General features: G+C 39.5%; 5 protein-coding genes and 2 long non-coding RNA genes across 14 annotated transcripts; 3 read left to right on the top strand and 4 right to left on the bottom strand.

Annotated features, from left to right (window-relative positions):
* Positions 1-6,502: 6,502 nt before the first annotated feature.
* On the bottom strand, positions 6,503-10,550 carry LOC124301179 (homeodomain-only protein-like). Of its 5 annotated transcripts, none has more exons than XM_046755938.1 (4): positions 10,352-10,550; positions 9,526-9,581; positions 8,455-8,650; positions 6,503-8,119 (listed from the first exon to the last, which is right to left on the bottom strand). In XM_046755938.1, exons 1-4 carry the CDS (start codon positions 10,514-10,516, stop codon positions 8,045-8,047), a joined length of 492 nt encoding a protein of 163 aa, XP_046611894.1. In that variant the 5' UTR covers positions 10,517-10,550; the 3' UTR covers positions 6,503-8,044. The 5 variants fall into 5 exon arrangements, with proteins under 5 accessions (XP_046611894.1, XP_046611896.1, XP_046611898.1 ...); XM_046755940.1 differs by having other exon boundaries at positions 9,534-9,581; positions 10,352-10,547; XM_046755942.1 differs by lacking the exon at positions 9,526-9,581 and having other exon boundaries at positions 10,352-10,546.
* A 318-nt stretch (positions 10,551-10,868) lies between these two features.
* Positions 10,869-29,448, bottom strand: LOC124301181 (cilia- and flagella-associated protein 61-like). The gene is given in 25 exon segments (XM_046755943.1): positions 10,869-11,212; positions 11,294-11,548; positions 11,630-11,707; positions 11,775-11,879; positions 11,960-12,396; positions 12,460-12,667; positions 12,752-12,903; positions 12,972-13,081; positions 13,147-13,269; positions 13,331-13,525; positions 13,617-13,873; positions 13,937-14,153; positions 14,237-14,487; positions 14,659-14,924; positions 14,996-15,173; positions 15,356-15,552; positions 15,554-15,823; positions 16,087-16,163; positions 16,314-16,643; positions 16,865-16,991; positions 17,094-17,254; positions 17,416-17,550; positions 17,659-17,964; positions 18,034-18,230; positions 29,252-29,448. Coding segments are annotated over 23 exon segments (4,530 nt in total). The 5' UTR covers positions 17,847-17,964; positions 18,034-18,230; positions 29,252-29,448; the 3' UTR covers positions 10,869-10,999.
* A 2,970-nt stretch (positions 29,449-32,418) lies between these two features.
* LOC124301177 (protein TRC8 homolog) lies at positions 32,419-35,212 on the bottom strand. The gene is made up of 3 exons (XM_046755935.1): positions 34,921-35,212; positions 34,101-34,471; positions 32,419-33,890 (listed from the first exon to the last, which is right to left on the bottom strand). The coding sequence occupies exons 1-3, from the start codon at positions 35,210-35,212 to the stop codon at positions 32,487-32,489; spliced, it is 2,067 nt and encodes a 688-aa protein (XP_046611891.1). The 3' UTR covers positions 32,419-32,486.
* On the top strand, positions 34,467-35,752 carry LOC124301182 (uncharacterized). Its single transcript, XR_006907420.1, has 3 exons — positions 34,467-34,571; positions 34,793-35,273; positions 35,620-35,752. It is a non-coding gene; the product is annotated as an uncharacterized LOC124301182 (long non-coding RNA).
* Positions 35,753-35,844: 92 nt separating this feature from the next.
* LOC124301178 (ATP-dependent RNA helicase abstrakt) lies at positions 35,845-39,846 on the top strand. 2 transcript variants are annotated; one of them, XM_046755937.1, is made up of 10 exons: positions 35,845-35,864; positions 37,097-37,367; positions 37,446-37,791; positions 37,889-38,022; positions 38,100-38,256; positions 38,337-38,499; positions 38,573-38,873; positions 38,983-39,132; positions 39,232-39,414; positions 39,548-39,846. In XM_046755937.1, exons 2-10 carry the CDS (start codon positions 37,193-37,195, stop codon positions 39,682-39,684), a joined length of 1,746 nt encoding a protein of 581 aa, XP_046611893.1. In that variant the 5' UTR covers positions 35,845-35,864; positions 37,097-37,192; the 3' UTR covers positions 39,685-39,846. The 2 variants fall into 2 exon arrangements, with proteins under 2 accessions (XP_046611893.1, XP_046611892.1); XM_046755936.1 differs by lacking the exon at positions 35,845-35,864 and adding an exon at positions 36,078-36,917.
* A 1,781-nt stretch (positions 39,847-41,627) lies between these two features.
* Positions 41,628-93,692, bottom strand: LOC124301183 (uncharacterized). Its single transcript, XR_006907421.1, has 3 exons — positions 93,573-93,692; positions 92,999-93,230; positions 41,628-41,786 (listed from the first exon to the last, which is right to left on the bottom strand). It is a non-coding gene; the product is annotated as an uncharacterized LOC124301183 (long non-coding RNA).
* LOC124301176 (disintegrin and metalloproteinase domain-containing protein 10-like) lies at positions 42,630-130,792 on the top strand. Of its 3 annotated transcripts, XM_046755933.1 has the most exons (18): positions 42,630-44,634; positions 61,224-61,371; positions 81,084-81,202; positions 103,119-103,362; positions 103,626-103,781; positions 103,970-104,154; positions 106,692-106,832; positions 111,353-111,477; positions 115,308-115,436; positions 116,306-116,474; positions 120,309-120,478; positions 121,922-122,089; positions 123,343-123,470; positions 123,753-123,867; positions 123,960-124,094; positions 124,379-124,421; positions 125,290-125,526; positions 126,223-126,356. In XM_046755933.1, exons 1-17 carry the CDS (start codon positions 44,499-44,501, stop codon positions 125,484-125,486), a joined length of 2,508 nt encoding a protein of 835 aa, XP_046611889.1. In that variant the 5' UTR covers positions 42,630-44,498; the 3' UTR covers positions 125,487-125,526; positions 126,223-126,356. The 3 variants fall into 3 exon arrangements, with proteins under 3 accessions (XP_046611889.1, XP_046611887.1, XP_046611888.1); XM_046755931.1 differs by lacking the exon at positions 124,379-124,421 and having other exon boundaries at positions 126,223-130,792; XM_046755932.1 differs by lacking the exons at positions 115,308-115,436; positions 124,379-124,421 and having other exon boundaries at positions 126,223-130,792.
* The last annotated feature ends 13,387 nt before the right edge of the window (positions 130,793-144,179 follow it).

Genomic DNA, 144,179 nt, shown 5'->3' with positions numbered 1-144,179 from the left:
AAAAAAGGAAGGTTAACCCCTTTGTATTTTTGGCGAAAATTTACGCGATTTTGAAAAGTGCTTTAGATGATTCTTTAAGGCACTATTCCGACGTAATTCTGCAAGAGAAATCGATTGTGCGCAGTCCCAATACGCTGTGATCAACGCATCGAAAGTTACAGCCAAAAAACGGAAACCTGAATTTTCGACATTTTTCAGCAGGTGCTTACTTCGATGTAACTTCCCTCCTGTTGATCCCACGTTCTTTTTGCTGCGTTTTCTGAGTTCCTTGGGGTCCAATTGGTCGGAAAAGTGTCATACGAATCAATTCAGAGAGGAAAAATTTTTTGGTCAAAAAAAAAGGAAGGTTAACCCCTTTGTATTTTTGACGAAAATTTACGCGATTTGGAAAAGTGCTTGAATCGATTCTTTGAGGCACTATTCCGACGTAATTTTGCAAGAGAAATCGATTGGGTGCAGTCTCAATACGCTGCGATCAACGCATCGAAAGTTACAGCCAAAAAACGGAAACCTGAATTTTCGACATTTTTCAGCAGGTGCTTACTTCGATGTAACTTCCTTCCTGTTGATCCCACGTTCTTTTCGCTGCGTTATCTGAGTTCCTTGGGGTCCGATTGGTCGGAAAAGAATCATACGAATCAATTCAGAGACGAAAAATTTTTTGGTCAAAAAAAAAGGAAGGTTAACCCCTTTGTATTTTTGGCGAAAATTTACGCGATTTTGAAAAGTGCTTGAATCGATTCTTTTAGGCACTATTCCGACGTAATTTCGCAAGAGAAATCGATTGGGCGCAGTCTCAATACGCTGCGATCACCGCATCGAAAGTTACAGCCAAAAAACGAAAACCTGAATTTTCGACATTTTTCAGCAGGTGCTTTCTTCGATGTAACTTTTTTCCTGTTGATCCCACGTTCTTTTCGCTGCGTTTTCTGAGTTCCATGGGGTTCAATTGTTTGGAAAAGAGTCATACGAATCAATTCAGAGACGAATAATTTTTTGGTCAAAAAAAAAGGAAGGTTAACCCCTTTGTATTTTTGGCGAAAATTTACGCGATTTTGAAAAGTGCTTTAGATGATTCTTTAAGGCACTATTCCGACGTAATTTTGCAAGAGAAATCGATTGGGTGCAGTCTCAATACGCTGCGATCAACGCATCGAAAGTTACAGCCAAAAAACGGAAACCTGAATTTTCGACATTTTTCAGCAGGTGCTTACTTCGATGTAACTTCCTTCCTGTTGATCCCACGTTCTTTTCGCTGCGTTATCTGAGTTCCTTGGGGTCCGATTGGTCGGAAAAGAATCATACGAATCAATTTAGAGACGAAAAATTTTTTGGTCAAAAAAAAAGGAAGGTTAACCCCTTTGTATTTTTGGCGAAAATTTACGCGATTTTGAAAAGTGCTTTAGATGATTTTTTAAGGCACTATTCCGACGTGATTTTGCAAGAGAAATCGACTGGGCGCAGTCCCAATACGCTGCGATCACCGCATCAAAAGTTACAGCCAAAAAACTGAAACCTGAATTTTCGACATTTTTCAGCAGGTGCTTATTCCGATGTAACTTCCTACCTGTTGATCCCACGTTCTTTTCGCTGCGTTTTCTGAGTTCCTTGGGGTCCAATTGGTCGGAAAAGAGTCATACGAATCAATTCAGAGACGAAAAATTTTTTGTTCAAAAAAAAAGGAAGGTTAACCCCTTTGTATTTTTGGCGAAAATTTACGCGAATTTGAAAAGTGCTTTAGATGATTCTTTAAGGCACTATTCCGACGTGATTTTGCAAGAGAAATCGATTGGGCGCAGTCCCAATACGCTGCGATCACCGCATCAAAAGTTACAGCCAAAAAACTGAAACCTGAATTTTCGACATTTTTCAGCAGGTGCTTATTCCGATGTAACTTCCTACCTGTTGATCCCACGTTCTTTTCGCTGCGTTTTCTGAGTTCCTTGGGGTCCAATTGGTCGGAAAAGAGTCATACGAATCAATTCAGAGACGAAAAATTTTTTGTTCAAAAAAAAAGGAAGGTTAACCCGTTTGTATTTTTGGCGAAAATTTACGCGATTTTGAAAAGTGCTTTAGATGATTCTTTGAGGCACTATTCCGACGTAATTTTGCAAGAGAAATCGATTGTGCGCAGTCCCAATACGCTGCGATCAACGCATCGAAAGTTACAGCCAAAAAACGGAAACCTGAATTTTCGACATTTTTCAGCAGGTGCTTACTTCGATGTAACTTCCTTCCTGTCGATCCCACGTTCTTTTTGCTGCGTTTTCTGAGTTCCTTGGGGTCCAATTGGTGGGAAAAGAGTCATACGAATCAATTCAGAGACGAAAAATTTTTTGGTCAAAAAAAAAGGAAGGTTAACCCCTTTGTATTTTTGGCGAAAATTTACGCGATTTTGAAAAGTGCTTTAGATGATTCTTTAAGGCACTATTCCGACGTAATTCTGCAAGAGGAATCGATTGGGCGCAGTCCCAATATGCTGTGATCACCGCATCGAAAGTTACAGCCAAAAAACAAAAACCTGAATTTTCGACATTTTTCAGCAGGTGCTTTTTTCGATGTAACTTCTTTCCTGTTGATTCCACGCTCTTTTCGCTGCGTTTTCTGTGTTCCTTGGGGTCCAATTGGTCGGAGAAGAGTAATACGAATCAATTCAGAGACGAAAAATTTTTTGGTCAAAAAAAAAGGAAGGTTAACCCCTTTGTATTTTTGGCGAAAATTTACGCGATTTTGAAAAGTGCTTGAATCGATTCTTTGAGGCACTATTCCGCCGTAATTTTGCAAGAGAAATCGATTGGGCGCAGTCTCAATACGCTGCGATCACCGTATCGAAAGTTACAGCCAAAAAAACGAAAACCTGAATTTTCGACATTTTTCAGCAGGTGCTTTTTTTGATGTAACTTCTTTCCTGTTGATCCCACGCTCTTTTCGCTGCGTTTTCTGAGTTCCTTGGGGTTCAATTGTTTGGAAAAGAGTCATACGAATCAATTCAGAGACGAATAATTTTTTGGTCAAAAAAAAAGGAAGGTTAACCCCTTTGTATTTTTGGCGAAAATTTACGCGATTTTGAAAAGTGCTTTAGATGATTCTTTAAGGCACTATTCCGACGTAATTCTGCAAGAGAAATCGATTAAGCGCAGTCCCAATACGCTGTGATCAACGCATCGAAAGTTACAGCCAAAAAACGGAAACCTGAATTTTCGACATTTTTCAGCAGGTGCTTACTTCGATGTAACTTCCCTCCTGTTGATCCCACGTTCTTTTTGCTGCGTTTTCTGAGTTCCTTGGGGTCCAATTGGTCGGAAAAGAGTCATACGAATCAATTCAGAGAGGAAAAATTTTTTGGTCAAAAAAAAAGGAAGGTTAACCCCTTTGTATTTTTGACGAAAATTTACGCGATTTGGAAAAGTGCTTGAATCGATTCTTTGAGGCACTATTCCGACGTAATTTTGCAAGAGAAATCGATTGGGTGCAGTCTCAATACGCTGCGATCAACGCATCGAAAGTTACAGCCAAAAAACGGAAACCTGAATTTTCGACATTCTTCAGCAGGTGCTTACTTCGATGTAACTTCCTTCCTGTTGATCCCACGTTCTTTTCGCTGCGTTATCTGAGTTCCTTGGGGTCCGATTGGTCGGAAAAGAATCATACGAATCAATTCAGAGACGAAAAATTTTTTGGTCAAAAAAAAAGGAAGGTTAACCCCTTTGTATTTTTGGCGAAAATTTACGGGATTTTGAAAAGTCCTGGAATTAATTCTGTCAGGCACTATTCCGACGTAATTTTGCAAGAGAAATCGATTGGGCGCAGTCCCAATACGCTGCGATCACCGCATCGAAAGTTACAGCCAAAAAACGAAAACCTCAATTTTCGACATTTTTCAGCAGGTGTATTCTTCTTCTCAATTTCTCTCCTGTTGATCCCACGCTCTTTTTGCTGCGTTTTCTGAGTCCCTGGGGCTCCAATTAGTCAGGAAAGGGTCATTTGAATCGAATCTGAGACGAAAAGTTTTCAGCTCCAAAAATGAAGAAAAAGTAAGGCTAAACCCTTTGCATTCTTGACGAAAATTTTCGCTATTTTGAGAAGTGCTGGAATAAATTCTTTCATGCACTATTCTAGTTGGACCAGCAGCAGCGAAGTTAGGAAGGAAATGAGGGTAAAATTAATTCAACATCCATTTAATACTTGTTACAGATAATAAAGATAAGAACATATCATACATGATTCATCGTATCCCGACAGACGTGTGTTGTACCTCTTGTCCGGCCGAAACTCTAGTTATAATTCCAAACTGCCAGAATTCCTATCTCACATAGTATATTTCATGTTCTGCTTAAGATAATGTATACTGCACACCAAACTTTTACGTAATATTGAAATTCTCCGGGAAATGCCTAATCATGTCTCCGGATTCGTCTTTGTCTCTCACTCTATTTTTATCCGTGGACTTTTCGAAATTACTGCCTGCTGACACTCAAACACTTGTAGTAGATTTCCGGCGTATTGAATAAACTTCAACTACGAGTTATGAGTTCCTCACTTTTCACCTCGACCTCTCCAACACTTGTCCCATGTTCAATGTATTTTGGCCGTAATTTTTGTTCGGATGTTCAAATCGTTAGCCTCCTTATCCTCCATAATATTTGAAGCCACAAATCGTTGCTCTCGGAATTCATTTAAACGCACTCACTAGACAAAGTGTACCTTGAGCAAGTTGATGAAGACATTTATAACATTGTAGAATCTACAGTCGGAAAGACACGACGACAATACGAAGAAATTTCCCGTTTTTCATTGGCCTGAAATTTACTCCATCAATGGAACTTAAAAATTATGTATTTGATCTTCAGACTCCATCATCAATGAGCCATCGAACCTTTATGATCACAAATACCACTTTTGTCTTTTCTACGAACGGAAGTTTAATGCGTCCACGTTCAAATGAATTCCTTAGGTTACATCTAAATTAAAATTAAAATTAAATCTTTCTGTTAATCTCGCACAATCAATCGTAGACTATGGATTATTTAATTTGCACCGCAACGTTCAATTGCAGCTATTCGAATATCTTTCGCTGCCAGGCCTGTAGTTCAAACGGTGCCGTCTATGTGGAACATTATTCGTGACTATCGTTGGTCGATTCTGATGCGGCGATTCCTTTCCTACCAACCGTGTCAACGCTCCTCTGTTGTTATTTTTATTCTTACGAGATGACGCTCAACTTCAACTTGGACCTGAAACAAACGAACGAATGATTTCGAAAATTATCGAGGAATTTTTTTGCGGTGTTCGAATGGTAAGACCCAATCAAGTATGACAGAATTATCTGTGCAGAGAGAAAAAAATAAAAATTAAATTAAAATAAGAAAATTCATTCGAATTATAATATAAATAATTTTAATTAAAGGGAAATACAAAAGCTTGAATTGGAATTCAAAAGAATGATTTGGAAACTTACTCGAATTAGAGTGAATTAGCGAGAATTGTTAAGAGAAGAAATTGAAATTCATAAGCTGAAACGAATTAAGTTAAAGTACAGAAATTTTTTGGCTAAATTAAAAGAATCTATTTAAATAAAAAAATTCAGTAAAATGATGCGAATTAATTTAAATCAATTCAGCTCGAAAAATTAATTTTTCACTTAAATCTCGAGTTATTTTCTACTCGAAAGAGTCGTATTAATCAGTCGAGCTCGGAGAGAAATATACAAGCTATAATGAAATAACAACCGACCTGGCTTCTGATCACATATTGCATGTTTACGTTTCATCAGTTAGCTGATAAGTTGTTTAGAAATTTTTACACATATACCCGTAGGCTTTGAGCCATCGCTGCCAGACTTTGTTGTCGAATATGAGAAGAAGCGAAAAACGGAGGCCACGAATTTCTACACGGACGATGGGCCCCAAGCAAAAATACCGGTGACCGAAATCTATCAAGTGGATTTAAATCCGTCGCAGGGTTTTCAAGAGAATCTGCAAGTTTCGCAAAACGATCGTGAAGAATCTGCAATGCTGTTAGTACCGTGCAATTGTGACGACGAAGATGAATTTATTCTGCAAGAATAGCTCAACCAAAAACTTTTTAGCATTAAGGATTTATCGATTTATCTGATGAATAACAATCCAGATAACATTATTACGTATGTTCGCTTTTCTTCTTACTTTCCATCGTTACAAATAGCAAAAAAAAAAGAAAGAAAGAAAAAATAAACGACGTTAGGAAAATGGCTGATCGGAATATTATTCGTCCCGTTTGGAAAACTCCCGCGAAGAATTTATTGCGTTTTATTGTATTTCGTTTTTTTTTTTTTTTTTTTTTTATTGCTGTCATTTGACCAAAGTTCAACCGTGTAAAATTTGAAAGGGAAAAATTACTCGAGGAAAGCCCAGGAACCCGCGAGAATAGCGGTCGTAAAAAATATTCCGTGAGAGAATCAGGGAGAGATAAAAACTACGTCGAGTATTCTTCGCCGGATGAAGACGATTACGAATGTACGATGTACATAGTTAGCTGGTTTATTATATAATATGCAGCAGTAAATAATAACATCGCTCTACAATTATCCAATAAAAGATGAAAGTTATTCGTATATTATATACTTATAAGTATACTTTTACATGACACACAAATTTACGGTTCGTTACACTGTTCGTATTATATGGTATCGTTGTACAATATCGGATTCAATTCCCATTCTCTCTTAGTTTAAATTACCGTTTTAGTTTGCGACAAATGCGAAACGGAATATCTTCATGTTTGTCTTACTCACGGCTCGCTGAAACACATTCCGGACACTCCTGCAGGAAAAGTAGATACAGCAATTAATGAAAATTCCCACTACATATTTCAATACATAAAATTTTGACTGTTCACATTATATTTTGGATTGATCAACGCTTTGACAATTATTCCATTGTACTCTGGAATCCTTAAGATAGCAACAATAATTTACGCAGATACGTGTTACACAATACTTTAATTTAGCAAATATAAAGCTGTAAAGATTTGCGCGAAAAAATTGTGTATATGCGAGAGAAATAATAAAGTCTCAAGGTGGCACAATTTGATAATATATTATTTTATATAAAAATAAGAAATAAAATATGAACCGTAGAATCTGACGAGAAGATAAAACAGAAAATTATTACTAAATATTCAATATTTGGTATCTAAATTTTATCAGTAATAGAACAATACTCTAAAAATATATAACACAGGTAACATTTATGTTTAACAATTTATTGTATACGTATAATTACATAATTGTCTTGATAAAAATAAGGGAAGAATCGAATCTTCATTTGTTACGTAATTATCGTACTTATTATAAGAATCTATAGAACAAAAATTTTATTTTTGAAAAAGAATTTTTACCGATATGAAATTTAAAACCATAGAAAATATTTTTTAGCGATAGAAGTCGGGTTTATTATAACATTTATCTCATTCAACGCGTTATTACATTTTTTCAATGTTTTTGTAAGTGTTTTCTTCTCTCTCCTTCTCTTTCTTTATTACTTTTATATTAATAACTATATTTATCTGTACACACAACATGTTTAATAATATGTATAAATATTGTTTTCAATGATCGTTACAATAATATGAAAACCGGTGAACCGATTAAATTTAAGTCCGTTTTCAATTTTCCTCTATGTACTTGTTCCTTTTTTCAATCTGGTATATGCGAATCATGTTCTCACTGTCAGTAACTTATTTGTTATATATAAATTACAACTTAAGCGGTATACTTAACAAACGTAACAAAATAAGAACAATTTTATGGTTACTTTGAAGTTATGTAGCATGTTGAAATTTCCCAAATATATTTCAAACGTTATGAAATTGTAACTTATTTTTTTCTCCAATTAAAATAAATATTTTTCGCAAGCTTTGCTACAGAAAACGAGCTGCGTGTTTTCCTTATCTCAGTATTTCAAATTACCGCAAGGTTTATAAATTATATTCGTAACCTTATCGTTACAATAATATGATACAAATATAATATAATATTGTAGAAGATAGGTACATGAGATTTTAATCAGTTGCTAAAATGCAAGTTTCCACCGAGTCCCTGCTCTTTCCGCCATTGAGCGAGTCTTATGGCGTACCATCCCTGAAATTAACAAGTGTAGGTATAAGAAAAATTGACAACATCGAATTAACGTTTTATTAACTATTTTTCAACGTTCATTATTCAATTTTGACGCGGAATAATCAACTCTGATAACGAGCAATTTTTTTTCTCTTCTAGTTTTCTTTGTTTTCCAAAATGGTTTAGAACGGTACATATATATATTTGCTTCGTTCAAACGTAAATTTTGAGAGAACTTTGAGAAGTTGTCGAACACGTTCGCCCACAAAATCCCCAACTAACCAACAGTCTCTCTCTCTCTCTCTCTCTTTGACACGGACGTAAACCGGTGTTCATAATTCCGACCGATTACCGACCTGAACATCCGCCTCTGACAGGCCTGTCTCTGCGGCAAGGAGGACGATGTCAGCTGTGTGCGGGGCTCTTGGACACCTGTTGAATTGCTCCTGAAGAACGGCTTCCTGGTCGGTCGTCAAACGGATGATTCTTGGCTCGGCGCCTCCTCTGGGCGACAGCCGCGGTGACACGGACTTAAGCATTTTGTGCTGTATGCTGTAAAGTGTAAGACAAACAATTTCAGAATAAACTATGTATGATATTTAATCCGTCAAAGAGATGTTAAGGATGTGTTGGCTATAAATTCTCAACCGAAAGTGAGCATCGTCGATAACACTGAATACTTTGTGATGAGATAAAAATCGGAAAGAAATAAACCGCAATGAAGACGATTTTGGTTTAGAATATACATATAGCCAGTACATCCTCAAATCGAAACGAAATCTCGCGCAATGCATCAGGTTTGAAAAACCAATTGCAGACTGATTTTCGTGTAAAGTGATTACGAAATATCAGACGTATAGTTGGTAACAACTCCGTTGCGAAACTTTTCCGATGAGGTGGACTCAGAAATTCATGCCAGTTTCCATTTACGTAACGTGATTTCCGGTAAACGGATATGCATCCAATATATGCAAGAGCGATTCTACGGCAGGATCACGTTATCGATCAGCCACGAATTATGGGAATGTGAGAAAGATAAAAAAAAAAAAAAATATGTTATTTACCAATATACCTAAGTGATCAATTAAACGCCGCACCTACTTTCCAAAATTCACCTATCTACGCACGAGCAACATATGCAATTCCATTGGGTTTTCGTATCGTTGTGATGAAAATTGCGATCAGAGACACGCGACCTTGAGTGACCTTGGCCGGTAACGCGTTTCTGCATGTGGGATGTACAGCAATGCAGGCGATGTAATTTATTATGTACCAAGGTGTACGTATAGCTCGGCAGTGGAACAGTTGAGTGCAATAATAGGTAAAATTCGACATTGACCGGCGAAGAGCGATGACGAAATAATCTGGGGTTCCTGGCCCTCGTCCAGAACTTAGTTAGACACACACATATATATGTATATATATACCGGTTTACCCTTCGCGCCCACGCTTCGTCGATGATGTAACTGACTCCGGAAAACAGCTGCAATTAAAGATAATAATACAGGGAGTTAACAAAGAGAGTCACGAGGCGTGGGACACAGACGTTGGATTTGACGAACGTCACGTTTTTTTTCCAAGAGAAGAGAGAGAGAAAAAAAAAAAATTAATATTAAAAGAAGAATCACGATTTTTAAGACTTGTTATAATCGTTAACCTTCAAAGTACGCACCTAATTTTTCAATCACCGTGTATAAACTGGGGGTCTGTGAAACCTCCCGGTGCTTTTTTTCACGGTCCTAACATTTCAGAACTACTCATCTCATCAAGTTGAAAAAATTTCGCATATGTGTCGTCAGAAAACGTTCGCGAATTTTTCTTTTTTTTTTCTTTCAACAAGAGAAGGAAATTTTGCGACAAAATTGTCATTTTCAATTAGTTTTTTATATTTTGGGTGAATATTTGAAAAAAAGAAACGGGTGAAATCGAAACTTGAGGACAGGGTTTTGTAGACCTTGTGTGTTCTCCAAGGACTAAACGGGGTCTCCCATCGAGGAGGGAACTATAAGCGCGATCACCTTGCGATGATGCATATATTGCATGTGGAATCGACCGGGGCTGTCTTGAATTTGCAATATTCTTATTTACCCCGATGATGCGAGGTTGAAAACGATGAGGTGTGGAAAAAACCGCATCGAATTGCGCGGCATACTGACGACGCCTAGGATCGAGTGAATAAATCCAACCACACGCATGATTCAGGGTAGAGTGTTAATGGTTTTTTTTTTTTTCTTATAAATTGTGAATACGTACCGCACGCTTGTTTCGACAAAACGAAGGTATCTGATGATCGGTATTCCGTCGTTCATTTCGTCGTATCGTCGATCGAAGTTCTTGTAGCAATAAAAATATTGTTCTTTGAACAGATGGGTTTCGATGATGAATTCGATCGATCGGAACGCGTGTCAAGATCGGCATGTATGTACATTAAACCGTGATGACAAACTATTTCTAAACCATAAGATTCACCCGTATATATACATACAGGTGTATCACGTATCTGTACGTACCGTGACGTAGATAATTAACATATTCATTCGTAGCTAATTAAGGCGAGACGACGAATAGATTCAGGAATTCCGTAGGCGTTGGATGTTGTTGATTCTCCGTCCTTTGCGTTTTTCAGAGAGCTACTACGATGTTGTTTAATTGTTATTGCAATCAAACATACACAGGTGACTTGACCGTGTAACGCGATCTCGGGAATGAGATCGATCGCCATTAAAACTGGGAATTGCATGCAACCACATTGAATAATGTAGAAACAGAATTTTCCTAGACGCTTTATTGAGTTATGATCGTTAATTTATTGCCACCGATACAGAAGGGACTCTGGCACGAGGAATATGACACCCGTATCGACTCTCTCACTTCCGACAGCGATCGGTAATCGGAATTAAGTCATTGGATCCAGATGTCTAGTTTGGGGAACAAGGGATCGCCTTGGAGCTTTTCGACATCGTCCATAAAGCGCCTGAGGAAACGTGGATTGCAGTACATGGGAAGATGGGCTTCGGAGTGCTGGAGGAAATCGATCAAATTGTTTTCAAGTTCCTCCTGATAAGCGGAGCCAGCGTAACGAGCCTCGATCATCTCTTGATCTTCCGGCTTCATCTGTAGACGAAAATCGATAATCGTCAAATTCGTTGCACGTTTTCGTTACTCATTGGCTCAAGGTTGCCGCTAAACACTCACCGCTTCCCATTTCGACTTCATCAATGCCTTCGTGCAATCGTTTATCAGCGCGTCGTCGCAAACCACCTGTGGTAAAGTGAATATACAGAAGAATCGATGATATTTTTGATGACATGGGTTCGGGGGATTTTTGCTAACCGTAGGAGACTGAAGGATGGCTTTATTCTCAGCACGAAGAAGGTCAAATCTGTCAAGGAACAGAGCGACAGCCCATGGCTCACGAAAGTACGAGTATAAATCGGGAATCATCGAGTTCTGACAGTACAGGGAAATAAATTATTCAAGTTATTTCAATGATGAACGAGGATTAATAAATCACAGGATCATGCTACATACTTGAAACCGCATCTTGAGATCGTTAAGAAGATTCTGATGCTTGCCGTACAAACTGATGTAATTTTCGACCTCGAACTCCTTGGAATGTAAAACAGATATCTCGTTACCGATACTTTCATAACACTGCTTTATTTATTCTGTATACCTTTCTGCTGAGGCAGGTTATGCTTTCAACGGTGTCGAACTGGTTGAGGTGAAGTTGAAAATACCCGATACTAGAGTTTGGGCTTCCGGTAATCATGACGACGTCCTACAAGGGATCATTAGAAGGAAATTAATCGCACCAACAGTCGCTTGAAACATAACCGGAAAGTCCTTCGCTCGACGTACGTTAACATCGTCCCAGATCAAATTCCCGGGTCGTTTTATATTGAGGTAATAGTAGTCGCCAGGTAGTCGGCAGGACGTTACTATCGGTTTTTTAAATATGGGCAGCATCATGTCCAACTTCGACAACGGTGCTTCGTTAGCCTTGGCACCATTTTCAGAACATATGATATCCCTAAGTTTCTGGCCCAGCTTAAGACGGGAACAAAGGGCACTGATCATAACTCTGTGTACTCCGAGAAAAGTATTGGCAAGGAAAGGAGGTCGAACCTTTTCGCCGACTTCGAAGAGGTCGTAATACTTGTGGGCGACTTCATCGGCGTAGAATTTTCTCGAATACTTGGTCATTGTACCGGCAGCAAAAATGCAAGGATCGTTCGTTTGGAATTCCGGGTCTATGACAAGAGCTCCGTCGAAGACGAGACCACTTTCGCAAATGGCTATATGAATGCGTCATTGGGGTAAATGTTGTCAGCCCTGATCGATCAGGCGGGAATATTTACCGAGAAATGTGTTGGTGTTGATGGTTTTCTTCTTAAAATTGAAAAGGACATCGCAAACTAGCTCCCGGAGCTCGCCACCTTGCTCTATTATCACCGAGACGATAAAAACGTCCTCTTCATCCTCTTCGAGAATCCAGTCCACCAAATCTCCGCCTGGCACTATGTTGACACCTGATTCTTTAGTGGCTTTGATCACCGCTTCTTCGACCTGTTGCACATTTCAATTGAAAAAATTAATCTCACTTACGGTGGTGATGAATGTTTTATAACGGCATCATCGAGGTTCAGGTACCTCGTCGTTGGATAGAAAGCTGGAATTTTCAGTATCGCATGCTTGCACAGCCGGTTCAACCAACGTTATATTATCTGGTCTCAAGTCCGACTTTAGCAGCATGGCCAGTGCTGAGTAGCAGTCGATATTTTTTCCATAAAGGATGACTGAGCCTGTGAAGGATGGGCAAGAGTTTGTTGATTTTAGTCTTGATCATTGATCACTGCCTGGTAAAACTCACACGCCGGATTATCCGTAACGACACGTTGACAGTAGTTGAGGGAATTAGCAGCGTCTCGTTCAGTGTTAATGGTCAAACAGTTTTCCGGGGTTGGGTAATTGTTGAAGTTTCTGTTGAATGTAGAACCAGATGAATCTGATTAAACATCGAAAACGAACGATGGAAAAAGCTGTACCCTTTTTTCTCCGCTCTCAACTCTTTCAGGAATTTTGGTCGTTGGTATTGAAGTCCGCATGCGAGGACCAAGTAATCGTAAGAGAGGGCTCCCATACTCGATATCTTGACGAATTTATCCTTTCTATCGAATGCATGAAAACATGATCGTGAAAAGCTTAGCTCATGCTGCATAATAATTATACCTGTTAATGGCAGTGAGCGTCCCGTGGACCACGTTGATCCAGGCCCTGGTGCCAATAAGGTGTCTGTAGTCACGAGAGTAGCGACCCTTAAAGGGTAGCTCGTTTTTCTCCATATCGTCAGGCCGATTTTCGAACGGAATTCCATCCCGAGATATCAGGGTCAGATTGGTGAAGCTGATGGTCGAGGCATTTGGTCTGGGAAAGACGAAACGCAGAGTGGAATGATTTGTTTTCGTTTCTCACTAAGGAGAAGATTGGAAGGTTGAAAATAGGTTGCTCTGTGTACCCAAAGGCCAGGGTCTCCAACACGGATAAACCGCAATCCGAAGCACCTACGACGATTACTCTGACATTGACGTCGAGTTTTTGAATTCTGGCGATTCGTGGTACCATCATGTAAAGAGCGAAATTTTCCGCACTTTCTTGAAGAACGTAATCGGCTGGTTGGGCATCAGGGTAATTATCCAGGCAATACTTCAGCCTTCTTCTAGGCGTCACGGGAATCATTTCACCCAGAAACGTAACCAACGGTTCTGCCCGCGTCTGTATTAACCAAATTTCGAATAAATTATTCTTTAGATACTATTTTTGGTCTAGCCAGCTTACCAAGGCACTGGCGTCACTGTGATACAGGCGATAGTACAAAGCGCGTTTGTCACTGAGCCGCATGAGCTCCAGAAAGAAGTAGCGATGAAGATTTGCGAAAATTGGCATCATCGTCAGGTGAATTATCCGTCCGTGGGAATCAATGGGTACATTGTCAAACGAGATATGGTCTTCTATCTGATAATGACTACGTATGAATTCGATCTCTTCTTCCACGCTGAAAATAATTTCTTGTCTCTCAGTTCGGAACATCAAGTAGTTATTTATACTGTTCGTCAAAAATGATATCAGGAGTGGTACCGCAGTATCGCGAATCCGACGAGTGTTTCTTCGCACAGAAACACGTAGGCTAGATAAAGCGAGTCCTTCTCTAGAGCAGATTCCAGATCTTTGATGACCTGACTTCGTTTAGGAACACCAGCCAGCAGCTCCTCAGCCCGGGTTACGTCGCTCGGATCAGCTTCCCTGGTTCTAAAATTTCCAATGACGCTTGCACGATGCGCGAGGTACATTACCAAAGGATAATCTTTGTTGAATCGCAGAGGAACACGCTGATGATAGGGAAAGATGTTGAAAATCATTTTAAGGATGAATATAAAAGTCGCTTTTTATCTATCAAATCCAATATTCCGTGTATTTTCCAAAGCTCCATATCATTCAATGGGAGCTTGAGATGAATCCTGATGGCTGTATTTCGATGTTATCAATATTAGTTCACAAACCACAAAACTCTGCAGCAGCGGAAACGTGGGAAAGAATGGTGGTATCAGAACGACACAGTATTCCTCATCAGGAAAGCATTCGAAAACTGCCTCAAGATAATCGTGGGCCAATCTCTCATCGACGTCATCCTTCATGCTGAATAATTCGAGGGTAAAGGCGTTTATTTGACCGCGATAAATGGGCAGCCAATTTATCTCCTTGTGGATGATTTTTTGCGGGCTAATTTCGATGATAACGTCAGTAGGATTTGTTTCCTCTTCCTCGGCTGGAAATTCCCGTCAAAAATTAATGACCAAGTCAGTATAGAGCAGATGTTTTCAAGCTGAACGAATTTACCTAAAGAATCATCTTTGGTTCCCATATCGAGTCGCACCTTGCTGGGCAAAACGGAACCTTTTTTTGGGCCTGAAGGAAAGGGATCGGCTGGCGGTCGAACGATCGATCGAGAACTACTTTTTTCGGAAGCTGATAGAGCTTGGCTCGTCCTCACATCGAGCGTAAATGCGGTGACTCTCTGCGACATTATTGAATAGCAAGGTCAAAGCATCGAGACATCATGGGAATTCCAATGATCACTAAAAGTTGACTCTTGGAACAAAAGCCTACGTAATGATTATTGTGATTTCATATGCTCGCGAAGCTAGAACAATCCATCGCTTTCAGAGTATGAGCACATACGTATTACGAACTTCATACTTTATAAAGAGCTTCCTGAGCCACGCTAACGGATTCTATAGATCGCCAGACCGACAATCTTTCCATTTCTATAGCTCTGGAGATGGTTCTACTCTCAACAGATTTAGTGTCGTCACTGGTGGTTTCATTCCTGAATTTGTAATTGGATATCGAGGTCGACTTTTCCTTCTGTGTAAGTTTGAACAAGGTGCATTAATCAAATGTGTTGGTAGTTCATCGTCGCATCTCTCACCATTGCATCTTTCGATCTCTTGAGTTGGACGTAAGTTCGACTCGTTTTTCCGCGCGCTAATGATCCACGGCCTGATCCAATTCCCTTACCAAAGCTTTCCGAATCCTCAGAGCTCGCCGATGTCCAGAGAACAGAGGTTGACTCAGTTTTTTGACACGATGGACAGGGTGCGTCGGAAAATATTTTACTGCAGGCATCACCGTCGTCGGAACACGAGCATTCAGTCTCGTTCCTATCTTCCTCCACGGAAATGAAACGGAGTTTAAGTTACGAAAAGGATTACCTCGGCGATAAAGGAAAAGAAAGAAAAGTGTGTTACAAGAGATGAGTGAATAAACATACTGCTCACGAATGCGATTCATTTGCGGCAGTTTGAACAAGCTGCATTCATCGAGAATTGGTATTATATATGCATGCATGCTATGCTAATGCAACGACTGTACATGTACACAGTATACAAATTCAATTATTCGTTACTACCGAGAATGATAAAACTAACCTCTGTAGAACCAGTCTTCATCCGTTTCCTCCGTTAAACCATTAAATGTCGAGGAATTCGACATCGCGTTGACCTTGCTGCAAGAGAAAGTTTTATTCATCCCATTGGAGATCCTCGATCTTTTGCTTTATTGATCATCGCTGCAGTGTCGCGGTCTAACTCAACGACCGAATGGGAACGCTTTTTTTTTTAAATAATATCTAAAGTAAGAGTTATTCCCAACTAACAAGCGATCTTTCTTCTGGAGCTCGTCGGTGGGAAATAAGATGTCGCTTGTAACATGGTGGTCGTTTTCACTGTAAATTTTGTCGGATGGATGAGGCTTGTGAAGTCCGTGATAAGGCGCGAGTTCAAAGTGTTGATTCAAAGCCTCGATGTCTACGATTTTATTGAGGCACAAAACTCCGGTTGCGAGACCGTCGACTTCGGCCACTACGAGTTGACGCAGACCATCTGGATATCGCATCATCTCACTGATGTAAAACTCTCCGTAGAGTTCCTTGAACCGCTGGGACTCTCGGTCAAGAATTGGAATAATGTCGTCGTTGTCCTCTTCGCTGCATCATCAAACTCGGAAAATCACGAGGAGCGTAGAAAGAATAATAAAACAACAGATACTGGACTGGTTAAAAATACTTCGCAGAGAGCTTGCGAATAAGCGTAGCTTGTGTAACAATACGAGAATCAAACAAGTTTAAAACAAGGGGATCTCGTGTCTGCGCAATGGTGTAAAAAAAATTTTTAAAAAGCACAGTCTTCTCTTACAAACATCACCTACACGACACGCCGGATCTTCAGTCTTGGAGAGTGCATGTGACGAAGGCTGATGTAAAGCGCCTGTATTCGGTAGCTGTCGGTTTGACCAATGGGAACAATTCGCGTCATCTGTTCCTCCATGAATCCAACTGCGAATCCAAGAACATCAGACGCGATAATTGACCACTGGCAATTAGACAAATCAACACTAGAGCCATCTCATGAAGGGATTACATTACACAAGCTCTTACCCGGCGCCACCCATGGCGGCATAACCAAAATCACGTGGGTAGTGTGAATACTGGAAATGAATACCGAGTCTAAAAGTCGTTTGAAGAATTCGTCGTTGTAACGAATATCCCAAAGCAGCATGTGAATGAACAACGTGTTACGTTCCGTCACTGCTTGCATTCTGGGGGAAAAAAACTACAATAAGATACTGGAGAATGCTTAAATCCAAAGTTTCTCGGTTCTCACGGTTCTCTTCATAATCGCACAGCGTTTTAGCACATGAGAGAACATTTTTACTAGGGAATAGATGTAACCTTGCATTGAAGGTTGCAAAGTACCAACCCGTAATGACGGGATATCCATTCAACCCAACTATCAGGCGATACAGAAGGAATGTTTGGGTAATTGCACAGGGATATGTTGGTGACCACCTCGTTAACCGCGTTGATCTGCACGAGGGACAAGCACGAGTTCTCGCTAGAAGACAGTTTTGCTATTCTTGAGACTCAGAAATCGGCGGTTTTTTTCAATGATACACATATAATGGACTGTTTTTGGTGTAGATATTTGTGTTCCTTCTCTCACAAGATTGACGCTGGATCGACGTTTCCGAAGACGTCGTAAGTCTTCATGCGCGTCAAATCATAAAGTCTTTGGACGTCCCCAAATTGGGTTCGCCGCCATTTCAGGATGCCGGGGATTTCTTCACGCCTTTGATCCTTGCAATAGTGGCACCCATACATCGGTGGCTCATCCAGCCACATGGTGTTCATTGTGACCTGTTCCACGCTTCGGACGTGAACGCAAGACGTAAGCCCGACGAATTTTCACTCCAGGAGAGAGAAAGTATTTTTCCAGTTGTTCTTTTTACCGTCAGGTTATGAAATCGGGCTGGAAGATCATAGCACGATATGAGAAAGACGATGAACCGACAAATTCAAAAGACATGCGGATGTTTACCTCGGCTCAAAACTTAAGTAGGCACTACACGCATCCACTGAAGGGGTTATCAATAAATAAACCTCATGCTTGATCTACTTGAGAAGCGAATGGAAATAACAACTGTCCATGGTTATAATCGCATTCCGCTTGAAGATAGTCACACGATCTTCATTGGCAGTTGTTATAATGTTTCACGGTTCACGGAAGTGTTTGTTCTAAAATGGAACGCACGTTATTTAATACTCCGGCGTAGAATTATAAATCAGTATTTTAAACCGCAGCTTCAGAAAATTAAAGAGCAATAAAAATCATTGTACTGAAATACTTCGAACGTCCGTTAAATCATATAAATAACACTTTATGTAACCAAGAAACGTCAATTGAAGCGTACAATTAGCCGCAGTGTATAAAAAGTTGTTACAAACACAAACTGCAATGCGAGCAAGAAGCGACGGGTACATAAATCTCCTTAGAAGGAATTCGAGTAGACAGAGCTGGAACTAAAAGGTGCCTGTCCATATTAGCAAGAACAAAGCAGCCACCACGGAGCAGACTCCGGTTACACGAAGTAGAACATCGCTGCTTCTGTGGCAAAGGGCTTTTTTATACTTTCGAGATTAAGGTAGCCGATCAGTTGACTCGATAAAACGGTGCCAAAACGGTGACCACCTGTTCGAAACGACTCCGTTGAATGTGTGAATTGTTACCAACAACAAGATGTCTCTACACGATACCCAAAGTACGGGACTGGGTCCACCGGTGCTCCATTTAAGGCAACGCACGAAACTCTTGTAGCGTGTTGTATATTTTAAAAAAATATGCGTAGGTTCATCGACAGGGACAGACGGACTTGGCTAGATAAAATTTCAGGTCTCTGTTGCAGAGGAGTTGACGACTTGCCGTTTGTAGGTCAGCACCGGTGCAGAAAACATTCTCTGACGACAAAGCCGCCAGAGGTGAGACTTCTTTTCACACCGACGTAAATCGCTTCTTCGATGATGTACGCATGCGTTTTGAAGAACAAAGTTTTTAAACTATAATTCACTTTTATCTTCACTCCGCGAGTCGTACCCTCAACTTTGGCAATAGGGTTTTCGTATTAAAAAGGTACCGCCGAGCTCCAGAGACCCACGACGAACGCCCACTAGGGTAATAAATTGCTTTTATGTTGACGACCAGGTAACGCGTGTACGTACATATCTGTACACATAACGTATGTTACGTAGGTACGTGCGAACTACACGAGATCACAGAAAGTTTTAAGATCGTTCGCTTGGTTCTCACGTCGTAAAAAACGAAATTTAAATTACTCCGTAACAATTAGCGTTAATGATGAGTAAAAATTTGCTCCGAAAATTCTTCCACCAAATTCTCTCCCAGCTGTTTCGTGATTTTTTTTTTTTTTTTAATTTTTTTTTCATCCAAGTTACGCTATCTTTCAATTTCCACAGAAGTAATTATCAAATTGTCAGGATTCCGATGATGTAAGGATCGCATGGTTTTTCCAAATTTAACACTGGGCATGTTGTTCTAATTTATTATACCGTACCATCGTTGATGGATATGGTAAATCAATCTTGTTCGTTAACGATTTTCTATTTTCAGATGCGGTTTACCGGTCGTCACGCCATCGATCATCAATCACGAAGTTGAATTTCATCGTTTCTTATTTTATTTTATTTTTATTTTTGTTTTTCTATTATTTCTATCTCTCGAGTTTTTATTCTCATTTTTTTTCAAGCTACCGTAACTCGATCTCGTCTCCAAGAACCTGGAGTCGAGCTGTTGCGGTTTATTTCTTACCGCTGCCTGAAGAAAATATCGTATATAAATATAATGTGCAGAGCTGAAAAAAAACTTTGCAACATCTCCACATGCAACTACATGTAACGCTCGAAATAACGAGTATACATATCTTGTCTAGGTCGTGGCTGTTTTTTCCCCGCATAGAAAAACATATCGTTTATACTCCGATACCTCATGCAGTTACATATGACCTATAAATTATTCTCCAACTTTCGAAAATCATTATAATACCTAGATTATAGATATTTAGACAAGAATTCTAGGCTGAACGCTTGTAACCTGTTTCCGGTTCTCAGAGCTGCTGTTGCTTTACTCTGTGAATAAATAATATATATATATATGTGTATGTATGTACATGTTGTTATACAATGGCGCAATGAGAACAGGAACACTTGCGTTACAAAGACGTTGGTATATATTTGTAATAGGTTGCGTAAATAGGGCGTCAATCTGTCAATTTGTCTCCGTTATATCGGCGCTTAGTTTAATTTTCTTATCATGTTCGATGTCAGTTGAGCTGCATTAAATCATACTTTGAAAAATGTTTTTCAGTGCAATTAGAAAACAAAAAATGCACTCAATACGAGCAGTTCCATATGGGAAATTTCCTGCGAACCCGACCAACGCATGACCCTCACTGTTTCTGATTTTGTTTAAAAAAATTTCTGCAGTTGTTCCAACATTCAACTTTTTTCATCCTAGCTTCATAACGAAACCGGCCTAGAAATGTTTCAAGTGAAAAATAGAAGTTTTCAGAAGTTTTCGGGGATTTCCAGACCGTTTAAACAATGTTTTAGTTAGTACAATAAATTAAAAGTGTTAAAAAAAAAAGTAGAAAAAAATTGGTCCATCATCAGCCAGGTCTGAAATGTTTTATGGGAAATACAGTTGGCGCGAATTTTTTGACAGGGTTAAAAAAAAGTCCTTTTCAAAATCACTGTCAATATTTATAAATAATTACCAAGTTGAATGAAAAATGTGAAAGCTTTTACAGTACCGTTGCAGAGTTGAGACAATTGTAGAAAAAATTTTGAACAATATGTTGGTGAGGTTGGGCACGCATGGAATTCCCCATATACATATAAACGGATTAAATACCAGCCGGAATGTTGATTAAAAGATTCGATTTTCGTTTCTTTTTTTAATTAGCCATTGCAGCTAACGTTAAGCGATCAATTGTAAGATTCCCATTAATTACTAGCGCGTAGGAAGCTAGCGTTTCCATATTAAGTTTCGGCCTCATTACGGATCGAGAGGTTATTTTGAGTGCGTTTCCGGTTTCCTCGAAGTCGGGAGCAACAACGCCGGGTGATTAGCGTTGACGGAAGTGAAAAACGAAACCGAAGGTGAAAGAAATGTGAAAAATTTCCGTCAAGCGAACGATGCACAGAGAAAAAATTCATTTGTTACAGTAACTAGAAAAATTCAGTAATACAGGTATCGTTAATAAAAACTGTTTAAATATTGTTGTTCATTACGAAAAACGAGGTACGCCTAACCATTTGCGGTATCATCGATCCTTTTTTGGTTATTGCAACGCAAAATCAGTTTCCGAGGTTTACTCTACTTTTTTAGTTAAACAAGGCTTTAACGTCAATTTATCGTTGCACAAGTATTAAATTTTCGCAACAGTTGCAAGAAAATATAGCAACAGCGATCGTAATGAGAAAGAACAGCAACGGATACTAGACTTTCCGGTAACAGCTAGAAAACTAATTTTCATTTTCTACCTAGAACTATATTTTTCGATTGTGGTAAAACATAAAAATAGTTAAGGACTCGGCGGTAACCGGAACTAAAAATTTCTTTCAGTGTAATTATACCGACGACGAGGACGAGGATGAGGATGGACAGGGCGAGAAGGACCAGGCGCCGACTGACCCGAGCCATTCCAGCTTCTCTTTACACGGGCAACGGTGTGCGACTCGAGGGACTGATCAACGAGAGTTGGTACAGAGAACTTGTACAAGAAGTGGATTCTGTTCCCATCGGATAGCGCGGACTTTCCGTGCACCGTCCACTCGAGTAAACAGCTCAACACGCGTCCCAAAGAATTCAGTACCGTAGCTAAGGATCGGAGATCGGCTGATCGATGGAGAATTTATCTACTGTGACGTAAGGTGGACAAAAAAAAATTAAAGAACAAGAAGGAAAAAAATTATGCCTGGGAACACGGGATTTTATTTATTACTGCAGTGACTAAAAAGGTTTCTGTTGTTTGTTAATGAATCTTAATTCTTCAATTTGTTGCATTCACAGATGACGAGTCGTAAATTTTTATACAGATCAAGAACGTATGTATGCGCAATAGATTTATTTATTTTTTTTTTTTGCTATTCGTTTTGTTTTATTATATGTTGCCGACAAGAATATTAATACGAATTAATTAACGTCATACAAGTATTTAAAATTTTCACAAAGAATCCCAGAGAGGTACAAAAATAAATCATCTGCAATATTAGTTGAAACAACTTTACCTTTGTTTGAACAATTCCCTAAAGATCGTGTTTCACATTCAATCATCTTTAAAAGTATAAGGTGTTCCATACTTTTCATAGGAATTGAGGAATCGCAATTAACGACTGACGTGTAAATGCGGATAATTTAAAAAATCGCAAAGCCGCGTGAAAAGATCTCTCGAAGCAAAATTGTACGGCACTGCAGCTTTAAGTCAGAGTGCACAGACACGAGGGTCACTTTATGTACCGAGGTTCGATGTGCGTTGTAGAACATGCATAAGCGTAGTAATACGTGCATGTAGGAAAACCTTGTGTACATATAACGGATATATCCAAGTGTGCGCGCACGTGTATATCGGGCATTCCACGCCAATTAGACCTGGATTTTACCCTTGAGCTCTCAGATTTGGCGCGCGATTTTTTCTACAATTGTTTAATTTAAATATTCTACAATTTTTAGAAACGATTTTATCGACCGACCGAAATTAAAATTTTTTAAAAACTTTGAAAAATCCTGCGTCAGATATGACAATTTTTGAGCTTGGACCCGGAGTGGGCCGATTTTCCCTTCTTACTGTCTTCAAGCTTTTTTCGAAAAAAAAGGTTAAAAAAATTAAAAGCGAAAGTCATTTTACTATAGATGGTTGCTAAAACATTTTCATATGTTAAATGGGATATTTGAAATTTTTTTCAGATTTTTCGGCACCATTTTACCATTTGCAATTTTTTTTATTAACAAAATAAAGTAGAGAAAATATCTCTTGCGAAAGATCTAAATTTTCTGTAAAAATTCGGTGTGATATACGAAAATGTTTCCGCAACCATTCATAGTAAAATAACTTTCGCTTCTTACGTTTTGGACCTGTTTTTGTCGGTATAAGTTTGTAAACAGTAAGAATGGAAAATCTGCTTACTCTGGGTCCAAGCTTGAAAATTTTGATACCTGACGCAGGATTTTTCAGAAACTTGTTCAAATTTTTAATTTTGGTCGCTCGATAAAAAAGTTTCTAAAAATTGTAGAAAATTCAAATTCAGTCAAAAAAAAAAAAAAGAAAAAAACAAAACCGAGCACCTTTCAAAGCGAGAACAATCGTAGAAAAAATCGCGCGCCAAATGTAAGAGGTCAAGGGTAATTCGCAGGTCGCATTGGCGCGGAATGCCCCATATATACATAGGGAGTGGAGGCGGTGAACTTTGTGGGAACTGCCCGAAGCTATCCGATGCAGACGGCGACCAGACCGCGTCCAGTTTAGCTTAAAGCAATGCGCGTTGCATCCAGTAAATGCAGTTACAGCGGTAACGGAAAGGAGCCCTGATTCAGTCCTTAATTTCGTTAATTCGAATTAACCGTTTCCGTCAATTTAGAGACACTCCAGATATCGCTAAGCCAAAAACGAAAATCATATGTAACCGACTTTGTCACGATTTCCAAAAGCAAATCTTCATTTTTTCAATCAATTATTTTAACGAAACAATTCGGAGAAAAGATTTAACATATGATTGAAGACTTTGCAATTTTTCTAGATCTCAGGATTTTTATATGCACGTTAATTCGATTATTTGTCACGTTCTTTACAACGACTTGTGAAAATTAAAAAGATCATTCATTTTCACCGCGATATCACTTCCAGCTATTGCAAAATTAAATATCCTGCGAACAATAGAAAAATCATCTGTTAGCTCAAGTGTAACCTTTGTCTTTATGGTTCTGAATTCTACCTATCGATATTAAAATACTCTTCCCCATAGATATAGTCAACAGAGATTCTCTCGGAACATTATCAGAGAATTGCATAAGATTTTATTCCGATAAATATTGGTATAAATAAAAAACCAAATAATGATCAATATATTTCATAATAACATCCTCAGACTTTCATCAAAAATCTACAGCAGGAGCTTGCAGATAATTTTTCGCTTTCTTTTATACGCCGTAGCAACAAAAATTCAAAAAATTATCGAATTTAATAAATATTCCTAAAACAATCACAGAAAATTTCTTTTCTTCTAAATGATTTTAAACGCCTTGCATCGTTGCTCGTTATCGGAATGAATTAATGAAAAAAGTTATTCGGCTAAATGTGTCATCATCGGTTTGTTATTGACGATCGTACGACGGCAAAATAACAATAATAATAATAATAATACTAAGAGATGGACAGACTTCCGTAGGTTGGTGTTGTAGGCGACTGGCTTATGGCTGGTCGTGTTATTCAAGCAGCTCTAATTGGCTCGGTATGCAGCAGCGGCAGTAGCAGCAAACAGTAACAGCCTCAATTGTATCGACAATTAAATTATGTACTTTTCTAGAGCTCAACAATTACCAGGCTGACGATTTTTTTTTTGTTTTTTTTTGTTGTTTTTTTTTCTCCGATGAAATATACATGTATAGATGATTTTTTTTCTCTTCCTTTATTCAATTGAATTAACCGATTTACGTCAACGAAGCGAAGTTGGATTAGAAACGTGTACATTTGTGTATTTAACGCGCGCGTGTGTGTGTGTGTGTGTACATATAGAAATAACGAAGAGTAAGAAAATTTATAGTATCGTCTAGTTGCAGAATCAAGTTAATTTATAATCATTTTTTTTCCAGAGTCGTATGTGGAAAAAGAAAATTTTAGAAGAAAAAATTATGTTCATTTCATAGAAAAACATAGTAGTTACGTAAAATTTCGTTAATTGACATTGATGGATAATTAAAATGAGGTTTTAAAAGCGTGAAGTTTTCTACCGTGTATCGTGCGTGTATGACTGACGTTTTATCGGCGGTATTAAAGATGATGTTGTTTTCTTCTTCAAAAAATAATAACGGCAACGTGACTGGAATAGTTATAAACGTTTCCCCGTCTCTCAGTGATAACTCGTTCGGACCCTTCGATATTATTCTTTTATTTTTATTGTATGTATAATTATATGCAGTTTATGTCCGTGTTACAAAATCACTTAAAACCGCTTGATTTTATTACCCCGTTACAAAACACTATATATATATATATATATATATATATATATATATATATATATATATATATATATAATAGAGAGAAACGCCACTTAGGGTCCAGAATTTATGGTATTTCTTATTTTTCTCAAGAGGCCTACATGCTGTTTAAGTATAACGTGTAATCATGTTTAGTGTTAAAAGTTGCGACCACGTTACACATGTTTGAATGAATAACTGCGCACGGTATAAGATTTGAGACCTCCTTGAAACAGAGAATAGTAATTGAAAAATTATATATTACGTTTATAATTTTTTTTCTTTACACCTTTCGTCAAGTTTTTGATAAAATATTTGTTTTCACCACGAAACGAACAAAGATTTACAATAAACCAAGTAAAAATATTTGTTTCACTCCGAGAAATAGAACGCGAATTAATATAACTTGTATTACAATTTCAGAATGAACAAAGGAAAACGTAATTCGATACCGCACAAAGTAATATTCAAAATGCATAATCGATTGGAATCAGTTTTTAAAAAGCAAAAGCAAAATTTCGTCACGCTGTGTTAACAGCTGATAGTTTTGATAACGTAGTTAGAATACACCGTCAGTTTTGAAAAATTATGATTTTGTTTTATTGATACAATATAGAGAAATGTGTGCGATAAAGATGACAGTTGTTGCCAAATCTGAGGTAATATTTGATGTCAAATATTTTCTGTCAGATTTCAAAAATATGACGTATTTCCGTACTTTTGGACAAAAGTATAAATGAGAAACGTCCGGGTGTTAAATTACGAATAACACGATACAAATTCCTACGTCAAATTTCGAGGAAATATATACGAACTACACCGAATAACATCTCGTATCATTCTCTTTATTTTCACCAAGGTGACTTCCGCCGCTCTCAATTAGCTGCAGCATCAGCATCGGCATGATCAGCGTCAGCAGTAGCAGCGCAAAAAAAAAAAAAAAAAGAAACCGTGCATTTACGTGCATTCAGCGCGGATGCAGCAAAGTCAGCGGCCGGGAAAGAGAGATTTGTTCTTAAATAAATCAGGGTTTTGGGTCTTATTGTTACGGGCACTCAGCGCTGACGGAAAGAAACAGCGCGCCGTTACCTTTGTAACCTTTATAATTAGCTCGTAGGGCGGCAAAATAGAGTCTCGGGACTTAAGTGACACTGTTTTGTCAGCTGTGTGAGAAATACGTCGCTGTCGGCTCCTAGGTACAAGGTAAAAGAATCACGTGTCTGCGTCAAAGTTTTTTCCTAGTGTCTACAAAAAGTATAAATGAGGAGCTAAAAAAATCGGAGAAAATAGAAGATGTGAGAAGAGAATGGAAGACAAAACGTAAAAAAATACCTCGATTCTCGCCACTCGTGAAAATATTCATTTTTCATTCAACTGGGTGATTATTTATAAATATTGAGTGATTTTGAAAAAGACGTCTTTCTTTTTCTTTGGCACTTTTGATTTTTTTTTTTTTTTTTTTGGGCACATTTAACTTTGTTCATCAACTTCGTGGGGATTCCTCATATGTGTATCGACAAAAATTTCAGTGAATTCCGAAGTGTCATAATTGTCAAAACTTAAAACAAGAAGAAGCAAAAATACGAATGTTTTCGTCGACGTGTGGAAACTAATATCTAAAACTGACGTCAAGTTATTATCATTGCTGATTTCCAGAAGTGTTACAAATCTGACGTATTAAAATATGATTCAATTGTAACTTGAATAGAGAGAAAATTGAGTCTAAAGGAAAAAAAAAAAAAACAAACCGTGTAACACGTTTAAAAATGCCGAAAACTTACATCGCAACCTGAACGAAAGAATGAGGAAGCTTGGAATTTAGAATCGGATAGTTGTTTGCTGCAGGTTTGACACTTACGCGCCTAAACTACACACACTTACACTATACACCTCATAATGTGGTAATAAAAATCGCGTAGGTATGTAAAAACCACTTGAAATCCTTGGGCGGCGCTTAACGACAACTGATAGTTGAAGTTGAATAAATTATTAATCTTTTCATTCATTCATTCATTTATTTACAACTGGTATGCGTAGTAATATTTTATATGTATATTACGTGTTATTACGAACAAGGTGAATTTTTCGCCTGTATTACAGAGTGGATTATGCATTCATAATTATCATTGATACGTACATTATACTCTGAACCATATAATACCGACTATTGCGCAAAATTCACTGCATATATTCCATACGTATCGAGCTTTGTTCGCCGAGTTACGCGACTTCTGTAACAACTTATAGCCAACGATATTTTCAATGATATTCTAGTCAATGATAATATAATAAGCGTACGCGAACACGCGTGAAGATTTGAGCGGAAATTTGAAACTTATGCAGCCATAGAAGAAATCCAAAAGAATTCTAAACAGGCGTCTCGGAAATTAACCGATTATTTTCAAAAACAAAAAAAAAAAAACCGAGTCCTAGAAAAATTTTATCTACATCCAGCGTTAGAAAAACTTTTTTCATACGAATAAATAAAAATTGAAATGCGATGTGTTGCATTCGTATGTGTGTACGCTTTACCGGATGTAGGAAAAAACTGGAGACGCAGTTTTGATTTAAATCGTTTTTGGAACATGGCCAGAATTCTGTAACCTACCCATCGCGTTTTTATCAACTATTTTAGAACTCCGCCTTGTTTCCTCATCATGAATGCAACACATATGTACGATGTTGCATGTTTCGAAATAAAAATAACAAAAACAGTAATTATTTGCGACAGATTATACATGATGTGAGTCATTTCGTGCCAACTCGATTGACATCCAACCCCGACCGTGTGGAATTTGATCGACATTTTTTTTTTTTTAATCCGCGATATTTCCAGTTTCGAAACTCAGTTGCGTTGTCTCCACGTTTAATTATTTATTAATTGGTCTATTCAGATATTTTTCTACATTTATTTAATCGATTTTGCAATTTTTTTTTTCCATTGCATTTATAATACTTTATCAAATTCATGATCTAATCGTGGATCCGGAATTCAATTTTGTATAAAATTCCTGTAAGGTGACCATGATATGCGCAGTTCAAATATTAAACACGGTGAGGTGGGGAAAAAAAAAAAAAGTTGAACAAGTATAAAGATTACGTTATTAAGTACGCGTTTATCGGTAGTAACGTCACCACAACGCGACGCTTTAAAAACCGATTGAGAATCAAATTAAGGTGCGCGATAGGTAAAACAAGTAAAATACATCGTGACATGATATTTAAAAGTGAATGTAAATTGCGAATATGAAGAAGAAAAAAATAATTGTCATACGTAATGGGAATATTAAAGGTCGACTATGAAATAGCAGAACCGATATCTAGTTTATCTCCTCAACAACATTTTATGAAAATGAATCATTTCCATTCAGTTGCGCGATATATTATGCGCGCACATTTATTATGGTTATTTGTACACCTTTCGCCTGATAACAGCGATCCTGAAACGCAGCTGGCGACTAATGGCAGCTGGAAAAATTATCTCCGTATCTATTATTCTACACCTAATACCGTGACGAAGTTTGTTACCAGACTAGAATAACATGTTTTCCGTAAATCTTTAAACCGAAAGATGAGTAAAAGTTTTAGAAATTTTTAAATTTTAAATTAAAGGTATAAGGTAATTAAAACAGTAATTATTTATTATATAGGAATATTTGCACGAATTCTCAATCCTATGACTATTCCCTCTTTTCAAAATATAACGCATTGTTTCAGTTTATGAAATTTCTCAACAGCTGCTGACGAGTAAATTATTTTGTAAAATTGTTCATGAAAGATTAATATTCGATCAACGAGAAACGAAGCTTTGACGCGTGTATTTGAACAGTAAAACGCACGTGCGTGCGTCACACTGTTATGTTATGTTAGCGCAAATAATACGAAAAGATGACGATCGTACATGTAAATAGGAAATCGAAACCTATTTTGGGAGAAAAGAATTAGAAATTCGTTCTCTTTTATTACTATTGTAAATTTTTACACTAACCTTTGATCGCTTATTTCTCGAATCTGCAAATCGGTGAATCCGTCGAACTTGAAAAGCGCTTGGATCGTCAATTTATCCTGCACGATTTTCGCGAATTAGAAGAGACGAACGAACGTACAACCACACTCGACAGAGGCGCGCGCCGGACTGATCAGTAGATCGTTACGCCGATGCGCGGTGAGTTGAACGCGGGGAAACTGAAAACTGACGCGGGAAAACAAGCAGCGCGTACTTTGTTTCGAACGTTTCCACTATTACCGGCAAGAATTCCGTCATTTCGTGGTTTTTTTTTTTTAGAATCGTGTCAATCATTCTCGCTACGTTATTTCACAAGTTGATGAAATTTGTATAATAATTGCTCCAAGTTTTCCTGTACGTTGATAAAAACATTCTTTAACAGTCATAGATCGATTTTGTAATTGAATTTACTCGAAAGCGTACATTATAGGATTCAAAAAATTTCAAACATACGTACAAACATCTTATTGCGATGAAAACAATCAACGAACGAACCAATTTCTGTAATAACAATAATCAAAGATAAAATTTATTCATTAATGTTTCTGTGATAGTCGAAGAGAAGTAAAATTAGAAAGTGGGGTGCAAATATGGGAAAACGTACGTAAACAGAGCGCGTGCACTGTTTGAAAGTTTTTTTTTTTTCCTTCTCTTTGTCCCAGCAAGACAAAAATTGCGGAACGTTATAGTTAATGTGGAAAGATTGAGCGGGGAAAATCAGCATGACGAAAATTACTATTGCTGCATTCATTAGTTATAACGGCGTTGCAAACTGCGCAGGTTACATCACATCCTGCTTAAAGCTTGGATGATGAACAGAAATTGCAATAATTTTGCACGTCACCTTCCGCGGTCACGTTAATAATAAGTGTATTGCACAAATGTTAATACGCAGATAAGTACAACAAAATGGTCGCATTCGAGATATTTTTTTAAATACATATTTCCTGTACACGTCAGATAACCGTGCATAAAAATTTCACATCGATTGACTATTTTATACTTTTATATTCACGGAGTCACGAATTTTGTGAAACCTTTGATGAATTATTTTGCGATACAGAGAGTACTTTCACAGTTTGAAGATAATGCGAATTACACCGTTGTTTAAATATCGTCAATTACGCGGTAGCTGGTTTCTTTTTTTTTTTTTGATTTTGCGTAATTCTGGACAAATGAAATATTTTTATAAATATAAAAGAGGGTTTACGATTCATTGACGTTCATTTATAAAATATATTGTTTATTATACATATAAGATATTATATTTCTCGCTTAATTATATCTATCAAAATATGATATTATTATTATTATTTTTATTACTGAAAGGTGCGATATAGAGCATATTTATGTGTATGCGTGATGGGTATACAGGAATATAAACGTACTACTACCTATAGTTTGTATTTATGTTTAGTATACAATGGTATTTGCGCGAAATGAAACGCATATACGTTAATAATTGTTTCGGGTATGAACGAATCAGGGACTTGGATAATATGAAAATGAAAGATATAAATTCACAAAACAGAAAAGAAACAAATCAAAGGTCTATACATACCTATTGGTTATTTACAACCACCGGTTAATATTACTCGTATTTTTGTTTTTTTGGTGTTGTATTTTTTTTTTTTTGTGCTTAGCATATATATACACATACGAATACCCATCAAAAATTAAACTTTACACATTATACATTATACCTATATTTGCTGCACTTGTTGTATAAATGAATACACAAATACAGGTGAAACGTGTGTTTATACGGAGATTAAAACACACGTAATAATACGTATCGTATTGCGGTACGAATTTCTTTTCGATTGGTTTTAATTTTTTTTTTTTTTTTTTGTCTTTAACATTTCACACTGTGTTGTTTGACTCGTTTCACATTTCTCGTTCTCTCTTCTTTTTGGTCGTTTTATCGTTACTCATTGCATTTTCTTTCCTTACCTCATCGGTCATTCTGTATGAGATACGTAAATTAATTCATCGATGACAAGTAGGTAGAACGTAACATGTAAAGTAAATTATTATTTTTTTCCAACAACATCGTGGTTCATTCCCGTTAATCGATCAAGGAATAATCATTTATACGTACATTATATGGGCTACCGACAAAGATTTGGTATGAGTAAAAAGGAAGAAAACTAATTATCGTCTTAATTTAGTGTAAAAAAGGATGAAATAAAGACGCAAATCGCGTTTTAAAGTAAAGCGAGGTAAGTATTGTTCCTACAAGAATATTTACTACAATATAAGAAAAGTATAGAAAAAAAAAAAAACGTTGAAACTTTTCTTTATTTACAGAAAAATTCCATTTTCGGAATTTAGGAAGTACCGCGAGAGAAATTACGGATTGAGAGAGAGAGAGAGAGAGACACATGTAAGTAGCAATTGTATAGAAATGTAAGCTCATGTTATACATAATATAATTAAGGCGATACTATACGATCACAGAATAATTAATCCAAATTAATAATTGACGTACATGTATAGCGGCTTACATTTGTAATAAAGTATTGGATAGATTTCTAAATTGTTATCATTATAATTATTATTTTTATATAAGTATATAATAATAATAATAATAATGATGACGATGATAATATACATAATATACATGATATAAAATATGTGGAAGTTAGTTCCTATAATTTCTATCGTCGTTATTATCTCTATTTACCTACCTTATAGTTACATAAATAATAAATTGTTTCATTTTCTTCGTTTCTTGTTTTCCTTTCTTTCGTCGCTAGTTTTCTATTTTTAACGGTATTTTTCGTATTTTTTTTCTTCTTCGATTTGGTAGGATTGTATGACATACAAGAGTTTAAAATGTATGGATATGGCGAATTATCCATCTATCTAAACCCGGAAGTATGATAAAGTGTGATACGAAACGTGTCTAATAATAGTAATAATATTAATAACAATACAACAACAATAATAATAATAATAATAATAAACTTGCACATCGATTGTTGATTCTGAGGAATCGAACAGAGGGGAAGAAAAAAGACAAAAAATTAAATATAGTAATAGAAACAATAAGAAAGAAGGAAGAAAAGAACAGTAACCTTGGTCAAATTACACTTGAACTTGAAACGATACCCTCGCACAGTGTGACAATATCAAACTCCATTGTATAACATGAAATAACAATATAATTTATTTTTTATAATAATTATATCACAATATAGCTAGACGTTAAGCTTCACCTGTCTTCGTTAAGCTGTTCAACGTATCGTCTATAGTTCGGACTTCGCAATCCGTTCCTCTGCAGTCCCTGGTTCTGGTACAACTCGTCGATTTCATCTTCGTTTCGCCTCTCCTGATCAGTGAGAGCAGAGACATTGTCTTTGCTGTCGTGCGGACTGTCAACTTTGTACAAAATATCATGGCACAGCGGACAGCGATCCTGAACGTACAACCACTTCCTTAGACAAACGCCGTGGAAGTAGTGATTGCACCTGGTTATTTTAGCGCTTGACATTTCCTGGTAGCAAATAGCGCAAACGTCGTCGAGCTGCATAAGCTGCTCGGTCCTCGCCTCTGGCAGCGAGTTTATCTTGTTCACGGCCGTTCTCCTCTTCATGAATACGCTCCATCCGGCCTTCGCTTCGCACCATATGTTGAAGTAGGCGTGCACACACATCATGACTGCTCTTATTAGTCCGCCCGACTCGTACACGAGGATCCATAGGCCGTTGAAGAACAGAAAGATCCCGAATGCAAATTCCACGGTGTTACCGAAGGCGCGTATGTAGTAAACGTAGTCGTCCAATTGTTCCCAGAACGTGTGACGGCACGCGTCGTAAAGGAACAGCGAGTATATCGCCAGCGATACGAGGACTTTTACTATAACCTCTATGCTAAAAGCCGAGACAGCGAGCAGCCAAGTGCTGACCGAGTATTGCGACCACAGCAATACGAGGAGATAAACCGGAAACATAATCAGAAAGGCACAGACCAACAGTGCTCGAAAGTGCCTGTGAAGAGCGGGATTGTGCGACGCGCTCAGCGACATCAGCAGAGGATTGACTATATTGTGAACAAAGTGGAGAAGCGCTGTGAACAGGAGGCAAAAGTTTCGGCACAATCTTACCAACCGCATTTCTCTGTCCAGACTGGTCAATCCTGTTTGGAGAGCCAGGATGTAGAAAAGAATCGCCGACACCGTTCCGATGCTCTTGCTGTCCTCCTCGTCATCGTTAAGTAATATCCATTGGAAGAAGCAACCGATGTAGTGGCAGATGAACGATATCACGCTCGTCATTCCTAGAACAGCTGTAAGCGTCTCGCAGCCGTTTATCAACAGAGTCCTGACCATCACATAATACGTGAACGTATCTTCCCCGTAGTGGTTTCCCATTATTTGTATAACTTGCTCGCCCACTCTAAGGATCCAGAAAATCCGCAGAACGCAGGGCACGTTCAGCCGACTCCATTCCGCCTCCACCAACGCCGAGAGACCGTAGCTGCTGATAAACGTTCGAGCGTGCTGGTAACCTGAGTATATGATGCGACCCATCGCCACCGAGTTGTACCAAATTACGAACTTTGACACTGCGAGCGGAAGCAGGGTTGCGAAGACTGGAGCATGGTTCAGAACTGTAATCTGTGAAACGAAATTTCTAACTGTTAGATGATAAAAGAAATGCCAAACCAATCATCTTCGTTTTGTTGATAAATTTTCAGGAATGGTTTCAAGGCTGATGCTAAACTTATTGGGCGAAGAAAGTGAATATAAATCGAGGTGACCATTCTAGTCCAAATGTCAACCGTTATTCGAAACACACCATATTTCAATTTCTCAATCGTAACTCACGGGTATCGGAAGAACTGCGAATATGGAAGGAGCCATGAAACTGAAGACGAGAGACTTCTGTATAATGGAAAATCTCGGAGCAAGGTGAACGTAGCAGAAGATAAGGGCGAGAGTGCACTGGAGGATGTAGTTCCGGATGACAACGACTCCCGGTCCGTCAGGATTCAGCACCTTGGGTATATCCAGACACAGCACATCGTCCAGGATACTCGTCGCTGTCTCATTCGCGGTGGCGTACCAGACGACCGCCTTCATGGTGCTGACGTTCGACCAATATGACACGAATATCACACCGACCGATATCAGGTAGAGGTAAACGACGACGAGGTGTTTCTTTTGCAGCATAATGCCGCAAAGTGCTGCCTCGCATGCTGGAATAGAGAAAAATGGAACGTTGACGGAAAGGAGAGCCAAAAATGGACGAGGTAGCGAAGCGATCTTTCCACGATTCTCTCTATAACTATACATAAGGTAGTTAAAATCATCCAGTGATTAACGTGATGTACAACAAAACTGAAACGGTTATTGATACTTGCATAGCTACTGTTTGCATTTCTTTTATGCCTCATTTTGATAAAAATACTTCCTTTAATTTGACCTTCTCCTTCATAAATTTTCTAAGCGAGTAAATACCTTCTAAGTGACTTGCAAAGTCAAGTGCCCCACATAATTTATTCATTGACCTGTTTCAGTTACCGCTTTTAAAAACTACAGCAGTGAGCCAAGTTTTAATCGTTGGTTGTGCATAGAACGGAAATAATTGATAGCAGGTTTGTAAAAGGGTGACCGATAATGAGGTTTTTTTACTTTGGCTCCTTACCTAAACAGCACAAGATGAATTTAAAGAGCGTGAGTAAGTACGACTGGTAGATGTGCTGACTCAAGTTTAGCTGGTGGAGCAAACCGACCTCGGGTGTAATGCCAACCAGCGAACCAACAATGGAATCAGGAACGCTGACGACTTTGAATTCATTGTTGACGTCTTCAAGGACTATGTTTTCGCCGGGCAAGCCAAGGCCGATCCTGAGCAGTTCGTCGATAATGAAAAGCGGCGGAACCCTCATAACGACATCGGCGAAATTAAGCGCCTTATTTCTAATGGTGGTCAACATATTTTCCAAATCTTTAAGGACGTCAGAAAGGTCGACTATTTTGCACTTTCTCTTTCCTTGGGTAAGGCTACTTTTTTTTTTTATTATCAACTCTCCATACTTCCAGTCTCTCCCAGATTAGCGAATTTTCTTGTCTTTTTTTTTTTTATTCTATCTAGTTTCACTTTCTTCCGTATGATAATAAAATTTCTACAGTTTTCCCCACGACGATACTTCGGTTTAATCGAGAATTATATTTTCCTCAAATTTTGTTAAATTAATGAACCCTGTTGTCATAATTGGCACGGTTACGCTGAGCACTTTCCCTTCGATTTATTTCACAACGATTTTGATTATTTATTAATTTGATCAGTCAAAGGTCGCCTGCTAATTTATTTATTCATGTATTTATGTACACAAAATTCCAGATTATTAATCGAGGTTACAAAACACGCTGCAGTTCTCAGCCTGCCTGCCAGCCAGCAACACCAGCTGCGCATCACCAACCAACCAGCAGGTCTTGACTTTTTAAACTACATGCTATGCAGCAACAGATGGAGCTTGCTGCCTGCGGTGAAAAACTTTCAACCGTGCAATAGATGTTTTTTTATTTTCGTTAATTGACGAACGAGAGAACGAAAACAAAAGGGAAACGGAGAAAGAGTTTTAGTTGATAAATACTTTACATAATATACATCGATTTCCTTATTTATTTCTCATATGACGCATTTTTTATTTTTTTTTTACACCCAGCTCGCATCGCCCGTTAAAATTCTATTTACACGCCGAGTTTGCGCCAGATTTTTCGAATAGTTATTCGTATGCAGTCTCGAACTGCGATATGTGCGTGTATGTTATCTTCGCGGAAGATTTCAACATTTTACGGACGGGCAAAATTTCAGTTAAAATCGACTTTGTGTTAGAACGTGATATTAATGTATAATTTCAATGATTTTCTTATTTGAAGTTCCCAACCTGACTGCTGGATGATATATCGACTAGCCCCGCCGTTAAGAGGTTAAATAATTTCCACTAAATGCACGAAATATTCGTGACGACCTGTCGGTCCGCGATCGATCACGGGATGGCGGTTTAGTGTGGCGAATCAATTTTGTTCACTCCAACTAGCCAGCCTGTCAAACCCGTCGATTTTATCTTGCAGCAGCTGTCTGTGCAGCTGATGTATACCGCGGTGTTTGTAGCATATAGAGAGTAAGCACAGCTGCCATAAATAGCTGTCACTTTGCCGTACGTACTTCTTTTTGACCGACTGAAACGTCACTCGTTGCAATTTGCCGGAAGAAAGTAAAACTCACATTTAGGAAAATATTTGCACCCGGAAAATTATGATTCATCTTAATGAATATTTTTACTTCAAATCACTCTGCTACTGATAATTATTCAATGTGAGAACGGAAAATCATCCGGCAATTCGGTTATTTAGTTTTTCCGAGGTACTTATTTTTGGTTAGTGACAGTTCGGAGTCACGTTCATTCCGTCGGTAATTCAGTCACCTACTTTCGCCCTGCGTTTCATAACTGTATGTTCTTTATTGGTTATGTTTTTCAGTCACAACTCACATCTGACGTTCAGTTTCGTTTGCACTTTATCTCCGTAGTGATAATCTAAATTCAAACGTGGAATCAAATAAACAAACTACAGTGTGAATACTTTCATTCCCTGGGGGCGATGGGAGAACGAAATGATCGAAGTTCACCTCCAAAGGTGATTGTTTCATTATTAATAAGCCATATTTACAGGTTGTATCAAATGAGACTAAACGTACACCTGTTAGTTTACATGCAACTGTACCACAGTGTGCTGTGATCTAAAACTGTGTTACTCGTATCATTTTTGTGTACTTACGTTTATTCGATACTCATTTACTCATTGTAACATGACAGAGATCCCGAAGGAGCGCCAAAGAACACAGCGATTCCGAATCGGACGATGATTACCAGCCTTATATTCCTGTAAAAGAGCGCAAGAAGCAGCAGCTTATGAAACTTGGTAGGCTCGGCCAACTTAAGGAGGAAGGATCAAACGGTTTAGCTGGAAAAAGTAGCAGTGAGAATGAAAAAGATGACGGGGAAGACGACGACGGGCAAGTCTGGGGCAGAAAGTTCAACATATCTTTACTTGATCAACATACGGAGCTCAAGAAATTGGCAGAGGGTAAATTGCATTGATCTGATCGAGAAAAATTACGATATTACAAATTTGTGCGTACCCACATTTTGGATTTGATTTTAGCAAAAAAGGAAAGCGCCATGGAGAGGCAGCTGAAGGAGGAGGAAAAAATCTTGGAGAGTGTGGCTGAGAACAAGGCTTTGATGGGTGTTGCTGAGTTAGCCAAGGGAATTCAATACGACGATCCGATCAAGACGAGTTGGCGTCTTCCAAGGACAGTTCTCGGTTTCGATGAAGCTCGCCACGAGAGAGTCAGAAGAAAACTGAGGATCCTCGTCGAGGGTGAAGACGTACCACCGCCGCTAAAGAGCTTCAAGGAAATGAAATTTCACAGGGGAATTCTGAACGGTCTTGAAGCCAAAGGCATCAGCAAACCTACGCCCATTCAAGTACAGGGGATACCTACTGTGTTAGTGAGAGTTTATCAAACTCTGTTAAAGACAAAACACGCAAAATTGTATCATCAAGATTGAATGAATTTGGTTATGACGATTCATTTCTTACAGATTATCTGGTCGTGATATGATCGGCATTGCGTTCACTGGAAGTGGGAAAACTCTCGTTTTTGTTCTGCCATTGATTATGTTTTGCCTGGAACAGGAGACTGCGATGCCTTTCATGCGCAACGAGGGACCATATGGTAAATTTTAACGTGAAATAACGTGTATATCTTAATTTGTAATTGATTTTCTAAAGCCTACATTCTTGTGTTTTTAGGATTAATTATTTGTCCGTCAAGAGAATTGGCCAAACAGACTTACGACATTATTCAACATTACACAAAGACTTTACGACATGCTAATTGCCCAGAAATTCGTAGCTGTCTCGCGATTGGCGGAGTTCCCGTATCCGAATCGCTGGAAGTGATAAATAGGTAAGGACAAATATACCGATGAACATTGTTACCGTATTAAATCTCGAAAAACACGGTCATCAGAATTTAAAATTCAACAGGGGTGTGCACATAATGGTAGCGACACCGGGCAGACTGATGGACATGTTGGACAAAAAGATGGTCAAACTGAACGTTTGTCGATACCTTTGCATGGACGAGGCTGACCGAATGATAGATATGGGCTTTGAGGAAGACGTGCGAACAATATTCTCTTTCTTCAGGGTACGCGGAACCAAAATGACCACAAGTTTTATAACTCCCTGCAGTAATTCACTCATTTTTTCTTCTGCTCTAGGGCCAGAGACAGACGCTACTATTTTCGGCTACTATGCCTAAGAAGATTCAAAACTTCGCTCGTTCCGCGCTGGTAAAACCGGTGACGATAAACGTAGGAAGAGCCGGCGCAGCTTCGATGAACGTTATTCAAGAAGTTGAGTATGTGAAGCAGGAGGCAAAGATTGTTTACCTACTCGAATGCCTACAGAAAACAACACCGCCGGTATTAATATTCGCCGAAAAGAAACAAGACGTCGATGCGATTCACGAATATCTGCTTTTGAAAGGTGTCGAGGCCGTCGCCATTCATGGTGGAAAGGGTGAGAGGATGTCGATATTTGATTTTGAAACTAGTTGTTCACGATTTTTATTTTTATTTTTTATTTTGAAGAGTCACTGTACCATAAATGCTTCACCATTCCTCCACAGATCAGGAAGAGAGATCGCGGTCGGTAGAAGCATTCCGCGCCGGGCAAAAGGACGTTTTGGTTGCTACGGATGTAGCGTCGAAGGGTCTCGATTTCGCGGATGTGCAGCACGTAATTAATTACGACATGCCCGACGACGTCGAAAATTATGGTAAGTTTCTCGCAGTCGGAGTAAAAAAATGCTTAATCCAAGATTACAAATCTAGATATTTAAGTGGAGTTTTCTGATCTCGCATTTTTTTAACTTCAGTCCATCGTATCGGAAGAACTGGTCGATCCGGACGCACGGGAATCGCGACGACGTTCATAAACAAGGCAAACGACGAATCCGTCCTGCTGGATCTGAAACATTTGCTGATGGAGGCGAAACAGAAAGTACCGCCGTTCTTGCTCGAGCTTTGTTCCGAAAATGAGAAGTACTTGGAGCTCGGAGGTGAGTTTTTCGTACGCATAGTCATTCGTTGTTCGGTGCGTTAAAAAGAATATCAAATATAATACTATGTGAGAATAGTGTTTATATATACCTACAAATTTAAACAGCGCTACTTTCATTACTTTCGATTCAGACGAACGTGGCTGCAGTTACTGTGGTGGATTGGGTCACAGAATTACCGAGTGTCCGAAACTTGAAGCGATACAGAACAAGCAGGCGTCGAACATCGGTCGTCGTGATTATCTGGCCAGCAACGCCGCTGACTATTGATTCCATACAGTTGAAAACAACAAATTTTTATGCATCGAACCCCTCATTTTTAGCGTTAGCTATCAAATGTATGTGAATCTGTACAGATGTGTAATGTAATAGGACTGCCAATTTAAGCGGAGTTAATTAGATTTTTAATTATTAAAATGCGTTAATACGAAACCATGTGTCATCTCTTCAATTTATGTGTCATGCTTGCCGACTCCTTGCTGTTCCATCCAACAAGTCACGAAAAGAGGGCGCAACCCTCGCTGACAACGAGCGTAAGTACAAGTTATAATAAAGCGTTTCGGGCAGAACGGAGCAGTCGCTACAATTCATCAAGCTGTTGGAGGTTTGAAAAACTCGGGTTGAATTACAAACGCACGAGTAACTTTATCAATCTAACAATAAAATCTTGATTTTGGTTAAACCGTGAATTCTCATCTCAAGTTTTTCGACGACGTTTTTTTAACAATTTCAAATTAATTTCTGGATTTATTTGAATTTGTAGAATCATTTTACAAAATACTTTTTTACCACAAAGATTTTACGTTTGATTTTACACGCCTTGCTACAACCTATTCGCTTTACATTGTTGTATGTAATGTTGCGGATAAACAGGGCGAAAAATTTTCGTTTTATCTATAAATGCGATATTTAGAAATGAAAAAGTTTTCTTCGAGTAAACTGGTATTTAACGAGCGGTACCAAATTACAGATAATTCTCGTTGTATATAGGAGAAAAAAAAATAGAGTAGGGTAATTATCATCCGCCTTGAGCTCGAGAAAGGCAAAGTTTGTAACTCGAGGAATGTTTTTTGGCAGCCGAAGCGAGCTTTTTGGCACTCCCGGCAGCGAGTTGAACGGAGATAATAATTAAAGTGGATAATCAGAGTAAGTCTTGTCGGAGATTATTGTTACGTTAGGGTGGGACGAGGAGGCGGCGTTGGGCGGATAAGGAGTATGAGAATGATTATAAGTCAAGACGCCAACCGTAAACTGCTACCCATTGTTGTAAAAGCTCGGAGGGCGTCGCGCTGAACGGTGCACATTAAACTCGGAGTAATTCTATGTTGCGAAATAGCGACCATTGTAAATGCAATTAGGCTAAATACCGGCGTTCGTATTACTCGAGGAAGCTTGAATATTCATTTCTCTACTAGTTGACGCGCGTATAATCTGTACACAGGTATATACACACATAGAAACTCGAGATATGATTTACCCTACGGAACAGGGCATGTGAAAAACCGCCTGTTGGACGGTTCCGCAACAATTATTGTTTTGTGACACATGGTAGAAGAGTCGATGGAGAAGTAAAGTCACGCAATTTTCAAAAATTTGAGTGTTTTCGATTGTTTATTTATTTATTTTATTTGAAAAAGAAGTGTCGTTTTGAAGAATTACTGCAGTAACTTTCGAACGGTGTTTTGAGGCACAATCCAGCCGGATATTGGTGTGACTTGAAGTTACACAACCGAGGCGCTGCCGCTGCACGCATTAATACATAATAATGCAAACCACGTATGACGGGCAACAAGGAACCACATGGGATTTCATTCATTGCCGTCTAACTCGGGTTAGGGGCTCTTCTCTCATGAATACAAGATTATCGCTGATTCTCACAGTTCCTGCGAAGCCCCCGGTGGTGCACTCTGCGTGAAGCATATCAAAGCGATTTCCACCACCGTTTGCTAGAGTGGCGGGTGCGAACGGGAAAATACGGAGAATAGAATCGATCGAAGCCTTCGTAGGGTGTGATTTTTTTCATTTTTCACGTCAAATCACCTCGATTTCATTGTGTATAATTCAAGACTTGGCTAGATATGCGCTGAAATGATCGTCACCCAACGAAAATTCAAGAGCTCGTGAAGTTTCGAAGGACATGCCTTCTCGGTACAAATTCCAGCAAAACTCCGCGGTAAAGTCGTTAGTAGTACGGAATTCAGAATGAGCACAAAATTAAAACTCTGCATACCTTCGCATACTCCGCCGAAATTGAGAACGTGATCTGAAGTTGGATCGGAATTTTCTTTTTTCGCGGGACGAAAACATCAGGAATGCATCTTTTTCGTGATTCGGTGATACACATTGCCTGGACCGAAGCAGTTTCAGATTTTCTGCAATCAATAACAATTTTATACTATTGTGAAGCAAATTGATTTGGTTTTCAGAAGGTATTGCATGAAAGTTTATCAGTGTTGTCCAAAAAAAAAAAAAAAAAATCCGCTGCAGAAGAATTTCGATTGGAAAATTTTTTACTCAGTACATTCTAATTTTATTAGTAAGGTATGTGAAAGTATTTACAAAAAGAGGAGGATTTTCATAAGAATTTCACATGTTCGAGTGGAGTTGTAAGATCTTAATATAGTTGGAACGAATCGTTTAAAACCGATTAAGTGATTAATATCGTAAAGTTCTACGACATTTGTATCTTCCGAATTTCTCATTGTAATGAAAAAAGTTTCTATTCGAGCTAGTTTTTTTTTTTTTTTTTTTTAAATTCTAGCACAAGGTGTCTTTGGTCTCGTTCGAAAAGTTTATCACCGTGAAAATGAGAGTGGAAAACTTTGATCCACCGAGTGCAGATCAGGATTCTCCTCATCGTCCACCACACGTGTAATTCGAGGCGTAAACGCGGCGGTCGCGTGTCGTCGAGGCGTCGCGACGGCCCGGCGTCGTCGTCGAGGGGTAGAAACGTCCTGAATAGAAGGCGTCGAGCTGCGTCGGTTCGCGTAGCGCCGAGTAGCACGGAAAAGGAAGGAGCGTAGGTAGGGAGGATCCGAGGGGTGAAGGGAAGTGGAATGAAACGGATGCGTGGAGGGGACCGGGCAAACGGCCTTTCAGTCTGCCGCGGAGCGCGACCCTCGCACGTTCCACCAGGTGAGATAAAAGCGGTGAAGGTGTAAGCGAGGCGTTCGATATCGTTTCGGATTCGAAAAAAGTGTGTCGCCAGTATGTAGCCGTATGCCGTTGCGGTGACATACGTCCTTCTAAACAGCAGAAGGAGCCCGTTACCGGTTTTCAAATCGCGACAGTCGAAAAGCGCGGGAAAACTCGTTCCATTTTCAAAATTTCAAATCTCACGCAGCGATAAACGACCGCGTACACGATCGCTGAAGTGAAGAAAAGACGCGTTAACGATTCCCGGGCCGAAAACTGAGGCTGAAAACACACGTACAGCGCGCGCTCTTTGAGCCGCAGGTAAATTGGTCCCAACGACGCTTACGCAGCGGTCTGAAGGAGAATGTAAGGCCCCGAGACAGCGGTGCCAGATCTAAGGAGAACCGAGCGATGTGTATCCACCTCGCGTGAATGAATCATAGAATGGTTCACCGTTCGGATCATTTCGCTCGCGAACAAAGGCCGCGGAGCTGAATCCGAGGACTTTTTGAGACCGTTAGTGCAGCCTGGAGACTCCGGCGCCATGTGCTCGTTTCTGCATGCGGACCCAGAATTCGCGATTTCACCGCTTCGACGTTTCCACGTTTTCAGCGTCCTTCATAGGTGATAATATCGTTTATTTTCCCTCGCGTGATCGTCACGGACCGAGGAACTCGTCCCGCTGGTTATCTTCCAAACCAGTCCTGAATCGCACGTCGCGCCTTGGAGCGGACCTGTTTTTTTTTTTTTTATTTTCGAGGATTTTTGGTGCTCGGTTAGCTTGTGCAGAGTGTTTAATTTCATCCTCTTGTTGCAGCCATTGCCTGGGTGATGCAAAATTGTGAAATACCAAACGACACGAGCGCGTGTGTGTATGTATATAATATATGATGTATGTATATATATATACATCTAAATCATAACTGTAAATGCAAATTCATCGTGTAAATGTGTGTACATGTGTGTTCAGTGCTGTCGAGTGTGTTTTAGTACCCGGGATTTTAAAACTCACGGGTGGTATTTAATCGTTGAAACTGCAATAACGCAGGTAATTATAAATAAAAGAAAGAAGCTTCACAGGCAAGGAAGAACGATACAGAGGAGCAAAAAGAAACACGACGAAAATCGACGACGAAGTTCAACGCTCAAGAAAAAGGGGAAAAAATTACAAGAACGAGAAACAAGCTTTGCTGCAGAGATAGTCGTCCTAGCGGAAAACTAATCCGAGAAACTTGAATCGAAACAAACTATTTTCACTGTGTACATACCTATAGATACATATACATGTGTGTTAAGCCGTGCAAAAGCCGAAACAACTGAAGTCAAATCCCCAGAAAAGTGGAAAAATTCCCCAGTAAATTGTAACAGTGATAAATAGTGAATCCAAAGTTTGGATCGATCAATCATATAATAACCACACGGTGACGCGGAGTGGTGAAAATCCACGCGGATTGATCTAAATAACCGAAACCTTTCATGTCCCTAGAAATAAACCTAATTTAACGAGAATCGAAACAACCGAAGTTGTTAAATCCCCAGAAAAGTGGAATAATTCCCTTAGAAAATTGTAACATTGCAAAATAGCGGATCTAAAGTTTGTATAATCGATCAAAGGTACACAAGTACGTTGACTAAGGTGATAAAAATCGATTGAGATCGGTGCTGATTGATCCAGAGAGCGGAAACTCCCGATATCCCTAGAATAAAATTTCATTTCTCTGAATCGCAAGGGTGAGAAAAATAAAACAAAAAAAAAAAAAAAAAAATTGGACAAACCCTGCGGCAGCTGGCAAGATACTGACGGTTTGGGAGAAGTTAAGAACCAGCAGTGATGCGCCTGGAGGATAATAGGAGCAGGAGCTGCAAAGGAGCTGCGGACGAAGAAGGAGGCAGCAGATAGCGTCGGTGCTACGCACCTGCAGGCAGGCTCCTGCAGGCCTGGAAAGAGGATGTCCTGCGGGAGAACGCGTTCACCGATCACTCGGGGACGGTTGATGCACCTGATTCAGACCGTGGCTATATTCGCTGCCGCCTGCATGCCCGTCCTGCTGGGCTCACCTCTTCACCCTCTGCCTCCGCACAGAGGTGAGTGCACTCCGTTATGTTCATTCGGTTCAATCTTCTCTCGGTGTTCCTTCACTCCTTTCGCGGAGAACCAGGAGCGTCATCGCTTCATCGTCGTCAGTCATATCCATATGCATTCGCGTTATAGGAATTTTTGTGTTTTTTTTCTTGTTCATTGCGAAAATTCAGAGAACGAGGATAAACTTTTCACAACAGAGGATTTTCCTCTCAAGGTAATTTCGAAATTACGAAACCACTATTTTAATTAAAAATAAATTTAGGCTTAGAACTTTCAGTCACGGAAGCCAATGTGGTGGCAACCTTCTTCTTTTTACTTTTTTATCATATTCCATCCGAGATCCTGATTTTTTTTTGTTCTTTTTTTTTTGCATCATCAGGTGAAAAAATGCTTAAACTTTGGAATGATTGGGAATTTGTGTGAATCCAAGTTTGTTTATAACGGTTGTAAGTGAGCATGTGAAAGAAAAAATGTATTTTTTTATAAATTGAGAAATTTTGTAACAAGCGTGTAATAAAAAGGCTTGGAATTCATTGGTTGACATACGGATATCTCAAAATGGCCATTAGATTTACAAAATTCAATGCATAGGGGTAGTTTCGAAAGCTCAATACCTTAAAAAATTATCAAGGCTTTAAAATTGGCAGCAGTGGTTTGAAAATGTATTAAACCCAACTGTTCTCGGTGCTGGTCGAAAATTTTCCACTCTTTATACAATACCGATGAAAACGACAAACCGTTGAATTGGCATAAAATTGAATCAGCGTTGAATCATAACAACTGATGTTCCTTATCACGGAAAAACAATGATGTGATTTTTCAAGAGTTTTAATCTTTCGCCAATCTATTACAAATTGATCGGTTCCAGTAATTAGATTTTTAAGACTTGAAGCAATACAGTTCGAGAAAACATCGAATAACGCAATAAAAACGGTATCAAAATTTCCCATAAAGTTTACGAAGACTGTTAATTTTCCCAAGCCCCATACAACATATTGCTTTTTTCCCCAACGTTGGTAACAAATTGCACGAAATTCCTACGTCTATATCAACGACATACATAAACGCACACGCATACGTATACATATAAGCGGAGTCGTTTTGCAAGGGATGCAGGAATTCGTCGGTTCTAAGTCAACGCCGAGACGAAATCTCGCCGACGTAATATCATGGCTCGTTAGGGTCTCCGTCTCGGTTGGGGTGTTTTTTTTTTTAGATCCTGGCGATCCCGTCGCAGGGCTGGATTTCGGTCTCATGACCCACGGAATGTTCGGGCGAAAAACTGATTTTCCCCATTGAAACAGGCCGCAGAATCGTACGTCAGTTTATTCGCGAGGTCGAATGCGCGATTTGAATTTGGAAGAAGCGAATATTGCACTATTCCTAACATGCGTGGGTAACAAGGACTGGAATATTGCAGGAGCCGTGGGAAAAAAGTCGAAAATTTATGGCGACGCGTAGAGCTTAGGATTTGAAAATTTTTCTGCAAAACTGACTGAACGTAAAAATTTGACAAGGTGGCTCAGCCGGAGGTTGATAACTGCGCACAGTGGCGGGATGGTGGAGAAATTGTCGGACGGCAGGACAGCTGGAAGCCAATAAAATATCGACTAGAGACGAAGTACGTACAGAAATGGGGTGAAGTAAAAAGAGTTGGAGAACGATGTTAAGGCAGCCAGTCGAAGCTGGAGAGAAGCGCTGCTGCTTGCAGTCACGTGTAAAAGAGGGTTGCTGGAGGAACGGCATTCGATCTTCCTTTCCACTTTATAAAGCTGGAACACCGATATAATGTAACGCCCCTTGATTTTCCTCCGAAACTTCTCGCTGCACATTTCCCAATTCTTTTTTCCAAGTATTTTTATTTTTCAAGAGAAAGGGCGAAACGTAAGTTACAAATTATGCTTCATCTTCTTTCAACGTTTCGTCCCGCAACCAGAAGTTAACCGTTAATCAATTTTAACTGCCGGTAGACCTCAAGATTTTCGGATTACAGAGATTTCGAGAGATTTTTATGACTTTTGTAATGATTTTTTCTGGCATTCGAAGCAAATAAAAGCTGTTTCAAATGTTTCACGATATTTCGAATGTGATTTCAAAGCGAGACCGAAGTTTGTAAAGCATTCTTTTTGAACGTAAATATTTATTTTACAATTCGATGGTGGTATAAAATTCAGTAAAATGTATCAATCTAGTGAAGTTAATGTATTCACGTATCTTGCAAATTCGACTCCTTCGGTCATTCGAAAGTTGAAAAACAGGGATTGATTTTCAATGTATTATTACGCTGTCATTACTCTTCAATCTCGTATTTGAAAAGATTTCGCCTAATATCGCTGATTTCAATGGTTGCCGTAAAAAATATTTCACGGGCCGATTAGCGGATATGCGAAATTGTTTCCGATATTGTTTTGGCGTCAGGAATTGAGTGATAAAAGATTCAAGAATCAAGATGCTCGGTAAGGTGTCGCGTAATTTAATTCTTTCTAATCCAATTGGAATTCCGTTGCAATATCACGGAAGAAATTTTTACGAAGAAAGATGAAAACAGGAAGAATTAAAATAAGAAAAACGATAGCAAGAGGAAAAATCGTTGAGATGAAATTGCAGTTCAGCAACACAGCAACGGAAAAGCAAGACTGCAACATTTCTGTTGATTGAGAGCTCGAGATTCATATCCGGTAGAGAGATAACGCGAGTGAAGAGGAAGCGAGACCCGATGAAAGAGGGTCGGAAAAAGCAGAAAGAGGGAAAGAGAGAGAGCGAGAGAGAGGGGGGGGGGGAGAGGGAAAAAGAGAATCCTGCAGCCAAAGCAGAAACTCGGGTTTTCCTCCGAGTCACGTAGTTTTTTAATTAAAATGTATTTCCGTTCTCTTCACCGGTACGGCTGCCACCACGGTGAGAGAGCTCCAAGTTCTTCGGCCTTCGTTTTTCTGACGTTTGGCTACGGCGGACTGATTGCGAGACGGTTTTCTGGACCGGGGATCAACCTCCAGGCACGTGTCCGTCGTTTCGTTCTCACGATATTCTCTAAAATACTAAAAAAGTCTCCGGAGTGCCTGCGGAAAGAATTAAGGGAGAAGTAGTGTTTTTAGAAAATTTAATCATCCGTTTTACTTTTTAACCAACTTTTCCGGAATAAAAATCACGCGTGAAATTGTCACCGGATTGAAATTAGTAACGTTGGGGATAAAAAATCGGTATCTTTAATTTTACAACAACCTTAACGGAGTTTTTTTTTTTTTTTCTCTCTTTCTTTAGGGTTTATCGAATTTTAGACAATCCTAGTGTTGTTTCAGCCTCATTTAAAAGTATTCAACGATATATTTTCAGATCACTTAAAATTTCTTTCAAATTCTACGAAACCTTTCTAAATCCTGTCTGGGGAAAAAAAAAAATTTGATACGTATTTTTGGAACCTCGATACGTAGTCTTTGAAAAAAAGTCAATAACTTCGGGGAAAATAGTTTTAAATTATTGAAATATCGTCAATTATTTTGAAACAAACCAAACACGTCACCCTAAAAATCTAAATCTATAATCTAATACACGGGTCTAAAGAAATTATTGTTGGCAAAATTTCACCCGGTTTGATTTATACTTTCAGGAAAAAATTTATAAGTGAATAACTGTGAATATATTACCATTGGATGTGTAATCAACTTTATAAAGATGCGAGAATTTTGTACAACGTGAAAAACCTTTCACACTCGCACAAATTATTTCCATAAAGCGTTATAGAAACTCTCGACATTCGCAATTACGTGCACGCCACACGTTTAATTATATCGTTACAGTTTCACATTTTGTATGCAGCGACACGCGTGTCAATTATTTCGTCAAATTATACCGTGAAATATAATAATATAAACCGTTGATAAGAGTTATAACTCTTCCAACATTTTAAACCAGGCTGAGAAGAAAAAAAATGTTCCACTTTGCCACGCCTTAAAAAAAAAACATACCGTTTAAATTCATTTTATCGATCGGTATTAATTTCAATTACCATTCTTCGTACCACTCGATGGTGGTTTAATTTAACACCAAAAAAAACCGTGATTCGTCAAAGAAATTAGGCGTTGTTGAAATTAACACTTTTCCACGATTTTTTTCAATTACTAGATACGTCGAGTAACTCTGAGCGGAAAAAAAAAAAAAAAAAAACAAGAAAAGAAAAGAAATTACAAAAAATACCAAATTTCAGCCTGACCCGAAATAAAACAGCTGGAAATTGTCTGGCGGAATTTGCGAGGAATTTGCGCAGGTGAAGCCGGGGATTTTGGACCAGCTTGCCTGGGGCCGGAGCCGGGAGAGAGAGCGCAAAAGGGTAATTCAATTCGGAGGAAGGAGTAGAAGCTGCAGGTAATTTCGGATTAAACGATGACAGAGTAGGAGCGAGAAAGGGTTGAGAATGGGGCTAATTCGGGGCGCCAGTCCCGCGTTTAAAAAGGATCTTTACCCCGACGAGAAAAAAAAGGGAGAGAAGAATTGAAAAAAACAAAAAAAAAAAAGAAAAAGAAAAAAGAATACGATGTATGTAATTGATAACGAGATCGTATGTTTAATTGAAATTATTTAATTTTTTAACAGGTAAAGCAACGCTGAATCCCGCCGGTTTTCATACTATTATTATTATTATTATTATTATTATACCGTACCGTGTATTCGTTTAAATTCGACGAAATTCCCAGCGTTGTGTTTATTCAAAGAAATTTTCACCCCGCAAAGTAATTGAAATCATATCCGGGGTATGAAAAAATTTTGCGTTATTTACCGCATTAAAAATGTAACCCAGAAAATTTAATGCAGGTGGAACATATTTTTGTTTTTTCCTCTCTCTCTCTTTCTCTCTCGTTTCTTGACCAAATTCATGTTATTACAACAACGGTGATATTATTTTCACTCGGAATTCACGCCTCGATCGATTTTAATCGGATTCTTCGAATCTCCGTTTCATCCGATTTCGCACAATAAGCAGTGATCTTCTTTATAGATTGCGATCTTTAAAAAATAATTTTCAAACTTTTCGTACTCAACTTCGGGAATGATCCGCAATGGAGGCGAATTTTCATCCGATTTTCATGCCGATCTTTCAGACCGTGCCAATTGAAGAATGCCGTATGCTTCTCTCGAATCTAATATTACAGACGATGGCTCTGTAGACCGGATGCGTTTTGCGGTGGCGAAGGAAACGTGCTCGCACGACTTGATGCCACCCAGCTCCATGGATGCAATTTCTCTGCACTTGTGCAACTTGTTCGCGTCTGTTTAGAATCCAGATACCCTAGACGTCCATGTATGTGTGTATATATATATATATACATAAATAAATATACGTACATATACATGTATACACATGTGCCTATGTAGGGGAGGCGCACGTATCTTCGTAGCAGAATTCGGCACAGACGGGTTCGTGCAGCTTTCTTCTTCTCTTAGTCGCCGCCCGCTTAATTAAACCAGGAAACTACGTGACCTGCGGCCAAACCAGCCAACACCGCCGATTCTCGTCTACCGCACTCCATTCCCTAGATGTCCGCCTGTTTTCCGCCGCACTGGGATCAGCCGGACACTCGGACCAAAGAGTCCGGAGAATAAATCGACGGGAATTAAAAACTGGACGTGACGAGCTTTTTTTCCCCCCCCTTAAGCCTCTGAGTCGTGCGTTATTGCGCCGAGTCAACTTTTACAAAAAGATGATATGACATGGTTTTTTGGGTGGTTGATTACGAAACAAAAATCAAATGTCCGATAATTCAAGATGCCGGACGAAATTTTCAAATTTCATCGAATTTGATCAAGAAACTCTATGCAGGAGTTTTTGGGGTCACTGATTACGAATCTGAAATGAAATTTCAAAAATTCGAGATGGCGGATACAGTATGGTGGAAGATAATTTCAAATTTGAACAAATACTTACGGTCAAAAAACTCTGTGCAGGGGTTTTCGGGGTCGCTGATTGCGTTTGCCATATTGAATGTTCAAAATCTGATTTCAGATTCGTAACTAGCGGTGCCAAAAAACCCTAGACAGAGGTTTTTTTCTCCGGAATCGATCGAATTTGAAATTTTTGTCCACCATATTGGATCCGCCATCTTGAATTTTTTAAATCCTATTTGAGATTCATAATCGACAACCCCAAAAACTTGTAATTTGTGTAAAGCGTGTACACGTGTAAGGGAGTAATTTTCAATTCCCACAATTTGTTTCTAATAATAATAATTTACATTATATCGCAACAATTACTCTCGAGCATTGAAAACCTATTAACACACTATCAGACATAGCTAAAAACCGTAAGGAAATATCTTTTCAAAGTTCTCTAAATATACAAAAAAAATGGATACAAAATAAGTGGTAAAAATACTTAACACTATTACTCAAAGGGTTAATGATATTATTACTGTAATTCAGAAGTTTTTGACTTTTCGTGACATGGAATGTGTACTTGCCGGAAAATATGTTTACAGACAATAAAGTCGGAACAAAAACCAACAAAGGTAAAAAAAAAAAAAAAAAAAAATCGAGTTTTGTTCATTTGCTTATCCTTTGCTTGCGACGAAGGTTCGAATGGCGGAATTTTCAGGTTGTTGCCAAACTTTGAAGTTTCGAGTTGACCGTGTACCACCGACGTGGGTAGCCAAATGTTCTGCACATGCAGATACAGTCAAAGTATCGAGTTTTATTCGGTGAGAGACTTTGGATTGTTCGCGTTAACTTACCGGAAAAGTTCGACATCCATCCTATCTGCCTAAGAACCCGGCAAGACAGAGAGAGAGAGAGAGAGAGAGACTTTGGTACGTAATGCAAGACGAAGAAGAACTTTTGGTCAGAGTTGTCACTTCCCGCACGATTTGTAAGAACTTTCGCGGTAGCGAGAATATCCTCCAGTTTCAGTAATACTGCAGCTGGAGTTCGATTGCCTGGATCTGGACGAGGAGCGAAAAAGAAGAAGAAGAAGAAGAAGAAGAAGAAGAAGAAGAAGAAGAAGAAGAAGAAGAAGAAGAAGAAGAAGAAGAAGAAGAAGAACCGTTGTAAGAAGCGAGTGTAACCCGAAACTTGGCCGCCTTGTATATGTAGGCACAAGATTGCGACAAAATTGGAAACGAGCGAAATGTTTTTCATCCTTTCTCTATCTCTCGATATTTCTCCTTCTCTTTCTTATTATTCCCGATTCCCCCTGCGGCAAAGCGGCCGCGTTTCACCGCTTGCAAAATTCTCCTCGCAAGGAAGAGAGATTATTTCACCGTTCTCTGTGCGAACCGGGAAAGTTGCTGACGTTGCCAGCTTGTAAGACTCTTCCGACTATACATATAGAAAATATAGCCACGGCTTCGTAAATGTCACATTTTACTTCCTATCGAAGTTCCTTGCAGCTGCCTCTGTCCAATTCCAAGATTGCTACTCGATTCCTCAATTTTATTCTCCTTGCAATTTTTCCGATATAACCAAAAATTTTCGACGCTTTAAAAATCCAGATAACAAATTCAACGATCTTCACCGTAGTCGCGAAAAAATTATCAACGGTTGACATAAGAAAAAAATAAAAACATTATTTCTGTGCCTTGTTTGCGGTATTATTATTATTTTTTTTATACATCCATCCACCCCCCCCCCCCCCCCCTCCCCCCTCCCCTCAAAGTTTGGTTTTGTAGTCTTGGAAGAAACGATAAAGATTTAATAATTTCGCCTGCACAAATCTACTGAGATTATATGCCTGGAATTTGTGCGGGTGATGATTGCATGTTAATGGATATAAAACAAATAAAAATTACTATTTTTCGAATGAGTTTGTTTTTTGGGACCAGGAGAGTGCTGTTTCAAAATCGAAGTAAAATCTATAATGATTTCAAATTTATTCAGCTAACAAAAAACCGAAACAATATTACTTTTCATTCAAAATAAGTTAAATACAAAACTGAAATTTTTATTTCATTGTTACTTGCAATAAATGTTTGAGAAAATAGGTAATTTTTTCATTCAATTCCGAAATATCGTTCTTGTTCCTACAAAAGCAAACTTTATCCATACATTTGTATACACACATACCAATATAAATTATGTATCGAGTGACTCGTCAAGTCGTCGGGTAAAGCTTTCCTCTTCCCATTTTCCGGAAGCAAATATGACGTATAAAAAAACATGGTGGGAGGGGGTAGAAAGAGACAAACAATCGACGAGATAAATTCGTACCGTTTCTCATATTTCGGGAGGGGGGAGTCAGCCGGCAGGCACTTCCGAATTGGAATCGATGATATCCTGGAGTCGAACACCTACCGGAATTCGAGCCGGAGTTGTTGAGATGCGGGGGTGGGGAAACGGGAAACGGGAAACGAAAGTTGGCACAACCCGGTCACGACCCCTGATTTCCCCGGCCCGCAGTCATCGGCGTGAGAATCTTATCACCAAAGTTGTTGGAGCGCGCAGGGAGGTTCGATAAACGGCTCGCGGTTCGCGGACCGTCTGAAAATCGTTCCCTCCGAGAAGTTCCGGGGACCAGATGTGCGAACCCTTCTCTCTCTCTCTCTCTTGCTCTCTGCTGTAACACCCGAACTCGATACACGTCCCATAAATTGCACCCCTGAGTGTTGTATTCAAATTATCGTATCCTCTCGCAGGGCGGCTCAAGTTCCTAGCTGCCGGAAGGTTTGCCCCATGAGTATAAGGTAGCGCTTTGCCGTCGAGGTCTAGCCTTAGCCGTTTTATAACACATAGAAATCTCTCAACATTCCAAGACGTTGATGGTTTTTAAAGCGTTGAAGTTGGCCAGCCTGTGTATTGTCAATGATCTGGGAGAGTTGAGAAGTTTTTCGAGTTTAGTCAGGCGGATCAAATAAGTCGTTAAATATTCACAGTGTTGATAATTCATCAACATCATGGTTGAGGGAAATGCAAAAGTGAAACAGAAATTTTTACAATTCTTTTATCGCCTGATAGACGCAGCATAGTTTCAACATTTCGAGAGCTTGACTGTTGCTTGGCGAGATGTGTTCAAGAAATTCAACATTGTCAAATTAATGCCGGGAATTGAGAATATTTTGAAATTTATTAATGGCTCAATTAGTACCGGACATTTTGTTACTTGATATTTTTTCGATATGTTGAAGGGGAAAACTCAACAATGAAATAGGAATACTCGGAATTTTTCACCGACGGACAAACGCCACAAATTTTTTCAATACTTGAGAAATTTCAGCAGAGTCAAAATATGAGAATTAAGAATTTAATGGAGCCTCAAGAACCCAACATTTCGACATTCGATATTTTCTCAACATGCCAAAAAGGATTCGTAATAGAATCACTGTCCGGAATATTTTGATGCTTGAGAAAGGTCGTCGATTCTCAACACTTCTGTGTTACAAAGATTTTTCAACATACCTAGCCAATGCAGCACCGTAATATGAAAAAATTGAAGAACAAATAATTTTGTAACGATTCAAATTCCCCATATTTGAAAACTCAACGTTTTACATCAACGTATCGTTTAAAACTATGGGACAATAAGTTTTTATACCGTGACGATAAAAGCTGCCTGTAATTATCAACATTTCGAAACATAAATTTATTCAACATGTTGACAAAGAAAAAAAAAAAAAAAACGAAGAGAGCTCGTCTGTTCTCTCGAAATAACAATTGTTGCGAGTTAATTGTCAACGTTTCGAAGCTCGCCAAGTTCGGAACGAAAATTTACTCAACATGTTGAAGAAAAACAAAAAAAAAAAAAGAAGCAAACTTGCCTGTATTTAACGTCTGAAAAGAACAACTGTTGCGAGTTAATCGTCTTTTTTAGAGAAACCCCGCAAGAATCACCGTTGAAAGAAAAAAAAGGGAGGGAGAAAAAGTGGGCCAAAGCATCGAGCCGAGCGGGATGAATATCTCGGGTGAAATTCTCATTTCCTTTACTCTGTTCACCCGGAAGCAAGCGGAAAACGGGCACTCGACTCTCATCTTGGTTGAAGTTCTTCTAGTGTCGAGTGAGAATGCTCCGTCAGATGGAGCGCGGATAACGTGGAATTTGACGAGGGCCGCGAGATTGCGAAAACAATCGTTCCGGTTCCAAGGGGATTCTTGACAGTCGCTTTCTAGGCTCTTCTCGCTCTTCCTTTCCTCTTATTTGCCGCTATCATACTTCTCTTTCTTTATCTTTTCGCCAGCCATTTCACCGCATTGAATTACTGTTTTGCCATGTTGCGTGGCGCGGTGAATAATGTTCGAAATTTTCACACAATACCGCAATGTTCCGTAATGTTTTTTCTGTGTTAAATTCAAGATTCTTCGATGGAATTTATCGATAATTTTTCGGTGTTCTTGCGAGGCATTTTTAATTTAAAATCAAGCGTAAAGTAAATTAGCGGAAAATATTATTCGACAATTTGTTTCAAAAGGCAAAATAAACGAAAGGCAAGTTGAAAACGGGCAAAAGAATTGTAACACCGAAATGTAGTGAGCTCGTTGAAAATCGTACTTTATCGAGTAAAATATACATCCACCCAGCTATGATACGGGAAGGCAAAATTGCGTCCGCAGTGGTGGTTATGGCTTCGGCAGAATTGCTGATACCGCCTATTCCATTGCGAAATACAATTCGGTGTGGTCGTAGCATAGCTCTTGCCGGCCGTGCGGTGAAAGTCCACCGATGCTTGATCTACGTGGCCGTTTTGTCTCATCGTCTACAGAATGATATGGGTCTTTGGTATTTGACGACTATAATTTACGTGGGCACTCCGCATCGACTGTGTCACGGACGCGTCATTTGGGAATATTCCATCATCGGTTTCGGAACACGGAACCAATTAGTCGGTGCAAGAATATCGTTATTTTCAGGTGTCAATATGGTGTTAAACGTCTCGTTCGAGGTCGAGTTTAAAATAAATCGACGTTGACGATTCGAGATTGACAGTCGGCGGGGTGACGTCGACACCGAATATGATCGAATTAACCACTTTACGAGGTGTTAACACCATTTAACACCAATTTCTTGTTCATTTTCACATGTGAAGCTATTCATCTTGGATATCAATACTGGTCACGATGGCTTGTTAGGAACTTGAAGATTTTAACACCTGTCAAGGCGTTAACACCATTTAACACAAAGTTTTTTTTTGTAATATTACATGTAAAACTGGTTATCTGTAATGTTAACACTAGCTATATTGGCTTGATATGTAATTTGAGATTTGAACACCTTTCAAGGTGTTGACACCATTTAACACCCGTTTCTTTTCGATTCCACATGTAAAACTGGTTCCCTGGAATGTCTTCACTGGCCACGGTGGTTTCATACGCAATCCGAGATTTTAACACCTTTGTAGATTTTAACACTATTTGACACTTTTTTCTCAATTTGACAGGTTAAACTGGTTATCTGAAATGTCAACACCAGCTATGGTAGTTTGATATGGAATTCGAGATTTGAACATCTTTGAAGGTGTTAACACCATTTAACACCAAATTATTTTCGATTGCACATCTAAAACTGGTTATCTGTAATATTATATTTCAGATCACGGCAGCCTGTTACGGAAATCAATCGAGGTGTTAAATGTAACACCTCACTTGACGAAACAAAAAAATATCCAGAATTCTAGAATCTAGTTAAAAACACGTTGCTCAGCGAAACATACATTTAATAGAGTAACAAAATTCGCATACACACGGGTAGGAGAGCCGGTAAGTAAAAGTAGGAAAATTTAAGGAACGAGGGAGGTGGAATGAGGAGGGTCGGAGACGAGTTGAATTTATTCACGATAACGCATGCAAATACGGAACAGCACGCTGGTAGAGAATACCAGCGTACGTGTGCGGTAGAGAAGTGTTACGTATTTGTGTGCGCGGACGTCGTATACTGGGATATTACACACGTGTACATGTACGGATGGGAATAAAATATAATCTATTCATGAAAAGCACGGCGTACTCTAAGTGGAAAAGTTGTGCACCCTGTAAAGCTGAGCATAATACACAGAGCTAAAGGGGTAGTGGGATGTGTACACATCAGAAATTCACCGTCGGAAGAAGCCCCGGCGAAGATCCCAAGGGTTGGGAAGGGAACCCAGGGTTCCTGATCCGCACGTACCGCTGTATAACAGCGTGGTTGACGCATCAGTCAACTAGGCAGATTCAAACGAGGGATTCAACTTTAGAGGAAACTCAAAAATACCTCCTCTAATATACATACACTGCTGGCTAGAAGTATGGGTACACCTGTCGAAATTTCTTGTCGCACTAACGGTTGGACAGCGGACTCGTAAATAAAGATAATCAAATTTCCCAACTGGGAAATTTTTTTTTTTCTTTGTTTTTTTTTGTATGAAATTCTCTACGATTTTTTTTCACCCTCGGTACGTGCCTTCCAGCATGGAAATTTTTCAGCTATTTCTTAGCCACCGTAAATTAATTCCACATCTTGGGCAAAATTTTTTACCAAGGTTTTTTTCTATGGTAAATTTAAAAAGGATATCAGAACGTATATTATCATTTTTTACAAGTTTTTTCGCCCCGGTATTCCAGATTTTAGAAAAATCGTAGAGATTTTTGTAAAAAAAAAGCAAAATGAAGGTGTATTTTTCCGCTTTAAGACGACAGTTGGGATGTTTGATTATCTTTATTTTTGAGCCCGCTGTCTAACTTTTAGTGCGGCAAGAAATTTCGACCGGTGTAATCAAACTTACGGCCGACAATGTGTGTACAAATATATTACACACAGTTACGAGTACGGCGGAACGTGGGAATGATTTTTAATCCGGCAAAGCGTTTTCTAACACGGAAAAAATTGCCACTCTTCTCAAATTTTTCCACTCTCCCGTAACGGCTACGAAACCCTTGTACCAAGTATATGCTGTTGTATACAAGTCCAATATACGAAATTGCCTGACTCTTAGACCGCGTCGCGTTGCAAGTTGTGTTAAATTTAACAACGCATTTGATTTTCATCCAGGTATGTAAGTCGAGTTGAAAACAATATTGAAAAACCGTGATCTTGAGCTCGGACAACTTTGCATTTAACGCTGTTTCGCTGCTACATTACGGTGGTTCAGTAATTCGTTTCATATTCATTGAAACTTTTTGGATATTAATCAAAATTAATTAGTGTTAATTGTACGCGTATTAATTGATTTTGGTCAGATGCGATCGTTGCATTGAATGGTTCGGAAATTATACGGCAGTTCATTCTGCCTGGCGCAGTTAAATTCAACTTTCGGTTTAGAAGGAATTTTGAGTATTTCAAAAATTTGCCAATAATCTAACGGTACGAAGGATAATGAAATTTCATCATATCGGTGGGCGCGTGTTTCGGTGGAACCGCGAGTAAGCTTATTGACCCCGGATACCATGTCCGTTCTACATGTAAATATATATATACATAGACATTAGGGCGGATCATAAAATGCCTTTTTTGAGGTTTCGCTCTTCTTCGAGATTCTCGCATTTCTTTTCAATAAAAAAATTGCACACGCCAAAGGACTGAGTCTAAAAAAATTTTTTACCACGGCCCGAACGACGTTGAAATTTCGAAAAAGAAACTATTTTCGAGAATATCAAAATTGAGACATCCCTAAATCCATCCGCGCCTACGTTTTTACGATGAGAGAAAAGTTTTTTTGTAAAATCTGAGACTCGTGCAATTTCTGTTTTTTTTTCCTTCTTGTGAAAACAAACTTCTTCATCTTTCAATTATTAAAAATTGCAACATAGATTTTTCGGTACCAAAAACGAAAAAAACTTTTCTCTCGTCGTACAAAACACAGCCACCGAAGTATTTACGGATATCGCAATTATGAAATTACCGAACATAGCCTTTCTTCGAAATTTCAACGTCGTTTGAGCCAGCAGTGAAAATTTTTTATTCCAAAAGTACAAGAATCTCGTAGAAGATCGACATTTAAAAAAAAAAAAAAAGAAAAAAAAAGCCCTTTTCTGAACCGACCCTGATATATTTATACATGTATGCGTCCATAAATTATACATAAAACATACATCGCGTACATGTACAAGACCCGTACGAAATTGAGCATCAAACAGCGTCGTGTCCGCGTAAGCCGCGAAGCTTTGGATAATTACCAAACCTGTCTACTAAAATGAAACAAATCACCCGGCTGCGGATTTATGTCTATATCTGTATAATGTACCATGTACATGCATATGGGTGTAATATATGTATCTACGTGTATACATATATATATATATATATATATAGTATATGTACGTATGTATTCACGGCCCGCACCCAACTTTCTATATTCGATTCATGTACACGAAAAGTTCGGCTTTAAATTCCACATTAAAGAGTAACCGAGCGAAACTACCGGACTAATTAGGATGGGTCCAGATGTCTGTGGGTGTCGGGCGGTCCCGCTGATCTAAATATTGAATCGGGCATAAAGGAGAGAAAAAGAAAAGAAAAACGCTCGAAACTTCTTTCGTTGAACCCTGCTTGAACGGACTGGTGTTTTCTCTGATTTTTCTTCTGTTTTTTTTTTTTTTTTTGCATCGCGTTCCTACCAAAATTCGAGTTGATAAAAAAATCTCAAATCGCGCTACAACGAGGGAGAGAAAAAAACTTGGTGTTAATTTTTGCCCACCCTTTGAATTCTACCACGTTTGCACCCGGTTGAATTAAATTTACACTTTATGTCGTGGGAGTGTTCATGATTTTCAGCGTTAATTGGAACCAGATTTACTTTTTTTTTTTTTTTTTTTTTTATTCCGGCAATTGCGCAAGTGTTAATAATCAGTTCTCAAACTAATCAACGACTATAAACAATCTTACATTTAATAATAACAGGTTGGCAACTTTACGGTGTTAAATATAACCAAGTTCTTCAAAAGAATCTTGTCAAAAGTTTTAGAATTTTAAAAATGAGTCAAACGTCGGTACGAGCGACGAGGGTGTTAAAATTTTCATTCCATTTTGCCAGAATTAAAACGCTCGACTACGTCGCGCGTAAGGATCACCGAATGACAAGTTTCGGTAATTTCATTGGGCCGTACGAGCAAGTTTCGGGAATTCTAGAAGGCCTGGGGAATCATCCGGCAGATGAACACGTCACTTCCGGTCAGCCAGATAGAGCGCATCAGGAGGACGCGTTTGACGCTTGGATTACCCGGAGGTACCCGGAGGCGATGGGATTCAGCCTCCCGTTCCTAATGGAAAGGGAATGTCCTGCAGCCAGTACATACATACACATACACATATATATACGTATATATGCGTACGTATATATTATATATACGCGATGCACTGCGATACATAGGTATACATATACCGAGAGTGCATACGTCACCGGCTAGGCATGCAGCACTGCACATCGCTGCATGAGGTATATATGTATGAGGCATTCCACGTCAAATTTGCAACCGACCCACAGGGGTCTGGGAATTGTTTTTTTTTTGGATTGTTTTAACCGTCAATAAAATATGAAAAACAAAAAAAAAAAAAAATTGAAATTCAGTTCCGAAAGCGTCGTTTTTATAAAGCCGAAGAAACTCGTACCGACTATATGATTTAAAATGTGATTTTCAAGTATGACAAGATTAAAGGGGTCTCAATATTTTATATTTTTTCTGCAAGCTTTCAGTTTTTTTTTCATGTCGGAATTGAATTTTTCTTTTTCTTTTTTTTTTCTTTCTTCCTTCTAACGCCCGACCGAAATTGATCACGGAATCGTGAAAATCACGCGATTCTGCAATCTGTACAGATCGGGGAAAAGAAACGCAAAAAAAAAAAAAAAATTGTTTATATCGAGATCCCATTATCGTGACATGCTTATTTAAATCGTATTTCAAATCACGAAATCGGTGTGAAAATGAATGGCGTTTTGGAGTTGGTTTTTAAAAAATCAGAAACAAGTTCCGAGGTCTTTTTAAGAAATTATCAAAAATCGAAGAAGGTGAGGTACGTGGGTGGCGAATTTGACGTGGAATGTCCCATGTATCATATACTTTATACCGTACATGCATTTAGGTATATACTACCGCAGGGCCTCCGGGTAATTTTGCGGAGCATGGTTGATATGCCCCGCGTAGCTTATGCGTGTTTGGCGATCCGGTAAACGGGCAAAAAATATAGTAATTAGCAAAACGTGCATCATATTGCTGCAATGCTCGGGATTCCAGGAGCAACCGCCAAATTCGTCCACACCGCGTGCTTGTAATTTTATACACGTGTAATTTAGGCGTGAATTCAACACCGTTCGACATTCCAGTGAACTGTTTAATTCCTATCCTAGTTTACTCCTGAATTTATCGTTTTCGGTGCAAGTGATTGTGCGCACATTTTGTCCACGTTATTTTCAATAAATCGTCGCCAACATATGTCGTTGAATTAAACACTCGACGTCAATCAACGCTCAAAAATATTCAATGTAGAACCAAACAGGGTGCAGCGCTGTTTAAAATTCGGATAGTGTTAAATTTCCTACCGTGGATACATAGCTTTGAAAGGGTGGTTAAATTTGACATTTACAAGTCAACACCGATCGTTTAGAAAAAGGGGAATACTGGAAAAGATATAAAAAAAAAAGTAAAAAAAGACCATGAATTGTCGAACGGAATAGTTTTTTTTTTTCTAACCTCATTTTCGTTCGTGTTTCAGGAATATCGAGGGGCTCGTACATCCGACATTACGGTGCCGCATGGTACGACACTGCAGCATTGCGACAACATCGTGATCGCGTACGACGCGACACCTCTAATGCTGCGAAGGACCAACCGCTCACTCTCCGTTTACACGCCCTCGACAAGTGAGCCACTTTTTAACCAATTTTCACCCTAAATTCAAACCATACCGAAACGTAACCGGTCTTCATTTTGTGGTAATTTTTTTTCCCCCACCCCGTTGCGTTCAATCGTTAATGATAAAAACTCAATTACCGTGTTTAATTCGATACTGAATTTTTACATCGACGATTCAGCACCGAAAATTAATTTTAGAATCGCAACACGAGTGGGTTGGGAAAAAGTGGGACACTAAAGAAAAAGAACGCGATCAAGTTTCAAGTCATTACAATGCACATTTTTTTCAATCACTTCTCGATTCAAATTTATTATTAACGGAAACATTTACACAGACGACGCGTTTCTTTATTTTTTATTCGACCAAATTGTAACGCTACTAATAAATACCAAAAAAAAAAACAAAAAAAAAAACCACCATCGTTCTCCGTTAAATTTTCAATCCATCTCCACTTTTCCCCGTTTGTACCACGTGTTTCCAACAAGTAAATTCCAGCATCGAAACCGTCATAAATCCTGAAATAAAATCAAATTACTACACACCAAGGTAGTTTCCACGCCTACGATGAACGGTGATGATAAAACCAAAGAAAGAAAAAGGAAAGGGTCTTTCTCAATTTACGGCCAAAGTGTCGAAACTTAATCCGCGCGACTGCGTTTCGTTGCGTAATAAATACGTATACACCGTGTAAACCACCTATCCATCCGTATACGTAAGCCGTATCGGTGACGGCGCGTCTCGTGAGATATGTTAGAGAGTGGTAAAAATTTTCCCCCAAACCTCCGAAAGAGGAAACCCCGTGGGGAAGTGCCGGGGGTGTTAGTTGGAGGGGGATCTATGTCGCGAGACTCCCCCGAGACAAATAAACTTCTAATTTACGTCCTCGGGCGACGCGACATGCTGTTGGAGGATGGAGAAGGTACGAGAAAGGTGGTGGGGTAGATCGCCAGAGTCACGTCGCCTCGTCCAAGTCGAGCTGTGCCGCACAGGGTTGCGAATAACCCCCGTCCATGGGAGGTCCGGGTGGTGAAATGCCCGATATTATGTGTCCAGGGTTTCACCCAGGCGTCTTCGCCACCTTTCATACACCCGGATCTGTACTGATACGACTGGAAACGCGCCGGACGAGTTGGAGTCACGCCCGTTTTATTCCCGTCTACCATTTTCACCCTTCCACCCTCCCCACCCCCCCTCCCTTAGAGCCCCTCGGACGTCCCCATACCGAGTAATAAATTCTTAGAGACTTTGATTAACTCCGGAGCGGACCGAAGGTTCTTCTTTTTTAACTTTTTTTTCTTTTTTTTTCGTGGTACGTGTTGCTATTTTTAAACCTTCGCAAGAGTTATATACAAGGTACAATGTGCGTTTTGCACCCTGTATAACGGACTCGGGTCTCACTACCCTGTAAATTTTTCTACCCCACGACATCTTGCATCCCCCCCCCCCCCCCTCCGTTGCTCGATGCATTTTATTTTCTTTTTTGTCGTTCCTATACGCATGTATAGCTGTGTTCGCAATTAAATTAAATTCAATTTTTCAACGCTTTACTCTACACGCGGGACTCTCGGTCGTTCAAAATATGTTCAAATTAATATCCAGGTCTCGATTGTGTTACGGAGTAGTCAACGTATATATTGCGCGTAAAATTGAACCAAACATGAAACACGATCTACAAATTTACCGCACTCAGTTTTCTACAGCGAGAAAGTTCCGTTGATACGCAGCGACATCTGTCGACTGTTCGTTGAATTACAACAGTGATACCTCTAGAGCCCATAAATTGCGTTGTTTCATCTAGAGAATCCTTACGGTTGATGATATTTTCGGTGAATAAATTTTTTTTTTTTCTTTTTACCAATAACTCGTCGATATTTAAAATGATGACTTGCCAAATAAGATTCGAAAATATCTTCATCGACAAAGCCATTTTGAATAACATTTTTCACAGTGTAAGAAAGCTCAACGGACACAGACCGACTATGAGAAAATTTCGCAACTTTACAACAAACGTACGCTCGTATTTGCAACATCTATTACATATCATACCTTTTGCGTGACTGCAGCATTACACGTAAGGTTTAACGCAACTTCTCCTCTCACACACGCGTAACTGTAATTATTACGTGTACGGTAGCACAGAGACCGAGTCTTTGTCGGCTACATCATGTAAGTACCGTACCTATAACGTGTCGTGCCTAGGTACCCACTCTCGATTTCCCTGTTGTATCTTTTTCTCTTACAATCCTCTCCTTTTTTCTCCGTCTCTTTCTTTCACTCTCTCTCTCTCTCTCTCTCCCTATTTCTTTCACCAGTTGCACGTTGACACGTCTGATTCTTGGCGCGTGCATTCTGTCCCAGTTTAACAGTAACTTTGTACACTCTGATCGTTATGGTTACCGGAAATCACAAGCGACGAATTCAGAAATATGCAGTGTTGTGTACGCGGGAACCGTAGGCGGAAAAAAAAAGTAAGAGGCGCGGTTCTTTTTTTTTTTTTTTTGAGTGGGACTTTCCGCTGACCTACACACTTGTACAACCTGTCGATTCGTTTAAGTTGACGCCTTTCGATTATTCATTTAAAAACGCTTTCAATTATACGCCTACATGTTTCTATGGTGTTACACATAAAGTAAAAGTGCATTTTCAATTTTCTTTCTTTCTTTCTTTCTTTCTTTCTTTCTTATACCATGTTAAAATTTTCTCTACGGTATCGAGATTATTTACTTCGCGGAAATCGTTTTACGACATCAAATGTATTATCAATTTTTTCTAAGATGAACGATATTACGTATTGCACTGTTATAAGTTTGAAACGATGAGGTTTAACCTTGTCTCCAATAGTAGAAAAAGAAAAATACTAAAATAAACGAATACGTAATGCAATGTAAATTCAGCACCACGCAGAATTAACAGTTATGAAATTTAACGGTTATTTTTCCATTTCTTCACAGCTGTACAACATACAATTACTATAGATTTTGTACGTTCAATCAAAAAATTAAGTACAAAACTGCGGTTTAAACGAATAAAAAAAATTCTTAACTTTATGACTCAATTTTTTTTTTTTCAACATCGTTTCATTTTATAATCGCTTTAGAACAAAGCCGTGAGACGAAGGTGTATTCTTCCGTACTATAAGCTGTTATAATTAGAAAGAAAGAGGTTATAAGATGTAAAAGATAATGTATAATTTCCATCCCACAGGGCATCGTATCGATTTGTTTTATGAATGAAATTAGCTTCCGGTATAAAGGAAAACAATACACACGACGTGGATCCCTTTGGGCAGCAACCACAAAGCCTTGCCGCCCCTCCCTCTTTTCTACCTATAGTCTCTCTCTCTCTCTCTCTCTCTCATCCGGTAACTCGATTCGCTCTAAGGATATCCCACAGGCGCCAAAGGCGATATCCTTTCTTCCTTATCGTTGTTGTATACCAGAAAAATCTCTTGAAACTTGAAAATTAACCGCGCATGCGCGAGTTTCATCGGCTGTTCGCGCAGGCTGGCCAACCCGAGTTTTCAGCCGTAAAACTGTTTCTGCCGGCGATGTGGTTGATACGAATTTTCGAGGTTAGAATATCAAATAATTGAGTCAGTGACTCGGAAAGGTTTGGGAAGCGTTTGTTGTCGGGTCGGAAATTTGATTCTTCAAAGAACGGTCAAAATTCAACGCTTGTGCTCTTTGAAAATTCAAACGTACACATTTTGCGCAGGTTGGCCCGCCTGCGTCGCGGACAAGAATATCGCTGCGTGGAGATTTTGCCGACCGATCAGATTTAATTATTTGTGAGCATGCGCGGTACATTTTCAAGTATCAAGAGATTGTCCCGGTATATCGTTTATTCTAATCCTCGCTTGTGTCAAACCGTTGAGTTTTCTGTGAAACTAGCCACTAAACGCCGTCGTATAGGCAACCGCAGCTACAACTCGTATTCCCCCATATTCGGAATGCATCACCGGTTGCCTATCCGCCGGCGTTAGGTGGCCAGTTTCACCGAAAACTCCCGATTTACGGGCGTATTTATATTATACAATATAACCGCGGTGTACAGTCGAGGAGATAAGTAGCCTGGAGGTCGCGGTAGATGGATGGATTAATTAATATGGGAATCCGTAAGGCGCGGCGGAAACCACGAGCGTCAGACCTTTTCTCTCTCTCTATCTCCCTCTCCCTCTCTCTCTCTCTCTCTCTCCATGACGAGGGTCGACGAGCAGCCGAGAAACTGTAGGCACCTGAACCATCCGCCCCTCGTTTCCACTCTCAACCTCGTCCTTAGGGATGGTAAATCCCGGCTGCCCTGCGCCCCTAGACCACGACGGACGAAGAAGGCAAACCTCCGAGGTCGCCGCCGCCGTAAGGATAGACACACTCGCGAATATCTGGAACAACAACCCCTCTGTTTGCTAATGTAAAGCTAATCTCCCGCCAAGACACACGATTTGCATCTCCCGAAAATTGCGAGTAATAACGAGACTCCTGAGGTGGTGTGTGTTGCGGAAAATTCTGCGAAGAACACGACGATTTTCGTCGTCGTTGAACGATGATATTTTATGCATAGATCGCCGAGTGTTTGATCGAAAATTTTCAAATCACAAATAATCTGTCGTCAATTTTTTCCCACGCGACAAGAGATAAAAGAGTAAAAAAAGGAAAAAAAAAAGATTCAAATTTTGTTGTTTTTTTTCTTATTCCTCGGACTTTTTTCATCGTGAAATAAAGTTAGAGAATTCAGATTATTCGTATAGGTTTTTGTGCCACAGATTGATTGTCGTTATTTCTACACGCAATCAATCTTCAAAACTGGAGTCGATTGTTATTTTATTTATTTTTTTTCATTTCTTCTTGATCGTTAATTTCCTCCGTCCTGTTCAATGTCAATTTTTGGCAATGTTGCCTTGAACGACTCTACAGAGTAGAAAAATATTATTTTCACCGAGTTTTAACTTTTACCGTTCGATTTTCTTGGCTGTCGTTCTGTACTTTTTATTACAGATCTAGCGATATACCGAAATATATCTTTCACGCGATCGTCTGCGCGAAACAGGTTTAATTTCTAACTCGCGGTGTATGAAGCTAGATCGGAGTCAAGACGACTTTCGCGATTCAAGGTCGTGTCAGCTACGCATCTATATACATATATACGCATATATATATATATATACTATGCATATACATACGTACATACATAATACTACATACAGTGTATATAACACGAGATCCGAGCAGTGAAATAAGAGAAAACTGGCCGGAAGAGGAGAGGGGAATGATACGTGTGTGATAAAAATGAAAAAAAAAAGGTACGATGTAAAAAGAAGAGGAAAAATGATAAAAAAATTGAGAACAAACCGTCGTTGCGTGCTTTCGTGACGTTTGCGTATCTACATATCTGTGGGAATAAAAGAACCGCAGGGTCGCAAGACTTTTCATCTATAGATATCAGTGATTCAAGCAGGGCTTACGAATGTGTGAAAATAGGAATTTATTGCTCGAACCCCTTGCTGGATAAAAACGAGGCTGATATTAAAAAACAAAAAATTCCGTCATCGTTTTTGACAGCAAGAAATGATTGTAGGAATTTTGATAAATCGTTTCAAAATTTTCAAAGTTACGAAATAACGTGAAAACAGATTTTCAAAATTTTCGTGCATAAATCCTCACGGCTGTTTTTTACAATACCGATTAAAACTTGTGGCAATTTGCAAACGTATTTTATCAACGCTTTTTCCTGGCGATTAATAAATCGGCAACCGTTTCGCACGATTCGTTGTCTAAAAATATCTTTCATCGGATTGTAAAATTTTTTGAAACACAGACCGTCGAAGAACTGAACTTGTATTTTGAAAATTGCGTTTAAAATTTTTCACCAAATTTTGTATTCTAATTCTGGTTCCTTTTTTTGCCCGTGTTTTTCGTGTCAATTTTATTCACGCTCAGTTGATCCGATCTGCCGTACAAACCATGTTGAAATTAGCCGTTTACCCGAATCCAAAGTTGCAGCCGGAGCAGTTTAACACGGGGAAACGTGTCGTCGGTTAACTTTTGAAGTGACCGTTTGGTCTCTGGTATGTACACACACCGGATCAATTGCGGTTCCCCTTAGCTTAACTCTGAACTGAACTGGTTGCTTAACTTTGCGAAAACCAGGCGTCGACGTCTCCAAGTATACATACAACGCGTTGAACAAGTTTCGCGCATCCCTTCCGCTCCCAAGATATACGTGTAACTTTTACAACTCAAATATTGCGAGTCCCTTCTTACTGAACTTGGTTTTTCTTTTCCTTCCGCGGGAATCAAACTCTCGCTGAAGACACGGAAACAAATTGTCGTTTGTACGGGGAAAAACAAAAACATCTATTTTAAAATTATTGTTCTTGGGATACCGAAAAACGCCCTCTTTATTTGAATCCACCAACTTTTCGCCGTCTGTAGAAAATGTGGAAAATAAAAATAAAAAAGGCAAAGTTCAAAGAAGCATTCAGTGTGAAAAATTTCATTTGTTACAGTAACTAGAAAAACTCTTTAAAACAGGTATCGTTAAAAAAAACTGTTTGAATATTGTTGGAATTAGGAAAAACGAGGTAAGCTTAACCATTTTCCAATATCGTCGATCCTTTTTGGTAATTCCAACGTAAGATTAGTTTCTGAGGTTTACTCTACTGTTTTAGTTAAACAAGGCTTTAACGTCAATTTATCGTTGCACAAGCATTAAATTTTCGCAACAGTTGCAAGAAAATCTAGTAACAGCGATCGTAATGAGAAAGAATAGTAACGGATACTGGACTTTTCGTTAACAGCTAGAAAAGTAATTTTCATTTTCTACCTAGAACAATATTTTTCGATTGTGGTAAAAAAAATGAAAATAGTCAAGTACTGAGCGGTAACCGGAACTAAAAATTTCTCTCACTGTCAGTGCTGTCGGAGAATTTTGATTCAAATTCAACATCTGACGGATAAAAACAAGAATAACACAACAAAAAAAAAAAAAAAATAACTAAATAAATAAAAAATAAAAAAAAAAAAAGTTCCAACCGAGATTAAATCCGAATCTGAACCGTGTCGAATTTAACTTGACATTTCTTCGGGTGAATTAAATCCCGAGTTTCTTTGTTTCGTTTATTTGGTCCTCTTGACTTCACTTCTTCGCGTATAAGGGAAAAGGGACGACGGGGATGGGTACGGATCGGAAAGACTCGGACAGTAAAATGTAGATTCCACTTTATTTGATCCTCCCCCTCCCCCCCCTCTCCTCTCCCCTCACCATCGAAGGTAAATTCATTGCCGACTTGCACGTAACGCGACAAATAGAACTTCTCCTCGCGATGCTGGCGTCGGAATAGAAAATTCTTTTCCACGGAGTTACCATCCCTCGTCCCTTTCCGTTCCCGTCGTATTAACGGAGAGGAAAAAGAAAGTGTGTGTGTGTGTGTGTGTGCGAGCGAGAGAGAGAGAGAGAGAGAGAGAGAGAGTGAGTTTTCTCCTCTCTCGTTGGCAACGACGCGACGCGATGTCGTCGTTCGTCTCTTTATGTAAATCAAGCGAATCCAAGACAAGCAATAAAATGTAAAGCAGAACCCTAGTACATCCAGCCCCTTTCATCCATTCCTCGTATATGTACAGGCATGTGTACTACATTGTCTCCCTGTTCGTCACCAATAGACAAACTGTATCCCTCCGCTTTTCGTCGTTTTTGTATCCGTTCTTTTGCCCAGACACGACTCTAATTATCACTCGGATTGCTGTCTCGTTGCAACACCGCATCACACGTTACAGGTTCCCTAATTATGAGACTGTTTTTAAACTCATTGTTTAAATACATAGTCTCAGTTCGCGACGTTCGCCAGTTCAAAGCCTGATCTTGTTACAATACGGCTTCTCACGACGCCACTCGTTATATTTCCGCTCGTTATATTTCCACCCCCTATGATTCCGTTTTTCGTACCGATTGTCCGAACGCTATTCTTAATTTTTTTCCTTTCCGACTTTACATTTTGGTTACACCGTGACACAGCTCGTTACGAGAGTCCACTCGTTATATTTCCGTTCCTTATATTGCCACTCGTCATATTTCCACTCACCACGAGACTGTTTCACGTGTCGAATGTCTGAATACTATTTCTTACTTCTCATAATCACGATTTGACATTTCGATTGTGTTATCAGACCTCTCGTTATGAGAGGCTACTCGTTATATTTCCGCTCGTTATATTTCCGCTCCTTGTGAGGTCGTTTTTCGTGCCGATTGTCCGAACATTGTTTTCAATTTTTTTACGCTTCCGCAAAGTTTTAGCATCAGAAAATATCCGCAATCCACTCGTTCAACCAGGAACCCAAGCTGAGTAATGTTCCATAGATATAATCTATTCCAATGACTCGGTTTCACGTGTCCTTGCACGGTGTTGACGACCTTCACCCAGGACGACCCGCGAAATGAGTCACACGGTACTTTGATTCTGCGTAGAGACGTGCAGTCAAACGGTTCATGATCACAAGTGTTTTCGAGGCGTTCAAAAGAAACGTGTTATTGAATATAACCCCGACCCACTCGCTAATTATCAACTCCCATGATGCCGGTACAACAGGAATGATAATGATAATCACGGTCCCGGATGGATTCTTAATAAGGAGAAGCATGTTTTTAAGTTCATCCAATATAGCCGTGATTTCATAGCCAAATGTCTGATGATATTTTCTGTTGGATATTATCACCATACTATGGATAATTCTATAATGTAGTGCTACGTCATAGCATATTTCGTGTCAAGTTCAAAGTTGGACGGAATGTTGATCGATAAAGAAAATACAACCTCGTAAAATCATGTTCAATGCGATCACGACGAAAATTTGAAAGTTATACACTGTGTCTGACAGCACGTGTAAGTCGGAAGAAAATTTGAAAGGTTTGATCATGAATTTCGTGTGTCAGCTAATATCTGCAATATTTGTTGCAAATTAGTTATTCAACTCCATTAAAGTTCAGGGACTGGAATCGACAGGACTGAATGAAACTTCTGGTAGTCGATGTAGGAGCTTTTAGATTTCAGCATATTTCGGGCGTCTCGAGTCGGTCGTATGAATAGCTCGACGTACGCATTTTCCATTTTACCATCTCACGTTGCTTTATGCGATCTTCTTCGTTTCATTGCTTGCAAATGTTTACCGAGTAAGAAAATACACGTAAGTGGCGTTGATATGATAGACCGATTCAAGAGTGAAAGAAATATTGTTTTTGAAACGAGTAAATGAAGTATTTTCTTGGTGAAAATTTCGATTAGTTAACACCGAGCACTTTGAAAATTGCATCGGGGTTAAATTCAAAGTAATCGGCATGGAAGAAAATTGAATACAGTGAAACTTCAGTTATACGCTTTTCAAGGGACGTGGCAATATTTACGTACAAGTGAGAATAACGTCAATGTGAAATATCTAAATATTCCAAACCTTCGTGATGGGAAAGTGAAAAATTCATAATTTTCAGTGGTGTTACAGGCATCATCTTGTCATTTCATTCACCCGTAACGAACTTAACTATTATCATTACTTAGAGAATTTCACATCAGCACGCGCTAGGTTAACCCTTCGAGAACATACCGGGGCATTCTGGCCCGTACCTTTTACTTCCGAAGCGGCAATTATTCAAAAAATTCTCTATTTACACTTGTTTCTTTTTTATAATCATGACTTATACTCATACTTCCAAACTACACCATCGTATTCCACGACAGCGAAAGTGTACTCCTGAATATTTTCAGGTAGATCGCACTCGTACATTCGAAACGGCAACATTTCAAACGTGGGACATGGTCCTTTTGACCCGGAGTGTTCTCCGTGATCTAAAAAATAGGTTTGTTCCCGAAGGGTTAAGGTTAATCCAGTGACGGTAAGCAAAGATCATCTTTCCGTAGACGAGGCGCTGACCCGAACTTGCCTGAACGTGTTTGGGATAGCAATGGGCGCGAAAGTCGAGCCGCGCCTTCCGTCGGCGGAAAATTACACGAAACGTCGAAAGGCGCGTGCTAACCAGCGGCAGGCGAGTCAAAGGTCCGATCGAAAGATTCGACTAAAGAATCAGCAGCAACGACGTACGACCGAACGGACAACAGCTCCAGGGGACCGAACGCGTGGCGTACGAGTGCGGAAAACTTGGCAAACGAGAAACGTGCGATTTAAATATTTTCACACCGTTTGTAGACGGAAATTTCCAGAACCGAGAAGATTCAACGTATAAACGAGAAAAACGTACAAGTGCGAAAAATACAACTGAGGTTTTACCGTAGCAAAAATAAACCTGCAACGAACGGAATAATTCTGCGGGCCGTGAATGCAGCTGAGAAATCCGCAAGTGACGTTGAATTTAACATCGTGTTTTCACGCTCATCCAGCGTTTGAGCGTTCCTGATTTGTGTGTGCACAAGTGCAAAGTAAACAGCGAGAGGGTCTTCCGGCGTGATTAGCAATAGCGAAGACATTCCAAGGAAGCTTTGCCTCTATTACAGGTTACGCTTATGAAAGGGTCAGGGACGCGGAGCCTTCGACGTGATTGATGACTGATATATAACTATAATATTATGAGACTTTATTACGCAGATATTCCCGACGGGTTGAAAGTATTTCACTAATTTTTTCAATTAGGTAGACATTCGACGAGATAAAAATTATCTTTTACTAAATGAGGGTAAAAGTTCGGTTAAAAAAATTGAAGAAAATCAGGGAAGCTATAATTTGCCTTTGGTACGAAAATCGGATTTTATCATCATCGGGTAACCGGAACAGCTTCATCAAATTACCGCGTATAAGTTTATTTTACAAATTCATCGTCGAGTTAACTTTAACGGGAGTGCAGCTGGGACGCGCCAAAATCGTACCTATTATTAGAATTTTTTTTAAAAAGAAAATGAAAACATTTAGAGTAATTTGAGTTTTAGGACTTTGTTATTTACAGTCATCGCTGTCAAACTTGTAATAGATTGAACAATTTTTTTTTTTTGAGTCAAGAACACATTTTTAGTTCTGAACTCGTAGCCCAAATGTTAAAAAAAATTGATTGACCAATAAATTTTCGGTTTCTAATTAAAAAAAATCTAGCCACGAGGCTCGTAAATTTTAAAGTATGGGTCAAAATTTCAAATTGCTCCAAGTGTTTTCATTTTCTTTGAAAAAAAAAAAAAAAGAAATTCCTAAAATCCCAAAATAAAAGTAGGTACGATTTCAGACCATCCAAGATGTACCTCCCTTCACCCTTAGCCAAAATTATCACACACTTGGGTCTCCTTAATATGATTTCAGGCATTGCCGATTGGTCTGTTCGATTACAGGATCCAACTACAAATCTAGCTCGTTACCACTACGGTTATAATTACGGTAATATTCACAGTCAACGCAATAATGGCAAAACTTGCATTCGGGTCACGTGTGGCTATTGCTTTATCGGAAATGGTTCTACGATCAAAGATTACATTACGTACGCGTGTATATAATGTACAATATAAGCGGTATAAAACCGGGACCGTTATCATCGCTGGCTAAAATCAATCGTTTGAATTAAAAGAGGCTAGAAAAACCATCGGAAAATTTCGCGTTAATTTTTTATTTCACAAAAAAAAAAAAAAAAAAAGTGATTGTTCTTAATACACACGTTATCATTCCATCGCCCGATTTTGTTTCCACTGATTTTAAAATCGTTCCATTTTCGAGAGCAAGGTTTCCCTTGGAAATTATCTACACTCCGAGTTCCTCTCGATTCCCCCTTTCATCTTCGGGTTGTACATAATTTAAAAAAATTTTATTTACCAATTTGTAACGGTACGAGATGTAAATTAAATGGTCGAGAGGAGCTGCGGGGTATAAATGCGAGCACGCTAATTACGGGCAACATTAGCGTTGCGAATTCCCATCCCTCTCCTCTTCCACCCCCCCTTATAACCATCCTCCAAACAGCATCCTGCAACATCGTAACGTTTTATCGTCAACTTTATACTCCTCAGACTCTTAAATTCCCCGCTCGTTAGCCGCAGTCGAGGCTATTATTATACATCTAGATTCTATCCATATACATATATATATATTACATTAGGGTGGTTCTCATTTTGGTCATGTCGGAATTTCTTCTCACTCATCCCCCCCAAAAGTAATCAACGTACATGTGGACAAAAATCTGGCTATTTCCCCGAATTTTTCCGATAACTATAACACGACCCGCCAAGCAGTCGAATTTTTGTATAACAGAAAAATGCACGTGTTTGAAAATTTTTCAAGAAAACGTTCAACTACTTGAAAACTGTTTCTAATGAAACAAATTAAGAAAAAAAATAAAAATTTCCCCCAACTATTCTGGAGAAAATTTAATGCTCTGTAAAAAAGATCTCTTGTAAAATTTTTCTAAATCTAATACTTACGCATGGAGTTGCAAATTTTGTTAAAACTCTTGTTGTTATACATATATACCTGTACTGTCGTTTTGTATTATATTTTTAAAAACTAGCTGGCACCGATTTTATGACGTTGAATTTGAAACTACCGGTGTTAAATAAGAACAACTTTTTCCAACAAGTTGTTTTCGATTATTTATATCACCGGAGCGTTAAGGTGAACCTGCGACATATATTTCAATTTAATTTCATCCCTCCGGGTGTAACGAAATGAGAACACCAGTTGCGCAATAGCAGCTGGAGGATGACTACGACTCGAGGCCAATAAATGTATAAAATTCGATTAGAAGCTGTCTGCAGACTTGAAGGGTGATAGAAGCCGGCGTTTAATCCTCGGAATAAATTCCCTCGAGTTTTTATAAAGCGAGTTGGAGTAAGAAAAAAAAAAAAATGGCGAGATCGCTGCGAATTGATTGTCGACGAAAATATTTGATAATGCATAAATTTGAAACGTTAATTTGTCGAATAAATTATTACCGCAGACCGCGAATGAGTCGCCGTTTATAAAAGCCACAAAATCACGAAAATCACGGTTGATGTAACGAACCTTTGTAGAATGAAAAGGAAGGGGGGGAGAATTCTCAATTTCCATCGTTTTCGTAAGCCAATTAGCCACATCGATTCGACCAGGAGGGGCACTCGGAACTTTTCTTACAGAAAATTCGCCGGTCTAAATTCTGGAGCACCCTTGAATTCAGGTTCACTGCTCGGCGGCTCGACCCGCGAGAGGAAAGAGAGAGAGAGAGAGAGAGAGAGAGAGAGAGAGAGAGAGAGAGAGAGAGAGAGAGAGAGAGAGAGAGAAAATGAAAGAAAGAGGAAAAGACGGTTGCCCGTTCGTCCAACTGGCAGTGATACAGCATCACAAGTTTACTTACCATGAATACACATAATTGTTTTACTTCTGAATTAGACTCGTTAAATCCTACAGTTCTTGGGAAATTTCTTCTGTGTGAAAAATTAAAAAATTTCTATAATATATATAATCTACCAGATATATCGTTAAATTTAGGAAATATAACAATGTTTTTTTTTTTGCTCATTGTGAACGGCTAGATTGAGCCGTTATAGATAAGCTTTATTCTTGAATATTGATCGGATAATCAGTGGGAGTCAGAGAATTTATAAGGATTAGCACGGGAAAAATCGTTACTTCGCACGTTTAGGATTGTCTGAAATTTATTAAACCATGACAAACACGACATATTCATATATTTTGACGAATTAACTCCTTGAAGGCCATTAAAAAATTGTTACGTTAACGTCACTAACTTCAGCCTCGTAGGAATTTTTGATTTTTAAATTTCATCAATTTTCAAGTTTGAAACGATTGCGTCCCTTGCCAAGTTGTTATTATAATGAGTGAAATAAAAATACCTGCCTTATCGTATAAAATATTGAAAAAAAAATTGTCCCATTATGGAAAAGAAAACAGTTTTTGAGAGTCGTTTGCTTGTTTGTTTTTTTTTCAAATCGAAATCACTCTCAACATTAACAAATAATTAACCAGTCGAATAAAAAGATTTTCCCCATTATACAAATCGCAACTAGTATTTTCGCTTATCAGCGAGCTACCATTTCAGATTTTAAAAAACCCGCTTCTACACTTAACGCCTTTACATTTTCTTACAGAGTTAGGATGAAAGCTTTGCCACGCCGACGAAGACGAGGTTGACAATCGTTGTAATTCGCACGAAGTATGAAAAAAATGAAAATGGTTGAAATCGATCGATACGGCATGTAAAATCCATAACCAACCACTCTCGAAGACTTAGGACTTTAGGCATACATATATATATCTATAACGATAACGAAACTGTGCGTCAGAGTTTAAGCGCAGTATTGTAATGGCGGGAAAGGACTACGTATATATATATATATATATATATATATATATATATATATATATATATATATATACTTTGTCCCGTTAATAGGATTACCGGCAATAAGCCAGTTCACGGTCCCTCCAGAAACCTCATGATTTACCAATCGCGTCTCTCTTCAGCTGCCGCTTTCAAACCTAGTTATGCAATTCCAGGCACAGTGGCTAGGCGGTATTTAGGACAGGGATAGATTCTAGATCATAGATGAGGTCATCCTTGAAACAGGCTCAACGAATCGCCCGAGACTTTCAAGTATGAAAAAATCAAAGGTCTTTGCTGCGAAACGATACGAAGAATATTTTCAAACGATGAAGAAGAAACGACTGAAATAAAAAAACAACAACAATTCTTAGATCACGATCGATGCGGATGTGCGAAGCAAATTTTTTTCAAATTCGTACGATTGAATCTGAGACTCATAAAAAAAAAAAAAAAATAAATAAATAAAACGTTTATGTTGGCACGAATTTCTTGCACGGTACCAGAAATTCCGGATAAATTTCAAAACCTCTAATTTTGAGTTACCCGAGTAAGAGGGATCGTCCACACACACACACACACACACATATATAGCCTACACGAGGATTAAGTTAAGGAGTGATTAATCATCCCCGAGAATGGTTGTATTCAACGATGCACGGATCCGTATAATGATTTTTTTAACACATGATACACACACGCGCGCGGCAGGTGTTTCCGACGCGTATGTTTAATCCGTATTAACATTAGTAAACATTAGGCGAAGGATTATCGTCTAATCCGGCTTCACCACGAGTTGGCTGCAGAAGCAGAAACAGAAGCAGAAGCAGAAGCAAAGGCGGCTGCCATTATAATCATACCTGCTTAAGATTACTTCGGCGCAACGGTGTTTTGCGAACCGAAAATTTGATGTTAAACGGTAATCCCGCTTAACTCTGCTCTCCTCCTTTATTCCCTTTGCCTTCTCTCCTCTATCCTTCCTTCCTTCCTTCCTTCCTTCCTTTCTCCCTTTTCTCATCGTCCTTTGAAGCTTCTCTACACCCTTTTAACGCGAAGCTTTACTTTCTTCGCAGTCGAAATACGAGCTGCAAATCCTCTCATTCAAGAATTGTGCGAAAACAACTTACCGACGACGCTGCTAACAAATTTAACCTTGCGACGCGCGGTTCCTAAATTCGTTTTTTTTTTTGTTTTTTAACCACGTCGAAACATTTTTTTTTTTTTTTGAAACATGTTTAGACAAAAATTTATCGATACAACTCTAGTCACATCGAGAGGTATAATATTTCAAAACATTTTCCGGACAGGCTAGAATTTTGGTGTAATATAATATTGTTAAGATCGAATATGTACTTGAAGAAAAAAAAATATAAGGATTTTTGGTCGTTATTAAGTACCATTTGTATACTTTTTTCCTTAAAAATTCATTTCTTTCATTGGCGCCTGATATATCGACGGTGGAATGGAATATATATATATATATATGTAACGGCTGTGTCACTAGAAAAATGTCAAATCGTCGTGTCGAACAAGCTCGAACCGCCTGTAGTTTGCAGAATGGTCTGCTGACCCAGCATTTGGTCAGCAATTTCAACAGGGTGGGTGGTGTTAATGAGCGTCGTCAGTGCTGAGTTGACCCCGAGGCTGATCCCTGGATTTTGGATTTAGACTTCATTCGAATGATTTTAATCACGCGTGTCGGAAACCGAAAGAAATTGATCGCGCAAAGATAAAAATAACAAATTTCCTCCCAGCAAAAATATACTTCGTTAAATTCCATCCGATAAAGTGTTCGAGAAAAGTTTGATACTGAATAGGAAAAAAAAAAAAAAAAAAATTGAGATTGTTTTGAGATTATGTGATAAAACGGAGAGAAAAATAACCTGTTTGTGATTAGATGTTTTTCATGGCGGTTAAAATTTCGGAATGATCAGAAGATACATGGTTAATAATAACGAAGTTTCCAAGACGCCATTAAATTAGTTTCGCAATATTTCAAACGGTGAAAAGTCTAAATTTTAGAATTGTAAGAATGAATAAAGATTTATCAAGAGTAGTAAATACAAGGCTTGTTACGGATACGGATATTTATACCGACATTTCGAGTGTCGGTAAAATGTCGGTACAGGAATCTGTATCCAGAACCGACACCTTGCATTGCTACTGTCAAGTCAAAACACAGAATCATCGAATCGTCAAAACGTAGAAATTCCGACGATTCTATACATCGTTTTTCTTCAATTCGACTTTCTAAATTTTCGATGCCCTACATTGTAAAATTCTAATAAAAAAAAATAGATCCTACCATTTCTAAAAATTAAATATTCTAACCCTGCTGTTTCTTTCCATACCAACGTATATTAAACCTTCTCGAGTACCTTTCACCCATTTCAAAAGTCACATTTTGCGATAGCGTGTGAGCGGAGTTGAGAATGTCGAATTGCGAGATCGGTACGTCGTGAATCAGAGACGTTGAAAAACAGTGGCTATACGTTCATCCTAATTTATTGCAAAGAATCGTACTTGACGTGTTTGAATTTAGGCTTGACGCAGTGTAGTATAAGACCGAGGGCGACGGAGAAAAATATTCGTTTCGATTTTTCAACGTCTTATGCCTTTATACCCCTAGGCCACGTGTCCCTCGTTCACGTTCGGTGTTCTTTTTTTTTTTTTCATTTATCCATTTAATTTTTTTTTTTTCTTCACATCTCTTTCGTGCTTTTATTTTCCGCTTCGGTTCGAGCTGCCAGGTAAATAACTGCGGTTGGGCAGAATAAAAAAAAAAAAAAGGGCTGGAGAAAAATTTTGGAACGAAAAGCGAAACAGTTTCCTCATTCGTCGCGTTTATACATAATAAATGTTGTAACGCGTGTTCCTAAAGGGCGAAACATCAAAAGCCTCTTTTGAAAACCAGGCTATCCGTCTTCTTCTCTTGCCCGCGTTATACCGAGTATTTCATAAAAAAAAAAAAACTAGGGATATACCGGGATATACTTATAACCCTATCGAGGGTGGTCGCTCTTGTATGACGAGATCCCTTGTCAAACGTCGATTATCGGATACATGATTTTTTTTTTTTTTTTTTATACACTTTTCGCCCTTCTTTTCACGAGGGATTTCGTCGTGTAACGAGAATTTTTCACCATATTATCAAGAGTTTGATACCCATTTTCCTCAGGATTTCGTCAAATTTATAAAAAAATTATGTTGCGAAATATTTTCTTGCAAAGTTTTATGTACAAGATTTGCTGCACGAAATATTACGTACATAATCTAAAAATTTTTTTGTACACGTTTTGCGAAAATGTTACAAGCTTCGTAAGTCATTGCAGATTTTATAATATTTTTTTAATACTCGTTTTGATTTTACGGGATTTTGTCGTGATATCGAGCAAGAGAATTTGAATATTTTACTTTTTTAAATAACTTTCTAAAATTTCACATACCCCCCTGAAAAAAGAGAAGCAAAATTTTTTTAAGCCTCATTAGACTTCCAACGATACAATCGATTTAAACAAGTCTCGTGAAACTGATAATATTTCATGGTATTTTCAACGCCCTCCACGTTCATCCCTTGACTTTTTTCACCAGCAAAGTCGCACGAAAATTCCGTTACGATAATATGACAAATGGTGGGAACGGGGGAAAAAAATAAAAAAAAAAAACTAAAATATATACGGAATAGTGATTCAAAAGCCGCGTTATTATTAACCATCGCATAAATTTTCCTTCTACCTCGACTTTCGTATACGTGATTTTCGTTCCGTTATTACGCAGGACCTCGGAAATTCCGCACGCGTGTAAGAACCCTTATTTGCCGAACAACTGTGACCGTGATCTTCAACTTAGTACGAAGGTACCTACCTACATTGTATACAGAGCATGAGGTAATGTACTTTAAATACACGCTCGCGGAGCTCCGTGATCATGCAGGGTTGAAGAGAGTTACATTCACGGTGACCTAATACACAAGAGCGAAACAAGGTTGGGGTGATCTTCTCTCCGAGGAGTAGGAGCTTGATGCGAACTGTGGATGCGGAGGGGGTAACGGAACTTGCCGAGCTTTGCATAAGCTCGCGAGCTTTACCAGCGCAACTATAAACCCGGCACGTGCCCAACTCGCGAAAGCCATTTTCATTTCACCAGTCTCCTTATTACAATCCCTCAGGGCGCAGTGCTTACACACATTTCTCCGTTAAAACCGACTGCCTCTAAGACTGATTCTCCATAAATTGATCGAAAGAAGATAAGAAGGAAAAGCTTGGGAAAGAAAGCCGGAGGAACAACCAATGAGCTGGTAAAGTCATATTTGTAATAACATCAATACAAGGCCCGTTCTAGTTACAGATTCCTGTACCGACATTTTACCGACACTCAGGAGACACAAGCGTTCTTCTAGAACGTTCTAGAACAATGCAAGACCGGTTCTGGATACAGATTCCTGTACCGGCATTTTACCGACACTCCCGAGGTACAAAACGTTTTTCTAGAACGTTGTAGAAAAAAATATCTGGATCTTGGAAATGTGGGCACAGGAAACGGTATTCGGAGCCGGCCTTGTATTGCTACTTATAACGTGAAAGCAGCCTGCATTAAAAGACCTTCGTGAAGATTTGATCGCGGTAAAATCAGGGCGGTAAGTTTCGGAGTAGCACCTTACACGACTCGCGTGAGAAGAGAGTACAAAAGGATTGCCAAGTCCATTTGCGGGTCCGGATTATAGTACAGAGTCGATACTGCAGGGTTGCAAACTCGGCTGTCCAACGTAGCGATCTATCACTAGAAAATTCACTACCCCACCGTTACTTTCCATGCCATCCCGTTCCTCTTTCACAGGGTGAAAGATAAACACGCGGAGATAAACCGGAGCTGGTTATACGTCGCGCAGTCGTAAACGCCGGTTTTTTTTTTTATTTATTTTTTTTTATTCACAACACGCGGGTCGCGTATATAGGTACAAGGTAATTAGGATCGTGGAAGGTAAAAGAGGAGGAGGGTGGAGTCCTTTTTTTACATCGACGTTGAAACGTCCGAATCTAGGACGCAGATAAGCTACGACAACTTTTTCCTCCCCACCCTCTTCGTTCCCTTTTTCTTCTATTCACGACGGCCGGATCCACGGCTATTCATCATCGATCAATTACATCGTGTTCAATGGTTTTGAGGTCATCGTAAGGTAGGGTAATGAAATATTGACGAAAAGACATCTCGCAGAAACTAAAGATGGAGAGACTGTTTCGAGCAGACCTTGACTCTTCGAATGTTAATTCTATAACCGGAAACCAAGTCTTTGAGTCGAATAAAAAAAAAAAAAAAAAAAAATCACCGAATGCCGCTTAAGAGTTCCAGACTTTGACCGTTGTTGAAATTGGCTCGAATGATTTTCGGATTCCGATTTATCTCTAACGTCTTCATTTTGTCTGATTTCAGGAGCTGGACCATCAAGCTGGTGCGGGACGGAAATTTGTTCGCCGAAGACGCGGTATTCGAGAGTTCGAAGGGCGCGATTCCCTTCGACACAAACCGAGCATACATCGGTAGTATTATAGGTGAGAGCTGTAGTAGCAAATGCGATTCTTGGTACAATCATACATACGTGCGGCTAAAAACGTCGGACTAAAATTGTTCCGGTATTTTGAGGTTGAAAGGGGTTGAAAAGATGTGAGAGGAGGAGGAGGAGGAGGAGGAGGAGAAACGGTGGCGCAGCGTGAGACGAAGAAGACGATATTTGAACCTGGCAAAGTTATGAATACGTGAAAACCACCCTCTCGACCCTCCCCTTCACCCTCTGCCCTTTGCCCTCTGCCCTCTGCCACCGTCGCTGGTATATATACCTACACTTGTTCGAATGGTTATTTCCGTCGGTATTGATTTTTTATTATCGTTCCCTTACCTCCTGCGGCTTTCACTGTCTTTTTCACGTCTATAGCCAACCCTCAGCTACCTCGCTTGCACCCACGTGCATGCGCACACACGTGGAACCTTAGGGACGGTGGGAGGGTTAAAGGAGCATCTGTAACACACCCCGAGAAATCTTTCTCTCGAGCTTGTATCATTCATTTTCAGCGGTTTTATGCCCCTTCTTTAAATCCTTTAGGGGACGGTAAGAAAAAATGCCGCCAACTTTTCTTCGAATAACTTTTTTTTTTTCCATAATCCTTTCGGCACACGTTTCAGTTATATATTACACCGCGAACTTTGGAAATCTTTCGGCTCTCGGTTGGCATTGATACATGTGCTCCGATGATCCGCCTATACTCTTATACTTTTTGGTACTGATCATTCGAGCCAGAGGATCTTAATTACAACCGAAATCAAGTATACGATTCGGTTGCAAAAGTCCTTTAAATTTGTTCGAATTTAATTATGTGGAAACCTTCGATTCGCGTTAAATAAATTAAATCCGTGGATTTGAATTGATTTAAAGAAATATTTGAAAGGTATTGAACTTCAAATTGAGGCACCAATTCTAGTCATTTTGTGAGTTGAATTTTATCAAAATTACTAAAACCATCGACTTGAAATTACTATAATTCAATGCGGCAAGTTTACCCTAAAGTCTTGTGACTTTACTGTAAGAGAAAAAAAGAAACAAAAAAAAAAATCCCTACAAATATCGACAAAACTACACAAGTCTGCTTCAATTTCTTTCAAAATAGTCTCACGATTCATTGTCACTATAAAGTATAAGATCGAGTTTCGGACCAATCGGCACAGAATGTTATTATCACCGCCCCAAAATCCCCGCGGAATAAGATGAAATATTTTTTTCGTCAAGTACTAAGAAGCTTATCGGCGTCTCTAGCCGGAAGTTTGGACAACCGGTTGGACGGTGAAGATTCCGTGAGAATAACGGCTGGGTGTGAGAATGGAATATTATATATATATATATGTATATGTATATATACCTACGATTGCAGGCAAGGGTGTAGGAATAGTTATATATCCCCTGACTTTATGCCGGTTAGACTCATAAGCTCGTTCACCCGGTAACCAGAAATATATAGAGTGTAATAAAACTTTGACGCCTCGTAAAATGAAAGAGGGGGGGGGGATGAAGGGGAGGAAAATAAAAGTAAAAAGCTCGACGGGTAGTGCTGGCGGGTTAAAAATTCAGGGAATTTGAGCCGCTCTTCGAAACTCGGTGGAAATGAGACAACATTACTCGGTTGAATTTCGAATTCCTGCAGCTGGTGTAAAAGAAATTATTTTCCAAACTTCAAGCGAAGGATGATTTAGGCATAAGACTTGTACCGTGAGCACGATGTCAGTCGGGAAATTAGGCAGGCAAAGCGGTTTTTGAGGCTTTGGGTGACAAGTTTACATATTTACACTTCCTCCTTGCCGCGGTTACCGCACGACGAAGTGGGGCAGGAAAAACCGGCTTTAGGGTTGTGTTATTTTTTTATTTTTTTTATTTTTTTTAAGATCGACCCCAAAGCGACGTAATGTGACCCCTCTCGGTTTAGAGGTGAACGAGGCGTGAGATAATCTCTTCCCTTAAAGGTAAACGTTCCTCGGATACAAGCGACTGTGCATTTTTCATTTGCTCGCTGTGTGTTGTTCCATTTTTTCCTTCTTTTTTTTTTTTTTCCATTTTTTGCTCGTAATCTGAAATACTTTTTCCCCGCTGAGAGGCTTTTCGTACAAAAAATTTCCCTTCTCTTCAACTCTGCGGGAAATTTTTTAATCGGTGATAACGTGATCTCGAGGATATAGGAGGAATGTATGTTAAATAGATGAGTTTTGAAAAAAAAACGAAAAAGGAAACGATGCTTACGAACAAATGTGAAAGACAGAGTAATTGGGATGGTGGATTTCGATACCACTGAAAACAAGAGCCTCCGGCATTTCTAGGGGGTGAGAATTGAGCGAGGCAGGAGGGGAAAGGTAATTTGAAAACCATACAATTTATTGAACAAAGAAAGCGCTAAGCCGTTCCGGCGGGACTCTAATGAGCCCAACGGGTGCAACGCGGGGAAACTAAAGAAGAAGAAAGGAGAAGAGAAAGAGTGAGAGAGAGGGAGAAGGAGGGAAAAAAGTAAAGGAAGGGAGCAAACGGAAATAAAAGTAAAACCTAAAAATAAGTTGTGAGGAAACAAGGAGGAGTTAAAGAAAAGAGGAGGTCGGGTTTAAAGTTTCGAGGAAGAGACAGCGAGAAAGAAAGAATGAAAGAAAGAGAGAGAGAGAGAGAGAGAGAGAGAGAGAGAGAGATGAGTATAGCTTGAAAAGTAGGAAGCTTTATTGCTTAATTAGCACGGCGTGCCAATTATCAACCGGGAAGAAAACGAAGAAGAAAATATGAGGGATAAATGTAAAAAAATAAAACAAGAACCAAGTTTTGTTGCTTTAAAAGCCTGCCCGATGGCGGTGATGGCCTGGGTCAAACTATACGAGGTGAAGAAAAATAAAGGAGGAATGATATGAAAGATATAAGGAAACGAATATAAGAAACCGAGTAAAAAGAACCGACGGTAATCAGATTTTTAAAGAAAGCAAAATTATCCGGTATATGAATTGCTTGTGAATTCTGTCCGTGGAAAATTTTTGAGAAATATATTTAACGATGAAGCGTGTATTTGTAAAGTGAAAAAAAATTTATCCGTACAAATATTTATCCGGATGATAACGAAAAGATAAAACATAGGTCTGATCGTTTTTTCTCAATTCAGTATCAAAGTTCAGTATCAAAAAAAAAAAAAAAAGGATCTTTCGTACCGAAAAACCTGTTTCAAATATTAGAAAGGTAAAAATGAAAACATCGTTCCGATAGTAGTACAGAGGAAAGGCTAAATTGAAAATTGTTCGTAAAGTAGGGAAGGAAAAATAAGGAGAGAGAAAAAAAAATAAAACAAAACAACGGACAAACGTATCGCGAATTTGAGGCAATTTCAAGGATCGACGATACGCGATTACGGTTTCTCAGCGGGAATCCCGAGTGTGTAAGTACCAATTGTACCGGGTGTTCGGTGCAGGCAAAAAAGGAATTCCTCGCTGTTCGATAACCATCAAAAGACGGGAAAACCGATCCGTTATAGAAGGTATAAAATAAGAAATATCATTTTCGTTATTTTCCCGGATTCGCGGACATCTCGACGTAGGTATACGGCAAATATCTTTGTCGCTTTCGTTTCCTCTTCTCGATTTCACCCCCTCCCCCCCCCCCCCCCAACCCCCGCCTGATACATGGACATCCTCTCATCGTTACGCTTCGAAGTGGTCAGTTGTTTCTCGATTATATCGTCTCACGACTAGGCGGCAGAGATCCTACTCGTCCTTCTCGTCCTTGGGCGAGAGGATAACAGGGGGGGGGGGGGCGAGGGGGGGGGGGGGGGGGGTCGAGGGCAAAAGGGGCAGCAGTAATTCTATACCTACAATCCAATATTTGCTCGAGGATCTCCTCTCCTCGGGTCTCAGACGGGTTTGCTCTTGAATTTCGTGCCGGTAAACCCGGAAGCGATAATCTTTTATTTTTTTTTTTTACTTCTTTTTTGCAAGGAAAACCCCCGGATGGCGGAGAAATTATTCACGGACACGCCGAGCCGACGATTACGCGTTTAGCAGCAGCAGCCGTCGAGAGAGGCGGGGACAGGAATCGAGTCCTGGATCCTAGCCATCTCGGCCCACCTCGACATTCATAACCCTCCGGCTGGCTCGAGGCTTGGCATGATCCTTGGGATGAGGGTCCTGAAATAACCCGGGATGAACGCTAATCAGATACCTTTGAGAGGGGCTCGCGGGCTAACCGCAACAAGAAGACTCTTTCTTTCCAGTTACTTTTTTTTTTTTTTTCTTCTTTTTCTTTTGTTTGTTTTTTCTTCCTACTTTTTCAAAATCACGCGAAAGAGCAACCCTGCGACATTAGCCTTCTTCTTTTCTTTTTTTTTTAATACGTTGTAACGTCGACGGTGTGACATTTCCATTCGTTCGTTTTCAGACATATACCTAACATAGTCTGTAACGGAAAAGCGTAACGGGGATGGGACAAAGATGAGATGAGTTTAAAGATAATTTTCAATAGGAATTAATACAATTCGACTTTTTTAGTTCACAAGGATTTTCAAAGTCAATAGAATCCAAGGATTCTCGCGAAAGGTTATCGAATTCGTCGTGTCTTCGGTAAAGCCAAGTATCGTCGAGATATTTTACGAAGGCACAGGTCACGTTTCCAAAGCTCTTCGAAACGGTATTGAAGTCGGTGCAGGACAGCTTAAAGTCTTCTGATTTCGAAATCCTGTGAAACCGTTGATGTCTCGCGGAAGCTTTCCAACTTGGTGATTTATATAGCGCGTAAAAATTTGTCAAATTTTACGAAAGCTCGTCGAGTCATCGATGGTGTTCGAAACGATTTCGAATTCCCTCGACTCCCCCAAAGTCTTGTTTCAAAGTTAGTGAAATTCTTAAAGCTTTCGAAGTTCGTTGCGGTACATCTCTAACGTGGAACAAAGTCCCTGTAAATTTAGTGAAACTCTCGTCAACTCGTCAAAGGTAAAATTTCACGATCGAGTCTAATGAATTTAAAAAAAAAACGAAAAACACGAAGAAAAAACAAACAATAAAACATTAAAGGGGGGTGATTGAGGGACGGAGAGTGGGTGAGATAACATTTTCGCACTTCACAGTTCCGCGTCCCTGAGCGGATATTTGATTTTTAACCGCACAAAGGACCTCGGTGTTGAGAAACAGCCCGCGATGTGGGGGATAATGAGATGGTAATGAACGCCGTTGAAAGGGAAGGAGTGAAGAGGAAAGAAAGAGAGAGAGAGGTGAAGATAAAGGGCGAGAGATGGGAATAGGAAAAGGACGATTCCATTTAGAGATATGCAGATCAAGAATGGCTGAAATTGCAAGGCGGCCGTCGTCTATAATAGAGCCGGAATCGAGGGGGCGACTCGGCGTTCAACTCTGAATGTTGAATGCTGTCTTTTGTACTTGGCCTTTACAGTTCGATTCTGGCTCCTAGCCGTCGAGTCCCCTGGGCCAGAACACGCTTTCCGGAAAAAGGATTCTTTCGGGTTAGAAAATAGAGAGGGAAGGGAGATTCGACGCCAAATTCTAGGACTGTCTAGCTACCGAGGGAAAAGTCAACTATCGTCAACTTAAACAGGATCGATTATATCCTAGATAAGAATTATCCCGATCCAAGTTTGGACTACGAAAGGATCTCGCATCTTCCGATGTAACTTGTCCCGATTTTTCACTTCTCGGACTCGCTTGTTCGACACATTGACTGCCACACTGAGAGAAATTGCATTTGTTACGGTAACTAGAAAAATTAAATAGAAAAATAGTAACGGATACTAGACTTTCCGGTAACAGCCAAAAAACTAATCATCATTTTGTACCTAGATGTATATTTTGTCGATTGTGGTAAATAATGAAAATAGTCAAGGACCGAGCGGTAACCGGAACTAAAAATTTCACTCGGTGCAGTAAATACGAGAGATGATAGTAGAGACGAAGTAGAGCAGTAGCCCGATGTAAAGGATGAATTGGAATTGTCATTAGGAGGAGGAGAGTTCTCGACTGGCTTCTGACGTATTATTGTCATTTAATTACTCCGGCTCCTCCTTCTCTTAAATCTCCACTTTATACCTCAGGCCTGTAGGCAAAGCGAACCGCAAACGAATATAACTAACCGAGCTTATTGAAATGCTTCATGATACAGATATGCACCAATGTGGTCGTAATCGGATTATACTCGCTACGCGGAGCACATTATCGGTTTCATATGCCAATGCACACATCCATGCATGCATGCGTATCGTGTGAAGTTCAGTTACAGCCTCTGGTTGTTATACGGTCTATACTCTAGTGGGGAAGTTTAAAAGAGAAGAGGAACTTCATCGAAGAGTGCTCGACGTGCTTCGGTACGAAGAACTTCAAATTTTTTAAACAAAGAAACTTTCAAAACTAAATTCAAGCTAGGTCATTATTTGGGATTTGGAAAAATTTTCATGCTTCCATTCCCTCAAATTGGATCCGATTATGGGGTAAGAAAATCTCCGACAGATCACCTGTTTATCGTAATGGTAAGGGATGTCCTTGAAGACTTGATTTTTTTTTTTTTTTTTTTGTCATTTAAATACCATGAATTTTTACGATGCTGCCAGTTTCCATTTTATATTATAACGATCTGGGCGGTAAAAAAATCTAGGACTTTGCACGTCTCTGGAACAATACCCTGTGTAAGCCTCTAAAAATAACCGGAAGTTTATTGGATGTTTCATCATTTTCGAGGTATATCACGATTTAGTCTCGTTCGACATAATTTTTTGGGTGATGTGACAATATTTGAGTGATTTACGGTTCTTGGTGTATTATTATCCGGGATGTTATTCAAAATATCTGCAAGTCTGATATATTTAAATGGGAAAAAATTTAGTCGCGCACAGATTTTTTCTCATATAAATGAAGTTAAAGTCTGAGGGACGAACGAATCAGAATTTTTTTGAAATCCCAAACAATAACCACCCAAATACATATAAATCCTGAGTGAACTCGATCAGTTTCAACAATCTTGATTTAAACCTAAAAGTTGAAATACTTTATACTTCATTAAAAGTTTTTAACAATAAATACCGAATCCAATCAACGACGGACGATCCTCGTCGTAAATTCGTATCTCAACTATAACTTGAAATTCCAAAATACAAGTGAAAACATTTCCTCAAAATCGCAGTTCACTAAAATCCAGAAAATCCCAAAGCTGCAAAGTAACTTTCTCTCCTACCAAAAGTCCTTCAACCTCGTGAAATGAATTTAGTTTTTTTTTAAATTTCATCCACTCCAACACGACGTGAAAAAACCGGTCAATAATACCGAATTGGAGAAATCAAATTGCGAAGCGTAACAAGACGGAAAGAATCTCGACGCAGAGGTGACTAAAAATAGGCACACAAACCCCTGTTCAAAAAGCTCGAAAACTTTCTCCTTCGCAGACCGAGACGAGGAACGAAGGTCGAGATGGTTGTCAGGGGGAGGGGTGGGGGTGGATGCGGTGAACCATCGCATCACCGCGCGATGATCCCAGCCGGTTTGGGGTAAGCTTTAGTGGACCAATTTTCGGGTGGGTTTTGGTCAAAAGCTTACACACGATCGTCATCTGGCGGTTAGCTGTGCGACCAAATGTTGGCAGGCAGGCAGGTGGCGGCTACAAACCGGGAATTTGCTCCTCGATGACCAGATGAGTGCGTGACGGTTTCAAGCTCGCCAAAGCGTTCCCCCATTATTGATTAATTTGGCATAAAATCGGGCGCCCCCTTTTACCCCGCCTCCGCCCCGTCCGTAAAAGCTCGACGCACGATGATCGATGCAAGGTTTCGGCCCTTCATCGTTCACCCTTTCATCGATCGAAACCCTTCGCCATGTGCGCTACCTACCCGAGAATTCAGTTTTATCTCGGTGTATTAACACCTTTTTTTTGTTTTTTTCTTTCTTTTTTTATTCGTTGCTATTTTCGAGTTGCTGTTGTTTTTTTTTCCTCTTCTTTAATCGAACAATATTTTATCAAAAAATATACGAACGAGTATTGAAACGTATTTCCAATCGAAAATTATCTCATTTAAAATCTGATAGAATTGAAATCGGTATGTTTGAATTAACGCAAGGATCCAGTGAGCTTTTTTGGAAAAAGTGGAGAAAAATCAATGACGCAAGTCGATCGATTACTGAAACGTATTTCCAATGGAAATTTATGTAATTTAGAATGTGATAGAATTGAAATAAGTTAATTTAAAATACCGCAGGAACCGAGTGAGCTTTTTCGGACAAATACGTAAAAGTCAATGTGACTCAACTCTATTGAGTCGAATTGAATTGGAGCGAAGTTTGATGAAACGGCCAAAAATTTGGCACCATCAAATTTCATGTAAAATATTCAGATCACCAATTCATTTTAAAGAAATTACGTAATCGTATGATTTCCATTTTTGTCATTAATTCGAAAAATAATTTAGCTTCTCTGAATTTTATTTCCCAAACACACACACACACGCGCGTGCACACAAAAAAGGGTACGGGGCAAAAATTTTCTGTTTGAACCAAAAGTGAAATTTTTTTTTCAAATATTCTCTTACAAAAAATTAAACTTTATCAATTTTTCACTTTCATCAATTTTGAACCCTGTTTTTAAATTTTTTTTTTTTTTGTACATTTCAATTAATTATTGCTGACATAACAGAATCTGTATCCTTGTTAGTCAGTGGTTGGAGTTTCAGGTGGAACCGAATGAAATGAAAAATTCGACGTGTTTCAAGACCCTGACAAATTGGCGTAACGATGATTCAAGGATGAAGCGAGCCACGCTGTATAAAAGGCGTGCATTTAAATTGCGAATTAAAGTTTCTGCATAGCATCAATATTTCACCACCCAAGGGATATTCTCATATACCTACGTTTGATCGGCCAGCGGCCAAGCAGCCAGGTTTTTCCTGCATCTTCGCTTTTTCTCGACACCGTTATTACACGATTCGCGAACGGGTCGATTCCGCCGAGTATACGTGAATATACATACGTACGTATATACACAAGTATATGCGCTTATATCCAATATTTATGCAACGTAACTATAAACTTAAATAATGATTGTCGGTAAGCGATGGAGGGTGGAAAGTAGCGGAGGAAAGAAGGCGAAGGAGCGAAGGTAAACCGGTATCCTGTTATGTATGGGGGGCTAAACTAGCCCGGTGAGTGGAGAAATATTGCATTATTCACAAGACTCGAGGGACAACTTCGAGCAGCAGCTTTGCTCTATACTGCAAACGAAAAATCTGCGCTATCAGATTTTTAAATTACAAACATCGACGCGACGTTCAGCGTTCAGAATCAACGTTGATACAAGTCTTGAAGTACCGAGAAATTTTTATTTTATTTCTTTTTTTTTCAATTATTAAAAAAAAAAAATAAATATCGATACTTGTTTCAGTCAGAAATGTTGCCGATAGTTGAATGAAAGTATTGTGCAAAAGAGAGAGAAGGTGAAACGTGAAAGATGAGAGAAAAAAAAGGGGGGGGGGAGGAGGAGGTTAATACGGGCGCACCGCCGCGATTCGAAACAGATTGATAATTATCGAATGCGGTGGGAAAACGGCGAGAAGAGCGAAAGGGGAAACGTCGGATAGTAATCGTGTTCGAAGCTACGCGTAGAAATTGCTGCGCTTTGGCGTTTACACTGATTCAGTAGTCATTCCCAGTAATTAACCGTAATCCAATTGTTAATCAACAACGGCGAGCCTCCCACGAGCCATCGGAACAATTTCGAGAGAATCGTTTTGAGGGTATATATATATATACATATATATGTACATGTGTGCAGAGGGTTCATAGGGGAGGCGTTTGTACAGGGTGGGTATATCAGTTGGCGCAAGTGCATGACGATAGGTATAATAACGAACACATTCGTCGTACGTACGTGAGATTCGCGAAGCGCGTTCTATGCAGCGTGTATAAAACTTAATTGGAAAATTTCGCTAACGAGCTCGTGCAGACACGAAGGCAGTTTGTTTTTTTTTTTTTTTTTTTTTCATCCCTCTGCTTATTTTGCATTGCTACCGAAGCAATCCGTTACAGTCGAGAAAAATCAAATCTACGCTGTTGAATGAATGTTCGTAAATTAGCGACACATTTGGTAAAAAAAAAAAATAAAAAAAAAATAAAAAACGTCTGTCGAAAGTAAAAGAAATTTCCAACGGTATCAGACGCGAGCAATGCCCAAAAAATGATCATGTAAATTTTTTTGAATCGGTAATGAAATTTTTAATTCGCGACACACGCACCGTAAAATTTACCGACACTTTCTGAAAATTGACTGAATTTGGCTAGAATTAGGAACAAATAATGCGGTAATTCTTTTATTCGATCTAAAATGGATTTTTATCGAGTACAGTTGCCGAGAAGTTGTTAAAATGATGTCAGTGCTCAAGAAAAGTCAATGAAATCAATTATCAACCACTTTTTTCTCGAATTTTTTCACTTTACAGTTTTACTATAAATTTACCACAAAGTTACCGAACTCGTATAGCTTCATGTTGCCATTTTTTTTTTCCTTTTTCCAAGAATTTCAAGGTATAAATAAAAAATGAAGCAAATGTAATATACGTACGCGTTAACGCAGGGTTGTTAATGAACCTTAAAACGCCACAGCAGATTGTCATTTATCATCGTACAATTAAACCTCTTATCACTCCTACAGCGAAGCAGTAATAAAATTGATAAAACAAAACGAAAGATGAATAAAGAAAAACAACGACAAAAATAATAAAACGGCCAGGATATAAAAATAATTTCGAAAAGTTGACCTCGATTTAATTGCGAGCTAGTAAATTTCATGGACAAGAGAAAAATTCTCCAATTATCAAGGTGAAAAATAATCAAAACTTTCTATACGATTAATCGATGTATTTAGACAAACGGCACGCAAAAAAAAAAAAATCATGTCCAATATAATCGCAATTTATCGAAAATAAAACAGATTCAAAGTATCGGATAATTAATTGAATATTTGTTTGGTTTTTTTTCTTTTTTTACCACGAGTAAGTAAATTTTTTTTTTATCGATTGCTTCAAGCTTCCGCGAAGATTTGATAGAAAAAATCGTGAAAACTTTATTCCTACTTGCGCACATTCTTTAAAGACTAGATAAGCATCGGTCACGTGACCATCGTCGAATTGTTTCAAACGATTTCAGAGCACAAAGGTCTGCATCCGGATGTTCGAATAAGTTATGTACATATATCGCAAGTGGAAAAACCAAGAGGCGGACTGCGAGGGCAGTTTTGGTAGAATCCCGGAGCTATTTTCTCTTATCACTGAGTTTCCTCTGGATAGAAATACGCCAACCATTGACCAGCGGGTCTCCGTTCGCTTTCTCTCGATTGATTAAAACTCACTCTATTATTCACCCTAAAACCGCGTGCAGGCTTTCGAAATTTCTCTGCTTTTTTTACATACGAGAACACAGAATATAACGAAATAATTCGCATAATTAAAATTGCTTCGCTTCGTTTGTGTTCGAATTACACTGTTCGTTTTCTATTTTTTTTTTTTTTCGAAATTCGATTTACAGCGATGTTCAACAATTCAAATTGCTGACGAACATGCTTCACGACGATAACCAAAGGAATTTTAAAATAATTCTCTGTACAAATGTATCGAGTTGTGAAAAGTCCTGTACATTTATCGAATGACTCGTCGATTCATTTATCAGGTTCTGACTGAAAATTCCAGCCTTTTTTCACATAACGTTTATCATGTTTTTGAATTTCAACATTTTGTCGAGTCGTGTTATTGAAATGCGAAGAGAACGAGACTTGTTATTATATTATTTAACCATATCAAATCACTCACCATTATCCTGTTCTGAGCCATTTGATCGGAGGAATAGGATGAACAAGTTGGAAGGCCTCGGTTCTGCAGCTACGCAACACACTGCAAAAACAACAACACTGTAGACAACTTCTCACCACATGTTTACAACGGAATTCACAACACTGTGTGCAGTGTTCGAGGTTATTTCCACTTAATTACATTCCGACAGGCAAATTACGAATTATAAATTGTAACAGTTTGTAATGTGTAACTGAAAAAAAGTCACTGATTAGAGTTTCAATTTGTGATCAAAAGGATCAAGAATACTGATTATGATTATAATTTGTAATTGGAAAAAACGGAACAAATCTAATTACGTTTGTAGCCTGTACTTAACAGAAAAATCGATACTAATTACAATTGTCATTTGCAATTTGGAGAAAATATTATTCGAAACAAATTTATAAATTGTATTTAGAAGAAAAATCTGTACCAATTATAAAGCAAAATTGTAATTAATGAATCGTTCGTTCCAAATTACAAGTTGAAATTTTAATGAACGTTTCTCTTTCTCTTGACAACAAATTACCGATGTAATCAATAATGGCGATACAATTAATTACACGATGTAGTTAGTTAGTGGTGCTCGACACTGATTGTATTACAATCGCGTGTGTTTTCAAACGAAATTCTGTAGTAGTAAGAGAGCGAGGAGAGAGACGCGACCGTTCGACGCTCGATCTCCGATTCTACTGAACTCTTGATCGCGACGGAATCGTGATAACGATTTTGACCGCAAGTGTCGCTGATGCGCAATTATACAGCATTGCGATTCTCTGGTTTGCGGTAGATTAGGCAAATCGTTTTTGTCATCGCAGGTGTCTTTAGCTGTCTATTCGACAAGATCGAGCTTTTACACAGCATTTGTTATTCATCCAGAGATATTCGAATGAGTTTGAAGGTTCTATTATTCCGTACAACGTAATGCAGTTGTACGTTTTTCTCGTTTATACGTTGGATCTTCTTGGTTCTGGAAATTTCTGTCCACAAACGGTGTGAAAATATTTAAATCGCACGTTTCTCGTTTGCCAAGTTTTCCGCACTCGTACGCCACGCGTTCGGTCCCCTGGAGCTGTTCTCCGTTCGGTCGTACGTCGTTGCTGCTGATTCTTTAGTCGAATCTTTCGATCGGACCTTTGACTCGCCTGCCGCTGGTTAGCACGCGCCTTTCGACGTTTCGTGTAATTTTCCGCCGACGGAAGGCGCGGCTCGACTTTCGCGCCCATTGCTATCCCAAACACGTTCAGGCAAGTTCGGGTCAGCGCCTCGTCTACGGAAAGATGATCTTTGCTTACCGTCACTGGATTAACCTTAACCCTTCGGGAACAAACCTATTTTTTAGATCACGGAGAACACTCCGGGTCAACAGGACCATGTCCCACGTTTGACGTGTTGCCGTTTCGAATGTACGAGTGCGATCTACCTGAAAATATTCAGGAGTACACTTTCGCTGTCGTGGAATACGATGGTGTAGTTTGGAAGTATGAGTATAAGTCATGATTATAAAAAAGAAACAAGTGTAAATAGAGAATTTTTTGAATAATTGCCGCTTCGGAAGAAAAAGGTACGGGCCAGAATGCCCCGGTATGTTCTCGAAGGGTTAACCTAGCGCGTGCTGATGTGAAATCTTCTAATTAATGATAATAGTTAATTTCGTTACGGGTGAATGAAATGACAAGATGATACACCTGTGACATCACAAAAAATCCTAAATATTTCATTTTCCAATCGTGAAGGCTGGAAGTATTTAAATAAAATATTACCACATTCCTTGAAAAACGCATAACTGAACTTACACTGTATTGCTAAAAGTTCGATAAAAATCCAGATTTAATTCAGACTTGTAAAATTCATCGTTGATTGATTAAACTAGACATAAATCTATAAACCACTAAACTTCGATAAGGAGGAAAGGAATATCCAAGTGCAATTTAGGTCTCTCTTTAGGGTAGAGATAGATTTTACTCGAGGGTCGAAAATCCACGAATCTGTCGTTGGCAGCGAAATAAATGAAAAAAATGACGTTTAGATTTTTAATTAACGTATAATTACACATATCATTATACAAACTCGGACGAGTGACTTCGTTGTGAAGAATATGTCAGCTGCTCTCTCTCTCTTATCTCGTTGACGAGAAGAAAAAAATCGAAGCAGATAAATTAAAGAGAGCAAGAAATCATTAAAATAAAAAACGCCACCATACATATAGCGCTTTGCCCAGAACATGCACAACTTTTTACGGAAGAGGTCCGTTATTTTTTCATTTTTATTTTCCCCGTTTATTTTTTCCTTTTTCCCTTTTTTCCTTTCTCTCCTTCCCTTGGCTTTGTGTGACCCCCTTTTTTTTCCACCCCCTTTTTCCATCGTATCTGCAACAGTCGCGGTGCGCCGCGCGCGGTCATCGGAGTCGGTTTTTTACGCACGCATGTCGGTGTATTATACCTGTAGATATTCCCGGGAGAATAAAAGGGATAACGATAACGATAGCGATAATAACAGTATCGTGTTCAACCCTTTTACGTTACTTTACTCGACTCTGGAAGCCCCGGAAAATTTCTCTCTCCTTCGTTTATCTATTATATACATATATAATATGTTGCCGAAACTGCGGGGAAAATAAAACTGTTTTTTTTTTTTTTTTTTCTCATCGACAAGATTAAGACCTTATTTCCAATAATTTTCGGTGTTTGAATAAAATTCGCCCAAGACGAATAAAAGAATATAATAATTCTTCATCTCGCGGAGTTGAATTGAGAAATTTCCAAGCGATCTGCAACGCTAATAATATACCTATATATATATACATATATAATACATTCGCGTATTATACGGAGGTAGGGAAAATTTATCGGGAAACTTGTGATTGCGTGCCATTCGAAAATTAGATTGTCTTTCTCAAGTTATTGATGTATATACATATATATATATATATATATATGTATGAGAATTGGATTCGCGGCATCGCCGCGGCGGATGAACCTGTAGAGGGGAAAACTGGATAAGTGCCGAAGAAAAGAAAAGAGATATCCGAAACCACTGTGACATTACATATCACCTATGTAAAACGTTTTACATGGGCAGGGCATGAAAATACTTGGAGAGAAATTGTTCAAAATTCAACGGCGGTGGTTTATCTTAAAATTGATTTACCCCTCTGCGTTAAATGTGTATATATATATATAATCCTCATCACCGTAGCAGGCAATCTAAACGAATTGCACACCCACTTTTTAGTATTCGAGTTAAAAATTTGAAAAAAATGATTTTATTTATCAGATAGTAGCACTAATGACCATAAGAACCTCGCAGTTACAGATTTACTTTAGTATTATTACTCTTGGAATACAATATATGCTGAGAATGTGTACGAAATGCGTGAATTTTAAGGGAGGGAGATTCATCTTCTTACAGGCAGGGGTTAGAATTGAGATGAAAATAGAATGAATTAGAAAATTGGTTTTCAATTAATTGAAGTTGATTTAGGAGGCAGCCCGGTGAAAATTCCTCACATTATATACGCTCTAATTATTCCCATTCGCATATCGTAATATGGGAACGAATCGTCTTGGAGAAGTTGACGTTTTCTTTTTTTTTTTTTTTTTATTTATACAAATATTCCGATAAGATAGTGCTGTGAAAATAAATATCGAAAGACTGTAGGAGAACTGTATTATATTCTATGGAAACTATTTTATTTTTTTTTTTGTTTTCAACTATATAACTAATTTAGACAGTAATTTCGAATTTACCTATATTTTTAATGTAACAACGACAAGAGCGTTTTTGAAAAAAATTCAAACCGATCGATCAAGCTGTTCGGATTTTGATAACCTGGTCATGTATTACAAAGTTATATTACAAATTACAAACACACCCATCCATGCACTGATTTGTCTGATAATTGTAAATCGTTAATTATTTTTTTTCACTTAACTCAACCCACGCGCGATAAATCCTCGAGTCTTGTCAGGTGCGATAAAGAAGAAGAAGAAGAGGAGGAGGATGCGCGATTCCTTAATAAGGATGCCGGCCTATCCAGAAGATCCTTATCCAAGGATCCGCGATAAGAAACACCGAGTGTAATAAAATGGACGACGTATAATATCGAGGGCCCGTGGTTGGTACGTAGGAACCCTCGAGAATAAACCGTCGAGCTATAAATTTTTTGAGAGAGAGAGAGAGAGAGAGAGAGAGAGAAAGAGTTTTTAGAGAAAACAAAAATAATAAGGGTAACGTTTTTTGATAATCTTTGAGTGCTATTCGGGAGAGATATAATCAAAATTTAAGCCTAATTTCAGCGTTAAAAACCTACTTCGATCGAGTGTAAATATTAAAACGGAATTCAAATGGGTACGTAATTTCCTTTGCAAAGATCCTTTTGAACTGTCTAATGGACCCGATGCCGGTAGCTTAAAAGGCTTGTTACAAGCTCTCGGCTTTCCACCGAAAAATTCAAACCGTCGCGACGTTTTTCACTTCAAGATAAAAGCGACGAGAAAAACGGCGGTGATAATTTTTCAGTGCCGTACGATGATATTACGTAATGCGCCTCGCGAAATATTATACCACTTATGATATAATATGATATATTGTCAAGTTTTTCACGCGGTTTTCAGTCGAAAGTCCGACCGGCAGTTATACAATTTTGCCACACTCGAGATAACTGATGAAACAAAAATTGCAATAACGCTGCTAAATATTTTTTTATTGCTGCTAAACTGAAGACAACAAAAAAAAAAAAAAAAAAAATAAATAAATAAAATGAAATAAAAGAAATTTATCGAGTTTAGCGGTGTTATTGAATTTACGTCTCAGTTTTGATTGAATCTATTTCTGGATATTATTTGATATAAATTCAATTAACGATTCGCTCCGACTCAGTTTTAGAAGATATTCATGGCTAAAAATCTTACGCAGTTTAATTTTTATTTACAATAAATGTTTGAAAAGATAGGTAATTTAATAAATAAATCAACAACGTTAGTTTAACGTTTCCCGCTGTTGCTATTTAATGAATGTAAACCGAACTGAAAAACTTTTACTCTTTAATCGTCATCTTTCATAAATAACAAACGTACATTTATAGTAATTTTAACCGAATAAAATACCTGCAACTTATATCACGGCTTATAGTTCGTCGAGATTTTCAGTTCAACGTTTTTATCTCCCCTTCTCTTCCGCTCTCTCTCTCTCTCTCTTTTCTCCAAATCACCCGTATAATTATATCGATATTACTAGTAATAATATAAAAAGTCGAACGAGCCGCTAATTGGGAAACGGTATAATCGCCCCACTTCACGAAGTAAATTGGATAAAAGTTGTCCCCGGCCGCAAGTGACTTGAGATAAAATCCCGAGAAAAATATCACTAATAAAAAGCAACAATAATAATAATAATAATAACAACGATAATAACAAAAAGAGAAAGAAAGCAAAACGATCTAAAAGCAAATCAAACTAGCGAACAAAAAAAAAAAAATATCCGAAGCAGGATAATTAACCCGACGCTTATAATTGTGTACGGAGTAAATTTCAATAAAAAAAAAAAAAAAAATCGAACTCTTCACAGTGTAACTTGTACAAAATATATAAAATATTATTGAACATTTTTACTCTAGCCTTAAATTTTCAACACAATGATTAATGTGCTGGCTACTAACTAACCGTAACCTCAGCGGTGGAGAAAACGCGTTCAACGGTTAGAATCGGAAACCTCGTAGTTTCCTGCGGGTTTGAACCGAGGGGGGTGAAAGGTGGAGGCACCTCAAGTCCGGAGGAACGGTTGAACGGCTAACTTGTTATTAAGTTGAGACATTAGGCAATTAAGTGAGGGCACGTAGACGGTCTCGGTCAGAGCGGCCGCACGTCCCTCCTACTTCGGTAGAATCGCGACTTCCGATCCCTCATTTTCTGGAAATAGCTGGAGGAAGAGCTGGAGGAAAAGAGGAAGGAGGTAGGAAAATAGGGAAGAGGAACAGAGGGTACAAAACCCGCGCCCCGCGTTCCTAAATACAGAGATTAAGAACACCGGCGCTTGGTGAATACGAAATTCGATGGAGGGATGGAGGGGGTTGAGGGGAGGGGGGAATGCTGCAGCGGGAGACGTCGTCAGTCCATATCGGTTTAATTTATCCTCCGCGAATAGCGGCGTCCCTTTTCGTGAGGTAGGTAGTGTAATGAGTGGGGGGGGGGGCAAAAGAAAACGAGAAATAAGGGAGGAGGGGGAAGAAAAGGAACGACTTTTTTTTTTCTCATGACACGTTGTACAGGTTGATTGAGCTTTCGATGTCAAGTGAAAAAAAGGGGAGAAATAATAAATAAAGAAAGAAAGAAGTTTAAATCGTCTGTCAGTAGGTGTGACGGAAAAATGACGGATAGTTTTTTTTTTTTGCATTAAAAGAAATTCCACCGTAATAAAACTGTCCTGAAATAACGAACAATTTGTTTTTCTTAAGTTAAATTATACGCGAATTTAGAATTGTTTACTTTATCGAGCATTGCTTTCATCGAATTCAGATTTCGTAACTTCAGTCAGTGCTCGTGAGGCTTTCCGTCATTATTTTTCGGCTGTGTCTGCCTGCAGGGTGGAGTGAATAATAATGAGAGGAAATTCCGCCCTCCATTTCGGAAAAGTTTGCGCGAGTTGAACGAATATCGTGCATGATAAAACGCTTTTCGCGGTTTGATAATAAAGGCAAGAGCGATTTTCTAACAGATTTTACTGCCTCCGGGGTTGTTGGAAGATGGTTAGGCTTACGAAACAGGATGAATAATTGTGAACAGATGTTGGGCCAGCTGATTATGGGGTTTGACAAGAAATCGGGATATTGTATAAAACGCCTATCTTAATTCTGAATTTTCTCTAACGAGGTGTAATTTCATCCCGTACATGAAACATCGTTTCACCGCGGAGCAGAAGAGCGTACCTAACTGCGTTTATGCTCCCCTGTTTTTATCTTTTCCAACCCTCCTCTCCTCTCCTCTCCCATTATCTTCCATCCAGTTTTCCGAATAATTCCATTATCCTTGATAATTACATCGCTAAACTACCTGATACATGCACCCACCATATACTTGCTTTTTTCCCCTCCCTTCACCGCGCACCGCAAGGGTATAATTACCAAAGCGCAATTTATTCACCGTCGGTGCATAACCGTAGGTCGAAAAATCACCCTCCTTCATACCACGCCTTCTACCCCGATCTAATTGGATTACCTCGACTCGTAATGAATCAATTAATTATCATTACGTAGAGGCACGTACAATATTTAAACAGGATTCCAAACCGTATTCCATTAAACTGAACCGTAATCACAATTATCGATCGTAATCGTAATCTTTCCATTATGCGACTGGGAAAAAAGCGGAAGCAAAAACTTTGGAAACTGGAATCCAGTTTCCGGTAAAAAAACGTCTTTGTTTTCGTCTAATTTTGCACAAGTGTCGTTGGTATAAACTATTGACGCGATGTTTGGCAAACTCTGCAAATTTTGGTCCGGTTGACCATTCGATAAAAAATTATTTAGAGAAATGTCTCGACGGCGTGCGAAACTCGACTGTATTTCGATCGTCCTCGATCGTTTCAGTCGAAGCGGAAGAAGATCCTTTCACATTGAGTGGATGCAGGCAAAGTGGTGTGCAGTTCTCACTGCGTTGAATTCCCATCCGACTCTCCGTGGCGTGGCACAACATTGTAGGGCTGATAAATCGCTAGGTTTATGCTTTTACGTCAGCGAAGAAGAGGCTCTTCTCACGTTTTACCGATCCAGCTTCGAAACGACGTCTGTGCATAGTTTCACACCGATCAGAGTATCGCAATCCCCGACTGGAAGGAAATACGGAGACCATTATCGGCGAGAGTTTGCCCATAGGTGCAAATTCCGAATGTTCCGAATTAGGGAATGGTCGGAATTCCGAATGGCACGGAGTCGAGACGATTGACCTCGGAAACTTGGGATAATTGGCACCATTCGGTGTTGAACCCTTCGGACCAATGAGGCTTCTGGAATAACGGCGAGCCCGGATTCTGATTATTCGGAATTTCGACTCTCACCCGAGAGTTCGCCCCTGGATTTATGAAGTGATAATCCCGACTCGCCTCCACGCCGGAGGCCGAGGCTTACATCGGTACAAACCTGTCCCTTACATGCTGCGTTGAAAGGGTCTTGCGCCCCGGGGCTTTTTAATAAGAGACCATAATCGAACCGCCCCACCCTTGGAGCTACGTGCCACACTCGCACCGAGCTCGATCTCCACTTTCCGTCATCCAGACTTCAGCCCCTTTCTCTCAAACTGTTATTGTGGCCCCACGCCAGCCTCACGTCTACCCATTATCTCTCAGGGTTTCAATAAGATCGTATACCCCTTACCTCGCTGCGCCCCGAGCCATACACGCATAACGATTTCACACAGCGCGCAGACCCCGAGTGATTTAAGAAGGGGTTCGAGAAAGCGGTACAACAAATACTTGCGACTTGCTATGATTCGTGGAACCACGAAAAGATCATGTGACTTCACTCCACTGGACGGTGAAAATGGCATCAGCTTCTTCCTGCTTGAACCCACCTTCAATGTTACTCTGAACAACTGTCTAAATGCTGTAGATCCGAGGACGTGATGCCATCCGGTTAACCGGTTTCCGCTCCTTGGTCTGATGAATTCATTTCATGTCCAGCGGGCAGAGCTTGATCCGTTTTCTCAGTCGATTCTCAATATCGGGTAGAAGCGTGTAAGTCAGTCTGTCGTTCCCCTTCTATCCTTTTAACGAGTTGAATTGGATCGAAGGATTCTTGCCAAGGATTTCATGGATCTGCGACTCTAGTCTGGTTCGTCTCCCGACTCATTCCTGGTATAAAGTCTTTCAATTAAAGGGTTAGACAGGCTTTCCGCGTAGCCTGAAGCATTGCTAGCTCGCACATACTTTGGAATAATATAATAGATATCTTGGTGAACGTACAGGGGAGAGACAGAGCGAAGGCTTTCAAGGAGAAATTTAATTGGTACACCACGAGGAACTAAGTTGGAGTCGTCAAGTTATTTGCATAGCGACCGCGATGGTAATCCAGCATAGTCTCAAGAAGAGAATCCCTTATACTAGGCTCTTCATTTCATTCGTCCCTCTCCTATTCCGGGACTCTGGCACGGTTCTTCTTCCCACAGTTGAATTTCGAATACGAAAACTTTTCCTCGGGGTTGATAATGCGTCGACGAAACTGGTAATGGAGACAACGGCGAACTTTTCCCGATATTGACTTCTCCGTTTCAAATTACACCCCCATGACTTATTAAAACTGAAGGCTGCCGCTCACAGGTTGAAAAATATACCAGACAGCCGTCACTGACGAATTCAATTACGTCTCTGTCACCGCGCGTTTCTAGCTACTGCTTTTTCCCCGTCATTCATTGTCTGCCATCGGCACAGCGGAGCTATTCGTACCGAATGGATTTAATTAGAATCGAATGAGTGGGATGACATCGGGAGTTGGAAAAAGTTTACGCTCTTGCTGAGTACCAGTGAAAATGAGGAGGACGAAGAATAAAGATCGAGCTTCCACAATGAGCTTACGCGATATTTCCTCATCGGAAAGTTAAAGAGTCCGCTTATAAGCGTCAATCGAGACGAGGCGTATCCCTGAAACCTGAACGCCTCCCCTTTACAGCTCGGGAACAGCGGCACCCATTTGTTGATATAATCGAAGCCGTCGAGTGGATAGGAGCCCTTCCGGCATTGTGTCGCTTAACCCTGCAGGGCTGAGGTGGATGAAGGAAGGCATTGACTGTTCAGGATCACTCATTCGGTCGAAGTGTAATTAGCCGGTCTGGGTATGTAGACGGGTCGTGATATCCCGGGGGTTGAACATTCCGTGGCCCCTTTAATTCGATGGGTCAAGGGGCTGGATCTCCCGAATCGAGATAGTATCAGCGCCAATTTACCAAAGCACTGGCGCGTCGCTTTGAGCACGTAGTTTGAGGCACCGAAAATTGAAGCGCACCAAGAGAATCGCGGCCTGCTGCCGCTGTTTGCTTGGGACGATACACTTGTTTGCGGCGTGATTACAACTTGGCCGCCATTTTCACTCCTAGGTCATTCTGCATTTCAGGTGACGATAGCGCCAGCGTCCAGGGTGTCGTCACAGAGGATGGCCTCTTCGACGGTACCGTCTCGGCTGGACTCGAGGAGTACTACATCGAGCCCTCCAGCCGGTACTCCAGCCCCGATGACGACTCCAGTCCGCCTTATCACACCATCGCCTATCGGGCTTCCGACGTCACATCCCCAGCTCAGCCCCTTCGCTGTGCCAGCCAGCACCTCCAGCATGGCACCCTACGCGACAGCATTGATCGGTTAGTGTCAACCAGCCCGGAACATAACTCGCTATACATGCTGTTTCAATCGCTCCGATTTCGAAGCTGAGCTTTCCGGGATGAACGAATTCGTTTCCATCATTCGGCGAATGTTTCCTTTGCTGATGAGGATATTCGTGGTTGTGTACCGACTCCTAAATTTCTGGAGTCACGAGTCCATTATAGATATTTCGAAGATCAAACTCGGATGTAACAGTCACCGACTCTATCCGTTCGTGGGTTTTTTAATCGAGCTTTTTCAGAGCATCGAGAAAAGCGAATGGTTCGTTGGAGGAGCCGCTGTACGAGCATCTGGTGGACAAGGAGGTTCAGAACCATGGTGGATTTTATTCCAACGAGGAAACATCGAGGCAGTCAACAACGTCGGAGAGAAGTTACGATCTTGAATATCTGGACAGGTACGTGAGGAATATACTTTCGTAAGCCAGCGATCATCTTTGCGATGCCTTTCGCGGATGCATGCAAAATGCACCGGCTGCACGCCTCGCGTGCATTCGTCTTTCAATTATTGGAAACGTTCGAGTTTTCCGATAATGCAAGTCCAGACTGTATTCTGTACGTGCTTCTTTTCACCCGCCGTGCGTAGAGTCTACAGGGAACGATACGCCAGGCATCTGCACAAGAGAGCAACCGTCGATCCCAGAAAGACGACATGCATGCTCTACCTACAAGCTGATCACCAATTCTTCTTGAGGTACGGAACCGAGGAGGCTTGCATCGAGGTCATGACCAGACACGTCCAGAAAGTCAATTCCATTTACAAGCACACCGGTGAGTTGAAACCTTATATTTAGTTGAATTGCAAATTAGTCAATTCGTCGTCAAGTCATTTCAGGATTTATATAATCGAACTGCGAAGTCAATACGTGTTAATGCATTTGAAATGGGAGTGTTTGTTTTCGACATTTGTTTTTTTTTTTTTTTGTAATTCTCTCTCTGCGCTTTCGTACCGTGAAATTCAAGCACACCTCTTCAGGCAGCCGCGTCTCTATTTAAAGCACTTTGGGGTGAAAAGTTTCAGTAATAGAGAGGAGAAGAGGGAGGAAGAAGAAGAAGAAGAGGAAGAAGAGGTCGAGTTAGAATTGAATTTCAACTCTACGGGATCCGTCAGCGACTTCAATTTCAGAAAATCAACTTCTCCCATTACTGCGATTGCAAATCTATTTTCCAGTTCTGTCTCAATGCGCGACGTTTCGTTTAATGCAAGTTAAGGAAATTGATAAAATCAGCGTATAAAAATTAAAACACCTTCTTTTTTTTTCTTCACTGATTATTTCTCTCTGTACTAAAATGTCACGATTCACAAACCTATGTTTTTGAAAATCAAAAAGATCCGCCCCTCCGTAATTTGTCCCTGATCGATTTCCAACTATTTATTAACTTACTTTTAAAAAGCGGGACAGCCTGCAAGAAAATGAGAAGATTCCGTGGTGATTGTAAGGAGTTGAGAGGAAGAGAGTTGGGTAAAGCGAAAATGATACTTTGAGAGAGTTTAAAATTTGCAAGTAATCATCTCGGTATTATCGGGTTTTAAATGACGGGGCTTCGCTGCTCTGCTTAACCTCCACCGGTATTTTTCCCGACAAAACTTTCCAGCTTATGGGGCGAAGCTTCGACGTACACGTGTAAAGTAGGTATAGATCAAGCGGACCTGGGGCGCGAGATAAACTGTTTAGTCCAGAAAGAGGCTGGCGAACACGGCGAGGCGTCGGCCTCGCCTTCATGTTGATCACAAACATGTTTTCTCCCCTCTGCATGGCTACGAAAACTTTCCTAACTCTCGATTAATTGTTTGCGCGAAAAATTCCCCCCTGAGTCATTTCTAAAGATTATTCGTGACAGGGTTAATTAATCTACAAAGGTGGAACGGACCTGGGTACCAAATATGAAATATGTACTAATTAGGGTGGTCCTTTGAAAGGTCAGTTTCTGAATTTCGACCGGCGAGTGCCCCAAATCAAATAATTTAAAAATACTTCCCTAATTTTTTCAGATTTGCAAAATTTGTAAACTCAAAATGGCGGATCAATACGGTGGAACAAAATCCAAAAAGTCATTTGATTTCGATAAAACTCTGCAGTCGGGGATTTGCGAGGTCGCTGATTACGAATCTGAACTCGAAATTACAAAATTCAAAATGATGGATCAAACATGGCAATATCAAGTAACTTTTGGGGTTTCGGTCGACCGTATCAAATCCTCCATTTTGAATTTAAAAATTTTGAATTCAAATCCGTAATCAGCGACGCAAAAAACTTCCCAACATCAAGTTTCATCGAAATCCATTCGGTAGATGTGATATGCCTCTGAAAGTGTTGAATTGGGAAATGCACGCTTTTTGGGGCACGAGTTAGAGTAGAGTTATAGAAATCTGAAAAAAATTGGAGAATTTATTTTTGAATCATGTCGAGCCGATAGTTTGAGTGAGCCTGTCGAAATTCAAAACTGACCTTTTCAAGGACCACCCTAAGTCGTACTTCAGAAACTGATAACACACAGGAAAAATTGAACACCGTAGCGAAACAATTGCGTTTCTTCTTTAACGAAAAGAAAGGGAGATGCAGCCGAGTCTGAAATTGTAACTGTCACATTGCGAGGAAAGCCGAACAATTACGGCTGACGGCATTGCGCAAGATTACTACTGCAGTATGCCTCCGATGACGGGATGGATATTGTACATTTTGGTGTGAACGGGTAGCAGCCGGTTGTCTCGATGTTATTGCGTCTAGCGAGCAGTGTTGGAGGGTGTCAGGCGGAAGAGGGTAGCAAATTTAAGAGGAAACGGGGTAGCTGTAATGAATGGCAAAGCAATTCGTCGTAGCGATGTCGCTTGGAAATTCTACTTTGGGAAGTATCGAATTCCCAAGGGTACACAGCACGTCCATTGTTCGTCTTTTCGTTAGTCACATTTTGACGATAATTGTAGTTCCACCAAAACGCAGGCTCGATTTTCGTAGGAATTTATATCTAGCTCGTGTGTAGTAAAAGTATCTAGCCGGATTTTCGAGCTCAGACAATTTGGACGAGTGCAAAACGATGTGAAAGTGTAAAACGAAGTAGAATCGGGGTGAGGACAGAGGGTTGGCTGGCTGAATAGGTTGAGAGGGTCACGACGAGGGAGAATTGCAAATATCATTAGCCATTCCCGGTCCTCTACCGCCTCTTTAAGCTCCGTTCCACACGTCGTTCACCGATACCGCCTTATATTGTATCCTGTTCCCTCATTCATTTTGCGCGCAGAGCAGAGATTTTTACCCCAGATTTGGGCGTTCTTTTTTCTTTTAATAATCATCATCGTGTGATTTCAGACTTCAACCAGGACGGAAGACCGGACAACATAAGTTTCATGATAAAAAGGGTGAAGGTTCACAGCGGCGAGGCACTCAAGGATCCCAACTACCGATTCCCGGGAAATTACGGCGTCGAAAAGTTCCTCGAGCTCTTTTCCGGTGAGTAATTTTACTTCAACAACCGCTATCTGCCGTAGTTATATGTATATACATCACACCTTTTAACCAAACTTCAACCTCGTTCGCATCGCCAAGTTTTCCTCTAACTATACCAGAAGTTTCCCATACCTTCGACACCGCAACCGAAACGGATTAACTCACTTTGGTATATCGATGAAACCCGGCCATTTACGATCGGCTTATTGTTAGCGATGCTCGAACAGAAGTCACTTCAAGGAATGCGGTTCGATGTTATACGGAAATCATTTCTACAGAGAGAATACAGACTAGTTTCTACGGTAATATTTTTTTACAGGATACATTCATGGAGAAAAGAATTCGAGATTCACGTCATAAGTAAGCCTACGTGAATTATTCTACAGGAGAATATTGTTTTACAGAATATTCTTCTACAGATTGTGTTTGAAATCATAAATTTAACCGTCAGTTTCGTACATTATGTTTTAATTTAATTTTATTCAATTGAAATTATTTGCAAGAAAAACTTTTTAGAAAAATTACTAGTCACCAAAATGTTCGAATTTAATTTCTCCGAAGACAATACCGTGAAGTTATGCAAACTTTTTCTAAATCACGCGTGAAATACAATTTTTTAGTTAATCCAAGTCTTTTGAGATCATTCGGCATCTCTAAGTATCTTAAAGTGTTTCGAAGCCACTTGAATTAGCTTTCGTAAACGGTTGAGATCATTTGAATTAATTCGAAAGATTCCAAAATTTCTTTCAAGTCTCAACACAATATATGACGATAAATCACGCAAATGTTCATGGACTAGTCAAAGGCCTTCTTTTCAGGTGTTTTCAAGTCTCACGAACCGTTTCTAATCAACAAAGTTCTTCTGCAGCACATGATCATGGGGTCCGTCGAAATTAAATGACATCGTGGGGTAAAAATTCGCGAAGCTGTATCGAATACGATCGTTTTATTTTTACGTATCGTGGAGAACGCGACTGGTCTCTGAGGCCTGGGCGAGGGATATATAAAAATATATTACCGAGTAAAAAGAGAGAGAGAGAGAGAGAGAGAGAGAGAGAGAGAGAGAGATAGAGAAAGAGAAAGATTGGGAGAGTGAGTTTTCCAGGGAGGTTAGCCAGGCCAACGGACAGGGACAGCGAAGGAAGTCCCTGTCTGGGGTTTGTATTGCAAACGTGCCGGGAATACCACGAGGGGTTTGAAACGGTCGCGGAGGATGAAACCGGCCGAGTCTGCAGGCATTTCTCATTTATTGACGGCCGACCCGGAGAATCAGAACCAACCCTCAGCTCTAAACGCAGCCAAAAATTTGCCAGAGCAATACAAGGGAAAAGGAGAGCTTTCTTTGCGACAAAAGCAGCTGCGCGTCTGCCAAATTTACGAATTTTCAGCTAACAACGAATCACTCAAGCATACGGCATACGTGTTTGAATTCACGGTGTCTGGATGTTTTTTTAGGATTCTTGATGATATATTCGAATTACGGATCAATTCTTTCTTTACTCGCTGGAAAAGAGAGTCGTCCTAAACATCATCGATCGCCAATTCACTTCTGGAATCTGTGAATTCGACGGCAATTTTTCGCTTCAAAGGGAAAAAAGTGACAACTAATTATTGGAAAATTGAAGAGGAGTCTTTAAAGCGCTAGATCGGAAACGTCTCGTTAGTTAATTACCCATCAGTATGTTTAGTAGAGAGGAAAATGTTACAGAATTTATTACACGTGCCTGTGGGGTACATTAAACGATAAAAACTTATACTGGCTACAGAACAGATCATTTATCCCAGCAACACATGATTTCTTCGGGAAATTTTCCCTCCCCCTTGACTCTTCGTCGACCTTCAATTCCTTTCGGCGATCCTCCGTAGGGAAAATCATAAGGACTTCAAACGCGCGGCAAAGTCCCTCGCTTTACGTAATACTATACCTTTGAACTTGGGATTATGTTACTTTCCCAGGGGTAATAATTCAAAGTAAAAGGGAAAAACGAAAGGAACTACAGATACGTTAAGAAAGGTAGAAAGGAGAAAGAAGAATAATAAAAACAGAATAACGAAATCTTTCTTCGCGCACATTTTTTTATCACACTTCTGTGAGTCCATTTGGTATGTTTTTCCTTTTCAGAAGAGTAATAATAATAATAATGCCAGTTTCGAGAAGAATGACAAGGAATAGTAAAACGCAGTGTGCTAAAAAATTGACGCTCGTTCCAACGTCACTAAATATCGTGACCATTCGTTGAAAATTCTGCGAAACGATTTTCATTCGCGTAAGGACAGTTCAAGTGCCTTGAAGTCGCACAAAGTCACGTGGAGTCAGTCACCTGAGGTTGCTTAAGACAAAGCTCGATCAATTTGAAGTTACTCCACCGCACTTAAAGTCAGTTGAAGTTAACTCGAATCAATGAACTCGTGATCACTTGAAGTAACTGTAACTTCACGTGAATTAACTCAAAGTCACTTGAGATAAATTCGAGTCTCTTGAGAAAACTTGAATCAATGTGAAATTACTGACTCAATTTGTCACTGATTTGAGGTAACTTGAATGAAGAAACTAACTAGAGGTAACCCAGTTCAACCAAAAATGACTCAAAAATTGACTTTGAAGTCAGCTACACTGTACAGAACCAACTCTAAGCTCCTATGATACTTTCAAATCAGTTTAACGTAAGTTATTCATTCAATGATCAAAGTAATCAACGAATGAAGTAGCTTGAGGTGACCCGGATCAACCAAGAATGATGCACAAAGTGACTTTGGAGTCAGCTACACTGTATAGAACCAACTCCAATTTCCTATGACACTCACTTCCAAATCGGTTCAACATAACAAGATGGTGCTAGCGGGATTCTGGCACGATTTCATGAGGCTTGGAAAAATTGATAGATGCCGATCTCTCGATCACGGCGTAAGAGTCGTTTAAAATCTGAACTAACGAATACAGCGGGGATTGGATAAACGACTCGCCGACTCCATGGTTACCGGAGGCCACGAGATATGGAGCGGCGGTTATTCGGTTGACGGGCGGAAATGACGAAGTCTCGGCAGACCGGGTGCCCCACGTCGTTCCCCGAGAGCGTACTCCCGGCTCTCTTATTCCCTTATTCCCTTTGTCCTTTACATCCCCGCCACCCGGCTTCCACGAGTTCTGCACCCTCGGATAGTCACAGTTCGAGCAAATGATCGTCTCTCGCAGCCGGCGACCGCGCGTCTGCATCCTCGTTCCGCGTTTCGACGCTGGTGTACGACCACCACCACCACCACCACCACCAACGTCGTAGCCGAGACGCCAACCCCCATCCCCAACCTCCTTCCTTCCTCTCGTCATTTCCGTTTCCCCGGGTAAAATTACATTATACACGAGGTACGGGTAAAGAGGGATAATTTAATGCTCTACGAGATGAAATTTAGAATTAGATTTGACTGTCTATGCTGCGGGGGTGTTTCTTTAATATCACAATCCTCGAAATCCTTGTTTTTCCTTACTTGTTCCGTTCACTCGACTCGTCATATCTGCACGGATTTGATTATTACTTTGCTTCAACTTTACCGGTCGTTACCTCGTTTGATCTTCCAATACCAATTACGTTAACCCGCGCAAATTTAGTCGATCATGTAGCGACGTGTGACTTCCACTGATAAAATTACCAACTCGAAGCATCTGCCCGGCTGAACAGAATTGAAATCGGGGTATACGAACAAATTCACAGCTGCGTGACGAGATGAAAATTCAGAGACACAAGCAGACAAGTTCGATGACGCGCAAACCACGAAGATTGATGAAATATTTGAAATCTCCTTAACCAAACCACACGTGCGGTACCGTCGTTTATCTATAGTGGGGAAAGCCGGGAAGCTGAATAGTTTTTCTTATCGTCAGACACGACGTGGTGATAGAAGTGGCGCGTTTTCTTGTTTGCAGCAAGTACCCTGCACCTCCGGATTTCACCCTCTACCTTCATCGGCTCGATTCGATTTCATCCGATCCGATCCGATCCGATCTCGTCGAACATATAAAAGGCGACATCTTTCCCTCGGTTATAACGCGTCGTAATGTCCCTGGCCCGATTCAATTTATACCCTCTGGAAGCATACGTACACCTGTACATACAGGCATACGTGTACATATTTCCATCGTACAAAAACACCCTCCCTGAATTTCACGGGTACAGACTTTTATTATTCGTCAACGGTTTACGGCTTCTACCGGCAACCACTTACATCGGCCAAACAGAACCTGCTTCTCGATGATCGTAACATAAACAAGAATCCGGGTTTACTCATTCGGGGCATAACGCGTAGATGGAGTTCTGCAATTTCTTCGGCTTCTCTTCGCTCATCTGTTCGACCACCGATGGCTGGTCCCATGTGCTAGAAAAAATTGGTGTGCCGATTCGTCCCGAGCCGCGTTATTTCGGAGGTTTTTACGGAGGACGTCGAAAGAGGAAAACGGCGATGGGAAGGGAAATCTCTTCCTCGTTAGTATAGTTCTCACGCGTCGTTTCTCGACGTTTCTTCTGTTCCAGAGGAGGATTACGACGCGTTTTGCTTAGCCTACATGTTCACCTACAGGGACTTTGAGATGGGTACACTGGGTCTGGCTTGGACAGGGGATTTGAAGAACGCCGGTGGAGTCTGCGAGAAGAACGGAGTAAGTACGAAGAAGCTAATCGTTTTACGCGTAGTTGTGTGGTTTTTTTTTTCTTTTTTTTTTTGGTTTCTTTCTTTGTTTTACATTGTGGCGGCGGACTCCAAAGGAGGAGACGAAACGGTCGACGAGGAGAAAAAAGGAGGGAGACAACGGAGAGAAAACTTTATCGAGTATTTAATTATATAAGCCACCATAAAGAAATTTGTACACGAGGAAAACTTGCCAACATCTTTCAGATCGTAAAAGACGACCTGCAAATAATTTCAACTTTTTAATGATTTATTTTGATCGTTAAGAATGTCCGTCTTTGACATATCTTGCTACCACTCTAGTAGCTATGAATATTTATAGATTCTCGCACTTTTTTAGAAATCGAGTCAAAACGCGCGATGCGAAATTTATATTCATTGACCGAATGACGTGGAATAATTCGCGGATATTCGATTGATGGTTTAGGTTGTTGCGTTCTTTTTTTCAAATCAAAAACAACTTACCGTTAGTTGGTCCAATTCCGACGGTTGATGACTCTTTTTTTTTCCAAAGCAATTCTCTCGAAATTTCCTGTAAACACGAAAATCGTTGGATATAAAATCAGAATTGTAGTTGATATTGATAAACTTATGCTTAATATTGAAGAAAAAATATTTTTGCGCTACTGGGGATGCATTTTAGGTAAATCTTACAGAATTAAATACAAACAATACGGTCTCACTGTTAGATAACTAAACACAAATCCTACAACGTTTTCAAAGGTGAATCGACAGCTGAAGTTTCTTCATTCGAATTAACGTGAAATTTTTATTTTTTCTTCTTACTATATAAAGCAGAGATTCTTTTCGTCAAATTTAATTCAATCGACGTTACTTTCACTGTTCAAACCCTGAATTAACTGATTTTTTATATGGCATATCGTAAATTAAGGTCTCACAGGACGTATATTCCCAACAAAAAGTGAGCCTCGGTGAGAATATTGAACTTTTCGCGATGAGATAAGAATCTGAAAAAAAAATCAATCACAACCAAGTTGATAAAATAATGCGTTTTCAGTAAGAATAATGTCAAAATGTTTGTTAATAAATTTTTTAAACAAAAATCTGTGCAACAAATCTCTAGTGAAATTTTTCTTTATTTCGTTTAAAATGAATTCACTGATTCTTCTGAATACCTGTGAATTTTTGTTGAATTTTCGGCGATTTTGAAACAAACCCTTTGTCAAGAATTTTTTCAATTTTGAAAAACGGATGACAAGTTGTTAAACTTGGATTGGTTTTCGTAAAATGATTGTACATTGCACTGAACGAGTTCTAGAGACATGGAACGAATAGTTTCACAAGTAGAACGTTAAAAAATTTACAAAAACGAGTTTTTTCAAAATCGCCAAAAATTCTAAAAAAATTCATATTTATTCGGAAAAATAAATGAATTCATTTTATATAAAATAAAACAAATTTCACTAGAGATTTGTTACACGAATTTTTGTTCAAACAATTTATTAACAACTTTTTTACATTATTATTATTATTATTATTATTATTCAAGACGAACTATCTCATCGACTTGGTTGTGATTGATGTTTATCAGATTTGTTCTCATCGCGAAGTATTCAATATTCTCACCGAGACTAACTTTTTGTTGAGAATGTACGTCCCATAAGACCTTGATTTTCATGTCTGATAAGATATCAAAAATCGTGCACGAAATAAGTGTGCCGTTTGTGTTTGGAATTCATTATTCTCAGCCACTGTCCTCCTCTCCTTACATTCACCCGCGCTTTTATAGATTTCTCTCGGTAGTTCAAATCTCGATTCAATATCGCCACGTCATACAGAATAAAAACCGTTTGCATCGTGGCAGCGGGATACAGAACGAAAAGCGTAGCAAGAATTGACGTTTTTGTGCACCGATCGGCAAGTCCGCAGAGCAGAGGTTTGAATATCGTCGAAACGTGTAAAGATATTATACATACCATATCGAAACGACGATAGAGACGTATAGCCGAGTATATCAAGCTGTGCATTTGTGGTGGTGGAAAAGCCGGTGGACAGGTAAATAAATACACGCAGATCACACGTCGGTGTTACTGTATACATATATATATATATATATATATATAGAGAGAGAGAAAAGTGAAAGAGAGAAAGAGAGAAGGGAAAAAGTAGACTGCAAGAAAATACCGGAGAGATTTAGTTACGCGATAGCAAATAAAACTCCTGCCCGCCTTCTTATTTATGTCCTTTTCGACTTTATTCTACTTCTTCTTATTTGCTCTGACGGAAAGTGAGACGGGAGTTTTGGACCTGCTTTGGAGACTAACCGACGACTGACACAGCGGCGTATTTGTAGGTGAACAAGTGAATACATGAACGGTGAATTCCTAACGACTGCACGGTCCGTCGTCTGCTAAAGTCAAACGCGCACGCGCTGCGATCCAAGAGAGCAACTGTTTACCATGGCAACCAACCGTCACAAGTGTAAACTCATAAGCGTGACCTCGGTTGTGGGTTAAACTGTCAAAATTTTTGAGGTTACATTTATGACGGTTGGTCACCCTGGCAAACAGCTGTTCTCGGATTACGGCGCGTGCGCAATAAATTGACTCGCGTTCAACTCACGACGGTAAAAATATTTGAGGTTATTGACAGTTGGTCGCCCTGACGACAGCGGTTCCCGGATTATAGCGCGTGCGCATAAAGTTTTAGCAGACGACATGCCGTGCAGTCGTTAGAAATTCACTCTGCGTATAAAAGTTCCAAAGTTAGAAATCGGAGGTTAGCGAAGAGTAAAATAAATGACACCTGTAATTATTAACGTCTTTTTACGTTGAGCGAAAATTTTAGACGCGTTCTGCGTGGGATGCGAGCCGCGTTCTCATTTATTCAAACCTCGTTTGGCTAATTTGACGTGAAATGTATATCATGAATGTAGGTGCACACCATCCGCCGTATCGTATCGCTTATCGTGCAATAATAAGCGACGAGGCGTTTACCTTCTCCTCGCTAAGGTTCAACGGGCTAAATCCTCCCGTCAGGTTTAAAACCCACGCGATTCAAGGCAAGGTGACATTTTCCTCGTTTCACGCCCCGGTTACTTGTTTTCAGGGTGTAAAAAGCAGCAACGCGGGAAACAGAGAGAAGGCGAGAGTAGAAAATACGAATATTTTTAATCTGAGAATCTGGAGTTCACGTCGATATTTGAATGAAAGTTAGAGTTAAAGTTATTCACGAATGACTCGACATTGATAAAGCCGTTTTTGTTTAATCGGACTTACGACCTCACAGCTACACTGAGTAAAATAGAAAAATACAATCTCTCAAATTGGGCTGTATAACCCGTTTTTTAATTCTAACAATAAGAAGTCATTGAATTCTATTTGACTTAAAGTGAATTAATTTGACAAGGGATAGCTACGAAGTGTAGTAAATGATCTGATTAAATGAAAATGATTTTGACCAATTTTATGAAATAATTACAGATAACGATGTCAACGAACTTGCATCGTTCTGTTAATATCGACGAAACTCCGATCGATTAAAAAAAATTATTTACTTCCGTAGGTATAGAATTAAATTAATTATTTCGTATAACGAAAAAATCAGAGCGGTCAAAGATTTTTTTCCCTCACAGCGTGCTTGATTTTAAGATAGAGGAGAAATCGTGGCTATAAAACGATCGGAATTATATCCAGTAAGAATCGCAAATTTGAGAAGCAGCGAGGTTGTTAGGAAACTCTAAGGATTGTCCATCTATCATTATTTAATATTTGAAGTTGATGATTGAATTCTGAAGCATTTCTGATCACTGAAATTTCACATGATATTTTTGTGTTGCAGCATTATCGGGGAAGCATGAAATCTCTGAATACCGGTATCGTGACGTTGTTAAACTACGGAAAACACGTGCCACCGGCGGTTTCTCACGTCACGTTGGCTCACGAAATTGGTCACAACTTCGGATCGCCGGTGAGTGAGAAAAAAAAAAAAATTTAAAAAACAATAAAAAAACAACGGCGTCACGCGTCACGATGGGGTAATATTTGCGACTCGTCTCGCGTTTTCTAATCCGAAAAATCCACTTCAAGATAAAATGTTTTACGGCGTTTCACCCTGCCTCTGAAAACTTCCATTCGCCAATGCCCTCGATTCGAATGGTGATCGACCTCAATAATCCGTGTAAAGATAAACGATACAAAAATAACTTGTAACCGATAACCCGAAAAAACATAAGCCGAACAAACATAACCCAAGACAAAAATAAGCCATGAAAAAATCAACCAAAAAATCAACAAAAATAACCTAAAACAAGAATAACCTAAGACAAAAATAACACAAGACAAAAATAACCTGAAACAAAAATAATCCAAGACAAAAATAATTTAAAACAAAAATAACCCATACAGATATGACCTGTCATGAATAATCGAAACAAAACTAACCTAGAACAAAAATAATCCAAGTCAAAAATAACCTATGACGAAAGTCAACCTGTGACAAAAATAACCGGAACACAAATAACCTGAAAGAAATAACTCATACACAACATGACCTGTTATAAATAACACAAATAAAAATAAGTCAAACAAAAATAATCCAAGACAAAAATAACCCATGAAAAACGATTGATAAATCAGATTGAATCGCATTCAATTAAATTGAATTAAATTGAATGTCAAGTATCATAATTTTGTAGCGAATTATTTTTGTGCGAGTTATTTTTGCCACGATAAATTTCCCTTTGGGTTATTATTTCTGTTGCCTCTTGTCCCAGTACCGATTCAATCTCGGGCAAGGAGGAAAAGTGAGATTTTAATCCGTCGTGACATATGTTGCAGCACGATCCGGAACAGTGCACACCAGGAGGGGAGGACGGAAACTTCATAATGTTCGCGCGCGCCACCAGCGGAGATAAGAAAAATAACAACCGTTTCAGCCCCTGCAGCATAAGCGCGATCAATCCGGTCCTAAACACCAAGGCGCGTTCCCCGAAGGGATGCTTCACGGGTAAGGAGGAATTTCAGCCGCATTATAATAATGACGCGTTGCGGAGGGAGAAAGGTGAAAAAAAAAAGAAAAAATGCCCGATAAAAAAATCAGAGGAAAAAAGCTCGCGCTAAATATTCGGTCCTCTTATCTCCGCGACTGCACGAAGATGGGGGGAAAAATATTTCGTCGTTTCGTCCCGCCGTAATTGGCCAGTAATTGTACGGAATATTGTATAATCGATACCGTCGAATCAGCTTTATCGGTTTTGTCTGGTGCACTGCGCAAGAAGCTTCGCACGCAGTCGGCGGAGGTTTCAGAGGATGAATCGTCTGAATATTCGGTTAGGAAGAGAGAAAATTATTAGGTTAAATTTAGTAGTAAGTAACGTTGATGTAACGAAGCAAGCTTAGGAAACAATCGTTACTTCGCACCTCTTCAGGATTTTCTGATTTTTGGTAAACCGTAACGACCAAAACATAGTCATACATATTTCGAAAAGTCAACCTATCGAAAGTTATTTTGAAATTGCGCAACAATGAACTTTTATCTTACGTATCGTTACTAAATATCGCATCGTTTATAAATTCCATTCGGTCAGAAAATGTCGGTTGAAAAATCTTTAGCAATGTTACAATTTATCCTAATGATTTTGTATAGTGAACGCGATTAAATTAACATGTCCTTTGTTACATGCGAAAATTTGAATAACACAAGCTAAGATATATTTACCAACAATTTGAGAAATGGTTTTGATAATTGGAATGTTGAAAATGATTAAACTCGAGGATTTTTTATAATATTCTCACACATTCACGAAATCTCTTACTGGAGAGATGAAACTTACAACGTACAAATATAATTACTGACGAACTATGAATTTGTCGTATCGTAATTACAAAAAAATTTCAATCAGTCTCTGGAGATCTCTGTAGCGAATAAAATAATCTTAAAAAAGTCAGAATCGGGTTGAAAAAATAAAGAAAATAAATAAAAACACCAGAGTTTTCATAATTTCAAAGGTTCTTACTAGAAAATATCATTTAAAAATGTTTGTATCTTGTACTCTCGTGTTATTCGAATTAGTCAATATTCATTTCTATTACGCAATACAGATGATATTATTTTATTCCCTTTCGCTACCATTGTTGCGAAAAATATATTGGTGAAGATTTTTCTAACGTTTTTGTTTTTTTTTTTTTTTTGTCTCTTGTAACTTTTGATTCACACGGTCCAGACGACCACTCATCCTTGGAAGGCTGAAAATCCCGTTCTTTATGTCGCGGGAAAAAAAGGATGTCAATTATTCCCGCTCGTCACCCGCGATAAGTTGACAATTTCCAAGCTGAGAATTTAAATCCTTACAACTCATATCCATCCATCCGTCCATCCATCCACCCTTCAATCCATCCGTCGGCCTCCTTTCTCCAAAGCGCGATGTTCGTTCGGTTGGAAATTCAATTAACCCCTCGTATCGAGGGGCGGAAGATTCGAAAGAGGGAAGGGAAAACACTTGTTACTTTGAAATTCAATTAACGCAGTTTCACACGCAGGCTTGACGAGGGCGGCTATAAATTTGTAAAAAAAAAAAAAAAAAAAAAACCACAAAAAAAAAATAAGAGATAGAAAGAAAAAAATTTCCCACCCCCTCCCCCCCCGGCTATTCCGATTACGCCCTTTTCGAAACTCACGCCAATCCCAAATCAGCGTATACCTTTTTATCATTTCTCTCGCCTTTCACCATGTCTGTTATGCTCAACCCTTTTTCCAATATCCAATCCTCTCCCTCTTTTCGAATACTGCAGCGAATTCCAGAGATTGAAAACAGCGTTCACCCGATAATCGAAAGGCTTAGCGTCTGATATTTATATATATATATATATATGTATAATCTACATCGATTTTACACCAAATCAACGTCAAAGTGAACGTCTTCTTTCATTTTTCGACCGTAGAAAATTGATTCTCACAGAATTTCTTCTTCTTGTCGTTTCTGAAAAAAAAAAAAAAAACCGCATACCCAAATCCCGCGTTCTAAATTAGCTGGAGAAATCAATCAGAACTAAAAATGTAGCTCATGAAACATTGAATGTGTGTGTGTGTGTGTGTGTGTTTTTTTTTCTATAGGACTAGAACCGTTTTGAAAAAAAAAAAAGATGCCTCGTAACTTTTGCGCCTTAAAATCTTTTACTTTTTGTAATGTGAAATTAACCCAAAGCGTAATTCTTCGATTCTAGAAGTTAGAATGAAGAAGAAAGACTATTTCTAAATTATTCAAAAGCTTTGAAATACGGGAAAGTGGAAAATAAACGTTAATATATTCGAACGTCTGGATCGTTCGAACAATTACCTAGAAAAAAATTAATAAATATCATTCGGACCCTGAAAATTATGTGGAAAAGTCGACGAATTACGAAATTCCAATTCTTACACGGTGACAATCGACTTTAGACGTGAGCGTAATTGAATTCTCACCGCCATACGGGAAAGATTTCGAAAAAGATAAGAGCGCGGCTTACACGCAGGTACGAGATATAACTTTATCCCCTACAATGTACATTGTGCGGTGGCCGCCTTTCGGGAAATGGCGGAAACCCCGAGGAGAATTAAGGCGCGAAGAGGCGAGATCAAATCACGGATGCAGGGAAGAAATTCAAATTCTAAGAACCTTTCGCAGGACCCCGCAGGATAGAGATGAGAGTGAAAGCTTGTCCGTGCAAGGGCTAATCCAATCTATTCGACGCCCGGCGTCTTTCCGCTATCACCGAGAAATCTCACGTGTGGTTATTGGAAAATGTCCCCAATGACGTCAGAGCTTGATTTTCGGCGCCATTTTATCACTACGTAACCTAAGTTTTTTTGTTTTTTTTTTTTTTCTCATTTCAATGGAAGCAAATCGCAATTCTTGGGCTTTCAAATTACTCGTGTCACGTTTATTAAGGAAACACAATCAATGATTTATACCTGTTTTGCTCAAATTGAAATTTGAGAAAAAATTCGACATGTCCCACAGATAACGATATCGTAAAAGCAAAGATTTAGCAGAGCGCGAAAGAGAACTCGCAGTTTCGATCCGCGGTGATAACACGAAGCTTGAAGCTACTATTGACGGAAGAGCAAAAAAAAGGCGGGTATTTCGTTTCCTTTTTAGAGATAAAAAGCAAAGGCGACGATTATTCAACTCTCCACAGGCAGAGAGCAGCGAAGCTTCTTTGAAGATCGGAAAAGCTTTCTAGACAAAGGTCGAGTTTATCGAGTGACTGCAGTCTGTAGTGCAGATCAAACGTTCGTTGAGCTGAGGATGAGAAATAGTCAATTTCGAAATTTCAACGATGGATTCGTCGCTCATTTTTTGTTCAAACTTTATTCGAAGGTTCGAAATTCCCCCAACAAAGTTAGGACGACGCGGCATATTGCGTTATCGTTAAAAATTCCAGGGGGGGGGGGAAAAGACTCGGGAAGTTTTCATTGCCCTAAATAAGTTGCTCGGTTAAAAACCGGATCCGAAGGAGGAGCGACATAACTCGACTAATCAGTGAAAGAAAACTTTTTTCATAAAGTCAGTTTGGTCCCGTGGCTCTGGAGGCAGGCTAATAAGTTTGATGGAAATTGGATAACTATGATCCATTCGTTGTCGTAACCGAATTAAAAACAACTTTGGCTTCGGCTTCTATAATTTTCCTTTCAAGTTCTACCCCCCCCCCCCCCCCCTTCTATCTTCCCGTTGAGTTATTAGCCGAGATAGAGGGAGTCCCTCAGCCCGGAATTTTCCTCGTCCCGATTCCGTTTTATCTTTAATTTCGTTCTTGTTTTTTTTTTTTTCCTTGTTCCATGCATACTTGTTTTCTTTTACAGAGCCCCAAGCTTCCCTCTGCGGAAACGGCGTCGTCGAGGAAGGCGAGGAGTGCGACTGCGGCTGGGAAGAAGATTGCAGAGATTCCTGCTGCTTCCCTCAGCGTCGTTATCCACCCGCCGAAGAAACTCCCTGCCGACTTACTCCCGGCTCGATTTGCAGTCCCAGTCAGGTTAGGGATTGTTCCCCGCATATTCTTCACTGTCTCGTTTCGGTTAACGTTATACAACACGGAATGTTCAACCCCAACTCTGCAAATGATTTTTCTCTCGCCATTTTTTTTATTTCCTTCGTCATTTTTTATACCACTTTACTAACTCTATGTACACTGAGAGAAATTTGTCAGTTCCGGTTACCGCTCAGTCCTTAACCATTTTAATTTTTTATCGCAAACGATTAAAATTAAAGATGAAAAACTGAATTGCACTTTTGAAATTTACGAAACGACTCTCGAAAATCGATCTTAGATCAAAGACGATTGTTTGAGGCGAAATCCGGAACTGGAAACTTTTTTTAAAATATTTATTAGACCGAATTCTTAGAAACTAAAATTTCCAAATTTGCTTCATTTGTTATTTTTCTTAGCAATTATCAATATTTTTAAATCTATCATCAATCACGTAATCATACGCTTCGTGCGTAAAAATGTATGAATTCGAAGAATTTTTGAAAATATCAAAAATGTTATTCTGTTTGGATCTTTGAAAAATTTGTGCAAAAAAGTAACGGTTTGAGAGAAAAATCTGAAACATCATTCTTCGAGTTGGCGTAAAATACTTCACGTGTAAAATTTACACGTCTAATATATTACCTCAAGAATATTTTCCATCTCGACAACGCTCACAGCGTATTATACACCTATCGAGTTTCTCGATTCAATTTTCTGTTATACGTAAAGCTCAATGTCTTTACAACCCTTAGAATTCGCTCAACGTCTGCACTACGCGCTTCAGATACTCCAGTGGATGCAGTATTAATGCCTTCTGTAAAACTGCCGAACGATACATTTATCCCGTTTCATCCCTGCCGGTAAATTTCAAACTCGAGTAAAACGATACGCGTTTTCTATTTCACGTATTCTCTATTTGTGATTGCCCATTTTTTTTTTTTTTCATTATATTTTCCAACTCGTCTGGAGCAGCGTCAGCCTTTTACACTTTATATCGTACACGTTTGCTGTAAATTCAACGTTTCGCAAAACGCCCCGAGGAGTGTTTCATTTATTTACTTTTATTTTCTTCATCATTATTAAAATTTCGTCGATAAAATTTTATCGCTTTCAACCGTTACTTTGAAACATACAAATTGCGTCTAGAGAACAAAATAAACTTTATCGAGTAGAATTTCGGTAAATTAATCTGTATTTAGCAAGGGAAAAATAAAATTTTGAATCGCTAATTCGGACGAAGAGAGTTGACCGATCGTTTATGCAACTGTTAGTAAAAATTGAAAATTGTTTCACTATTTTTCTTCTTCATTTTTTTTTTTTTTTTTTAACGACAAAAGTAATTATGAATCTATAAATTTTTTTATTCTGGTATCATCAACCATCTTGTAGAAACTCGATGAAAAACCCATCGTAACAAGTAAGGTGAAATTAATTTCTTTTGCACAGGGCCCATGCTGCACAACCGAATGCAAACTGCAGTTCAATGTCAAGTGCAGGGATGACAACGGGTGCAGAGATGCAAGTTTCTGCGACGGTCGTGTACCGCATTGTCCACCGTCTATCAACAAGCTGAACAAGACGGTCTGCAACGACGAGCTGGTCTGCTTTATGGGGGTGAGTTTGATCTTTAAACAATTTTTTATTTTTATTTTTCTTCTATTTCTACTCTTCACACGTTAAAATCGTCGAACCGAATGCGTTTTCGGTACAAACCTGAGCCTGAAATCGTACGGTAATTATTTGAGTGAAAAGGAAAACAAAAAAAAAAAAAAAGGAGATGGAATGAAAAGACAAAATTGAAACAAATAAAAAAAAAATGAAGAAAAAACAAAGAAGTGAGAAAAAAAGAGAGACGTAGAAGAAAAGCTCCTACTGACCGCGTCAACCCGTTTTCTCCGACTCGCGGACCTCGGCTCGCGGTTCACTTCCATAGAAGCTTTGTCGGAGAGTTCTTACAAAGTGCAGGAATTAGGTCGAAGCTTATTGTCACCGAACAGGGTGACAGTTCGTTCAATAACCACAAATTTCTTCTCCTCCTTTTTCTTATTCCTCTTACAACTTATAACTTCAGAATCACAGCTTCGTGCTTTAAGCTTTGCTAAAAGTATAATGGAGGAACGGTAGAACTTGTCGATCTTAATTAATCCTCCCAGCGATCTGGGTTGCCGATAATTTTCTCAATCCAGCTGTGGCTGATTCGCTTCATCACCACGGAAATAAATATAACTTATCAAAGTCGTTTATTAGTGTCCTATCTTTACCGACCGAGAAAACTCACCCTTTTTTTCACCATATTAAATTCCAAAAAAAAAGTCAGCCACTCGTTGTCTTTTTTTTTGACGATCTTCGGGATATGACTTACTTTTCTGAATTCCGTTAGAAAAGAGCGACACAATTTGAACTCTTTTCGTTCATTTGTTTATTTAATGTATGAGAAGAAAAGAGATGAGTGCTCGGTCGGTAGAGCTGGGAGTACTACATGACCTTGATTATTATTTTTTTAAAGAAATTTAAAATTCTTTACATCAGGTTAGCTTTAATTGTAAGTCATGTATAAATTCCTGATCGATGGAATCTCGTAAAACGAAAACTGTACCTTCACCTTCTTCGTTAATTTTTATTTTTTCCGCTTCGATACAACGTGCTATAGAAGATTCCTGAGACGCTAAAAGGTTGGCAAGTTTTAAGCCGCTGTCACATTTTCCCTCTGCAAATTAACGCCATGTTCTTCTGAATTTTTTTTTTTTTTTTGTTACACTATTCTTCGGACAGTCCGTAAAATTGTGCACGAGATACGCGCGAAGAACACGTGAGAATGGATCGTTGAAAACCGAGGCTAAACAAGACCGTTTTAAAATACGTTTCAGGAGTGCACGGGGAGTATCTGCCTCGCCTACGGACTGGAATCTTGTCAGTGCATTCCAGGGCCAACCGATCCACCCACGAAGGCCTGTGAACTCTGCTGCAGAGAGCCTGGCGAGAATAAGCCTTGCCTGTTAGTCATCCTCGACCAATTATCCGCCATGATTCAAAACTGAGTCGAAATTTATGAAAAAGCGAGCCGATGGTTTTTGCGAAAAAGCAACGAAAACGTCGAGAGCACGTTTTCATGGATTCCCGATGATCTTTCATGCGAAAAAAAACCCCGATAGAGAATGAAAACAAAATTGGTGCAAACATCGTTGGCCTTTGAGTTTTCGTAGTTTTTTAAAAACCATCCAAGGCTCTTCTCACCTTTTACCATTTCTCAATTCACCACCTAGTTTTACTTCCGCAGTTCGTCCTTCGACTGGAACAAACGGCCCTACGATATTCCGGACATGTTTTCCAAGCCTGGAACACCCTGCAATGACTACAACGGATACTGCGATGTGTTTCAGAAATGCAGAGAGGTAATTTTACGACGCGGAGCGTATCTCGAGGCGGCTACTTCGACTCGCGAAGAAGTTCTTAACCTCCCTTTATCCTTTTTGTGTTGTTAAAGGTCGATCCGAGCGGCCCTCTGGCTACTCTCAGGAAGCTCCTTCTCTCCGATGAAAGTCTCGCATCGTTTAAACGATGGGTAGCCGATCATTGGTACGCAGTGGCGCTCATAGTTCTTGCTGCAATCGCTCTTCTGGTTCGTATTCAACTTTCATAACAGTTCTGATACCTGCGGACAAGTCCTTCGAATTCATTTCAAGTCGTGAGACATTTCGAGAACATCCAAGTCTTCCAAGAAGTTTTCGCTTCGAGTAATTTCAATCCTTTCCAAGTCTCACTGCAAGTGAATTCGACCGGATCTCATACCGCAAAAAAAAAAAAAATTATCAATCCAAATGATATCTATATTCTAAAAGACTTTCATCGATACTTTAACGATCCTTTTGCGAATATTTTTTGTCACCCTTTTGCCCGATTTAGAGAAGAACGGAGAAGAGTTCACCGAAGAATTGCGAAAAGTGCAGTAAGTGATTGCGATTAGACTTGGAGTCGAACCTGATAATTTTCCCTGTATTGCAGTTGTGTCTTAAAGATTCTAGGCTAGCAGTAAACACTTTGATCATCGTCTTTGCCACCGTCTTGACCTTAACCCGATCAAATACGTCCATAACGTATGTACCAAAATTACTGATTATTTCTCACTGATAAACAGTGAGCTAAGTAGTAACCCGATCAACAATTAGCTCCTCGAATCGCAAAATATCAGCACTTGCGGCAAAAACCTCCAAATCACTTCGTAGAAGCTCGTTAAGCTCCTTCATTCGTAATGTGAACTTGAATAAACATCTATCATGATTGCCAATTTACCTATACTATGATCAGTATTTCGTCGGTAGAAAACAATACCCATTTTTTGTCATCTAGTTTACTGGAAAATTGTTCTGGGTAAACTTTGCATCTAGTTGAGAGATGAATAATATTCTCTTCGCTATTAAACCTAGTCCTACACAGAAAAGTTTGTGAAACCCAATGTGATAGAGAAGAAAGATGAGCGAAGAAGAGAAGAAAGTTGGTTCGGTTGACACGAAAAGTTCCAAGTTCACTTCGCTAATCCTCGTCGGAAAATTGGCTCGAACAATCCTGATCGATTCAAGATTACGTCTCAGTGGCTTCGTTAGCTTATTTTTCAGCTTATACCGTCGGCAGAGAAAGAAAGTAGAAAAATAAAGCTCGTTTAATGCTAGAATTTTCCACTCCACACCCATACCGTCCATCGAAGCCGCGTAATCAAGTTAACCATGCTTTTATCTCATTAGGTTTGATGTTTGTATTAATTTTTTGTTCCGCTTCTTTGCCGTGAATTCTCTCAACGATATTGAATGTCTCGACAGGTGGCGAGCACGAAACTGTTGGGGAAGCGGCCCGATCTCAAGTTGAAATCGGTAACGATAATCCACAGCTCAACGACGGAGACGGTACGTCTACCACCGGAAGGAGAGGGGGGAGTCACGGTTCATCCACCAGCGGTCAGGGCGAAACTTCCGTTGAGCCGGAAGGTCAGAGAGAAGAGACGGCGCCGGAAGCATAACAAGAATGTGACTTCGGTCTCCAAGGAGAAAGCACCAAAGGTAAAAGCTCCCAGTTCGTGCAAACCGAAGACGACAGTGGATGAACAATGTCCAGATTGAATATTTCGAGTGCATTAAACTGTTCATTCAATGGCTGGTGTTCATTTCCTTGCGTTGTTTGCCTTTTCTGCGAAACGTGCGACCGTTATGACAGCTTCGTAGAAGCACTTTCATTAGCATGTTTCTAGCAGATCGATCTCCCGAAGTACTTTTTTGGTCATCAACACGTGCATATTCAGATTTAGAACGAACATGGCGAGTGTATACAATTGTAGATTCAAAGGTTTCTGTTCATTCGTCACTGCCGTTTTCATTTCGAAGGGTCACACTTATAACTGTGGCGTAGAAACACGTTCATCAGCTTGCTTCTGGAACACTGATCCTAAACTCGTTACTTAGTGGAGTCAAATTAAATTCCGAACTTCCCATTTGGTCTCCAGTCGAGATTCAGAATGAAAACGGCGAGTGTATCGAACTGTTCGTTCAATGATTATATAGCGTTCGTTTCGAAGTATGACACTTACCACTGTCACCATAACGAGTAAAATTTAATCCTGAAGTTTCCAAATCCCAGGCGAGTTCTCCATTGATGTTCAATCCGAATCCCGTTCTCCATCTTCCCAATGACTTCCCACCCCAATATCCGTCAGAGGCCCGATACAGGGTCCAAATTAATGGATTGTTTGACGGTCAAAGGTTGGAAAAAAGAAGAGAGTAGCCCCGGAAGGGGCAGCGGCAGTGGCAGCGGCGGCGGCTGTGGCGTTAGTGGTTCCGGGTGCAGGATCACCGGGGACAGTGACAGCGATAGATGAGGTGAGTTCGCGTAAACGAGTCGCTGAGGTGTTACTGGCGTCGGGAGTTCGAGGGAAGAAGACGTCTAAGGAAAAGGTCCAGGGTTCGGCGGAGTCCAACAACAACATAAACAACGGACTGAACAAGAAGCGTCGAAAAAAGAAAGAGGTGATCGACTACTCGGCGGCTCAGGCGGAAAACGACACGACGACTTCGATAGCCGACTCAGACCCAAAGAACAAGGTACGATCCTGGCTGATGGCATCGCAGGGTAGAGCCGAGGAGCCGTCCTGCCTGCCTAAAAGCAAGTCGACTCCTGCGGGTCTGACGTCGGGTGGAGGTGGCAGAAACGCGACGGGTCGAACGCGGCAAGTTACGTTGCGACGACCGACTGACCCGAAGGCTCGGAGTCTCGGATCCATCGCCAGAAGCAGCGAGAAGAGCGACAGAGTGCGGCTGCAGGTTGTCTACAAGCCGCCGTTCAAGTTCAGCGTCAAGCTTCGCAAGGCTGACAAAGTTGGCGCCACCGGCGCCGCTCACGCTGCCCCCTGTCGGACCGGTGCGCCTCGGACAGGGGTTCTCATCCGGACCACGCCAGGTAAAACGAAGCACGCAAGGACCAAGCAGCGCACAGCGACCAAACCTGCCAACGTCTCGGCGCCGGATCACGCCGCCAATTCGGACCTCCACACCGTCCCGTCGGATCTTGAGGTACTGCTTTCCGAATGCGAATTTCTTTTTACCGATAACGCGTGACCCCTGCCCCCTTTATCTCGCGTTGCCGATGTCTCAGCGACGCGGTGATCGTCGATGTTTCGTTTTTCCTTTTGTTCTGTTCTGTTATTGTTCCTCTCGGAAGACTATCGATAATACGTTGATATGTTTTTAATTTTATTTCCATGAGGGTAAAGTAGAAGAACTTTTTGCGAGGGAAAAAGTAGTTGAGAATGAAATAAAAGTTTGAACGAGTAAAAAATGAAGGGAAAATCTCAAAAAAAAAATGTATATATATATATACCATGTGAACCAACTGTATTCCTCTACTCGATAATATATATAATAATTATACGTGCACCTAAAATGATCGGAAGGTGGAAAGAATTTAAAGTGTTGATTATCGATAGTTGATGAAACGGTTCACCATCGGAAATCTGAATATCAACTAAATTTTTGATGAAAAACAAAAGTGCTATTGTACGACTGATCGCGAGTGAAGTGAAAACATCCAACATAATCTATAAACGTGACGATAATGTGCGAACAATTTAAAAATAATTATCGTATAATAACGACAATGGACTTGCGAAAATATATGTTAAACATCGATGCATTCCAGTTCGGTGTTTATAGTTTGAAATAACCGAGAAAAATGTGATCCTGGTATGTACATGTGATATGATATTTCCTTGTATATACGTGTAGTTGTATTGTAATAAGAATTATCGATATTACGATAAATGCGAAGCTTGTGGTGCTTGTTGTGGTTTTTAAAAGCGTCGAGTGCCATCGACAAGGATGTAAATAACGGCGTTAACGACGATTAATAAATGTACATTGTGAACTTTAACCAAATACTACTTAAAACGATAATTATAACGTGCAGCAGAAACCCTTATGAGTATTTAACTACACATACATCGTAACTATATGTGTATAAGAAAATTTATATGCCGAGCGCATGAACGGAGGAGTTGAGTGTATGTATAGTATATACATATTATATATTTTTTGAAAATTGTAAATAAAATCGTTGTATTCTCCGCGTTCTACTCTGTCCGTTCTTAGTTCGATTATGAGGCAGACGTGAATCAACTGTTAATTATAGTTATGGTGGTTTAATATAATATGTCCTTATACTTCGACATGTACTAAAAAAAAAAAAAAAAAACATAAATAAGACTCGAAATTATCGTACGGAATATAATATCGATGCTCCGACTGTGTCGTATAAAAATTATACACATATATATGTAATCGAATCCTTCCGTAGCTCGATGTTCTCAATTTTATTTTCCTTCTTTTAATTTTTTTTTTTATATTTTCATCCAATGGTGTGAATTTCAGAAGAATTCCTGAAGACTGATTCAGGAAGTGTTAAATAAAAAATTGATACCCATGAATTTCCGTTGATCGAAAATCTAAATTGAAAAACTCTTAAGAAAGCTTTACGAAATTTTTATTTACTTTGAAAATGGAGCAGCGAGTTTGAAAATTATCAGCGAAAATTTACTTCACGCATAACTTTGTCAATTTTCCGAATGATTTATAGATTTTTTGCGAATATATCTATAGTTCGTAGAAACGCCCAGCTAAATGTAAAATCCTGGCAAAAATATCGCTTCTTAACCACGAATCACGTCCCAGTTTTTTTCCTCCCGTCCGTTTAATTTTTCCTTTGAATTTCGGACCGCGGTCGAATTGGCGAGTTTCACCGAATTCGTACCGAATATTTGAATCACATACGTATATTACAACCATAGACTTGTGGGCAACGTGGAGGGGTTGAAATCTGGAAGGTATAAAGTCAGCTTATATACGCGATATTATACCAGCTAGATTCTAGTTTTAACCTCGTTACCGAAGTAATTGGAAAAGTTCTGTTGGGTTGGTGGGATCGAGAATCGCAAACTGCACCGACGGACTAGCGGTGAAAATTTACAAATAACGAAAATTTCTCCACATTTCGTGAGAAATGCACATTTTACACGAATTAAAAATTCTTCATCCCTGCATCAAATACACGAATGATAATTTATAATTTATACAGATATATATTTGTGAGCAATATTCACACGTAATTGGATCACGGTGAAACGTTAGTTCAATCAGATTCACCCGCCCCGTCGAAATATAATACCTGTAATTAATTTGAAATTAATGCGTTCTTTGATACCGGGCAGCCTCTCAGCGAATTCGATACTCATTAGTCCTTTCGCTCTGATAACACACACGGCCCACAGATTTAATTAATTAGACAGTGACGAGAGAAGAGTGTTAAAGGCAACAGGCGGTAAAGACAAAATAAAGAACGGAGAGCAAACATTATCGTATACGTAGAGATAAAATAAAGGATTTGGATATTACGGTTGAAAAATTCCCTCCGAAATTTACACGCTGCAGTTTTATAATTTTGGAGGAGAACAACGGAGGAGAATAGAAAAAAAAAACTGAACTTTTCGTCAGATCGCTGTGATTGAATTAACAACGTTGAAATTACTTTTTATTTTAGTAATGCCAATGATATATTTCTTCCTCTTAATTCTCTCGATACGTATATTACATATATCGAGGATTGTGATCATTTCTAGATTTTACGAGGTGTGTTTAATATCGTCGTTTTATGATTGCAAAATTCATGCGGCACGATCATTTGGCAAACGGTGTATATATCGTACGTTAATCCACACGTTTTATTGCTTCGTTAATAAAAATTAATAATCTGCACAGTCAACGCTCCGTTCTGTGTAAATAATTAATTCCCTCACTGACGGACAGTTTTAGTCTCCATTTTTTATTTCTGAATCGATATTTCTCAACGGATTCAAAAAATTATAAATGTAAAATGGAATTTAAAAAAAAAAAATAGAAAAACGAAATCGTAACTAACATTCCATATTTTGCGAATTGTCTTCCAATCTATTTCCTATATCATATTGTATGTACCATGTATATAACATTGTTCATTTATGTATATATATATATATATATATATATACATGTATATAAATATTTAAATTCGACATGATTATGTACCGATTATACGAGAGACACGACAGTCTGCCTCGTTCGCATATTATACATGATACACATATAGGAAACAATAAATACAAACATAAATAAACGTATTGAATACTATATAAAATTTATTACATAATATCCTTGTATATCTATTATAGCATAGGTAAGAATTATAATGATATGTGTAAAAAGATCGACTACGATATCGGACGATACACGTGAAACTTCAATATTCATGTACCGATTTCATTTCCTTTGAATTGTAACTGAAGCGAAACAGGCAGAGTAGTGATTTTTATTATCTTGTAATACTCACTAATCACTGATTGTTTTATTGTAATTTCGCGATGATTGTTAAATTTAATCCCGTGAATCTGTCGAATTGCTGGCAATTCGTTTGAAGGTTGAATGAATTAAGAAATATATTATACCGAGTCAAGAAACAGATAAAAAAGTACTTAAAGCAGGAATAAGGAAAGGCAGAGAAAAACACTTCTAAAATGACACATCACAATATTGTAACTCGACGAGAAATAGATCGACGTTACGAACAAAGTCCGTCTGAGGTTCAACAACAAACTATAGCAACTATATATTATACATACAATATGCATCATATGTAACGTATACATATATTATGTATATATATATAATACTTGTACAAATGCTATTGTAATATGTACGCGATTGATTAGGGAAGAAGAAGAAAATAAAAATGCACCAACAGAATACGAAAAAAAAAATAAAAAACTAGTAGCAGGAAAAAAATTAACGCAAAATTTCGGGCTCCTGTATTTTTACACGGACTTTGTATGTAAATAATTGAAAATGAAAAACTAAACTGATCGTATGAATAACGCTATATAAAGTAATAATATTATTAACGAAGTAAGAGAGAAGGCTGTATAATATATAATCATCCATAAATTGTATGTATCAAACACACATACACACACACACACACAGACACTCGACTAATAAAACATTGAAATTATAAACGCAATTCAACCTTTACAACGTGTTACATTGATTCATCCAAAAACCGCTGGACAAAACATACCTAATAGGTAAGTACCTGTATTATATGCGTGTATTAAGTAGTGTTATAATTAAAGTAAAAAATTAAGGACCATTCGAGAACATGAACAATAACAAATACGATAAATCAAGAAGGTAGAAAAAAAACTGTCAAATACAAAAAAGCAAAGAGTATTTGTGATTTTCTCTTTAAAATTCTTTCCGACACAAATATGTACGTTACAATTTCTTTAGTCAAAAACTAGAAACTCTTTGCTTCAATACATGAATACATAACGAATGATGGAATATTTTTGAGGTTACATTCACGACGGTTGGCCACCCTGGCAAAAAACTGCTCTTGTATTTTAGCAGACGACGGACCTTTCGTATAATATCACTAGTAGCCCGTCGCGGGTCCGCCCGCATCAAAATTTAATTTAACAAAATGAAAATTCTGTTCAGTCAAAAACAATCTTGCTTAAAATTGAAGATATTTGAACGAAGATTGATGATATCAAGTTTAGTCAGCGTTCGCGTTATAAGTGAGCGCGATCCTGTTTCGACTTCGCTTACAAATATCGTTATATCTCAAAAACTTTCGATCTCGTTGTAACGAAATGTAGCCTAAAATCTGGTCAGAAGTTCCAGCTATCGACAGAAAAAATTAGAATGAAAATTGGTTCAGTACTTCTTGAGTTATTGGCGAACATACGGACAACAAGAAGACTTTAAAGGGTTTCAAAACCGTGTTTTCACAATCGGTACCAGAAATATTTCCGCGACTACTGGACCGATCAGGATCTAGTTTTGCACAGTTAGGTTTCGCACAATAATCTAGTACACGTCGAGCCTTTTTTTCGATACTTGGCATAGTATATTTATTTTATTTTTTTCTTTTGGTTTCATCATAAGCCCTAATAATTCTGAGGCACTAAATCGCCTATTGTATTCCATACACTGCCACGGTCAGAAAAAATTGAATTTTTAAAATCCGGCTCGATAATTACTAGTTTTATCTATCTACTTCAAGATACGTATATACGTATATAATTTTTTTTCAGAAAAAAAAAAAAATGGCGGAAGCACGTCTGGTGCCGCAAACGCTATCAACAAAAACACGTCCCAGAAAAACGACTCTACCTATTTTACCGTTTGAAATTTTTCAATACCAAATTTACACACGACACGGATAAAATGTCACGGTTTGAAAGATACGTAACGGTTTTCCGATAAAATTCAGTTTTATGCACGGAAAAAAAATTTTCAAACATAACCCTACTTTCAGTCGTCCCAGGTATACGTGTAGGGATAGAGATGCGCATGCGTACGTGTATTACACATACAACACGTGGGAAATTTGCAGGGACGGTCGTTGAACCTGCGGCAAGTGTAAATTGCATCGTTAAATACGTTATACAAGGGTGAACCGATATAGTACGTACAACGTATATTTGCTTCGAACAATTAATCAAATTTTAGCGCTCGCGTTAAACCAGCCTAGCCGCCACTCGTTCCCCGTCTATCCTCTACCTCCTCTTCTGCTTGGCCACATATTTCGCTAAAATTTCACCACTGAAACAGTCGTTAGGGAGTGAAGAAGGGAGAAATGAAAATTAAAAAATATAACATCGTTCAACATTCCGTTCACTTGACGGGTTCGGGACGAGGTTTGATGAAATTTTTAAATTCGTCGCAGAAACAAGATACGATTTTTTAATAAAAATAACGTCATTTCCGTAAATAACTCGGGTAAAATTCTGTAATGGATGAACAAGTTAGGTAGAAAAACAGCAAATAAAAATATCAAGGTGAACATAACTGTTTAATAGAAAAATTGCGATCATTTCGAAAGATTCTGATACTGTGATTATCAAATTTGAAGTTTTTCAATCAAAGTGATTCTGGATACCTAATAATGGTAATCGATAGAGAATAACGGAGATAACTGTTCGATGAAAGATACAAAAATTTGATCTTGAATAACGAGAAGAAAATAAATTCAAATAAAAAAGGGAAAAGGTTTGAAAAAAAAAAAGAATTCCATGTCAAGTTACTATAACTAATTTTAAGTTGCGTACAAAACATTTCAGGAGAAACAGAAAGTCTATCCAACACATCGTATTTCGTGAAAGGATATTTGTCAAGTCGTCTACGTTTTATTTATATGGGAAATCAAAAACTCGATTTTGCGACCACTTATAATTTCTTGCAGAGTCTGAAACGACGCATGGTGTTTTATTTTGTATCGCAAACTTGAGTTGCGGCTGGTGGAAGTAAAAAAAAAAAACAAAAAAAACTAAAGACTTTTTTTCTTCAGTCACTCTAATGTAACATACACTGAGAGAAATTTTTATTTCCGTTTACCGTTCAGTCCTTAACCATTTTCATTTTTACCACAATCGCCAAAAAAGGATCTACGATAGCGCAAAATGGTTAGGCGTACCTCGTTTTTCCTAATTCCAACAATATTCAAACACTTTTTTTTCAACGATACCTGTTTTACTCAATTTTTCTAGTTACTGTAACAAATGTCATTTTTCTCAGCGTAAACATACAGCGTAAAGATTGAACGAACGAAGAAAGAAACGCAACGTTATCAAATTGGGGACCAAAATTTCTTACGTAATACGTATACCCGTTAAGTTATGTAATACATACATACATGCAGTAGGCACATGTATTATATTATAATATATATATGTATATGAGATTATACACGCATAACGGAGCAGAGAAGCAGGCGGGGCGATAAATAACGTCGTCCAATTTGTCATACCGGCTCGAAGTTTCGTAAGGGCGCGTGTATAAGGTATACTATATGTATATATATATATATACATATTATATATATATATATATATGCATGTATATAAGTTATGTATACATATAATGCAAACCTACGCACAGAGGGGGTAATCGGAGCCGTTTCTGTGCCAGGGGTAAAGGGAAGCGAAGTTTAAAGTTTTGCTTCGAAGCTGAAGGTTATCTCGATGGAGTTGACGTACCTACCTACAACCTACTTCGGAGGGATGCGCCCTGTGCACGGAACGGGGGTTGGTAAGTAAAGCGAACGAGCGAGCAGCAGGTTCCCTTAGTTCCCTAGCGACGAGCGGCGAACCGCCTCCCTTCTTCCTCTCCTTCTTCTTCTTCTTCTTCTTCTTCCGCCTCGCTGATACTAATGCGTTGAATTTACGAGCTAGATGGTAACATTCCTCCCGGGATAATTTGTCAACGAAAGAAATTTTCCGGCCCTGCGGTGAAGAATTGCCACGTATTACAGGTGCTCCAGGTGTGTAACGTTCTTACTAACTTTTACGCGTGTAATATTCAATTCTTGATATCGCAAAGCATACTCTGCATAAGGCGTTTCGAAGGAGATATCGATTGGAAGTCACTTGAAATGTCCGAAAATTGCCTGGAATCAGCTGAAACGATTAGAAATCGAAAAACAAGTCGCTTAGAATTTGACCGTAAATCGCTTGAAATCTTTTGAAATTTTTGGTACCAAATTGTTTGAAATAGTTTGAAATCTCGCAACCGCCTTTCACCCAATTTGAAAGTGATTAATCTCTTGAATCGTGCATTTCGTTTTGCGCTTCGCGTCCCCCTCCCCCCCCCCCCCCCTCCCATTTCTACTTTCGTCCAAACTCACGTTTCTCTCCCGACTTTATAATTTTTTTCACACCCTGTGTCGGGATCGGTCGGAATGTAAAAGATATGCGAAGGATTCGATCCTCGCAGGTCTTCTCTAAGAATCCGAATTACCGTCGTTTTTTCCTAACTCAGAATGGAATTCGATGAAACACGATTGTACAAATATTTGCTCACGAGTTCGTCGAACAAACACTTTTTTTTTTTTTTTGGTTTTTTTTTTCGACTTTGCGAATGTGATTCCTGGAATACCGGTGACTATGGTAAGTATTTGACTATCTGTTTACTGAGAATTTTCTTCCGGGAACAGAGTTCACGATTAACTGGCTGCTTACAATTTTGAGTCTGTCCAAGCGATAAACTCGTTCCTACGTAAAGTATTATCGATCTTGAGAAAAAAAAGTTGTGCTTAAAAAGTTTGTTTCATCGCATCACTTCATGCGTTCCATGTACATTACTTAACCCTAGTGACTGGCATAGGGTCCAGTAGTTCTACGGGATACGATTCGTCATTTTTTCCTACCTAGGGACAAAAGTGATTTCCCTATTAGGGAAGAAAGTGAAGCAATTGCGGACTGCTCGTGCGCGAACCTATCTTCACGAAACTAAGATGAAATTGGCTACTTTCGTCCCGCTAAACTGTTACGCAAAGCTCAACTTTTCATGCCCATGTGATGAAAAAAGATTTTGCCGATAAAAAAAAATAAATAAATAAAATAAAGAAACTTCCGTAAAGATCCTGGAAAGTATATAGACGTCAGAATTATGGGATATAAGATACTTTTTCTAAGAGAAGTAAAACCTTCGCTACTACAACTGTCCTGAACCTGGGAAAACTTTTTGACAAATAGAGGACAAAACAGCGGTGAAGACCGATACAAAAAAGTTCCACGTCGCTTATTCAGCAGCTTTTTGTAGGAATCGGAATCAGTCAAACTTTGTGGTGGAAAAAAATAATGAAAGAATGAGGTTATGGTCAAATATTCGTAATATCCTCATTGGCGTTTGAATTGTAGCTGCATTCGGTTCTAGATAAAATAAACTCGAGGAGTAAAGTATTGTTCGTAAAAATTCGGAGTAACGAAGCTGGGCGGTGATTCTCGCTAATAGCCCAGCGTTCATTATCACGAGCATCACGAAGAAGGAGTTGAATCCCGCAAAGCCATTTTACTTAGCCTTAATTAAAACAACAGGTTTTCCGAGCTCTACGTCCCCGTCGGTCGGCATGCCAAAGACGGTGTACACGTGTATCTCGGGTATACATAATACACACACCTTTAAAGGAAATTCTCATTCTCGGTTGGATCTTTGTAACGCACTTGGTTCCTTGCGCCCATAAGGCGAGAAAATTTGGCAAAGTTGAACTTTGCAAAGTCGATAATTATACGAACTGCGTGGCGCCGAGACGGTTGTGTCTCGAGTTCGATACTAATTCTCCCCTAATTCACAACGAGTTTTCTCTCTCTCTCTTTCTCTCTCGGCTTTCGAAACGGGACGAAAATGTTCCGTTGGAATGTAGCCTCGCTTTACACCCTCGCTCTCTTTCATTCCGAGAACGAAGGAAGAAACTGGCTCTGCCACTTTTACGTCCTAAGTTTAGCCAGAAATTGCGCAGACGAAAATCGGTGCCGGGGTTTTGCCCCATTCTGTGAAAATAATTCCAAGGCGATAAAAAAAAAAAAAAATCGAGTTTTTACTTTCTGTTTTATTTTTATGGAAATCGATCAAGGGGCGAATCCTTTTCTGTAGGGAGGAATCGAGTTACCGAACTTAGAATGAGATCGGAGACCCAAGTTGGCGGCTTCGGTCCCAAGAGAGACTCAGCCGAATGGTATAAACGAGGAATGATCTAATCTTTCCCGATTTGAAGAAGTTTCAAGCGAGGCTTCCACGTTTTTCACTACCTCGTTTCGATCGACGATTTCCAAAGAGACACTTGACGCCTCGTTTAAAATACACAATGACGTTCGACAGAATGAACGCCGCGAGTCAGGGCTTAATGCTCTTCGCTCAAGAGCCATCCTGATTTTCGAACCCGTCGGTAATCCGATCTGTACGTCATTCCCGATAAGCCAAGACCTCTCATCCGTCAGCATCGATTCCTACGTCTACCTTGAAAATACCCGCCAGACTCCGAAACCGAGGAGTGAACGATCCTCTTCAGGGGATTATCCCCCATTGATCTCCGCTCATCATTAATCCACCACATTCGCTCATTGCGACGAAAGATTGTAACGAAAAAGTTTTCACTACGAAGCAACACCGTCTGTATAAAATTCACTACTTCTCAATGTTTACTCACCCCTAAACTGGAACGTCTGAGCTGGATACCACAAGTGGCTGCTTGTTGCGAAATGGTATGAGGAGTAGCCAGTGTAATGAAATTCCCAGAAAACGGTCAAGTTCCATTCAAAAGGCACTCTTCTTCTCTATGAGACAGCTTTGGAACAGCTGAAAACGATGCAGCAATTAATCAAGACGTCTTGAAGCCGGCTCAGACGGGTTTCCCTGAACGCAAAATGCGAAGAAACGTCGAGTGGCGGATAACGAGTGGTTAATTGAGAAAGGGAGTAGCCGACGTAATCGGGGTCTCTTTCCAATACCTCATACTGAGCGAAAATACTATGTGTCTATATACATGTACATATATATGTGTATATATACGCAGGGCAATAATATAACCCTGAGGCTATCTCGCGTAGCCGTTTTTCCCGATAAGAAAATATGGGCAAAGTTAAGACCCCATAATTTCCGCAAGCGGTGAACTATGGCAATAAAGGAAAGAAGAAGTGGGTACCTTATAGCAGAGACGAGGGACTGCACTCATATACCTATGTGTACGTCTCTAAGGAGGTCGACGCGCCTTGTGGGTCGGAGGACATTTCCCGGGACCAAGCCTTGCTAAGGGCTGCAGACCACCTCGTATCGAGAGAAAACGCGGAATGGACCTCGCTACGCTTTCTCGTTTATCTGACCATTGCGGTCCACTGGACACGATCCTCCTTACTCGGGATTGAGACCCTCTGCAGCGTTCAGCGGTGGTCGGTGCGATTTATACAAATGGAACTGAGTAGGGTGGCCATCGGTAGTGTCCGATCGTTCGATCGGTTAGTCGCTGTTCGTCACTCTGAAACAAAAATCACAACATTTTTAAGGTTCTTCCAACATATGCGAATGTAAGTGCGTAGAGTAGCCATCGACAATGTTCCACAGTTCGATTGGTTAGTCGCTTTTCGTCATGCCGAAACGAAAAACATAACATTTTTATGGTTATTTCAACTTATAAAAATGTAAGTGTGTAGAGTAGCCATCAGTAATGTTCCACAGTTGGATTGGTTGGTCACTTTTCATGATGCTGAAACGAAGGTTATAACATTTTTAAGATTCTTCCAACATATACGAATGTAAGTTTGTAGGGTAGCCATCCGTATTGTTCGATGGTTTGATTGATGAGCCGGTTTTCATCACGCTGAAACGAAGATCATGACATCCTGAGAGTTCTTCCAGCAGTCCTCATTGAGACTTGTATAGTATACTATATTATATGTCGTTATTACAGATTGCGACGCGTTATTTTAACGTCGTAATCTTTGTGCCCGAAGCGGACTTCAATTAATGATCGTACCTAACTTTCTGCAAACACGTTTAATAAGTGGAAGTGTCATAACGTCCTTGTGATAAGTATCCTGATAGCAAAAGTTGGTTTCATTATCGAATTTCGTTACCAATGTTCCATTCCATTTCGTTTGTTTATTATTTCATTTTTTTTCTTTCTTAAATGTATTTGCCGCACCGTGTCCTGAGAATCTCTTCTGACTTGGAAAAGCTAAAATCTGAGGAAAGCGCTAGTATATCTGTCCATAATTACCTAGCGGTGCTTGCGCCGATGAAAATTTCACAGTCAATTTGCCTCAGTGGCGGGAGCGAAAACCCGTGTATAGGTATAAGTTTTCAAACACGCAAGTTTGGCCAGATGCTTACAGGTAGTTGGCTGCTGCTTATGCAACATCGACGAAGTAATCATCGATAAGTTCTTGTCGGCTATATATAATGTATAAACTAGGCACGATTCATTCAACCGAAAAATACAACCAGAGAGTATGAAAACGTGTTGAAAGTTGTAGTTGATGTGAAATTTTCGTTGTTGTATTTTGTTTTTCTTTTAATCTCTTTCTATCCCTCTCTTGTTATTTCCGTTCACCTTCTTCCATTTTCACCTTGTTAACGAGTATTTTTCTCTCGGAATCCGTGCCTGTGTGCAGAATTGTGCAAGCTTGAAAAAAAATAAATAAATAAATAAAAATTCAATGCATTGCATGCGCCATTGTGTTTCGTAACGAAGGATACATTTTTTGCCCCTTCGGGTGTATTCGCTTACTTTTTGCAAAGCATTATCACAACTATCTCGTCATTCTATCATTTCCGTGGATAATTCTGTCGACACAACCTTACAAGTTTTCGATATCTTTTCCCAATAGACAAAGATGAAAAATGTCTGGAGATGCAGGTTCGGGCGAAGAGTCTAGGCACAAAACCCGTCTTTCAAAATACATGCCACTCCGAAAGCTGGCTTTTTACGCCCACTAGACTTTGTCCAGAACGAACAGCTTCCCGGACGTCAGTTTTCATTACCTTCGCACGTCGAGTCACGTCTCTCTCGAAAGCACCAGCGGCCCCGGTATTCTGCATCGATACCACGAGTCAGTCCAAGTCCCGGTCAATCCCCACATGCGAGGGCAGCCGTATAGTATAGATGCATTATTCATGCACGGGTTGGACGGTCGATGCGCAAACCTATAGACACCACGCTGGCCGAGAGATATCTCCCTATGGTATTTGCATTTCAAGGCGAATCGCGAGACCGTCCAGCTTAATGTCGCCCCGTTGCCCGTCGATTTCGCTCTGGAGTAATCAACTACGGAGATGACGCCCAGCTTCCCAGAATATAGGATGACCTCCTTCCCGTATCCCGCACCCGGAATCCAGGTACGAAATCCTTCGAGGGGCCGAGATATCGCTCACAAAGAGATTCCGAACGCGTCTTAGGCTTACGATCAGTTCGGGCCATCAACCTTGCAACTATTTCCGAGCCTTGTACCCACTTAATGGGGGGGGGCATGTTGCTACGGGGAATCAGAAAAAGCAGCATTGACCAAGGTCATGGAGGGCTGAGAACCTTTGAGACGATCAGATCTGTGATGGAAGAAAGTTGGTTTTGTCGTTAGAACTTCAATGACAGTGGAAATTATTCCTGAATGGTAACGAATGTCATGTACGTTACGCCAGCCCCCCATCTAGACCAAATCGATGTTTCCAAAGACCGTTAGTTAGTCAATTGTTGGTAAAAATTCGTAAACAAAAATGCAACTTTGGTAGATATTTCAAAATCGACATTATGGAACGGTATGAATCAGTGCTACAACTTGAAAAAAAAATGTTAGATCAATTGCCATTGAGCAATTTGTTTATGGGACTTCGATAAAAGTGAAAATTAATCGTAAATGGTAATGTATGTCACGGTTGAAATCAGGTCTACGTTTCACGAAGCGTCGAGTGGTATGAATCAATTTTATAACTCTGCAGTAACTGTTTAGCAAATCCATGGCTATAGTTACTTTCTCATCGATACAGGATTCCGATTGTTTTTAGTCCATCCTCGACGTCTGAGTAGAACAACACTTGACGCAGAATCATCATCGTATCTGGACGAGTTCGGTCGAGAAGCCGGAATGTGAATCTGTAAGCTGAATGTGGGTGCCTGCAGCACCTAGCAATAACTTCGCCGAAGTCTCGCTCGGAATCTGGCTATTAGGAAGCCCGTTCTGGCCATAATCCGAGTTAAGCATGAGTCCGTGGCAACTATTGTCACCCTGCACACACCGTTGAGTTCCACGCGCAGAGAGACAATGCCGCCGAAAGCATTACGCGTTATGACTCTGGACCCCGGACCTTGGTCTGACCGGGCAGTTAGGCAGGTGCCCCGCGCTATCAGCCCAAGCTGAACTTCGGAGTTCAAATCGTCATGGCGAGGGGTGAGGCGTAGAAATACACGCCAACTCATGCGCAGACGTGTAATAATTTCACTTCCTTTCGCGAAACTTTTGCACACACATAGCTGAACGTAATGTTTCTGCGTAAAGTTTATGCGCTTCATGGATTCAAATGAAACAGAAAGCTAAAATGTTTCTATCCATTAGTAAAACAGTTCTGCGTTAGTTCCATTCAAATACATCAAGCAATCACCCCGTTAGATGCCAATTTTTAGGGGTCGTTTTCACCCCCTTAGAGTGTTTAATGGCGGATGAAAAAAAAATACGTGTCGCTTATTTTTTAGTCTATTATAAAATATTACAAAAGAAACGAAATCGGAAAGATCGACCTGGGATACCTTCCTTGTCAGTCTATGTCTTAAGTCTATTTTTATAGTTAGTCTCGCTCTCATTGGCTTATTATATTTCCAACATTTCGGTGCTGGGATAAAAAAAGATTCCGAGGGTTGCAGGCGGTGCCGGAAATGAAGATGTTTCATTCATTGCGACCACTCTATTCTTACACTCTATGCGGAAACCTCCGTATACTGGTCGTAATTACCGCATGCAGTATGCATGGCTTGGTATACCTACAATCCGACTCGAGCGTCGGAATGCCATTCGACCGAAGATAGCGTTTAAACGCGGAAAGGAAAAAGGTAGGATGCAAAAACGAAGGAAAAAAAAATACGCGTCTACCGAGGACGGTAGCCACGGGCGTGTGTAGTTAACCACCTGATTTGTCTTCGTTCAACCGGTTCAGCGCTGCAATGGGCTAAATGGGGAGGGTGAAGAGAGAAGCGAAAGATTAGCCTTAAACGGGCCAGATTTATCTTCAGTTTCTCTGGCTTTGCCGCCACCCGTTCGGTTCTCTCGGCTACATAACGCGTGTTGCGAGTATGCCAAGTAATTCATGATCATTGAGTGAAAGTCACGAAACGATCATTTTTCGTCAGAATATAATTACAATTAGTCGACAAGTCGGTCAGGTCTGATTGTACGGATAAATGAGAAAATGGTATCCAGTAAAAAATCCGTAATAAATTCAAGGACATTTCAAGAAAATTTTCAGGTTATTCGAGGACATTCGGGAAAATTAAAAATAAATGAAAGCAGAGAGCAGAGGTCACCGTACATAATCGGCGCGACGGAAAACGCGATTCGAAAGAGGAGTCCAATTTTTAAAAACATTTACTCAGTGAACACAAATAAATATATCATTCGAAGCAAACCTTGAAAATATAATGTTTCCAGAGCGCAAGAAAAGTTGAAGGATATTTCCAGGACTTTTTAAGGTCAAGAAATATTCAAGGATGTTTCCAGTATCTCAAGGACTTTCAGAACCACTGAACACCGTGGTGAAGCTTTTAATTGTAAAAACTTTTCTCACGTCGTTAATATCATGCAGCTTCTGTTGCTAAGACTTGTTCAAATTCATTTCTATTAGACAGTAGAGATATTGTTTCACTCGTGTTCATTATCATCTGCGCGAATAACACCGCTGGATATTTCTTAAACGCTTTTACCTCCTTTCCTAACTTTTGAGCATCGAAGAGCATCACGGCTATAGAAAAAAAGAAGACACTCTACCATATGGAATCAAGATAATCGTTGTTTCGTATAACGATGCAAATCATCGTTATTCATTCGCCGGGTTTAGTCCAGAACTGGTCCCCTCAATCAGAGACGGCTCAATCGGGTCTCGACGTTCCGCCGGACTCGTCGTCGGGACCGAAGGAAGTGCGAGTGTCACTCCTGTCCTGTCCCGTGTTGGTTGATCCCCGATAAACCCATCGACCCTGCAGGAACTTCCAGGGGGATGAAACGAGCCCGCCTGCAGGAGCGGCGCTATACATACACAGCAGCATGGTGATCGGAGCTCACAAAGTTAACGAGACGTAGGCACCAGCCCGTATCTGATTGAGGTTACACGCGGCCTCATTCTGCTACCGTTAATGTCTGACCAAGCGAAATTTATACAGGGTAGATCGGGGCTCTATGCCTCGCTCTCCGCGCTGATTGAGTAACCAGGTACGTTGTACTCGGTGATACCATAACCCAGATTGGTAATTAAATCTCAGGGGTTCGAACCCCATTTGTTTCCTCTCGTTCGATCATTACAGTTGTCATACTATCATAACGCGGGTACTAAGGTGGTCCTTGAATAGGACATTTTTGATTTTCGAGTTGCTTACCCTCCAAATTGGTTTCGCAACATTTTTTATCTCAACTTTAATCCGTGTCCCAAAGAGGATGGATTCCACTCAACCCTTTCAAGGGCACATAAAATCTACCGAAAGGATGCAAATGAAATTTGGTGTCGGGGGCTTTTTTGGGTCGCTGATTACGGATCTGAATTCAAAATTTTATAATTCAACGTGGCGAGTCCAATATGGCAACATCAAGTAACCTTTGGAGCTTTGGTCAACCATATTGGATCCACCAATTTTAATTTTTAAAGTTTTGGTTCAGATTCGTAAGCGGTGACCCAAAAATCTCCCTATACCAAATTTCATCTAAGTCCGTTCGATAGATTTGATATAGCCCTGGAAGGGTTAAATATGGAAATCCACCCTCTTTGGGACACGAGTTAGAATTGAGATAAAAATCTGAAAAAATTAAGAAATTATTTTTGAATTGTGCGCAGCCGATTTGGGGAGCGAGCCAGTCTAAATTCGAAAATCACCTCTTCAAGGACCACCCTAGTGAGTACACATCCAAGAACCAAGGAACGGTGTTTCACGCTTAGGTACCTTTGACCTCGACTAGTCCTAGAGTTTGACAGGGTGTTCCAACTCGGTGCAAGAACGATTTACACATAATCCAAAATGTATTCTAATTTCAATGAGCTTCGAACCAGCCTCATATCCAAAACCGTATAATCCGCACGTATATCGGAGCCTGAGCTCGAGGTTTTGAAGGTATTCGTAGAGGGCAAGATTCGTCCGTGTGCTCGAGCGTACGTCCCACGGGTTGCATCAGTCACCGGTTTTATGTACAGCGGGGACTTTGATGTCCCTCTGGATCCGTTAATCAAATGAACGTAGAGGAGAAAAGCGAGCGACGGAGGTGGAGAATCAACAGCTTTTCTCTACGTTTGAGTCCTCGTGCAGCCCGAAGAGAGACCTCATGCGAGTCGCGAACAACTCGCGATAACCTTGTACTTCTCTTTATTCGTCGCCTCGATGTACTTCCTGACGTCAACTTGGGTGCCCTGTTTGTGACTTTACACGAAGGAGGCGGACAGGTATGATGCACGTAACAGTTGGACCTCGCGTGATCCACGCGACGCTAATTACCCCGCTAAAAATCCAGACCAGTGAATTTCCAACTCGGATAATAATTATAACACGGCTGCACCAGGAAATTACAACCGCGGGACAGAGTCGCCCTCTTGCTCCTTCCTCCTTCCTTCGCCATTTA

This window comes from Neodiprion virginianus, chromosome 3 (genome assembly GCF_021901495.1).
Source record: "Neodiprion virginianus isolate iyNeoVirg1 chromosome 3, iyNeoVirg1.1, whole genome shotgun sequence".
In the NCBI taxonomy this organism is placed as follows: Eukaryota; Metazoa; Arthropoda; class Insecta; order Hymenoptera; family Diprionidae; genus Neodiprion; species Neodiprion virginianus.
Note: the sequence above shows the minus strand (reverse complement) of the source record. Positions and strands in the feature narration are given on the sequence as shown.

Coding starts and splice junctions, on each gene's coding strand:
- LOC124301179 (XM_046755938.1), bottom strand. CDS start 10,516: ATGCCGATCTTGACACGCGTTCCGATCGATCGAATTCATCATCGAAAC. Junction 9,582..10,351: donor TTTGTCGAAACAAGCGTGCG/GTACGTATTCAC, acceptor CTTTAATTGCAG/CTGTTTTCCGGAGTCAGTTA. Junction 8,651..9,525: donor TGGGCGCGAAGGGTAAACCG/GTATATATATAC, acceptor TACACTTTACAG/CATACAGCACAAAATGCTTA.
- LOC124301178 (XM_046755936.1), top strand. CDS start 36,882: ATGGGAGAACGAAATGATCGAAGTTCACCTCCAAAG. Junction 37,368..37,445: donor GCTCAAGAAATTGGCAGAGG/GTAAATTGCATT, acceptor ATTTGATTTTAG/CAAAAAAGGAAAGCGCCATG. Junction 39,133..39,231: donor CGACGACGTCGAAAATTATG/GTAAGTTTCTCG, acceptor TTTTAACTTCAG/TCCATCGTATCGGAAGAACT.
- LOC124301177 (XM_046755935.1), bottom strand. CDS start 35,212: ATGTTGACCACCATTAGAAATAAGGCGCTTAATTTCGCCGATGTCGTT. Junction 34,472..34,920: donor ATTCATCTTGTGCTGTTTAG/GTAAGGAGCCAA, acceptor TCTCTATTCCAG/CATGCGAGGCAGCACTTTGC. Junction 33,891..34,100: donor TCGCAGTTCTTCCGATACCC/GTGAGTTACGAT, acceptor TTCGTTTCACAG/ATTACAGTTCTGAACCATGC.
- LOC124301176 (XM_046755931.1), top strand. CDS start 44,499: ATGTCCTGCGGGAGAACGCGTTCACCGATCACTCGGGGACGGTTGATG. Junction 81,203..103,118: donor ATACATCGGTAGTATTATAG/GTGAGAGCTGTA, acceptor TCTGCATTTCAG/GTGACGATAGCGCCAGCGTC. Junction 123,868..123,959: donor TGTTTCAGAAATGCAGAGAG/GTAATTTTACGA, acceptor GTGTTGTTAAAG/GTCGATCCGAGCGGCCCTCT.